We start from the raw sequence: 127,701 nt of genomic DNA on the forward strand, positions 1-127,701 counted from the left end.
ATCCTATTACACAACTTAATATAAATGTGAATTGAGTGTATGATAATGAAGCAAACGAAAGGGTTGCTAAAGTGTTAAATTTAAATTTCTTAATATCACATTGTTTACAAACAATTTTGTTCTGACATGGGGGTGGCAGAGAGGGGGATGGACAAAATTCTTATCTAGATATACAGGGTGAGGCACGAATTAGTCCCCACAATTTTTTAGCCCCTTTCGATGGTCTGACAATAAAATGTTTCAAATTTGAAATAGCAGTTGTTTGAATTTAAAAACAAATTAATTTTTGATCAAAAATTAAAGTCACTGTTACACTTTTAAATGGATCTAGGTTTTTTGAACTTCATAGTATTGTAGGCAACATTTGGACGAATTTAACGACCTGTTACACTATGATCTTTAGATGATATTTAGATGACACTTTAGATGACAGATGACGGAAAAATTGCCATGTATTGATTACTACAATATTTGAAATTATTCAGCGATACATAACACCCCAAAGCCTCGTATTTAGACGTAAACAAATGAACGTAAACATTACGAATGGTCATTTATTCAACTTCAGAACTCAACACATAAAATAAAAGGAAAATTTATACTTCCTGTTATGTACCGCCAAATAAATTCAAATATTGTGGCAATCGATTCGTAACAATTTTTCTTTCAATGTCATCTGAAGGTCATGGTGGCGCAGGTCGTTGAATTCGTCTCGACGTAGCCTACAATACTATGAAGTTAAAAATACAACAGTGACCTCAATCTTTGTCATGTAAAATCAATCACGTAATTTTCTCATGCAAAATCAATTTGTTTTTAAATTTAAGCAACTGCAATTTCTTGTCGGTTAAATGCTGCTAACTTCGATAGGAAACATTTTTTTGAAAAATCATGAGGATTAATTCGTGCCTCACCCTGTGTATTTCGAATAACGAATAAAAGAGTCGAATGAAAATTTGAATTTGAATTATCGAATGAAACGTTTTGCAATAAACAAATAAAAATATAATTGTACAATCGAATGAATGTCGTAAATAGTATTCGAATAAAATTTTGCCCATCTCTAGAAGGTGGTTATGTTCGTATCGAATGCATTTTACATTGAAATCAAATTTGAAATAGCAGTTGTTTGAATTTAAAAACAAATTGATTTTCGATAAAAAATTAAAGTCACTGTTACACTTTTAAATGGATCTAGGTATTTTTATCTTCATAGTATTGTAGGCAACGTTTGAACGAATTTAACGACCTGTTACACTACGATCTTTAAATTAAATTTAAATTATTGTACGTGCAGGTTGGGAATCCTTTGGAAGAAAATGGCGAAGGACATGAAGGAAAAATACTTCACCCTGGCTCGCGAAGTGGACGCAGAACACAAGCGGAAGTATCCCGGTATGCACTATGCCTATAGTCACTCTTCAAACCTATATGACTTCGTTTTCGTTATTGATGATGCATGTACGAGGTGTGTAAATTAATTAATGAGACAGGTTATTTTAAATTTTTATATTCGAATAGAATTACAATTCAATATTGTCTCCCTCAAAATAACTTCCTTGGGAAGCCACCCGATCTTGCTTCGAGTGTCAAAGTGACGCCGTCTTGAGAGGTTTTGAGAAAAACTGAGCTCCATGAGTGAGAAAACGCGGCCCTTATATACTGGAAATTGAGCCCTTACAGTGATGGGCATTACCGTATAAGGCAACGAAATTGGGCCAACGCCCAAGCCACCAAACGTTTCGGTCCCATACATGAGTGATATGTAACACTTCCAATCCTCATAGCAGTGCTGGAACTCAGATACTGGTATAACCTTTAGCTGGTTGGTTACAGCCGCTTCTATGTTTTGAAGTGTCCCAAAATGACGTCCCTTGAGGTGATTTTTCAATCTCGAAAAGAGGAAAAAATCACAAGGACTCAAGTCAGGAGAATAAAGAGGCTGAAGAGCCGCAGGAATGTTTTTACTGGCCAAAAACTCATTTATTGAAATTGCTGTGTTACAAGGCGCATTGTCGTGATACAACACCCAGTTGTTCTTGATGTTTGGCCTAACACGCATGACCCTTTTTCGAAGTTTTTCTAGAACCTCTCGGTAGAAGTGTTGATTGATCGTTTGGCCTTGAGGCACAAACTGTTTGTGGACGATTCTCTGGCTATCGAGAAAGCAAATCAGCATGACTTTTGACTCATTTTTAGAACGCACTAGAAAGAACTGTTTCACGACAACAATTGCTACGGACAACCAAATGACTCTAGCGGGTACAAACTTGTATCAAAGGTGTATCACACGTTCACATACCGTCTGTCCAAGTCCCGCGTCCCAAATGTTGGCAGATCAAACGCTACGTTGCCAGTCTCATTACTTAATTTACGCACCTCGTAACTGAAACTTTGACAGTTGTCTAGTGAGTCATGATGCTTGCTAAAAACAAACCATTTCGATGCTACGTGCACCAGGTCTTGGATTTTCTAGGGACTTAGTGAACGACCTCCGTATACATATAGAGGGAGTATACCAAGCAGTGTGAAAGGACAGAGTGTAACGTTTAAGGGAGTATTGCTGTCTAGGCTGTCACTTCCTCGGCCTTTTTTTGTGATTTTTTTTTTAACGACAGGTAGATTGTTTTGTAGTGACATTTTGCAGATATATTTATTCGTCTTATAGGTATGTACAGTATTTTTTTCATTACAAAATATTAAAAATTGCGAGAGTTATAGCTTCTTATTTAAAAAAACGCATTTAAACTGGCTTACATAATATTTCAAAATCTAGCAAACCGATTGACTTCAAATTTGGAGAGAATATTCAGCAGACACGCCTTTATAGCTGGAACTAGAGATTTAAAAAAATATTGAGTTTTACTATTTTTTTCGATACGCTAAAGACAAAAGAACGATTAACAAATAGAAATTCGAAACTTGAAGCGTTGACATTTCTTTATTTAGCAGTATTTTGACTTCTCCCTAATACCTGCTATAACTACAACCTTCCTTATGAAGATACTTTAACCCCCTCTGTTTCAAATTATCTGGAATCCTGGAAGCCATTGGAGCACCTTTTCCAAAAGAGCCATTAAATAAGAAGTTATAATTCCCACGATTTTTAATATTTTTCCATGAAAAAAATATTGTACATGCTTATAAGATGAATAAATATATCTACAAAGTCTCAGTACAAAACAGCGTATCTATCATTAAAAAAAAAAATCACATAAAGGGCCGTGAAATTGACAGTCTAGACAGCAATACCTCCTTAAGACTGCTTCATAACCTAGCTCAACGCACTAGTAAGAACTGTTTCACGCAACAATTGCTACGGACAACCAAATGACTCTAGCGGGTACAAGCTTGTATCAAAGGCGTATCACACGTTCACCTATCGTCTCTCCAAGTCTCGCGTCCCAAATGTTGAAAGATCGATCGCTACATTGCCAGTGATATTACTTAATTTACACACCTCGTAACTGAAACTTTGACAGTTGTCTAGTGAGTCATGATGCTTGCTAAAAACAAACCATTTTGATGCTACGAGCGCCAGGTTTTGGATTTTCTAAGGACTTATTGAACAACCCCCGTACATAGGGGGAGTATACCAAGCAGAGTGAAAGGACAGAGTGTCCTGCGTCTCAAATGTTGAAAGATCGAATTCTACGTTGCCAGTCTCATTACTTAATTTACACACCTCGTAACTGAAACTTTGACAGTTGTCTAGTGAGTCATGATGCTTACTAAAAACAAACCATTTCGATGCTATGAGCGCCAGGTTTTGGATTTTCTAAGGACTTATTGAATAACCCCCGTACATAGGGGGAGTATACCAAGCAGAGTGAAAGGACAGAGTGTCCCGCGTCTCAAATGTTGAAAGATCGAATTCTACGTTGCCAGTCTCATTACTTAATTTACACACCTCGTAACTGAAACTTTGACAGTTGTCTAGTGAGTCATGATGCTTACTAAAAACAAACCATTTCGATGCTATGAGCGCCAGGTTTTGGATTTTCTAAGGACTTATTGAATAACCCCCGTACATAGGGGGAGTATACCAAGCAGAGTGAAAGGACAGAGTGTCCCGCGTCTCAAATGTTGAAAGATCGAACGCTACGTTGCCAGTCTCATTACTTAATTTACACACCTCGTAACTGAAACTTTGATAGTTGTCTAGTGAGTCATGATGCTTACTAAAAACAAACCATTTCGATGCTATGAGCACCAGGTCTTGGATTTTCTAAAGACTTATTGAACGACCCCCGTACATGGAGGGAGTATACCAAGCAGAGTGAAAGGACAGTGTCCCGCATCTTAAATGTTGAAAGATTGAACGCTACGTTGCCAGTCTCATTACTTAATTGACACACCTCCTATCTTTATGGCATGCGTTCGGTAGGTGCACCATAGCTCATCGTATCCTTAAAAACACAGGAGAAAGAGCAGAGCCTCGGTGGACACAACTGCGGAATTGGACAATTTGAATCGCGTCTGCTGTCTTGAATCATTGTCCTCCTTACTTGCAATAACTTAACAAACCTTTCGGTGGCTCTGCTCGCGAGTCAAAATAATTTTACCAATTACGAGGGTAATAATAATTCCATAAAATTAGTAATTCAAGTGATCCTTTCTTTTTTTTTACGTGGCAATTGTCTTTGGAATAATTCTTTGTTTATTGTTACCGACGAGAGAAATAGTTCGGTCAAATAATCGATTACACGCACTTGACACACATAAAAACAGAATTAAACAATAAATATTAATGCAATATAGGTAATTTGCAATTTATGAACTTTCGATTTACGAACATTCGCTATAATGAATCGTTAATAGTTATTTACAAAACGTAATGCTCATTGCATAGACGAAAAAACTGTAAGACTGAACTAAATAAAAAGGTAAAAAGGGTATTTATTATAATAGTTGCTAGAAAATTAATATATGACAAAGCTAAAAAATTGTTCTTGGCAAATAATATAATATAATAAAATATACAGGGTGTTCGGCTACACATGGGAAAAATTTTAATGGGAGATTTTAGAGGCCAAAATAAGACGAAAATCAAGAATATCAATTTGTTGATTGAGGCTTCGTTAAAAAGTTATTAACAATTAAATTCAAAAATTTCAAATCGTTCTGGAAAAAATATTTTCAGTTGCAGGGGTCGATTACAAGTGTTTTCGATCAAAAGACGTACCACCGAAATCCTACGCAGTTTCGAGAAAAAAAATCCTTACCGAAAATATAATTTCTGGCCAGAAATGTCTGCCTGAATTTTCATGCGTATCTTTAAAATGTCGTAACTTCTGAACGGATTGGGCGATTTTAATGTTTCAAACGGCAAACAATGCGTATTTTGGTGAAGAATGGGGAGAAATTTTAACAATATTGAAAAAGTTGTTTCTTGACCCCGTGAAATGAAAAAAGTCCCATAAAAATAGTCCAATTTTCAAAAAGCGATAACTACTACAGTAGTGAATATATTTCAATGAAACTTTTTTCTGAAGTAGAACCCACGGGTACTTACAAAAAAGTGTTAGACAACTTTTCTATAGGATGTCAAATAAAATGACTAAAAATGAAAAACAAATTTTTAAGAAAAATCGACAGGGGTAGGTGCCTAAATTTTTCGGCGAAATTGAAAAGCTTCAAATCATTCTGGAAAAATTATATTTAGTTACAGGAGTTAATTACAAGCATTTCTGGTGAATAGATATATCCCCGAAATCCTACGCACTTTCGAGAAAAAAATTCGAGAAGTGTGACATTTTTCAACAAAATTAAAACATTTCAAATCGCTCTGAAAAAAATATTTTCAGTTGTAGGGGTCAGTTACAAGTATTTTTGATTATTAGACATACCCTCGAAATCCTACACAGTTTCTAGAAAAAAAATTCGAGAAAGTGAAATTTTTCGAAGAAAAAAAAAATTTCAAATCGTTTTGGAAAAATTATTTTCGGTTGCGGCTGTCAATTACAATAATTTTTGGTCGTTACACATAATCTCGAAATCTTGCACATTTTTGAGAAAAAAATTCAATACGGGCGGAACTTTAAACGTTAATAACTTTTTAACAAAGCCTCCATCAACAAATTGATATTCTTGATTTTCGTTTTATTTTGGCCTCTAGAATCTTCCTTTAAAATTTTTCCCAGGGTTGGCCGAACACCCTGTATAATATAATATATAATATAAAATATATAATATAATATATAAAAGTAATCTTGCTAGTGTAAAAATAAGAATTTGCTCGCAATGGCAAATAAAAAGTGTGGGCTACAAGAGCTTATGCCCTTTTCTCCCCTATCGACCAGAAGAATCTGGTTTTCTACGTATTTTATGAAGAATCGTTGACAATTTTTAATAACGTGCAAAAAATGCAAATAACTGCTCGAATGTTTCATTGTTATTATTTGTAGAGATATTATTTTCAAGTACTCGAATCTTTTTACGATTTTTTGTTAACCTTGGTCTTTTTTTAAATTCGCCACATTCAGGAATACAAGATAAGTATAAAGAATAATGTTATGAAGTAGAACTCGCTCGTCAATCGAAAGTTAAATAATTAAATAATTTGTTGGACAAAAAAGTAAATCGTAATAAATAATTTGTTGACACAAATCTATACAAGATTTATACCATTAAATTTTGTATATAATGTGCTATATCTTATTCACGACACGTGTCGATTTTTTTAAATTAGTTTTCGAGTTATCTATCGATAGAAATCGTGGATAAAAGGTTCATTTTTTTTTTTAAACAGCTATAACATCTATTTCGAAGTTTAAAAAAATCGCGTGCCAACCGATAGAGAATGTTGTTGAAAATATGCATACCAAATTTTATTAAATCCGGTTGAACGGTTTTTGAATTATCACGCTCACCAGCGTACCGTACATGACTCAGAAAAACGCCATTTTCCCCGTTATAAATAAACATAGGCATTTGATGAAAGCATAAAAATGCTTTATAAATATTAAACAGATCATTTCGACTAAATGCACACATTTTTTGTAAAACTTTCGTGAAAATACTGCTCGTTTAGGGTCTGCAAAGGTGGTGTAACCCCTTAAGTCCGTACAACATACGGTCAAAGCTAAAAGTACCAAACTGTTTAACGCGTACGACAAACGGTTCAGTGAAACTTTTAAGTTTTCATGACAGGCGAACAGGATAAAACGCTAAAGCTATAAAATCTTGGTTCTTTAAACGAATATACAATACAGGGTGTTCGGCCAACCCTGGGAAAAATTTTAATGGGGGATTCTAGAGGCCAAAATAAGACGAAAATCAAGCATTCCAATTTGTTGATGGAGGCTTCGTTAAAAAGTTAACAATTAAATTCAAGAATTTCAAATCGTTCTGGAAAAATTATTTTCGGTTGCAAGGGTCAATTACAATCATTTTTGGTCATTACACATTCCCTCGAAATCCTACGTACTTTCGAGAAAAAAATTCCTTACCGAAAATATAATTTGAGGCCAGAATTGGAGGATTGTAATGTTTCAACCGGCAAACAACGCGTATTTTGGTGAAAAATATATAGGAATTCTAACAATATTGAAAAAGTTGTTCCTTGACCCTGTAAAGTTATAAAAACCCCATAGAAATGGTCCAATTTTCAAAAAGTCATAATGACTACGATAGTGAATATATTTCAATGAAACTTGTTTCTGAAGTAGAGTTCATGGGCACTTACAAAAAAGTGTAAGACAACTTTTCTATAGGGCGTCAAATAAAATTACTAAAAATTAAAAAACGAATTTTTAAGAAAAATCGACAGGGGTAGGTGCTTAAATTTTTCGACGAAAAAAAAAATTTTCAAATCATTCTGGAAAAATTATTTTCGGTTGTGGGGGTCAATTAGAATCATTTTTGGTCATTACATATACCTTCGAAATCCTATTCACTTTCGAGAAAAAAATTCCTTACCAAAAATCTAATAGGTGGTAAATTTTTTTCTGGATCAGGGACCATGGTTACCTATAAAAAAGTATTAGACAACTTTTCTATAGAGCGCCAAACTAATTTATTAAAAATGTAAAACAAATTTTTAAGAAAAATCCACAAGGTGTGGATCCGCAAAATCCACAATGCTTCCCTTCCCAATGGAAATCTTTAAAACATCATAACTACTGAACGGATTGCACGATTTTAATGTTTAAAAAGGCAAACGACACGTATTTTGGTGAAGAATATGCAGAAATTACAAAAATATTCAAAAAATTGCTCCTTGACCCCACAAAATGAGAAAAACCCCATAAAAACGGTCCAATTTTCAAACGGCCATAACTCCTACAATAGTGAATATATTTCAATGAAACTTTTTTGCGAAGCGGAGTCCATAGGTACATACAAAAAAGTATTAGACGATTTTTCTGTAGGGTGTCAAACAAAATTATTCAAAATCGAAAACGAATTTTTAAGAAAGATCGACGGAGGATAGATGCCTAAACTTTTCAACAAAATTAAAAAATTTCAAATCGTCCTGGAAAAATTATTTTCGGTTCCGGGGGTCAATTGCAATAATTTTTTATGAATAGACCTATCCTCGAAATCCTACCCATTTTCTAGAAAAAAATTCGTTACCGAAAATATGTCTGATCATGAATGAATGATTCCCCTGAAATTTCATGTGTTTGAAATAGTTCTGGAAAAATTATTTTCGGTTATGGGGGTCAATTACAATAATTTTTGGTGAATAGACCTACCCCCGAAATCCTACCCATTTTCTAAAAAAAAATTCGAGAAGGTGTGAAATTTTTTGACGGGGAAAAAAATTCAAATTGTTTTGGAAAAATTATTTTCGGTTTCGGGGGTCAATTACAATCATTTTTGGTGAATAGACATACCCCCGAAATCTTGCGCATTTTCGAGAAAAAAATTCAGAATGGGTGGAACTTTAAACGTTAATAACTTTTTAACGAAGCCTCCATCAACAAATTGGTATTCTTGATTTCCGTCTTATTTTGGCCTCTAGAATCCCCCATTAAAATTTTTCCCAGAAGTGGCCGAACATCTTGTATTTGTGAAGACAGAAAATATGAAAAATATGTTTCATTGTTTCATAATTCCAATTATTAAGAATTTATTTACTCTATATTAACAAATTCGAAGGATCAAAAATTCATTTTTAATTTTGATACACACTACTGATTTACCAGGCACCAGTTAGAAAATGGTAGACCATTCGTAATTTCAGTATTATTACATTTGATAGAAAGATATTTTATTAGAAATTAATTCTTTGACAGTGACAAAATTAAATTCCGAGAAACTGTGTATTGTTTGTCCATTTAGATGCGATGACTGAGAGAAAAAAATAAGAAAAGATACAATATCTCTCTTCAAAAAGGATCAAGAAATATTTATATGATATTTATAAAATACAATCGTCTGATCGATCTGATTATAAAATGTAAAAAATGTTATACTTCAAGTGTTCCAAAACATCGATCAGGACCAACGAATAAACTATCGAAATTCATAAATCTATTAATAAAAATTAATAGTTCTTAAATATTAAGAACTTTTAATAATATAAATATTAATTCGAAAATTGTTTAACAAGCTTCAGAGAATGATTGTTTAATTGACATGAAAGGATGGGGTAAAGTGAAAAAAACTATATTCACAGTAAAATGCATTACAATGCGATTAGAATTTGCAAAAAATTACAGAAGATTATAATGAAGAATTTTGGGCAAATGTTATCTAGACTAATGAAACAAAAAACAAATAGGTTTGGATTAGATTATAAAAAATGAATTTGGAAAGGAACAAAAGAAAAATTATAAAAGTCGCGTCCGTTCTATTTACAAGCTTGGAGGAAGAAGTACTGTGATCTGGGGATGCAAGATGGCTGAAGATGTTGGAAGCATTTACAGAATAGACGGTCAAGAACTATGATGATACATATTTTGAAACATCATTAAAACAATAGTGCAGATGGATGGTGTAAAGGAATTGTTAATATTATTTTCCAAGAATATATTTAATCTTTTTATCCTAACTCCATTGAACACTTGTGAGGTAAAAAGGAGACATTAATAAGCAGTATGCCATGAGGTGGTTACACCAAATGTTAAATAGTAAATAATTTATCTCAAATAACTGTTCATATCCACGTACTATGTATAAACTATATGTTCTTTTTTTAAATAAAATGTAATGCTACTTAAAAAATAACGTTATTACTTGATTTATAACATTCATTGTTTACACCCATTCAAATTTTGTACTTTTAAGCAATGCAATGTGACTCTATATTAAAAAAAAAGGAATAGTTAATTTTAAACCATATTTTATAATTTTATTAAGTACCGAAAGGGTTAAATCAAGAATATGTGAAAGAATTTGTGACGTACTGTATATAAAATGAATAGTCATTTTTTAAACCATATCTTATATAATTTTATTAAGGAGGTATTGCTGTTTAAACTGTTAATTTCACGACCCTTTTTGTGATTTTTTTTCTAATGACAGGTAGACTGTTTTGTACTGAGACTTTGTAGATACATTTATTCATCTTCTAAGCATGTACAATATTTTTTTCATGGAAAAATATTAAGAATCGTGGGAATTGTAATTTCTTATTTAATGGCTCTTTTGGAAAAGGTGTTCCAATGGCTTCCAGGATTCCAGATAATTTGAAACAGAGGGGGTTAAAGTATCTTCATAAGGAAGGTTGTAGTTATATTAAAGAAATGGCGACGCTTCAGGTTTCGAATTTCTATTTGTTAATCGTTCGTTTGTCTTTAGCATATCGAAAAAAATAGTAAAACTCAATACTTTTTAAAATATCTGGTTCCAACTATAAAGGCGTGTCTGCTGAATATTCTCTCCAAAGAAGTCGATCGGTGAGCTAGATCTTGAAATATCATGTAAGCCAGTTTAAATGCGTTTTTTTAAACAAGAAGCTATAACTCCCGCAATTTTTAATATTTGTTTATAAAAAAAATACTGTACATACCTATAAGACGAATAAATATATCTGCAAAATGTCACTACAAAACAACCTACCTATCGTTAAAAAAAAAAATCACAAAAAAAGGCCGAAGATATGACAGCCTAAACAGCAATACTCCCTTAAGCAGCGAAAGAGTTAAATCAAGAACATGTGAACGAATTTGCGAGTTACTGTATACAACACATGAAATTCTAGTCATAAAAGAAATAGATCAATTTTGAATTTTACAATTTTATCAAGCAGCGAAAGGGTTGAATCGTTTGTGGTTAAAACTATTATTTCTATTACAAGGTATCCATTCAGTCTGGTAAAAGAAAATGTACACGCGATAAGAGAATGATTGTCTAATTGCGTAAAGGTGAGGTACAGCCGAAAGCAGCTTTGAAACCTAACCTCGGTTACGGGGAACGTAGCCCCCGGTGAAATACGGCTGACGTGGCAAGCGAAGGCGTTAAGTTTGGCACAATCTCTTTCGTACACCCCGTAGATAGAGTCGTTGGAATAATCGGGAGCGGCACTGCATAATTGGGCCGATTTGACGATCGACAATGTTCCGTGGGTATTAAGAGCGCGGTTCTATAGATTTTGTAGCGGGTTAGGCTGTTAGCTCGCGGAGGACATTTAGTCGCGTGAATGCTCGGTAACGCGCGGGATACATGAGGAATAATCGCGCTTGTCGGTGGGTGTAGGTAGTAGGTAGGTAGGTAGAGCGCGGTCGTGTATCGGGCAGGTTCCTAGAGTCGCGTCGCAATCAATACCTCCGGTCCCTACTGTTCCCTCCCGCGCGTTCCCCGTCACTCACCCGAGAATATTTCTCCGCTTGCCACCCTGTGCCCTGTACCTCGACCCGCAAAACTCGTATCGCTCCGCCGTCCCACCCGCAAATCGACGAGCTGTAATCGCATTTTAGCTCCCCCGTGATCGCCGTCTCTTCTATGTCGGCTAATAACGGAATTCAGCCCATGAACAAAAAAGTACAACTAGCAATGCATACCGAGTCCACCAATTGATAAAAGTTACAAAATTTAAGTCTACGTTTTAGAAATACTTATATCTTAACAGTGGAGCTACTAGAGTGGTCAAAATTACCATTTTTTAATTACTGATAAACATTTTTAAAAATTTACTCGACTAGCAATGCACACTGTGTTCACCAATTGAAAAAAGTTATAAAATTTAAGTTTGCGCTTTAAAAATTCTTATATTTCAACACTGGAGCTTCCAAAGCGGGTAAAATTACCATTTTGTAGTTTCTAATAATAATTTTTAAAAATTTACTCGACTAGCAATGCACACTGAGTTCACCAATTGACAAAAGTAACAAAATTCAAGTCTACGTTTTAAAAATTCTTATATCTTATCGCTGGAGCTACCAGAGTGGTCAAAATTACCATTTTTTAATTTCTAATAAACATTTTTAAAAATTTACTCGACTAGCAATACACACCGAGTCCAACAATTGACAAAAGTAACAAAATTAAAATCTACGTTTTAAAAATACTTATATCTCAGCACTGAAATTACCAAAGCGGTTAAAATTACCAATTTGTAATTTCAAATAAAAATTTTGAAAAATTTACTCGACTAGCAATAGAGGTCAAGATCACTAATTGACAAAAGTTACAAAATTCAAATCTACGATTTAAAAATACTTATATTTCAACACTGGAGCTTCCAAAGCGGGTAAAATTACCATTTTGTAGTTTCTAATAATAATTTTTAAAAATCTACTCGACTAGCACTACACACCGAGACCACCAATTGACAAAAGTAACAAAATACAAGTTTACGCTTTAAAAATTCTTATATCTTAACAATGGAACTACCAAAGCAGTCAAAATTACCATTTTGTGATTTCTAATAAACATTTTTAAAAATTTACTCGACTAGCAATACACATCGAGTCCAACAATTGTCAAAAGTTATAAAATTCAAGTTTGCGCTTTAAAAATTCTTATATCTCAACACTGGAGCTTCCAAAGCGGTTAAAATTACCATTTTGTAATTTTTTATAAAAATTTTGAAAAATTTAGTCGACTAGCACTACACACCGAGTCCACCAATTGACAAAAGTAACAAAATTCAAGTTTGCGCTTTAAAAATTCTTATATTTCAACACTGGAGCTACCAAAGCGGTCAAAATTACCATTTTGTGATTTCAAATAAACATTTTTAAAAATTTACTCGACTAGCAATGCACACTGGGTTTACCAATTGACAAAAGTAACAAAATTAAAATCTACATTTTTAAAATACTTATATCTCAGCACTGGAACTATCAAAGCGGTTAAAATTACCATTTTGTGATTTTGAATAAACATTTTTAAAAATTTACTCGACTAGCAATGCACACTGAGTCCACCAATTGACAAAAGTAACAAAATTCAAGTCTACGTTTTAAAAATTCTTATATTTCAACACTGGAGCTACCAAAGCGGTCAAAATTACCATTTTGTGATTTCAAATAAACATTTTTAAAAATTTACTCGACTAGCAATACACACCGAGTCCAACAATTGTCAAAAGTTATAAAATTCATGTTTGCGCTTTAAAAATTCTTATATCTCAACACTGGAGCTTCCAAAGCGGTTAAAATTACCATTTTGTAATTTTTGATAAAAATTTTGAAAAATTTAGTCGACTAGCAATGCACGTCGAATCCACCAATTGACAAAAGTAACAAAATTCAAGTTTACGCTTTAAAAATTCTTATATTTCAACACTGGAGCTACCAAAGCGGTCAAAATTACCATTTTGTGATTTTGAATAAACATTTTTAAAAATTTACTCGACTAGCAATGCACACTGGGTTTACCAATTGACAAAAGTAACAAAATTAAAATCTACATTTTTAAAATACTTATATCTCAGCACTGGAACTATCAAAGCGGTTAAAATTACCATTTTGTGATTTTGAATAAACATTTTTAAAAATTTACTCGACTAGCAATACATACCGAGTCCACAAATTGGCAAAAGTTATAAAATTCAAGTTTGCACTTTAAAAATTCTCATATCTTATCGCTGGACCTACCAAAGAGGTCAAAATTACCATTTTGTGATTTTGAATAAACATTTTTAAAAATTTACTCGACTAGTAATGTACACTGAGTCCACCAATTGACAAAAGTTACAAAATTCAAATCTACGTTTTAATAATTCTTATATCTTATCGCTGGAGCTACCAGAGTGGTCAAAATTACCATTTTTTAATTTCTAATAAACATTTTTAAAAATTTACTCGACTAGCAATACACACCGAGTCCAACAATTCACAAAAGTAACAAAATTCAAGTTTTCGCTTTAAAAATTCTGATATTTCAACACTGGAGCTACCAAAGCGGTCAAAATTACCATTTTTCAATTTATAATAGAAATTTTTAAAAATTTACTCGAATAGCAATGCACGTCGAGTCCACCAATTGACAAAAGTTACAAAATTCAAATCTACGTTTTAAACATACTTATATCTTAACATTGGAATTACCAAAGCGGTCAAAATTACCATTTTGTAATTTCTAATAGAAATTTTTAAAAATTTACTCGACTAGCAATGCACACTGTGTTCACCAATTGACAAAAGTAACAAAATTCAAGTTTGCGCTTTAAAAATTCTTATATTTCAACACTGGAGCTACCCAAGCGGTCAAAATTACCATTTTGTGATTTTTAATAAAAAGTTTGGAAAATTTACTCAACTGGGCTTTTGAAAATTTACCATAGTTTTCTGTAGTAGAATTAATAAACACTTATTTCCATTTTATTATACATTTTTCATTTATCTATCGTTTTAATCATTTTGGTACAAATAAATACACTATAATTGTCGGTAGTCCTGGTGTTAACAAGCAATTGTCAGACCAAAATCGTCTAATTTACTGTCAAATCGAAACTTAGATTATAGACAATCGAGCCTTTATATAAAACATTGCAAGTGCCAAGAATCTAATTTTTCAGTAGGAAGAGAAAACATAACAAAGATATAATAAAATTTAATTTATTTATATCGTTACGCGTCACTACGCCTAGAATAATCTAAACAGATTACAATTTTTTTTATTTCTTATATTGTTCTTGGTGTGGAGATTAATGTCGCAATTTAAAACGGTATTATATTTGAGAGAAGACAGATTTTTATCAAATACGAGAACAATAGGAATAGAAAAGAATTTTACATTTTTTACCGTTGGATGTTGCTTCCACTAGAGTTTTTTTTTGCGATGGTCGCTCCAAGCACACGGAAGTAGAATTGTTACAGGCCCAGTATTGGTGAAGTAAATCCTTGTAGCCATTTTTTGAAATGATCAGAAAATTTTCCTGATTTTGATGCTGTGAAGAAAATGTTATCAAGACATAATAAATTTTGATCTACGATTATAATCATTCGACAATTTGCTCTCGGCTATACAGGGAGTTCGGTCACCCCTGGAAAAAATTTTAATAGGGGATTCTAGAGGCCAAAATAAGACGAAAATCAAGAATGCCAATTTGTTGATGGAGGCTTCATTAAAAAGTTAACAATTAAATTAAAAAATTTCAAATCGTTCTAAAAAAATTATTTTCGGTTGCGGGGGTTAATTATAATCATTTTTGGTGAATACACATACCCCCGAAATCCTATTTACTTTCGAGAATAAAAATCGGGAAAGGTGCTGAAATTTTTCGACGAAAAAAAAAAATATCAAATCGTTCTGGAAAAATTATTTTCGGTTGCGGGGGTCAATTACAATCATTTTTGGTCATTAGACATACCTTTGAAATCCTACTCTCTTTCGAGAAAAAAAATCGGGTAGGTGCTGAAATTTTTCGACGAAAAAAAAAAAATATCAAATCGTTCTGGAAAAATTATTTTCGGTTGCGGGGGTCAATTACAATCATTTTTGGTCATTAGACATACCTTTGAAATCCTACCCTCTTTCGAGAAAAAAATTCCTTACCGAAAATCTAATTAGATGTCTAAATTTTTCGACAATAAAAAAAAAATTTGAAATCGTTCTGGAAAAATTATTTTCGTTTGTGAGGGTCAATTACAATCATTTTCGGTCATTACACATACCCCCGAAATTCTACCCACTTTCGAGAAAAAAATTCCTTACCGAAAATCTAATTCCATGCCTAAATTTTTCAACGAAATTAAAATATTTCAAATCGTTCTGAAAAAAATATTGTTAGCTGTGGGGGTCAATTACAATCATTTTTGGTGAATAGACATACCCTCGAAATCCTGCGCATTTTCGAGAAAAAAATTCAGTACGAACGGAACTTTAAATGTACACCGATTTCAAATGTTGGTTTTTCTTTGTTTTTTGCTTGTAGACTCCATCGATGCAGATCAACGTACAATTGCCCTTAACTATCGATCTTCCATGAATTTATCAAATGTCTTAAATTGTTTTAACTTACTGCTGTTCCAATATTCCACAGCTTTTCTTTTGTACTCGAAAGTAATAAATTCTTCATTGTGCCCACAAATAAATTCTATTTTGTAAATATTAACAGGATTCGATCTGTTCTCTTCATCTTCGTCCAGCCAGTTCAAATCAACATCCTGGATTTCCTCTTCAACAATAAAAGCAATATCTTCAACGTTTCTTATAATTAAATGAAAGAAACCTTCTTTCAAATTTTCTTTAGCACTAGTAATAGGTGTCGAATGTTGGTCCCATGAACTAAAGGTAGCTGAAATTAGAATTATGACGTTTATTGGATTATTTTTATAGTAATAGATGCTCTTAGCTTACGTAAACTTCTAATATTCTTAACAAATCCAAATCACTAATATTCCCATTAAAAAGTCACTACTTTATCCACTTGTTTCTTTTTCTTTTTCTTTCAAATAATAATTCGTCATCAAGGCTAATAATAGTAATATTTCTTTCCATTCTATGTGTACCAAACGAATGATCTCTCAAACAGAAATGTTGAAGAACGTCAACTTCCGTCACTAATTGGCACGCATTCCTTCCACGATGAGCAGTAACAGAATTATATTCCTCTCATTTCTTAAGGCGATAAAATGACAGGAAAAACTGTAGCGACAGTCAACAGGAAAATTTTCAAGTTAGTGAGTAACGACGTGATTGAAATCCCTTTGAGTTTCTCTAACGAAATCTTGACAAGGTGACACGTTTTCCTTGCGAAAAGAACGCTAGCGTATAGAGCGCCAATATCTCCTAAATGAGGCGTTTGCGAGCACACTTTCAATGGAAATATTTGCTTGTTTTGTGGCCCTACATTCATATTACAAATCTGGCCATTTAAATCTGAAACACGTTGTATATGAAGCAATAACGTACGGAATACTATGGTGTCCGAATAGTGACCCATTTGCATCATTGGCATATACATGCATGTAATTTTCCTACCCATTATCACCAGAGCGTATATACGTGCATTCATATTGTAAATTAATAGTGGTGGTCGAGAATAAATCACTGAAATAGTAAGTTTGCAATAGTTAAATTATTTTTATTTGGGTTCGATAAAAAGAAAATTCGATGATAAGGGTGCATTCTTTATTTTTCCGTGCAAGACAAATGGGTTAATAAGAATCAGTGTATGTCGGTTAATAATGGATTTTAACCATTGAAAATGTGCAAAAATGAGTAATGGGACTAATTCAAAGATGAATGATACCAATATTTTTTAATTCAGGAGTATTACTTTGAAGTACCAAACAGAAGTCGAAATAAGTTATTGTTTGTATCACTAGTTTGTACTTGATGACCAAACTGTAGATGTTTATGCAAATACACATTTTTATTAAAAAATAAATAAAAAAGTAGGACATATATTAAAATTTGTTTCGTTATGAGAACAATTTAAAAATGTATTTTCTGTTTTTTGCATATTTTACATACTGCATACATTTTGCATATTTCAGGTAAATTACATATATACGAATATATTATACAGAAAAATTTTAATGGGAGATTGTACAGGTCAAAATAAGCCGAAAATCAAGAATACCAATTTGTTAGTGGAGGCTTCGTTAAAAAGTTATTAACATTTAAACTTCCGCCCGTATTGAATTTTTTTCTCGAAAATGTGCAAAATCTCGGGGGTATGTGTAATGACCAAAAATGATTGTAATTAACCCCCGCAACCGAAAATAATTTTTCCAAAACGATTTGAAATTTTTTTTTTCCGTCGAAAAATTTCACACTTTCTCGAATTTTTTTCTCGAAAGTGGGTAGGATTTCGAAGGGTATGTCTAATGACCAAGAATGATTGTAATTGACCCCCGCAAAAGAAAATAATTTTTCCAGAACAATTTGAAATTTTTTTTCGTCAAAAAATTTAAGCACCTACCCCTGTCGATTTTTCTTAAAAATTCGTTTTTCATTTTTAGTAATTTTATTTGGCATACTATAAAAAAGTTATCTAACACTTTTTTGTAGGTGCCCATGAACTCTACTTCAGAAAAAAGTTTTATTGAAATATATTCACTATCGTAGGAATTATGGCTTTTTGAAAATTGGACTATTTCTATGGGGTTTTTATAACTTTACAGGGTCACGGAACAACTTTTTCAATATTGTTAGAATTCCTACATATTCTTCGCCAAAATACGCGTTGTTTGCCGGTTGAAACATTAAAATCCCCCAATTCGTTGAGAAGTTTCGACATAAACAGACGCATTTCAGGGTAGCATTTCTGGCCTCAGATTATTTTTGGTAAGGAATTTTTTTCTCGAAAGTGCGTAGGATTTCGAGGGAATGTGTATTCACCAAAAATGATTGTAATTGACCCCCGTAAACGAAAATAATTTTTCCAGAATGATTTGAAATTTTTGAATTTAATTATTAATAACTGCTTAACGAAGCCTCCATCGACAAATTGGAATTCTTGATTTTCGTCTTGTTTTGGCCTCTAGAATCCCCCATTAAAATTTTTCCCAGGGGTGAACGAACACCCTGTATATTTCGTCAATATGTGGTATATTTATCTCTAGCAAGTGTCAGTAATCACATGTAATTTAAACGATGAGTATATGGAAGGATAGAAATGTATTAAAACACGATCATTGAATGAGAGATTTAAAACGGTCGTGTTCAGCATGGCAATTAATATTTACCGAAAAAATGTCACGAGTTAAATTTTTCAAGTTTAAAAATATCGAGACACTAAATTCTTTACTGATGCTAAATTGTTAAACATAGAAATAATGTTAGTTATAATTTTTGAGTTCATGTTACGTTATTAAATAGGGTTAGGCGTATAAAATGTTTTTTTCAGTTTAATAAAATATGACAATATTTTATTTGTCGATCTAAAATTACTTCGATCGTTACTAAGGATTATCACGTTGTTCCTTTTAGAAAAAAGTGGGTCTAGTTTTTATAATTTTTGAGTTTCTTGTAAAATGATTAACACCATTTTGTTAGAACTTAGTTTTTCACAATTTAACAACCATGTCATTAGTTTCAGATAAATTTATCATGTAATATTTTTATCTATCTGTCATTATCCAGGGTGTTCGGCCACGAATATACATATTTAAGATTATTTATGTTACTAGGCTTGTGTAAATTCTTTTAGTTCCTTTCAAACCTTGATTAATTAATTAACTGTACTTACAATTTGTTTAATTTGCCACTTGCATTTTACAAAAAAAGTTATCTATCAATTTATTCATCAGAAGAAATATTTCTTAGTGACATTATTATAATAATATACAAAATAGTTTTATTTAACAATTACATACAGGGTGTTTGGCCACCCCTGGGAAAAATTTTAATGGGGGATTCAAGAGGCCAAAATAAGACGAAAATCAAGAATACCAATTTGTTGATGGAGGCTTCGTTAAAAAGTTATTAACAATTAAATTCAAAAATTTCAAATCGTTCTGGAAAAATTATTTTTGGTTGCAGGGGTCAATTATAATCATTTTTGGTCAATAGACATACCCCTGATATCCTACTCATTTTCGAGAAAAAAATTCCTTAACGAAAATGTAATTTCAGGCCAGAAAATGCTTCCCTGAAATTTCATGGAAATCTTTAAAACATCATAACTTCTGAACGGATTGCACGATTTTAATGTTTAAAAAGGCAAACGACGCGTATTTTGGTGAAGAATATGCAGAAAGTACAAAAATTTTCAAAAAGTTGTTCCTTGACCCCACGAAATGAGAAAAACCCCATAAAATCGGTCCAATTTTCAAACGGCCATAACTCCTACAATAGTGAATATATTTCAATGAAACTTTTTTCTGAAGCGGAGCTCATGGGTATATACAAAAAAGTATTGGACCATTTTTCTGTAGGGTGTCAAACAAAATTATTGGAAATCGAAAACGAATGTTTAAGGAAGATCGACGGAGGGGTAGGTGGCTAAACGTTTCGACAAAATTAAAAAATTTCAAATCGTTCTGAAAAAATTATTTTCGTTTGCGGGGATCAATTATAAACATTTTTGGTCAATAGACATACTCCCGAAATCCTACGCATTTTCGAGAAAAAAAATTCAGTACGGACGGAACTTTAAACGTTAATAACTTTTTAACGAAGCCTCCATCAAGAAATTGATATTCTTGATTTTCGTCTTATTTTGGCCTCTAGAATGGCCCATTAAAATTTTTGCCAGGGCTGGCCGAACACCCTGTATATGATACTCCTTGACCTATTAAGAATTATTGAAAAGTGCTCCAAATGTAGGACGAAACATTGTTTTCTTACACAACAAACCAAAAACAACTTGTTTATTTTCTAAAAAATGTTACAATAGTTTCGAGTATTTCCTACACGATAGAAGTATATCGTACGTATTACTTGCATATTGATCATATATTTTGTGTACATAAGCATATATTGCATGCACAAACATCCGTAGATTATTGACAACATTTCAGTAGATTCGATTTTGTACTATTTGATATTGACACGTGAATTTGCAATATTATAGTCATAATTGATCTTCCTTTTGATTACGCTTCTGCATTCCGATGAGCCGACATCATTTTGGTGATGTAAATCGACTAACAGCGGAATCTAACTGTTTCAATTAATAGGGAATAATCCATGAATGCTATAGATGGACCGCTACAACGGAACGCAAATAGTAATTGCACATTAGACGGATTGATTGTTTTGCTCTTAACCTGATCGTATTCCCTTCCTCGTTGTAATGCTTCCATAATAATTGATCAAATAGGCGAGAAAAAATACTTTTAATCAGGAAAGTGGACAATTTTTTCCATTGACATAAACATCGATTCGGATATAAAACTTTTAAGTTATTCAAAACTAATAAGAAAGTTTAAAGAAGAATTGAACAACAGTAGACGAACATTTTACCTTCATTTGATTTATTAAAAAGTAGGTAGTATGAAACTTTCGTTATGTCATATTTTCTTGAATTAAGCCATTAAATATTGGTATCAATTTTGTAGTTGGCATAAATTAGACCATAAATTTTAAAAATTTAAATTAGATTTTATCCGCTTTTATGTTTTCAAGTCATTCGCGTATAAAACGGATTTATTATTGATAAACACTTTATTGGTATTATTAACGAAGAGAACAAACAATATAAGGCGTAAATGAGTATTTTAAAGAATACCAGCAATAATGCACCATGTTGTTTGGACCTGTGCAAACTATTTTTTTCAGAGTCTCGAAATTTTGGTTTTTAATAAATAACAATAATAATATTAATATCTAGGTGAACTTTATGCAATTGACATTAATAAATAAAGTATTGTGACGGTTGGGCTATTGGTGGAAGACAGCGTAGGAGGAAAGAAAAGGGAAGGAGAGAGAAGCATTTTGTCCTGAGCCTGCTAGTGGACTCATCAGTAGACTGCGGATGTTTCTGCATTTGTAAGAAATTTTAGTTCTCAAAAAACTACAGAATGCACTTATTAAAATGCAAAAATATAAGAAACATTAACATCCCCCAATTCGTTGAGAAGTTTCGACATGTTAAGGATACGCATTTTAGGGTAGCATTTCTGGCCTCAGATTATATTTTCGGTAAGGAATTTTTTTCTCGAAGGTGCGTAGGATTTCGAGGGAATGTCTAATGACCAAAAATGATTGTAATTGTCCCCCGCAATCGAAAATAATTTTTTTAGAACGATTTGAAATTTTTTTTTTCGTCGAAAAATTTAAGCACCCCTGTCGATTTTTCTTAAAAATTCGTTTTCCATTTTTAGTAATTTTATTTGACATACTATAAAAAAGATATCTAACACTTTTTTGTAGGTGCCCATGAACTCTACTTTAGAAAACAGTTTCATTGAAATATATTCACTATCGTAGGAATTATGGCGTTTTGAAAATTAGACCATTTCTATGGGGTTTTTATAACTTTACAGGGTCACGGAACAACTTTTTCAATATTGTTAGAATTCCTACATATTCTTCACCAAAATACGCGTTGTTTGCCGGTTGAAGCATTAAAATCCTCCAATTCGTTCAGAAGTTACGACATTTTAAAGATACACATGAAAATTCGGGTAGACATTTCTGGCCAGAAATTATATTTTCGGTTAGAATTTTTTTTTTCGAAACTGCGTAGGATTTCGGGAGTATGTCTTTTGATCGAAAATGATTGTAATTGACCCCTGCAACTGAAAATATTTTTTTCAGAACGATTTAAAATTTTTTATTTTTCTTGAAAAATTTCACACTTCTCAAATTTTTTTCTCGAAAGTGCGTAAGATTTCGGGGATATGTCTATTGACCAAAAATAATTGAAAATGACCCCCGCAAGCGAAAAAAATTTTTCCAGAATGATTTGAAGCTTTTCAATATCGCTGAAAAATTTAGGCATCCTACCCCTGTCGATTTTTCTTAAAAATTCGTTTTCCATTTTTAGTAATTTTATTTGACATACTATAAAAAAGTTATCTAACACTTTTTTGTAGGTGCCCATGAACTCTACTTCAGAAAAAAGTTTCGTTGATATATATTCACTATCGTAGGAATTATGGCTTTTTGAATATTGGACCACTTCTATGGGGTTTTTATGACTTTACAGGGTCAAGGAATAACTTTTTCAATATTGTTAGAATTCCTACATATTCTTCGCCAAAATACGCGTTGTTTGCCGGTTGAAACATTAAAATCCCCCAATTCGTTGAGAAGTTTCGACATGTTAAAGATACGCATTTCAGGGTAGCATTTCTGGCCTCAGATTATATTTTCGGTAAGGAATTTTTTTCTCGAAAGTGCGTAGGATTTCGAGGGAATGTCTAATGATCAAAAATGATTGTAATTGACCCCTGCAACTGCAAATATTTTTTCCAGAACGATTTAAAATTTTTTTTGTCGCCGAAAAATTTCAGCACCTATCCGTTTTGTTTTCTCGAAAATGGATAGGAATTCGGGGGTATGTGTATTCACCAAAAATGATTGTAATTGACCCCCGCAACTGAACATAATTTTTCCAGAACGATTTGAAATTTTTGAATTTATTTGTTAATAACTTTTTAACGAAGCCTCCATCAACAAATTTTTATTCTTGATTTTCGTCTTATTTTGGCCTCTAGAATCCCCTATTAAAATTGTTCCCAGAGGTGGCCGAACACCCTGTATAATTTGCTTCAGTTCGTGTATCGCCTAGAAATATTCCGCGTACCACAGGTTGAGAAACACTGATTTGCATGAAAGGTGCAGTTATCGGTTCAGTTATGCTCGTTACCGTATACGGGTTACGAAAATGTCGAGTGTGGTTGAATTTAGGGAATCTTTCCCTGTTGTTAAGACGTGTCTAAGGTGCGAGATTGCGACGTCGAAGGCGATCGGGTGGTTGCCGGTAAACGTTCTCTCATCGTCAGCGATAACCACCTCCAGCTGAAAGTTCGATGTTGTAAAGGGGAGGAGGGTGCAAAGATCCAGGCTAAATTCCCCACTAAACGTTGGTCGTGCAATCGACGGGGAGACTCGGCTCGGGTGCGAGCAGCCCGAGTGGTCAATTAAGATCACCGGGAAGCGTCGATATGGTCTGCGCGAGCGTTCGAGAACACGGCTAGCTGGCTCGCGTGCATCTGCGCGACTGCATCGCACGCGTAACGAGGAAAAGAGGGGTAACTCGGCGCGGTCGCGTCGAGGGAAGCCGTCAAAATGTCGAGGCTCGTGCATCCAGGTGGCACATGGAGCCGAAGACACCGACGGGGGAGGAGCCACTCTCCCTCTATTCCGCGTCGTCTGTAACGATCGCCGGTCATCGATCCGCTATCGCATCAATGCGACGCTCGGTTGCTCAAGGAAACGAGCCAACGTCGACTCTGCCTCGTGCCTACGAGCGTCGCCGTGGATTCTCCCCTGAAGTATGTTTAGGATCGGCTAGACGTTTGCGCCCTGCGTTTACCGTGCATCAGAATTTCAGATGAAGCGAACGTCCGTCCGACGACTCTTGCGCTCGAGATTCCTACCCGGCGGTGATTTTCACGGCGAACTTTACGCGATAGGTATCTCGTCGACTGTTCGACAAAACGACAGAGATACTTCGAAGATTGCATGCAACGAGACGATTTCGAACGTTTATAGAATCGTTATAGTTCGACGACCGCGTCGAAACAGTAATAGGATTTAAACTGGCGAATCAATGCGTTGCGGAATCGCAGCAACGAAAGGTTCGATGACCGTGTCGAGCAGCAAAATTGTACGATTAAAAGTTGAACAGGGTAATTGGGAGTAGTAATCATCGATTGTTGGAGTGCATAGTAGTTAGAATTCAGGAAACAACCTCAATCCTGCGCCACCGTTGAGCCGAACGATCCGTTTAACCGGATCGTCCAAACTGCGTTCCGTTTAAACTTGGGGGTAATCGATGAGGGCCGCAGTGGAGGGAACGGGGGCAAAAATAACACGGTACATCGATCAGCTTCCGAAACGAGTCCAACGTTCGACCGTCGCGCCGACGGGAAACCTTCGTTCAATCCCGAGAAAGATTCAGAAGGATCAAGGAGGAAACGACGACGAATCGATAGACGGCGGAAGGGTTTCTTTATCCCGCGCAGAGGGCGAGACGGAGGCAAAACGGTTCTCGTCTCCTCGTGGCTCGACGTCCACCTCGTCGAGGGTGGGGAGAAGCCTCCCTCTGGCTCGACCCTCTTCCTCCTCCCTGGAGCACCGACGTCGGATTCGTCGATGACGAAACGCACGTAAATTCGTCGACGTGCACGGTGCTGCCGCCCGTGAAATCAGTGCGACCGGAGTGCACCGCGACGAAGGAACGCGGGTCTCCCGTGCGCGGCCTGCGGTTCCCGTGCGCGGCACGCGCGCCTCTTCTACGAAAGCCAGATACCGAGAGACGGCCGCGTAAATAGGTCGCTGGATGCGCGCACGAGACGCCGGACGGCGGATCGCGACGGTAAACAGCAGACTGGAAGGAACGACAGTCGAACAACGTCCGTGCGCCGGAACAGTGTTCCTAAGGGTGATCCCAGCTAACCATTTGAATATCACAGAACAAAATAGAAACAGTACACACGATATTGCATCATGAATCGTCGACGATGAGTTCGATCCGAACGGCTCTGTTCGGGTTCGCGTTTGTCAGGGTTAAACGGCCGTGTAAATACCGCGGTGAAAAGACACCTTAGCAAACAGGCCGCAGAATGCACGGGACGGATCGAGGGAGTAAATAATCGAGTTAAAAGGACGACCGTTCGATCCGATCCAAGTGTTGGAGCAGTGAGGATGTTTCGAACGGGGGATCATCCTGCGGAACGATTAGAAAAATAATGAACGGGGTCGACGAGGGTTGTACGAAACCGCGGGGAGAGGGAAAAGTACGAATGTGCGGCGTGAAAAACTGCATTACGAATTGAGGACGATCGGTTCGCTCGGCGCGACACGTTCCGATTTAAATACGTCCAAGTGAACGATTAACTAAACATTGCGGATTATAACGATTTGTGTATTAAACGTTATTTATTCGGCACGATCCAAGTGACGATTAACGTTATCTTCGTCGACGCGTAAAGGGGAATGGTTTCGATCGGTTCTAGACTCGAGCGAGTTGTTGACGAATTTCAGGTCCCGGGAGCCGAAGAAGTCGAAAGAGAGTAATTGTTCGTTTTATCGATATAGGAAAAAGTGATATGAGACGAGCGTACCAGAAAGTTATAGCTCGAGTCGATAACAAGCGAGGGATTCGGATTAACAAAGGAGAGTTTCATAGGTGCGTGGTCGCCGAGCCGATTAGAGGCGGAAAAAACGAGAGCGAGAACGCCGTTGGAGGAAGAGGAAAAGCTTCGAGCATCGATCTTGTCCCCCGGTGCAGTTACCATGACGCGGCTGGTCGGATACGTCGAATTGCATGCAACGCGGAATCGGCGGCTCGTGTGGCCCTGGAGACGCGATCGGCGTAGCTATAGTTAGTAGGCTGGCTACCGTGCCGCAGTCGACGGTTTGGACCGGTGGCCACGGCCGCCGAGGACAACGATGACGACCAAGAGGACAAGGACGACGTCGTTGGGGACGACGATGACGCCACGGGTGACGGAATTACAAACGCTGGGTCTTCCCGACGGAATGCGTCAGGCCGATCGAACGCCACTCGATGCACCCTTCCCTTACGTGCTCTTCCTGCGTTAATTTGATTCGATAGAACGGCGGGAGGAGCGAGGATAGAGAAGCGAATAGGGAGATACGACGGACGAGACGGAAGATAAATAAATAGAGAAAGAAAAGAAACGAAACGAAGAAGGGGCCAATTTCGCGATTCTTCCAAATCACAAGAGACTACTTAGAACTCGAGCGTGCACTTGGGTAAAGAGTTTTGTCCGTGTTTATATCCGCCAGAAGCCCGCGCGCGGTGGTATTTGCGCGCGAGCTGCGGGCTGATAAGCAGGTGAGACCGAGCGGAGAAGTCGTTCTTTGCGCCGCGATAAGGACCGCCTTTTGTCGCAGAGATGGACTGCTGCAACTACGTCGAGGCTTACGCGGGAGGGGGTCACTTTTATCAGCAGCAACACTACTTCTGCTACGATAATGCGAATGCTGTCTACGGCGGCTATGAGTCGCCGCCGATCTCCGCCGCGATCGAGGCTAACGCGCGGTATAACGGAGCGATGCCGCCTGCCTACCCCACAGGTAGATGTCTGACAGGTTTGACGATCACTCGAGATAGATTTTTAATCGTCGGCACCAAGCCTTTGGAACTTATTATCGTATTATTTTTTGGATAATCTTCCGATATTTTTTTATTTACTTCCGTAAGTAATGGGAATTTTGAAAAATACTTCAGATAAAAGTTGTAGACCTCATCAAAATACACGTTTTACGCCCTATTGATTTTTGTCATAAAGATAATACTTTCTGAAAAAAATGATAGGTAATTATTCACTTATACGGAGCCACCCTTGAATGCAATGACCTTTACATATGTTATCAGAACTAAAAATTATGTTTCACATAAATTGTTTATTTGCTAAATGTTATTGCAACTTTGGTGATGCGATTGGTTGGGTATATTTCTTCCAACCTTCAGTCGTCATATTGACATTATTGGTCAGAATTATAAGATCAATTTATTTTTTACTTGTTATTTCTCATCGTTTGAATATACTTCCGAAAAAGAATATATTTCCGATTTTTTTTATACTCTAGATTCTTACGTATTTTGATAGGTATATATTTTGATTACGAGTATGATAGTGAAAATTGGTGCAAATTTGATTTTCATAACGGAAACCATGAAAAATCATAAAAATTATAGTTTTTTATTTATTTCCGTAAATAATGGGAATTTTGAAAAATACTTCAGATAAAACTTGTAAACCTCATCAAAATACACGTTTTATGTCCTATTGATTTTTGTCATAAAGACAACAGTTTTTGAGAAAAACGATATTAAATGCTCAAAAGTTCCTATATCTCATCCAACACAAATCAAGTTTTATTGTTAATTTCATTAGTTAATGCTAGAAAGGGATACAGCAAAGCTCCTCCCTCGTCCACATGTTCTCTGTATCATTAGATTTTTAACTTTCCACGCGTAGCGAGATCCACCCTTTGCGGGAAGCTTCATCCCCAAAAGGAATAATCCAAACTTAACCCAGACCTAAACCTATACCTACACTTAAACAATATATTAAACGACTGTTCGTTATAGAAGAAGTGAAACAACCTCATATAAACTAATAAATAAACCTGTTTGTTCTAAAAAACGAAAACAAAGCGGATAGAACAATATCATGAAAACTAAAAAATAGTTCTGATAACTTATGTAAAGGACATTGCAATCGAGGGTGGCTCCATAGTGAATTACCTATCATTTTTCTCAGAAAGTATTATCTTTATGACAAAAATCAATAGGACATAAAATGTGTATTTTGATGAAGTCTACAACTTTTATCTGAAGTATTTTTCAAAATTCCCATTATTTACGGAAGTAAATAAAAAAACTATGATTTTTATGGTTTTTTCACAGTTTCATGAGCACTTCAACGCACAGCGGGTCAGAATTGAATTTTAATTGTTCTTTCGGACTTTCGACTCAAATTTAATCATTCTTGAACTAATTTATTATTTTAGAATTTTATTGACAGGTTGATTTCCATATCAGTTTTATGTGTGTAGGAATAGAAATATTCAATAGTTCGATGGAGTAGAGGAGGTTGTATGATGATGGTTGTAACACTGCAAATATCTCAAAATATACAGGGTGTTCAAAAAGGTTGGGACCAAGCTTGTACTACGTGTTATTGAGGTCAAATGGATAAAAAGAGTTCGTCTGAATTTATACCTGAAAATGCGTTACTGAAAAGATATAAGTATGTACAGATTTTTCGGGCAAAATTTACCTTACAATACGATAAAAACAGAAAATTAATTTTGGAAATGTATTCATAAATGTATTCACTTATTATTTCCAATACAAATGGAATATTTGATCGACAATCACTAATTCGACGAATGAAAGCCTGCATTCATACAGACGGATGAATTTTCGAACATTTCTTATAACCACCACAATAAATCATAAATATCTTTAAAAGCTTGGATCTTTTCAATAAAGTATTTTCAGACATAAATTTATATGAACTTTTTTTATCTATTTGACCTCAGTAACACACAGTTTAAATTTGGTCCCGACCTTTTTGGACACCCTGTATAACAAATATTAAAACAAATTTCAGGTATACAGGGTGTCTCAAAATCGGTGATACAACCGAAAAGGGGGTGATTCTACATGAAAAAACAAATCGAAAGTAAAGAATAATATTTTTTCATTTGAGGTTTCGTTGTTGAGCAAATCAACTGTGAATATTCTAACTATGCCTTAGATAAATTTCGATACAGACTTTTATAATGTTTTTTGCAATTCTGTATACTCATGACATGATTTACTGAACACAATTTTATTTGTTGTCTTAGTATGTTATTATTTTCGATTTTGACTAACCATGGTCCCCAGATTTAACACCCGTAGATTTTCATCTATGGGGTGACGTTGAAACAAACGAGCATAAGAAGAATATTTTATGCATTCTTCAATTAAAAGCGAGAATCATTTGGCATTTGAAGAATTAAAGATCCAGAATACATTAAAATGTGTTCATATAAATCTAATTCAGAGAGTACAGTTGTGTATACAGCACAATGGCTAATTTTTCAACAATTCTTATATCAATTAAGTTAGTTTAATAAATAAATTACATGCCCTATTTTTTGCCACAATTGATTTTCTCGACAATGAAACCTCAAATGAAAAAATTTCATTCTTTATTTTCGATTTATTTTTTCATGTAGAATCACCGCCTTTTCGGTTGTATCATCGATTTTGAGACACCCTGTATAATGTAAAATAACTTTTAATGGAAATTAACTTTTCTTACTACTTAAAAATTGTAATTTTATGCTCTTTTAGCAAATATAATTCTATTTTCTTGTTTCAAATCTTTAATTTGGTGTTGCATAAAAAAACATTGATACTGAGTGTGCCATTAATGAAAATTTATAATTAAAGTTCATAAGTACGGTCGAGGGCAATTGTAACACCGACAATTGAAAACTATTGTACATACTTAATCGTTAAATACACTTTAAGACGTATAAAAGAACATTAATCATCGTGGGGATTCGAAGAAGTACTGTTATTTATAAACTTTTAAGCTTCCACACTTATGTTATAGATAATTTAATGCAAGGATTGGGAATTCATTTCTAGACTTAATATTTTCTGATATCTTTTAAAGCTATTATTATACTGGGTGTTCGGTCATCCCCTGGGAAAAATTTTAATAGGGGATTCTAGAGGCCAAAATAGGACGAAAATCAAGAATATCAATTTGTTGATGGAGACTTCGATAAAAAGTTATTAACGTTTAAAGTTCCGCCCTTTCTGAATTTTTGTCTCAAAAATGCGCAGAATTTCGGGGATATGTCTATTCACCAAAAATGATTGTAATTGACCCTCGTGACCGAAAATAATTTTTCCAGAACGATTTGAAATTTTTCTTTTCCGTCGAAAAATTTCACACCTTCTAGAATTTTTTTTTAGAAAGTGGGTAGGATTTCGAAGGTATGTCTATTCACCAAAAATGATTGTAATTGACCCCTGTAACCGAAAATAATTTTTTCAGAACGATTTGAAATTTTTTTTTTCGCCGAAAAATTTAGGCATCGAATTAGGTTTTCGATAAGGAATTTTTTTTCTGGGAAATGTGTAGGATTTCGGGAGTATGTGTAATGACCAAAAATGATTGTAATTGACCCCCGCAACCGAAAATAATTTTTTTAGTATGATTTGACAGTTTTTAATTTCGTCTAAAAATTTCAGTACTTTCTCGATTTTTTTTCTCAAAAATGGATAGGATTTCAGAGGTATGTGTATTCACTAAAAATGATTGTAATTGACCCCTGCAAACGAAAATAATTTTTCCAAAACGATTTGAAATTTTTGAATTTAATTGTTAATAACTTTTTAACGAAGCCTTCATCAACAAATTGGTATTCTTGATTTTCGTCTTATTTTGGCCTCTAGAATCCCTCACTAAAATTTTTCCCAGGTGTGGCCGAACACCCTGTATAATATAATACGCTATTCAAAATTCACGAATTTGCAGGTTTAACCCCTTAACGCTCATATTTTTCCAAGAATGATCAGTTTTATGTATTGGACTTGTTTCTAAGCTACATAAAAATGCGGTTTTTGTTAATTACAATCTTGTATCTAACGTATAATTTGAAGGAAAACAAGTATCGTTACCCCTTAAACTGTTAAATTAAACAAATATTGTTTTTCAAAGCAGCCAGACTCGGGCATGAGTGTTATGGGGTTAATGTATTGTACGCTATTTGTCAAATATTCCTGTGCTTTGATGCATAGTCGTTTATAGACGACGACGGGAAATCTTCGACGTTTGGCAAGTAGCTGAGAAACCAAGATCCATATATTGGACAAAACCTACTTGCCAAGTATCGGTGTAGCATTTGCCCGAATGTGTGGATAGCCACTGTTTGTCCTATGCTTTTGTGCTTTGACGTGGAGTCGTTTATCGGCAACGAACGAGGTTATATTATAGATTATATTCCATTCATACATTCGATATTTGTTGATCAATGCTCGGGTATTTTTAGGACCTCTTTAATCACTTCTTGGCAAGGAATTATACGACCTTCTTTATCTAAATATCTCACACGTGATTATTGATATTTATGAAATATGTACAAGTTTGATCAAAGTGAAATATAATAACAATTGATAATTATGCATGTTCTAGAACGTAGTCAAGGTAAAAAGAACGTTGTCTTATGGTTTCCATAATTACAGCCACTCTACATATACATTTGAAATCAAAATTCAAAATAAGTTCTTAATTAGGAATGAGTCTGACTATTCTACTAAACTAAAAATAGATAGTCAATGATTAAAAAAATGGTAACATTTTGAAGTTTAATTATCAATTTTGTGATGCTTTCTCTTACTTTCGCGAACTAGAAAAATATTAAAGAAACAAAATAATCAATTAATTTTAGTATGAGCTGTAATGATATGTGTGCTGCAAATGCACACTAAATCTTGTATCAATCAGTCAAAAAGTGTAAAAATATCATGAAAATTAGTTAAAACAATATAGTTTTGAAAAAAATATGTTTAAAGTTTTTTACTATATTTGTGAATTAAATAAATATGAAAGAAACGAGGAATTTAGATATTGGATTTTGCACATATTATATTCTTCAAGAAGATATCACAACAGATCGATTTTTTAAAGGTTTGCGGCAGAACAAATAATACGGTAGAATACCATCTTAAGCAGAGGGGTCATTCTCCCCACCTAAGTTATAATATAAACGGATTTATCTTCTTAAATTCGGATAATATTGCACTATGTATTAGAAGGATACAAAAATATTCATAACAGATGCATTGAAAATGATGTGAAACTAAGGAAGTGGATTTGTGAACACTAAAATATGACAATAACTGTCATAAATCTATATGTTGAGCAGGGGATGCTGATGAAGCGCAAAGAATTAATCATTTCTACTCGCATTACGGCAGACTATTGAAATTCTACTGCATATGAACATCGATCAGTCTCCAATTGCATTTGTAGAGTCGGAAAGTTTTCACTTCTTTATGAAAATTAGCGTACCGGAATATAAATCAATATTGTTAAAAATATTATTTTACTTTTTTCATTTTTAATAAAATTATAAATATTTCGTAAAAGAAGTCTAATCTTAGTTTGAATAAACAGTATTAATAAAACCTTTATTAAAATTTTGATCCTTCAGTTTTGAATCATATTTAGAAATATAAAAATGAATCTACGGGAAGACAACAAGCGTTTAACCTAGTGTTTTCTAACTTTCTTTAGATCATGGCCCATCTCAACATCTCTCCTGTTTTGATAATTTAGGGCTGTAATGTAATGAATCTTCCATTTTTTTTTATTCTTTTTATGTTGTTTCTTCTGTATTCGCATATAACAGTACGCTAAAGCTATAACGTAATGCAAAATTATGCGTGAATATTTGCAATCTAATATGATTTTTATATAAATTATTTATTTATCTTAATTCACTGTCAGCTCTAATTTATGTGTACGATAACACTTATAGTAAAGTATGATTGCTCAAACTTCGTATTAATATGTAAATATTTAATCTTTCAATTTTCTATATTACCGCGGAGGTTATTTTACTTATAATCATTATTTAGGAAAATCTTGTTTAAAATTTAATGATTACTATCTGTTTGTAGATTTACTTTTGTACTTCTAAATATGATCCCAAACTATAGGATCGAAGGGGAGTATTCTACTTTATTATTTCTTCTACTTTAAACCTTCGAAAAAATCGATTTTCTGTATGATTTCCTTGAAGAATGTGGTGTGAAAAATATATGCAAAATTTAATGTTCCAACTTTTGTTTTTTTTACTCTTTTACAAATTTTGTACAAATTTTTAAACACGTTTTTTTTATCTGTATTTCTTAATTGATATCGATAACTATTTGACCGATAAGCACAAAATTTGTTGTGCATTTTTAGCACTCATATCTTTATAGCCCGTACTAATCAAATGAATATTTTGTTTTTTTCATATTTCTTTAATCGACGAAAATAAGAAGAAACATTACAAATTAATAATTGAACTTCAGTATCTTAGCACTTTTTTAATCATTGACTTTTTATTTTTGTTTTAGTACCTGCTATACGCAGACTCGTTCTAATGAAGAATCCAATTTCAGTTTTCACATAAGTGTATTGCTCAGTATGTATTCCTCATAAGTATTCGAACGACTTCATAAGTTCGGAAAAGTACTGGTTCTACGATGCTAACTGGTATTTATTGATTGCGTTTAACTTATATTACAATTTCACGGTAAAATTGAGTATGTAATAATAATAATGACAGCATTTTTAACAATAATTTGATCTTAATTTCTATCGAAACGATTTTCGTCAATATGTCCACCCTTTGCACGGATGACAACTTTGCAGATTCTGGACATTCGTTGAATTAATTTCATTAATGTTTCCGTCGATATTTTGTCCCAGATTTTCTGTAACTTCTGCTACACGTTTTCTTTGTTCTTTTTGAGAATACCAGCTAGTTGCTGTACGATGGACCTTATTTTTGATTATCAAAATTTTTATGTGCGACCCTCTGAATTTATTCAACTTGATAAAAAAATAATTCCTGCAAAAGGAGAAATCAATAAAAGAATGAGTAAGGGTATCACAATTGATTTAAAGTTTGGGAACTTCAATAATTTTACTCGAATCCTATCTGTAACTCTATTTTCAAATTTTGATAAAAGAAGTTGTTATTATTTAATAAAAGTGTCATTTAATTATAACAATTACCTTAAAGGCAACTATAAAGAGCTCATAGAACTAATGATCATTTTTCTGAACAGAACTCCACCTACGGTAATTTTTCGAAATGAATTTCTCTTAAGTAATGAGGTGAAACTAGGAATTCAAAGTATCTATATTTTTTTAATCTATATCTTAGCTTGGATTCGCACCACCGTACCAGCAGTAGCACCATTAGATTAGATTTAGAATTTTTAAATAATTTATATCAATACAAACACATAGATCAAGCAATAAGTAATACAACACTTCAAAAATTCTGCAATCAATTATGGTATTTGTCACCATAAAAATCATTTTTCTGGGAAGAATTCTACCTACGAGTATCAAATATTTGTATTCGTTATTCGCGAATAAAATTTGCCCAACTCTGTCTCTACCTAATTGTTGAATTTAAAATTTTAAATTAAATACTATTTTTGAGACGCGTTGAATTTCGTTTTTTTCGCATTTCAAAGGGCTAACACGTGTTTTTCTGTGTTCATTAGTTTGGATCTTATTTTTGATTATTGAAATTTTTATGAGCGATCCTCTAGATTTATTGAACATGATAAAAAAATAATTCCTGCAAATGTTTACTTCAATCCTATCTGTAACTCTATTTTCAAATATCGGTTAAAGAAGTAGTTATTATTTAAAAAAAAGTGTTATTTAATTATAACATAATGTATATAAAAGTGTATATAAAAATGTATATTTTTCGAAATGAATTTCTCTCAAGTAATGAGGTGAAACTGGGAATTCAAAGTATTTGTATTTTTTTAATCTACATTTTAGCTTGGATTCGCACCACCGTAACAGCAATAGCACCATTAGATTAGATTTAGATTTTTTAAATAATTTATATCAATACAAACACATAGATCAAGCAATAAGGAATGCAACACTTCAAAAATTCTGCAATCTATTATGGTATTTGTCACCAGAGAATACAGCATTATCTTTTTTTGACCCGGATATTTCTGCAGAAATGAAGAAAAAAATGTTTCGAACTCTTGAAAACGAATGTCAGCAAAATGTAAAGAAATTAATTATCCATACAAAAGACGTAAAACATTATACAAATGTTACTAGTTTCAGTTTTCACTTTATATGTGTACAGTATCACTCATAAGTATTCGAACGATTTCACAAGTTCGGAAAAGTACTAGTTCTACTAGAAAACACTTTGTGTCTTGGAAAATAAGAGTTATTTCTGTAATATTAAATGTATCATAGATGTATACTACAACATTTATGACCTAATATAGTTTGGAGTACTTGCGAATGCCCTACGGATGCGGATGTTTGCTATCATCCTGTGCTCGTCAACCATGAGTACTTGCACCGATGGTTTATTTTTACGATTTTACTGATATGTTTGTTCAAATTTGTTATACATTGTGTCCCGTAACTGGTGGTACAAGTATGGTGTGATTCTACGTGAAAAATTGAATCGAAAATGTAGAATAAAATTTTTTCATATGACTCTTTATTTTCGAAAAAAATAAATTTGAAAATTTGTCGAGTACACATGCACTTGGACCAGCTTCAGCTCGACGGATTTCATTGTAGACCACCTCCATTCTTGTTTGTAAACATTGTCAATCGATCGATGAACAGATTTCCAGAATTCGTTTAATTTATGAACTGTTGGAAGTGATGTCCACGTTGTTGCGAACATAACTGTGCTCTCATTAAATTGCATCGAACGTTTTCTAATGTGTTGTGCAATTTTAATTATTCAAACACTATAATTATTTTTTGTTTTAATTGTTCAACGCTCGTCATGTCATCACTGCATACAATCACTGAAGCTAAATCAAATACACGCGTACTCGACAAATTTTCAAACTTATTTTTTTTGGGAATAAAGAGTCATATAACAAAATTGTATTCTATATTTTCGATTCAGATTTTCTACATAGAAACACCCCCTACTCGCTTGTACCACCAGTTACGGGACACCCTGTATTTAGGGAAGTCCCTAAAATGGATCTTATAAATGCTGGTGTAGTGTTTTTCGAGTCATTTGTTGTTTAAATTTTGTTTTAATAACATTCGAGATATGTCAAAAGTTACAAAACTTTTTATCGGGTTTTATAACCAGTAGATTAAAAATTTTCAACAACGTGGAATATCGTTAAGAAGAATATCACCAGTAATATAAACAATGGTATTATCTGTAAAATCTAGTTAGGATGATCGAGATAATCAATATAAAGTAAGAGTAATAGAAGACGTGTACTGTACCCGAAATTACTCGGGAATTAAATTTGTAGAGAAATGAAACTCTGTTGCAACAGTGAAACGCTGTTTAAATAAAGTAGGTTCTTTCGGAACGTGAACTCCGAAAACACCGTATTTCCGGAAAGAAAATTAAAACAAAAACGACTTCATTGCACAAGAGAACATGAAAATTGGTTAGAAGAAGATTGGAAACAAGTTCTCTGGACCGAGAAATCAAAATTCGAAATCTTCGGTTAAAAACGACGAACGATTATAGTGTCTACAATTAAGCATGCGGAGTCAGTGTCATGATTTGGTACTGTTTTGCGGGAGAAAGAACAGAAGATTTAGTCCAAATTAATTGAAGAATAGTGAAAAAGACATACCGCGGGATACTAAAAAGTCATGAAATTTTCTTTCGTCGGAAATTTATTTTCTTAGAAGATAATAACTCCAAAAACACCTTAAAATTGTGTTGCAGATATTCGACATACAGTAGGGTGGAGTTACTTTTGGTCAAAAATTTTTATCAGAATTTTGATCGTGCGACACCTTCGATTTATTTATTTAAATGTAATAACATTTTGGGGGAAAATAATTTCTACAAAAAATAAAGTCGACTGAATAACAAAAGGACTTACCACAACGGCTTTGTTTCTGTAAAAAAAATTAAATTTCTTTAAAGATGGGAAAATACCAATTTTATCACGTTATTTGATTAGTACAGTCAATTTAGACTAAAATCTGAATAATTATAATGTATTGTCGCAGAAGAAAGTTACTTATTAAATATTACAAGAATTTGTTTAAACGATAAATGGAATATTTAGTGTCGTATGATTTCGCACGAAAATAATATAATCTCAGAGAACATAAAAATAAAATTTTTCAATAATTTTGTTTATGTTTACTTTAGTTGTTACCATGACTAATCTTCACTGACAATCGCTTATTTTATCTCAAATTTTGATTACCGAGTATAAAGTCAAATTTAGCTTGCATGTAAAAGAAAGAGGTACAAGACATTAAAAAAACTTTTCAAATATTTACCTTTGACTTAGTGTTTGTTTGTCTATAACGCTGTTTATATTCTGTTACAATTTGTAGGATATCCTGTTTTTCTTTTTCAATACAGTCCCTATATTCTTTCATTAGTTAAATAGCTCGTTCCTCCACATCGTTGATTAGTTGTAAATTATGAACAATTTGTATCTCATCATTATAATTATCCTGTTTCCCATGACGCTGTGACTTTACGTAAAAAATCTATATTTATTTGAAACCGAGAAACAAATTTTAACGTTTGGGTAGAAATGAAATTATCAATAGTAACATTTGTATAATATTTTACGTCTTTTGTATGGATAATTAATTTCTTTAAATTTTACTGACATTCGTTTTCAAGAGCTCGAAACATTTTTTTCTCCATTTCTGCAGAAATATCCTATATATATAAAAAAGATAATGCTGTATTCTCTGGTGACAAATACCATAATTGATTGCAGAATTTTTGAAGTGTTGCATTCCTTATTGCATGATCTATGTGTTTGTATTGATATAAATTATTTAAAAAATCTAAATCTAATCTAATGGTGCTATTGCTGGTACGGTGGTGCGAATCCAAGCTAAGATATAGATTAAAAAAATATAAATACTTTGAATTCCTAGTTTCACCTCATTACTTAAGAGAAATTCATTTCGAAAAATTATCGTAGGTGGAGTTCTGCTCAGAAAAATGATCATTAGTTCTATGAGCTCTTAATAGTTGCCTCTAAGGTAATTGTTATAATTAAATGACACTTTTATTAGACAATAACACTTCTTTTACCGAAATTTGAAAATAGAGTTACAGATAGGATTGGAGTAAAATTACTGAAATTCCCAAACTTTAAATCGATTGTGATACCCTTACTCATTCTCCTATTGACTTCTCTTTTTGCAGGAATTATTTTTTTATCAAGTTGAATAAATTCAGAGAGTCGCACATAAAAATTTCGATAATCAAAAGTAAAGTCCATCGTACAGCAACTAGCTGGTATCCTCAAAAAGAACAAAGAAGACGTGTAGCGGAAGTTATAGAAAACCTGGGATGAAATATTGACGGAAACATTAATGAAATTAATTCAACGAATGTCCAGAATCTGCAAACTTGTCATCCGTACATAGGGTGGACATATTGGCGAAAATCGTTTCGATAGAAATTAAGATCAAATTATTGTTAAAAATGCAGTCATTATTATTATTACATACTCAATTTTACCGTGCAATTGTAATATAAGTTAAATGCAATCAATAAATACCAGTTAGCATCATAGAACCAGTACTTTTCCGAACTTATGAAGTCGTTCGAATACTTATGAGCAATACATACTGAGCAATACACTTATGTGAAAACTGAAATTGGATTCTTAATTAGAACGAGTCTGAGTATAGCAGGTACTAAAATAAAAATAAAAAATCAATGATTAAAAAAGTGGTAACATATTGAAGTTCAATTACCAATGTTTAATGTTTCTTCTTATTTTCGTCGATTAAAGAAATATGAAAAAAACAAAATATTCATTTGATTAGTACGAGCTATAAAGATATGAGTGCTGAAAATGCACAATAAATTTTGTGCTTATCGGTCAAATAGATATCGAAATCAATTAAGAAATACAGTTAAGAAAAACGTGTTTAAAGATTCGTACTGTTTTCATCGATTAAAAAAATTTGAAAAAAACAAAAGTTGGAACATTAAATTTTGTATATATTTTTCACACCACATTCTTCAAGGAAATGTAACAGAAAATCGATTTTTTCGAAGGTTTAAAGTAGAAGAAATAATAAAGCAAAATACTCCCCTTCGATCCTATAGTTTGGGATCATATTTAGAAGTACAAAAGTAAATCTACAAACAGATAGTAATCATTAAATTTTAAACAAGATTTTCCTAAATAATGATTATAAGTAAAATAACCTCCGCGGTAATATAGAAAATTGAAAGATTAAATATTTACATATTAATACAAAGTTTGAGCAATCATACTTTACTATAAGTGTTATCGTACACATAAATTAGAACTGACAGTGAATTAAGATATATAAATAATTTATATAAAAATCATATTAGATTGTAAATATTCACGCATAATTTTGCATTACGTTATAGCTTTAGCGTACTGTTATATGCGAATGCAGAAGAAACAACATAAAAAGAATAAAAAAAAATGGAAGATTCTTTACATTACAGCCCTAAATTATCAAAACAGGTGAAATGTTGAGATGGGGCATGATCTAAAAAAAGTTAAAAAACACTAGGTTAAATGCTTGTTGTCTTTCCGTGGATTTATTTTTATATTTCTAAATATGATTCAAAACTGAAGAATCAAAATTTTAATAAAGGTTTTATTAAGACTGTTTATTCAAACTAAGATTAGACTTCTTTTACGAAATATTTATAATTTTATTAAAAATGAAAAAAGTAAAATAATATTTTTAACAATATTGATTTATATTCCGGTACGCTAATTTTCATAAAGAAGTGAAAACTTTCCGACTCTACAAATGCAATTGGAGACTGATCGATGTTCATATGCAGTAGAATTTCAATAGTCTGCCGTAATGCGAGTAGAAATGATTAATTCTTTGCGCTTCATCAGCATCCCCTACTCAACATATATATTTATGACAGTTATTGTCATATTTTAGTGTTCATAAATCCACTTCCTTACTTTCACATTATTTTCAATGCATCTGTTATGAATATTTTTGTTTCCTTCTAATACATAGTGCAATATTATCCGAATTTAAGAAGATAAATCCGTTTATATTATAACTTCGATGGGGAGAATGACCCCTCTGCTTAAGATGGTATTCCACCGTATTATTTGTTCTGCCGCAAACCTTTAAAAAATCGATTTGTTGTGATATCTTCTTGAAGAATATGATATGTGCAAAATCCAATATCTAAATTCCTTGTTTCTTTCATATTTATTTAATTCACAAATATAGTAAAAAACTTTAAACATATTTTTTTCAAAACTATATTGTTTTAACTAATTTTCATGATATTTTTTACACTTTTTGACTGATTGATACAAGATTTAGTGTGCATTTTCAGCACACATATTATTACAGCTCATACTAAAATTAATTGATTATTTTGTTTCTTTAATATTTTTCTAGTTCGCGAAATTAAGAGAAGACATTTCAAAATTGATAATGAAACTTCAAAATGTTACCATTTTTTAAATCATTGACTTTCTATTTTTAGTTTAGTACCTAGAATAGTCAAACTCATTCCTAATTAAGAACTTATTTTTAATTTTGATTTCATATGTATATGTAGAGTGGCAGTAATTATGGAAACCATAAGACAACGTTTTTTTCTTTGACTACGTCCTAGAACATGCAGAATGATCAATTACTATTATATTTCACTTTGATCAAACTTGTACATATTTCATAAATATCAATAAACACGTGTGGGATATTTAGATAAAGAAAGTCACATAGTTCCTGTCCAAAAATTGATCAAGAAAGACCTAAAGATACGAGTTTTACAGTAGAATACCCTCTTAAACGGAAATCAAGTGGAAGAAAGAGCAGAGAAAGTAGAAAGAAAGTAAAATATAGATAGAAGTATAGTAATTATTAACTAATTTTATATATTTCTTAATGCTTCGTGTCTATTGTACTAGCACATAATTATATTTGTAATTTTTAGTATAAAACCACAGTGCATCGTGTTTCAAATGTATAATCCGTTATTTAACGGAGTTTTGGTTTTGTGTAGATTCTATTTTACGGAAATTCGGATTTAACGAGCAAGCACTTCCCCCCTATTAATCTGCTATAATGAGATTTTACTGTAGCGACGTTTGAATAGCGATACTCAGATACTCAAATACTCGAAATTCATTCGTAGTATTTGAATACAAAATTTAAATGGACATACTGTTACTTCGAAGTATTATCTTTTCCAACAATTTCTAACAGTAATTATAGATCGATCATATTTTCCAATATATCAGAAATTCGAACGGGATAATGATCTCTACATATATAGGGTGTCCCATTTTATTCGCTTCACAATTTCGTCAAACATTACAGTTACGTAGAAAAATTGTTTTGGAGAAAGAAATTTCGCAGTAAAATTGCAATTTTAGTAAAAAAAAAAAACAATACGTACTGCGCATTTTGCCAATTAACGCGATATTCTGAAACGCATGCTCACGAATTTGTATTTTGATAGAATTGCGCGACCTATCTCTTGCGTAAATCATTTATTTCAATCAGTGTAGGTAGAATTCAGAGTCGTGCAAATTTTATTTACGAATAACGTACAAAAATGTTAGATTCATTTGTAACGCAACTGGTTTCGTTTGTAAAATTCATTATATTTACGTAACCAATATATGAAACGAGTGGCAGAACTTTTCATTAACCCCTTAACGCTCATATTTTCCAGGTTAACCAAGAATGATCAGTTTTCTTTATTGGATTTGTTTCTAAAAATGCGGTTTTTGTTAACGCTAAGTTTACGGACACTCGTTGCGCATATTTTTATTGTAATTCGCTGTGTTAACAGTTACATTAAAATGCAATTTTTCTTTTAATTAGAGTGTATATTCATATCATTACATCAATTAAATCCAACATAAATTGCTAACAAATAATATTTATAAATTCTGTAACGTTAAGTTTAGAATCTTAATGCGTCTAATTGACGTATTCTGTAAACCTAGTGTTAATTACAATGTTGTATCTAACTTATAATTTGAAGGAAAACAAATATTATCATCCCTTAAACCGTTAGATTAAACAAATATCGTTTGTCAAAGCAGTTAAACTCGGCCATGAACGTTAAGGGGTTAAAGCGTTGATTGCTACGTAAGTTTTCTCTGTTAAGAAATATCGTTGACATTTTGTGAAATTATAGCATAACAAATAGAAATATTCGACAGTTCAGTAGCATACTTAATATTTTGTAGTGCTCCTAATGTTAGTCATATTATTGAAAAGTTTACATTGATGATCATTTATTATGAGCGTTTAAAAAGCACATTATAAGTTTAATAAACATGGCAAGGTATGGCATCACTTAAACTTCAATAACTCCTGCAATTTCAGGATTTATAACATGAAATATATAAACAGTACTCATTGTATCTTTATGGAGCTATTCAATATTTATGGCTGAACTTTCCTGAAATCCTATATTACATTTAGTTTCTGATGGTTCTAGAACTATGTATTCAGAAATATTTTATTGGTTACAAGTATACAGGGTGTTCAGCCACCCCTGAGAAAAATTTTAATAAGAGATTCTAGAGGCCAAAATAAGACGAAAATCAAGAATACTAATTTGTTGATGGAGACTTCGTTGAAAAGTTATTAACGTTTAAAGTTCCGCCCGCACTGAATTTTTATCTCGAAAGTGGGTAGGATTTCGGAAGTAGGTCCATTCACCACAAATTATTGCAATTGACCTCCGTAAAACGAAAACAATTTTTCCAAAACGATTTGAAATTTTTTAATTTCATTTAAAAATTTCAGTACCTACTTGAATTTTTTTCTAGAAGGTAAGTAGGATTTCGGGAGTAGGTCTATTCATCAAAAATTATTGCAATTGACCCCCGCAAAAGAAAATAATTTTTCCATAACGATTTGAAATTTTATTAATTTCGTCTAAAAATTTCAGTACCTACTCGAATTTTTTTCTCGAAAGAGGGTAGGATTTCAAAGGTATGTCTGATGATAAAAAATGATTGCAACTAATCCCTGCCACGGAAAATAATTTTTCCAGAACGATTTGAAATTTTTTAATTTCACCGAAAAAAATTTTTTAATTTCCCCCTGTCGATTTTACTTAAAAATTTGTTTGACGCTCTACGGAAAACTTGTCTAATACTTTTTTGTAGGTACCCATGGGTTCTGCTTCAGAAATAAATTTCAATGAGATACCTTTACTATTGTATGAGTTATGGCCGTTTGAAAATTGGATCAGTTTTAGGGGGTTTTTCTCACTTTACGGTGTCAAGGAACAATTTTTTCAATATTGTTAGAATTTCTATATATTCTCCGCTAATATACGCGTTGTTTGCCTTTTTAAACATTAAAATCGTCCAATCTGTTCAGAAGTTATAACATTTTAATGATACGCATGAAATTTCAGGGAAGCATTTCTGGCCAAAAATTATATTTTCGGTAATGAATTTTTTTCTCGAATGTGCGTAGGATTTCGAGGGTATGTCTATTCACCAAAAATGATTGTAATTGATCCCTGCAATCAAAAATAATTTTTTTAGAATGATTTGAAATTTTTTTTTCCGTCGAAAAATTTCACACATTCTCGAATTTTTTTCTCAAATGTGGATAGGATTTCAGGAATATGTCTATTCATACAAAATGAGTGTAATTTACTCCCCTAGCTAAAAATAATTTTTTTAAGAAGATTTGAAATTTTTTTTTTTTGCCGAAAAATTTAGGCACTTATCCGAATTTTTTTCTCGAAAATGCGTAGAATTTTGGGGGTATGTGTATTCATGAAAAATGCTTATAATTGGCACCCGCAACCGAAAATAATTTTTCCAAAACAATTTGAAATTCTTTTTTTCCTTCGAAAAAATTTCACACCTTCTCGAATTTTTTTCTCGAAAGTGGGTAGGATTTCGAGGGTATATCTATTCACCAAAAATGCTTGTAATTGACCCCTGTAACTAAATATAATTTTGTTAGTATGATTTGAAATTTTTTAATTTCGTCTAAAAATTTCAATATTTACTCGAATTTTTTTCTCGAAAGTGGATAGGATTTCAGGGATGTGTAAGTTCACAAAAAATAATTCTAATTGAGCCTCGCAACCAAAAATAATTTTTTCAGAATGATTTGAAATTTTTTAATTTAATTTTTTAATAACTTTTTAATGATGCCTCAGTCAAGAAATTAATATTCTTGAGTTTCGTTTTATTTTGGCCTGTAGAATCTCCCATTAAAATTTTTCCTAGGGGTTGTCGAACACCCTGTATGTAATTGTTACATAAAACTATTTTGTATATTATTGTAATAATGTCACTAAAAAATATTTCTTCTGATGAATAAATTTATAGATAACTTCTTTTGTAAAATGCAAGTGACAAATTAAACAAACTATAAGTACAGTTGATTAATTAATCAAGGTTTGAAAGGAACTAAAAGAATTTACATTAGACTAGTAACATAAGTAATCTTAAATATGTATATTCTTGTATATCTTTCGATAATTAACTCTCATCTAATGTCTATTATGTTATCGATGATTCTAAGTTTCATAAAATTAGAACAAACACGTTTATTATACGTTTGAAAACGTCCCCAATCGGTTGGCAATGTGTTAACGAGTTAAAAAATATTAATTTTCCAAATCGAATCGTCAAGGAAAATAAACTTGGATAGGATCGATGAAAATTGACAAAGTTACAAAAATAAGTTATACGTAAAAAATTTGGGTTACGCGAGTTTCCAATTGTCTAAAAATAAAATTTTATAGAATAAAAATATCAGATTCGTTTCCAAATTAACTTTCGTTTGCGATACCGTTCGTAAAATTAGAATTTCTTAAAGGATTTTTTGGATCAAACTCTTAGTAAATAAATTTGCAGGAAAAGTTCACGAGCGAATCTTATGTTTTTATTCATTATTTATGAATAAAATTTGTCCAACTTTGTCAAATTGTTAAATTGACAATCAGATAAATAAGGGGTACAGACTAATTTACGAACGAATCTAAAATTTGTATTCGTTATTCGTGAATAAAATTCGCTGGTCTCTGGCAGAATTTTGTTCGAATAAATAACGACGAATAAAAACTCTGTGTAACGATTTAAGGTCTATTTATATCCATGTGACGAGCCAAGGATGAGTCGAGCTCAATGATTACCATCGAGGCACCTATTGATAGTATTTTATCATTATTTTTTATTACTCGTTAATACATACTTGCAAAGTTCAATGAATGAATGCACTCTGCTCGACAGCATAGTCATTTGAAAAAACCAATTTCGCTGCTACACCAAAAAGCTTCGTACAAATCTCACGATTGATTCGTTAACTTCAAGTTTTCAACGAATTCGGTCAGTTCTCGTTTCACATTTATATTATTGCAAAGTGAAAATTATACAAAGAGTTATGAATAACGAAAAATTAATAGAATTGGTGAGAGAACATAATATTTTTTTGACATATCATATGTAAAAAGCATGGACCGAAAATACAGGATGTTCGGTCACCGCTGGGAAAAATTTTAATGGGATGTTCTAGAGGCCAAAATAAAACGAAAATCAAGAATATCAATTTCTTGACTTATAATGCTGATATAAAAAGTCGTACAAATTATAAAACTATAGTTACATCATTATACATATATACATATATACAGAATTTGATTATGCATTGCAACGTAATTATGAACCATAATTGCTTCTCAAAGTAATAAAGTAGAAGATCAGAGAATTTCTAATATAATATTTATGAAAGTTTCGATTCTTCTTCGATGAACATTTGAATATACAGGGTGTTCGGCCACCCCTGGGAAAAATTTTAATGGGGGATTCTAGTGGCCAAAATAAGTCGAAAATCAAGAATGCCAATTTATTGATGGAGGCTCTGTTGCAAAGTTATTAACGTTTAAAGTTCCGCCCGTACTGAATTTTTTTCTCGAAAATGCGCAGGATTTCGGGGGTATATCTATTTACCAAAAATGATTGTAATTGACCCCCGCAATCGAAAGTAATTTTTCCAAAACGATTTGAAATTTTTTTTTTCCATCGAAAAATTTCACACCTCGAATTTTTTTCTAGAAAGTGGGTAGGATTTCGGGGGTATGTCTATTCACTAAAAATGATTGTAATTGACCCCCGCAATCGAAAATAATTTTTTCAGAATTAATTAAAAATTTTTTTTTTTGTTGAAAAATTTAGGCACCTACCCCCTGTCAATTTTTCTTAAAAATTCCTTTTTCATTTTTAGTAATTTTGTTTGACGCCCTACAGAAAAGTTGTCTAAAACTTTTTTGTAGGTACCCATGAGCTCTACTTAGGAAAAAAGTTTCATTGAAATATATTCACAATTGTAGGAGTTATGGCTGTTTGAAAATCGGACCATTTTTATGGGGTTTTTCTCATTTTGCGGGGTCAAGGACCAACTTTTCGAATATTTTTGCGATTTGTACATATTCTCCATCAAAATACGCGTAGTTTGCTTTTTTAAACATTAAAATCGTTCAATCCGTTCAGAAGTTATGACGTTTTTAAGATTCCCATGAAAATTCGGGCAGACATTTCTGGCCAGAAATTATATTTTCGGTAAGGAATTTTTTTCTCGAAACTGAGTAGGATTTCGGGGGTATGTCTGTTGACCAAAAATGCTTGCAATTGATCCCTGCAACTAAAAATAATTTTTCCAAGACGATTCGAAAGTCTTTTTTTTCACCCAAAACTTTCAACACTTACTCGAATTTTTTTCTCGAAAGTGGGTAGGATTTCGGAAGTATGTGTATTCACCAAAAATGATTGTAATTGACCCCCGCAACCGAAAATAATTTTTCCAGAACGATTTGAAATTTTTGATTTTAATTGTTAATAACTTTTTAACGGAGCCTCAATCAACAAATTGGTATTCTTGATTTTCGTCTTATTTTGACCTCTAGAATCCTCTATTAAAATTTTTCCCAGGGGTGGCCGAACACCCTGTATATGTTAGAGTGAGTTTAATTCGCGCGCCATATTTCGTGTTGGCAGTTCTGTACGTTGTTAGTTATTGTATGTTGGATGTCGTGTTGCCGCTTGAGACGACATCATCTCGTGGCTTTTGGCCTTGATCAACGCACACGTGCTTGTTACAACATTGTATTAAGAATTAATAAATATCTACTGCAAAATAAACCCTCTGGTGTAGCTTTAACAATATACAATATTTGATCACCTCTGGGAAAAGTTTTACGGAGTAATTCTAGAGGCCAAAATAAGTCAACAATCAAGAATATCAATTTCTTGACTGAGGCTTCATTAAAAAGTTATTAAAAAATTAAATTAAAAAATTTCAAATCATTCTGTAAAAATTATTTTTGGTTGCGAGGCTCAATTAGAATTATTTTTGGTGAACACACACACCCCTGAAATCCTATCCACTTTCGAGAAAAAAATTCGAGTAAATATTGAAATTTTTAGACGAAATTAAAAAATTTATAATCATACTAACAAAATTATATTTAGTAACAGGGGTTAATTACAAGCATTTTTGGTGAATAGACATACCCTGAAATTCTATCCACTTTCGAGAAAAAAATTCGAGTAAATATTGAAATTTTTAGACGAAATTAAAAAATTTAAAATCATACTAACAAAATTATATTTAATTACAGGGGTCAATTACAAGCATTTTTGGTGAATAGACATACCCCGAAATCCTACGCACTTTCGAGTAAAAAATCAGATCAGATCAAAACCGTATAATATTCTGCAAAAGTAAAATTTTGATTTTAGACCATTGTAAGACACATAACCTAAATTTTCTTTCACTACTTATTTTTGTAACATGTTAAAATCCACAAATTCTTTCCAAATTTATTTTCATCGACGTCTTAACTTAAGAATTAATTTTTCTAGTATCGAAAATATAATCTGAGACCTGAAATTTCATGCGAATCTTTGAAACATCATAACTCCTGAACGGATTGGACGATTTTAATGCTTCAAAATGCAAACAATGCGTATTTTAGTGGAAAATAAGTAGAAATTCCAACAATATTGAAAAATTTGTTCCTTGACACCGTAAAGTGTGAAAAACCCCCTAAAACTGGTCCAATTTTCAAACGGCCATAACTCATACAATAGCAAAGGTATCTGATTGAAATATTTTTCTGAAGCAGAACCCATGGGTACCTACAAAATAATATTAGACAACTTTTCTGTAGAGCGTCAAACAAATTTATTAAATATAGAAAACAAATTTTTTTTAAAATCGACAAGGGGGTATGTGCCTAAATTCAGCGAAAAAGAAAAAAATTTCAAATCGTTTTGGAAAAATTATTTTCGGTTGCAGGGGTCAACTACAATCATTTTTGGTGAATATACATACCCTCGAAATCCTACGCACATTCGAGAAAAAAATTCATTACCGAAAATATAATTTCTGCCCAGAAATGCTTCCCTGAAATTTCATGTGAATCTTTAAAATGTTATAACTTCTGAACGGATTGGACGATTTTAATGTTTAGAAAGGCAAACAACGTGTATATTAGTGAAGAATATATAGAAATTCTAACAATATTGAAAAAGTTGTTACTTGACACTATAAAGAGAGGAAACCCCCTAAAACTGGTCCAATTTTCAAACGGCCATAACTCCTACAATAGTAAAGGTATCTCATTGAAATTTATTTTTGAAGCAGAGCCCATGGGTACCTACAAAAAAGTATTAGACAAGTTTTCTGTAGAGCGTCAATCGAATTTATTAAAAATGAAAAACAAATTTTTTTTTAAATCGACAAGGGGGTTGGTACCTAAATTCAATGAAAAAGAAAAAAATTTCAAATCGTTTTGAAAAAATTATTTTCCATTGCGGGGGTCAATTATAATCATTTTTGATCATTAGACATACCTTTGAAATTCTACCCTCTTTCGACTAAAAAATTCGAGTAGGTACTGAAATTTTTAAATGGAATTAAAAAATTTCAAATCGTTTTGGAAAAATTGTTTTCCGTTGCAGGGGTCAATTACAATAATTTTTGGTGAACAGACCTACCCCCGAAATCCTACCCACTTTCTAGAAAAAAATTCATTTCTAGCGGAACTTTAAACGTTAATAAGTTTTTAACGAAGCCTCAATCAACAAATTAATATTCTTGATTTTCGTTTCATTTTGGCCTCTAAAATCTCCCATTAAAGTTTTTCCCAGGGGTGGTCGGACACCCTGTATATGAATTGGCCTGATGAATGGTATAGTGTATTTTTTTCGAATGAAAAAACGTTCAATTTGCATATATTGGACAAGTATGCAGACTATTATAATGATTTGCTAAAAGAAGAAAAAATGTTGTCTTGGCTTCACGGATGTACTGGTTCCATTTGATATGGGGTGCGGATTCTATTTTGAAGTCATTGATTTGGCAATAATAGGAGGCAAAGGCAACGCGAGAAAATAATACATAAATATTTTAGGGAATGTTTTAGTTAAAATTGTAATTGTATTGTAGAGTATAGAAGTTAGTTTTTTCAACATGGTAGCACCGCAAGATGCTCTAAACGTGTGCTGCAAGGGTGGTTTCGAGATCAAAATATTGAAGATCTTCCAATGCCTGTGTTACCACCCGATTTAAATATCATAGAAAATGTCTAGAAATATAGGAATTGTTCCGATCTTACTAGTGATGAACTTATTATTAAATTGGCAAGGAGTAAAGTGGAATATAGAAGTCATAAGTAATCATAAACGTACTAAATATTATATTAAGAAACTGAAAGATTCTAACAAGAGTAGGACATGGTCTGTCAACCTGGGATTTGAATGAAATTTGGCAGAGTTGTAGGGGCTGATGTCCAAACGCAATCTGTAACATACTAGACGTTTATGGCTAGCCATTTTTTCAAAAAATGTGTATATTTTCATCAATTTTTTAAAGCGAGGTCATTAATGTGATTTGTATTAAAAACCATATTTTTGGATTTTGTTCACAATTTCAAGTAATATAAATACTCTTTAATTTCCAGATATACAAAACAATGTATATAAATAAAAAAATAAGAAGTTACAAAAATCTTTACATTACATTTACATTACAAATAGTATATTTAAAAAATAGGCAATGTTATTCAACACTATATTTCGTGCGAAGAAAAATTTTTTCAATCCAGCAAAATTAAGTTCAATATAGAATTGCAAGAACCACCTAGAGCGACTCGTCGCAGAAAAAGGAACGTAAGTTCATTGAGAAAGGTATACGAAATCGATGGAAATTTTGCGTATAATACAAAACAAAATATACATTTTCTACAAATCTACCGAGTTCGAATATCACCCACATTTCCACTAATAGTTCGATCGTAGAAAAAAAGGAGCGGAGAGCCGTCCTCTTCACCTTTCGTCCGTTTGTGCGAAATTTTTATGCAGATAAGAATTTTTGCTCGTCTCTGATTTCAGGGACAACCTGTGCTTCTTATCTAATTGTTCATACAATGGAATCGTTCGTTGCTACCATAATAGACGAAGGTTAAACGCTTTTGTACGCGCTATATGAATGTATGCCTGGTTCGTAGATTACGTGTACAATCCGAAGGAGGCGAGGCTGCGGAAGGCGATGCGCGAACAGAGTCGCGAGCTCTCGAGACGCTCGATTCTTCAAAACGCGATCGCTCGAGCAGGTGTGGTCGCCGGCCCGGTCGCGTCTTCCGGTTTCCTGGACCACCAGCATCGTTTCGGCTGCGTGTCAACGCCGGGGTTACCCATCAACGCCACCGTGGAGTCGGATCGAGTGGCGGAGCCATGGTTTCAATCGGCGCAACGCCCAAAACCGATCCACTCGCCGCGAATGGCCGATTGGTACGGCAACGTTGGCGATCCGATCGAGAGACTGCAAGTCATGGGCGCGATGCATCAACGTGGAATGGACAAGTGCAAGGACGTGAACAGAAATCAGGTTGTAGCCAGCATGGCCACTGCGGGGGCCGGGGAATGTAACGCCGCGTTCTCCAACAGCGGATATCCGTCCGTTGATTTTAGCGACGTCAACCGTGAAAGGGAGTTACGCAGACAAGAAAATATCGCGGAGTACGCTGAATTCACCGATGGCCAGAAATGGCATCCTTATCAAGTGGGTATCCTTCTTTCTTTGTCCGAGTAGTAGGAGTGATTGATGACGGTTGTAATACTGTAAATATTTGAAAATATTATCAGGGTGTCTGGTAATCGGCGGTACAATAGGGTGAAACTTAGTTATTCTTGGTCAAAAATTTTGTTTAGAATTTTGATCGAGCGACCCCTCTAATGTGTTCCATTTTGAGAACAAAATAAAGTCGACTGAATAACAAAAGGACTTACCACAACGGCTTTGTTTCTGTAAAAAGATTAAATTTCATTAAAGATGGGAAAATACCAATTTTATCATGTTATTTGATTAGTACAGGTCAATTTAGACTAAAATCTGTATAATTATAATGTATTGTGGTAGAGAAAAGTTACTTATTAAATATAAAAAGGATTTGTTTAAACGATAAGTGGAATATTTAGTGTCGTATGGAACTTTCTTTCGTCAGGAAGAAAATTGGTGGATCAAGGATTTATTTTTGTAGAAAATAATGACTCCAAACACATCTCGAAATTGTGTCACGGATATTCGATGTACAGTAGGGTGAAACTTAGTTATTCTTGGTCAGAAATTCTTTTCAGAATTTTGATCGGGCGACCCCTCCAATTTATTCCATTTTGAGAACAAAATCAAGTCGATTGGATAATAGAAAGATGTGCCATAACGGCTTTGTTTATGTACAAGAATTAAATTTCATTAAAGATGGGAAAATACCAATTTTATCACGTTATTTGATTAGTTATTAAATATTAGAAGAATTTGTTTAAACGATAAGTGGAATATTTAGTGTCGTATGGAACTTTCTTTCGTTAGGAAGAAAATTGGTGGGTCAAGTATTTATTTTTGTAGAAAATAATGACTACAAACACATCTCAAAATTGTGTCACGGATATTCGATGTACAGTAGGGTGAACCTTAGTTATTCTTAGTCAGAAATTCTTTTCAGAATTTTGATCGAGCGACCCCTCCAATTTGTTCCATTTGAGAACAAAATCAAGTTGATTGGATAACAAAAAGACTTACCACAACGGCTTTGTTTCTGTAAAAAGATTAAATTTCATTAAAGATGGGAAAATACCAATTTTATCACGTTATTTGATTAGTTATTAAATATTAAAAGAATTTGTTTAAACGATAAGTGGAATATTTAGTGTCGTATGGAACTTTCTTTCGTCAGAAAGAAAATTGGTGGATCAAGGATTTATTTTTGTAGAAAATAATGACTCCAAACACATCTCGAAATTGTGTCATGGATATTCGATGTACAGTAGGGTGAACCTTAGTTATTCTTAGTCAGAAATTCTTTTCAGAATTTTGATCGGGCGACCCCTCCAATTTATTCCATTTTGAGAACAAAATCAAGTCGATTGAATAATAGAAAGACGTGCCATAACGGCTTTGTTTATGTACAAAAATTAAATTTCATTAAAGATGGGAAAATACCAATTTTATCACGTTATTTGATTAGTTATTAAATATTAAAAGAATTTGTTTAAACAATAAGTGGAATATTTAGTGTCGTATGGAACTTTCTTTCGTCAGGAAGAAAATTGGTGAGTCAAGGATTTATTTTTGTAGAAAATAATGACTCCAAACACATCTCGAAATTGTGTCACGGATATTCGATGTACAGTAGGGTGAACCTTAGTTATTCTTGGTCAGAAATTCTTTTCAGAATTTTGATCGGGCGACCCCTCCAATTTATTCCATTTTGAGAACAAAATCAAGTCGATTGGATAATAGAAAGATGTGCCATAACGGCTTTGTTTGTGTACAAAAATTAAATTTCATTAAAGATGGGAAAATACCAATTTTATCACGTTATTTGATTAGTTATTAAATATTAAAAGAATTTGTTTAAACGATAAGTGGAATATTTAGTGTCGTATGGAACTTTCTTTCGTTAGAAAGAAAATTGGTGGATCAAGGATTTATTTTTGTAGAAAATAATGACTCCAAACACATCTCGAAATTGTGTCACGGATATTCGATGTACAGTAGGGTGAAACTTAGTTATTCTTGGTCAGAAATTCTTTTTAGAATTTTGATCATGCAACCCCTTCGATTTATTCCATTTTGAGAACAAAATCAAGTCGATTGGATAATAGAAAGATGTGCCATAACGGCTTTGTTTATGTACAAGAATTAAATTTCATTAAAGATGGGAAAATACCAATTTTATCACGTTATTTGATTAGTTATTAAATATTAAAAGAATTTGTTTAAACGATAAGTGGAATATTTAGTGTCGTATGGAATTTTCTTTCGTCAGGAAGAAAATTGGTGGGCCAAGGATTTATTTTTGTAGAAAATAATGACTCCAAACACATCTCGAAATTGTGTCACGAATATTCGATGTACAGTAGGGTGAAACTTAGTTATTCTTGGTCAGAAATTCTTTTTAGAATTTTGATCATGCAACCCCTTCGATTTATTCCATTTTGAGAACAAAATCAAGTCGATTGGATAATAGAAAGATGTGCCATAACGGCTTTGTTTATGTACAAAAATTAAATTTCATTAAAGATGGGAAAATACCAATTTTATCACATTATTTGATTAGTACAGGACGATTTAGACTAAAACTTGTATAATTATAATGTATTGTGACAAAAAAAAGGTACATATTAACACTAGATTTACGGACTGAGCCAATTTGAATCATTTAGTATTTTGTTGCTATATATATAGAAAAGACTTGAATATTATTTTTTAATAACATATGTTGGTTTTTAATTCCGTAATGTATTATACCTAAATATGAATTCCTCCCTTCGACTTACTCCCTCATTTCGTATTGTTGAATGTGGTATACCTATTTTTACGGTTGTCAGCCAATTTGACTCATAAAATGATTCAACAGTTAATTGCTTTGCAAATGAAATTTCTGGCTTACATAAAGAATCAGAATTCTAACACCAATTACGCGTAAACATTCATGATCAATCTTGACAATTTATTAGTTAGCTGGGGTCAAAAAGTGTCTTATTTACCCACCTTTTTCATCATTCCGTTTTATACATCGCGTGTGAATAGAGCGTTTTTAGTGAAATAATATAATTTTATAAAATCAATTTTTTGCTACAAAAATTTTGTCCACCAAGGTAATTTCGATATTTATTTGTAAAAGGTATTTCAATTGATATTTGTCTTACATCTAATTACGTAGGGTTGCCATCGTTGGAAAAAATCAGAAAAAATTGCTTTTGCTAATTGAATTTTAAAAACACAGTGTATACTTAAAAAATGTTATGAATGAAATTTTTAATAATAAATCTTTCATTTAAATTGATTTGGAGCTATATTTTTTTTTTGCAAACAACTTGAATTTTGTTGCATGAGTCAAATTAGTTCATTTCAGTAAAAATAGGTATATAATCAACATCCGTAAATCTAGTGTTAAATATTAAAAGAATTTGTTTAAACGATACGTGGAATATTTAGTGTCGTATGGAACTTTCTTTCGTCAGGAAGAAAATTGGTGTGTCAAGGATTTATTTTCGTAGAAAATAATGACTCCAAACACATCTCAAAATTGTGTCACGGATATTCGATGTACAGTAGGGTGAAACTTAGTTATTCTTAGTCAGAAATTCTTTTCAGAATTTTGATCATGCGATCCCTTCGATTTATTCCATTTTGGGGGAAAGTAATTTCTACAAAAAATCAAGTCGTTTGGATAATAAAAAGACTTACCACAACGGCTTTGTTTCTGTAAAAAGATTAAATTTCATTAAAGATGGGAAAATACCAATTTTATCACGTTATTTAATTAGTACAGGTCAATTTAGACTAAAATCTGTACAATTATAATGTATTGTGGCAGAAGAAAGTTACTTATTAAATATTAAAAGAATTTGTTTAAACGATAAATGGAATATTTAGCGTCGTATGATTTCGTACGAAAATAATATATTCTCAGAGAACGTAAAAATGCAATTTTTCAATAATTTTGTTTATGTTTAATTTAGTTGTTACCATGACTAATCCTCACTGACAATCGCTTATTTTATCTCAAATTTTGATTACCGAGTATAAAGTCAAATTTAGCTTGCATGTAAAGGAAAGAGGTACAAGAAACTAAAAAAACTTTTCAAATATTTACCTTTGACTTAGTGTTTTTTCGTCTATAACGCTGTTTATATTCTGTTACAATTTGTAGGCCATGTTGTTTTTCTTTTTCGTTTTTCGTAATATAGTTCATATATGGACCGTTTATTTTGAAAGTGGTGCAAGTCCATTTACTTTTGTTTCGAGAAAATTGAATGATAGCAGATCCGACAATTAAAAAATATAGGATAATTATGTGAAGTCTGGGAATGTTTGTACTAATTTATCAATATGTAATTTGATTATATAAATTTCTTTTAGGCGAATTTAACTAAAATAATGTACGATTTCCAGGCTACAAATGGACTTACACCACTTTCATAATTAGTCAATTGTAAATATCATTTAATTTCAATTTTGAAATAACAAACATCACTTAAAATATATCTTATATTAATCCAATTTTGTTTATAAATAAAAACAAGAAATAAAATAGGATTAGCATTTTTTATTTTGAACGTCAATTATATTTATATATTGTTAAACAAACACAAGATATTGGTATTATTAGTTATTTATTCTTTCATTAGTTAAACAGCTTGTTCCTCCACATCATTGATTAGTTGTAAATTATGAACAATTTGTATCTCATCATTATAATTATCATCTGTTTCCCATAACGCTGTGTCTTTACGTAACAAATCTGTATTTATTTGAAACCGAGAAACAAATTTTAAACGTTTGGATAGAAATGAAATTATCAATAGTAACATTTGTATAATGTTTTACGTCTTTTGTGTGGACAATTAATTTCTTTAAATTTGGTGACATTCGTTTTCAACAGCTCGAAACATTTTTTTCTTCATTTCTACAGAAATATCCGGATCAAAAGATGATAATGCTCTATTCTCTGGTGACAAATACCATAATTGATTGCAGAATTTTTGAAGTGTTGCATTACTTATTGCTTGATCTATGTGTTTGTATTGATATAAATTATTTAAAAATTCTAAATCTAATCTAATGGTGCTATTGCTGGTACGGTAGTGTAAATCCAAGCTAAAATGTAGATTAAAAAAATACAAATACTTTGAATTCCTAGTTTCCCCTCATTTCTTAAGAGAAATTCATTTCGAAAAATATAATATTATAATTAAATAACACTTTTATTAAATAATAACTACTTCTTCAACCGAAATTTGAAAATAGAGTTACAGATAGAATTGAAGTAAACATTTGCAGGAAATATTTTTTTATCATGTTGAATAAATCTAGGGGATCGCATATAAAAATTTCAATAATCAAAAATAAGGTCCAACCTAATGAACACAGAACACGTATTAGTCCTTTGAAATACAAATAAAACGAAATTCAGCGCGTCCCAAAAATAGTATTTAATTTGAAATTTTAAGTTCAACCAAACGATTAGGTAGAGACAGAGTTGGGCAAATTTTATTCGCGAATAACGAATACAAATATTTGATACTCGTAGCTTGTATTCTTCCCAGAAAAATGACTATTAGGTCTGTGAACTCTTTATAATCGCCTCTATAGATAAATGTTATAATTGAATACACTTTTATTAAATAATAAAGACTTCTTCAACCGAAATTTAAAAATAGAGTTACAAATAGAATTGGAGTAAATTACTGAAATTCCCAAATTTAAAGTCTATTTTGATACTCTTTTCCATTCTCCTATTGACTTCCCCTTTTGCAGGAATTATTTTGTTATCAAGTTGAACAAATCCTGAGGGTTGCATATAAAAATTTCGATTATCAAAAATAAGATCCACCCTAGCGGTATAAATACCAACGTGGCGATTCTGTATGAAAAAATGAATCGAAAATGTGGAATAAAATTTTTTCATGCGAGGCTTTGGTTTGAAGAAAAACGACTTTGAAAATTTATTGGGCGCGTGCACCAGGATGCCCCGGTTTTCCAAATTTCATTGTATGTTACATGTATTTGTGGTTGCACCAAAAATTGAACGTTCACTTTCGAGACAGATTCTTTTATTAATTTGCTTAATTTCCTCAAAATGTTGCCCATTTTGGTGCACACACAATCGTAGTCTTTTTAATAAATTCTAACAAACCTTTTCAATGTAACAGTTTATATTTTCAATCCTTCCAATTTTATAATATTTTGCCTTAACTGTCCAATACAAACGATATTGCTTTACATCTTTTGTTTTTCAAAATGCAGAATGCTATGACAAAGTCCGTTGTATTGAGGCAACCGTCGCGTTCCCCACAAATTCTAAAAGTTAATTTCCTTGAAAACAAAGCTTCGAATAGAAAAATTTTATTCTATATTTTTGATTCATTTTTTTATGTAAAATAACCACACTTGTGCTTGTACATACCATTGCTTATTAAACACCCTGTATATGACGAATATTAACACAAATTTCTCTTAGCAAATATAACTCTTCTTTCTTTTTTGAAATATAATTCTTGTTTGAAATCTTTAATTTGATGATTTATAAAGAAATACTCATCGTTACATAAGACTCACAAGCGTACCATTAATGAATATTTATAATTAAAATTCATAAGTGCGATTGGGGACGATTGTAACGTTTTAGCCGATTCAAAATGAAAAAAGGACTAATACACCTATAAAGATAGGATATAGAGCTTAGAAATTTTATTGTAAAATATGCAATAAAAGCAACACTATTTCTAATCTTCATTTTTTATTTCTAAGTTTTTCAACTATCTACATACCGAAAGATTAATTTTCTTTTTTTTAAATCATCGGTCTCCTAGGGTAGCACTGGATCAAGAGTAATAGAGAATGAAAATAACAGATTTAATATCTTAACATGCAATTATAATACTTATTACACTGAAATAAATGTTTCAATGCAGTGTTCTGAACTTACTACCATGTCTCGAATAGAGCAAATAGAGCAAATAGAGCAAATATTGCAAATATTGCAAGCAATTTTTAGCTAAGTTACTTTTAAGGGTAATTAGAAAATTATATTAATTTTATTTTCGTTTGAAGTACCTATTTGTATTATACTTTTCCAAACCTTGATTTACTATTATATTGGAGGGTCGAAAGATTTGAGATGTTGAGATGGAGCATAAATCAAAAAAATGTTGGGGAACGTATCTTTCGCTTCCGTCTTGGGTCTAGTTTTTCTTACAAATTTACTCGAAGCATGACCTCTCATTGTCCTTAATTACCAATTACAGAACGGTGGAAGTTCTCATCAGCATCCCAGGACGTCTCATCCTGCGCAGATGGGTGGAATCCTTCACCCGAACGTTCAGAGTCAAAGTTCGCATGGACATGGACCATGGGGCCAATTTTGTCACGGCGTATTACCGCGTAAGTGTGCCCACAACTTAACAATTGAGATTCATGGGGTTTTTCAATTAAGTTGGCTCGAATGATGTAGAAAATAAAAATCTGAGCAACGCGCTTCCTCGGATACTTTACGAGTTGATTGTTACAAGCCATTACAAAGTAGAGCTTCAACGCGTTCCTCGTTTAATCAAAACTGGTCATTAAACTATTGATCAGAGAAAACACTGAGAAGTTATAATTTACGCATAAAATACTTAAATATTAATGTACTAAAATATTAAATTGGTACAAAATGGTAAGCTACCAGTCAATGGTATTAAATTAGAAAACGAATTCATCACACAGTTTTATTATTTATAAGTTTGGATATGAAATAGTGTTTGTAGCAAAGAGAAACAAAATATTATTAGAACTGAGAATGTAAGTAGTGTGGAATTAAATGATAGAAATTATGACTTTTTGTGAATACAGAATATTGCTTTAAATTTCTTCCACTTCTTTGATAAAGTATCGAATTATTGTAAACATTTAAATGTGAAAATTTATTTCTAGTTCAGTTTAACGCGTTGCCTGTCAAACCAAACCCTTTAAATTGTCCACAAAAATGGAACTTTGTTTTTAGACAATTGGAAATTTGCATACCCACAATTTGTCATAGAACTTATTTTTACAACCTCGTTAAAATACAAGAATCCTATCTAGATTTATTTTCTTTAACATCTAATCTTGAAAATTAATTTTTTTAGCTCCTTAGTGAAAAGTCATGTCACCACATATACAGGGTGTTCGACCACCCCTGGGAAAAATTTTAATGGGGGATTCTAGAGGCCAAAATAAGACGAAAATCAAGAAAATTTGTTAATGGAGACTTCGTTAAAAAGTTATTAACAATTAAATTCAAAAATTTCAAATCGTTCTGGAAAAATTATTTTCGGTTGCAGGGGTCAATTATAATTATTTTTGGTGAATACACATACCTTCGAAATCCTACGCATTTCTGAGATAAAAATTCCTTACCGAAAATATAATTTCAGGCCAGAAAATGCTTTCCTGAAATTTCATGGAAATCTTTAAAACATCATAACTTCTGAACGGATTGCACGATTTTAATGTTTAAAAAGTCAAACGACACGTATTTTGGTGAAGAATATGCAGAAATTACAAAAATATTCAAAAAGTTGTTCCTTGACACCACAAAATGAGAAAAACCCCATAAAAACGGTCCAATTTTCAAACGGCCATAACTCCTACAATAGTGAATATATTTCAATGAAACTTTTTTCTGGAGTAGAGCCCATGGGTATATATAAAAAAGTATTAGACGATTTTTCTGTAGGGTGTCAAACAAAATTACTAAAAATCGAAAATGAATTTTTAAGAAAGATCGACGGAGGGTAGATGCCTAAACTTTTCAACAAAATTAAAAAATTTTAAATCATTCTGAAAAAATTATCTGCGGTTGTAGGGTCCAATTACAATCATTTTTGGTCATTACACCTACCACCGAAATCCTACGCATTTTCGAGAAAAAAATTCCTTATCGAAAATCTAATCTGAGGCCAGAAATGCTACCCTGAAATTTGATGCGTATCTTTAAAATGTTATAACTTCTGAACGGATTGGACGATTTTAATATTTAAAAAAGCAAACAACGCGTATATTAATGAAGAATATATAGAAATTCTAACAATATTGAAAAAGTCGTTCCTTGACACCGTAAAGTGAGAAAAACCCCCCAAAATTGGTCCAATTTTTAAACGGCCATTACTCCTACGACAGTGAATATATTTCAATGAAACTTTTTTCTGAAGAAGAGCTCATGAGTACCTACGTAAAAGTGTAAGACAACTTTTCTGTAGGATGTCAAACAAATTTATTAAAAATAAAAAACAAATTTTTAACAAAAATCGACAGGGTGTAGGTGCTTAAATTTTTTGGCGAAAAAGAAAATGTCAAATCGTTCTGGAAAAATTATTTTGGTTTGCGGACTTCAATTATAATCATTTTTGGTGAATAGAGATATCCTCAAAATCCTACCCAGTTTCGAGAAAAAAATTCGTTACCGAAAATATAATGTCTGATCATGAATGAATGATTCCCCTGAAATTTCATGTGTTTGAAATCGTTCTGAAAAAATTATTTTCGGTTGCAGGGGTCAATTACAATCATTTTTGGCGAATAGACATACCCCCGAAATCTTGCGCATTTTCGAGAAAAAAATTCAGTACGAGTGGAATTTCAAACGTTAATAACTTTTTAACGAAGCCTCCATCAACAAATTGTTATTCTTGATTTTCGTCTTATTTTGGCCTCTAGAATCCCCCATTAAAATTTTTCCCAGGAGTGGCCGAACACCCTATATAGGTGACGTGGCAGTCAATATATTAAAATCATAATAACCATAAAACTTGTATTTTCGACTCCAAAAAATTGAAAAAATAATTATAATGGAAATTATTTGTGCTATCGTTATTGTTAAAGATTAAATGAATATAATTCTTATAATTTAATTTCGTATTTATTTTCATTACATTTTCCTCTGATTTTTTTATTAAAATTTTGAGCTTCAGCTTAAATACCGACGTGAGTGTAGATTTATTCCTTTTTGAGATAAACCACTAATCGAAAAACACCCTGTATTAATGCATTAATCTTTTTCGATGATCAAGTAAATTAAACTAAATTAATGTTTATTTCAGTGTCTTGTAATGGATTAAATGTGAAAGTTACTATCGTTATTAATTTAAAAAAATTCTTGATTTCGATTTTGCAGATGTTCCGACTATGCCACGAAGTATGGGAGTTCGCGGACCACGACACACTGTTCTGTTACGAGATCGTCTGCCTGGTAGACATTGCGGATTTCCCGAAGAAACATCACGGTTGCAGTACGTTCCAAACAAACTTGATGTGGAGAATGTGAGGGCATCATACTCGTCTCCTGAGCACCAGGTCTCCTTTTTTTTAAATATATATACAGGATGTCTCGTGGCATGTGAGATTCATTTTGTGCAAGAAAACGAGAAACAAAGTTCATTCAAACAAGTATTTTATTTAACACTAGAACTACCAATAATTATAGTGTATTTATTTGTACCAAAGGGATTGAAACGATGGATATGTGAAGAAATGTAGAATGCAATGGAAATAAGTGTTTATTCATTTTCTTATAGAAAATTATGGAAAATTTTCAAAAATTCAGTCGATTTAATTTTTTATAGGTTTTATTAGAAATTACGAATGAGTCATTTTGACTGCTTTGGTAGTTCCAGTGTTAATCTTGTTCTCGAGTTATAGTTTCTTTTTTAACACACTGTATTTGCTTAACTTCGCAAGAAGTGTTTGAAATAATTAATTGGCTGTCTTACTCTCTCTATTTGTTCAGGTATTCGTCACCCATGGCAAACTCATACATTAAGTTCATATGTATCATTTCTTGACTAAAAAAACTTCTCATTTTCATTCATCACGTATTACAATAATGTAACACCTACTGTTCTAATTATTGGTACACGCAAGATACTAGGTGTAAAGTGTTTGCAGAATTAAAATTCAAGATTCGACGTCAAGAACTGAATTGTATTTGTAAATATTTAGATGGAATTAATGTATCTCCATTTTTCGAAAAAATTATTCCAACATAGAATTATAACTCGAAAACAAAGTTAAATAAGATATACAGAGTGGTCCACGCAATATGTGCAATTTTATAACTTGCAAAATATGCGTTGCAAGAAAACATTTTGTGTACAAAAGTTACATGGTTTAAAGAGATACATTATACAGGGTATTCGGCCAACTCAGGGAAAAATTTTAATGGGAGATTCTAGAGGCCAAAATAAGACGAAAATCAACAATATCAATTTCTTGATTGAAGCTTCGTTAAAAAGTTATTAAAAAATTAAATTAAAAAATTTCAAATCATTTTGAAAAAATTATTTTTGGTTGCGGGGGTCAATTATAAGCATTTTTCATGAATAGACATAATTCCGAAATTCTACGCACTTTCGAGAAAAAAATTCGGATGTCTAAATTTTTCGGCGAAAAAAAAAAATTTCAAATCGTATTAAAAAAATTATTTTTAGCTAGGGGAGTCAATTACACTCATTTTTTATAAATAGACATACCTCTGAAATCCCAATCACATTTGAGAAAAAAATTCGAAAAGGTGAGAAATTTTTCGACAAAATTAAAAAATTTCAAATCATTCAAAAAAAATTATTTTTTGGTTGCAGGGGTCAATTACAATCATTTTTGGTGAATAGATATACCCTCGAATTCCTACGCACATTCAAGAAAAAAATTCGTTACCGAAAATATAATTTTTGACCCAGAAATGCTTCCCTGAAATTTCATGTGTATCTTTAAAATGTTATAACTTCAGAACGGAGTGGACGATTTTAATGTTTAAAAAGGCAAACAACGCGTATATTAGTGGAGAATATATAGAAATTCTAACAATATTGAAGAAGTTATTCCTTGACACCGTAAAGTGTGAAAAACCCTCTAAAACTGGTCCAATTTTCAAACAGCCATAACTCCTTCAATAGTAAAGGTATCTCATTGAAATTTATTTCTGAAGCAGAGCCCATAGGTACCTACAAAAAAGTATTAGACAACTTTTCTGTAGAACGTCAAACAAATTTATTAAACATGAAAATCAAAGTTTTAAGAAAAATCGACAAGAGGGTATGCTGAATTTTTTGGTGGTAAAAAAAATTTCGAATCGTTCTGGAAAAATTATTTTTCGTTACGAGGGTCAATTACAATAATTTTTGGTGAATAAAGATACCCCCGAATTTCTACGCACATTCGAGAAAAAAATTCATTACCGAAAATATAATGTTTTGCTAGAAATGCTTCCCTGAAATTTCATGCGTATCTTTAAAATGTTATAACTTCTGAACGGATTGGACGATTTTATTGTTTAAAAAGGCAAACAACGCGTATATTAGTGGAGAATATATGGAAATTCTAACAATGTTAGAAAAGTTATTCCTTGATTCCGCAAAATAAGAAAAACCCCCTAAAAATGGTCCAATTTTCAAACGGCCATAACTCCTACAATAGTGAATATATTTCAGTGAAACTTTTTTTTGAAGTAGATCCCATGGATACCTACAAAAAAATATTAGACAAATTTTCTGTAGGACGTCTAAAAAATTTATTAAAAATGAAAAACGAATTATTAAGAAAAATCGACAAGGGTGCCGAAATTTTTCGACGAAAAAAAAAAGTTTCAAATTGTTATAAAAAAATTATTTTTACCAAGGGGAATCAATTACACTCTTTTTTGGTGAATAGGCATATCCCCGAAATCCTACCCACTTTCAAGAAAAAAATTTGAATAGATACTGAATTTTTTAGACGAAATTAAAAAATTTCAAATCGTTCTGGAAAAATTGTTTACGGTTACGGGGATCAATTACAATAATTTTTAGTGAATAGACCTACCCCCGAAATTCTATCCACTTTCCAGAGAAAAATTCAGTACGGGCAGAACTTTAAACGTTAATAACTTTTTAACGAAGCCTCCATCAACAAGTTGCTATTCTTGATTTTCATCTTATTTTGGCCTCTAGAATCTCCTATTAAAATTTTTCCCAGGGGTGGCCGTGCACCCTGTGTATTTAACTTTCTTAACAGTCAACTTTTTTTATTTAAATAGAATACTTCATTTTTGGTATCAAAATATAGAAGAATATCGAATTCTGAGTCAGAAAGTATTGACCTTTATTAACCCTAAACCTAATAGCTAACGAGTGATTTTACTTCACTTCTTGACAATTTTCTGCACGTAATATCAAATTGGAGACTCAACCTTATGACAGATTTCTGTAGAACAGTGAAAATTATCAAGAAATAAAGTGAAATTACGCATTAGGCATTACTACTCATTATTATTATTACTCATTATTTAATATTACGTGAAGAAAATTGTCAAGAAGTGAAGTGAAATTACTCGTTAGCTACTAGGTTTAAAGCTAATAAAAGTCAATACTTTTTTACTTAGAATTCGATATTCTTCCATATTTTGATATAAAAAATATAGTATTCTATTTAAAAAAAAGGAAGTTGACCTCCAAATCTCCGGAACGCCTCCACCTATAAAAAAAAATAAATGCACTACATAATGTACCCCTTTAACCCCTTAACATTCATGCCCGAGTCTAACTGCTTTGAAAAACGATATTTGTTTAATCTAACGGTTTAAGGGATGATAATATTTGTTTTCCTTCAAATTATACGTTAGATACAACATTGTAATTAACAAAAACCGCATGTTTAGAAACAAATCCAATAAGAAAATTAATCATTCTTAGGTAACCCGAAAAATTTGAGCGTTAAGGGGTTAAACCGTACAACTTTTGTATACAAAATTTTTTCGTGCAACGCATATTTTGGAAGTTGTAGAGCTGCACAAGCTGCGTGAATCACCCTGTATATTTATATGAGCTTTTCTAATTTTTTTCATGTGCACTACGGGACACTCTGTATAAACAATAGCAACAGAACAAGTGCTTGAATGTTGGGATACTGAAAAACGAAATAATCTATTTCAGATGCCAAGACTACTCGAATCATCAGTCGATTCGGTTGTGGACTCTGCACCCTCGTTAAGGGCTCGTCGCGAGGATGAGGGACCTAGGTGGGAGCCAAGTTCCATCAACAATGGAATCTCCATGGATAACTTAGCACCGACAACGGTAATATTTCACTCATTGGGAGATGATTTAACCAGTTAACTGTGTTTGACGAGTATACTCGTCATGGAGAAGTGACAGGATTTTTTGTCATGACGAGTTTTATAAAATAAACCTATCTTTTTGATGCAATATTTTAACAGCGACACTTACTCTATGCTTGACGACTATACTCGTCATCGATCAATTTTCGTGACACACAGAAATTCGCACTTTCAACACGGAGCGACACAGTTAACTGGTTAAGGGAGTATTGCTGTCTAGGCTGTCATTTCTTCGGCCTTTTTCTGTGATTTTTTTTTTTTAACGACAGGTAGGTTGTTTTGCAGTGACATTTTGCAGATATATCTATTTGTCTTATAGGTATGTATAGTATTTTTTTCATAAAAAAATATTAAAAATTTCGAGAGTTATAGCTTCTTGTTTTAAAAAACGCATTTAAACTGGCTTATATGATATTTCAAGATCTAGCAAACCGATTGACTTCAAATTTGGAAAGAATATTCAGCAGACACGCCTTTATAGCTGGAACTAGAGATTTAAAAAAATATTGAGTTTTACTATTTTTTTTAATACACTAAAGACAAGAGAACGATTAAAAAATAGAAATTCGAAATTTGAAGTGTCGCCATTTCTTTATTTATCAGGATTTTGACTTCTCCCTAGTTCCTGCTATAACTACAACCTTCCTTATGAAGATACTTTAACCCCCTCTGTTTCAAATTATCTGGAATCCTGGAAGCCATTGGGGCACCTTTTCCAAAAGAGCCATTAAATAAGAAGTTATAATTCCCACGATTTTTAATATTTTTCCATGAAAAAAATATTGTACATGCTTATAAGATAAATAAATATATCTACAAAGTCTCAGTACAAAACAGCCTATCTATCATTAAAAAAAAAATCACAAAAAGGGCCGTGAAATTGACAGTCTAGACAGCAATATCTCCTTAATAGAGCGTTTCAGAAACTATAGTCCACAGAACTTTGAGATTTATGAATACAGTGTTTTCCAATAATACGATAAAACTTTGAATCGAAGTAAAATGAAAACTACAAAAGATAATCTAAAAAAGTACAACATCATTTCAATGACCACCACGATTGCGTTTGGTGGATCGAATACGATAAATTTTCGATGACTCTCAGACTGTGTTTTACCAATAACACGAATGATCTTTGCTTCGAAATCGTCAACAGTTCGTGGATTGTTCGAATAAACGAAACTTAACGTGGCCTCACGAGAAAAATTCTAATCGCGTCAAGTGGCAAGATTTTTAAACAATATTATCATTTAACTTCGATTTGAATAAAGCGATAGTTTCTGCAAAAACATGACATATAACACCACCTTGTTGAAGCTACATTTCAGACAAATTAAATCCATGCGTTTCAAAGAAGAGATGAAATCACAGAACGATAATGCTCGCCAGTAACAGTCACAGTTACTCTTTTTTTCTCATTGGAGGATTTTAATGTTTCAAACGGTAACCAACGCGTATTTTGGCGAAGAAAACCCCAATAAAAATGGTCCAATTTTCAAACAGCCATAACTCCTACAATAGTGAACGTATCTCATTGAAATTTAATAGGGAAGTAGAACTCATGGATACCTACAAAAAAGTATTAAACAACATTTCCGTGCAGCTTCAAACAAATTGATTAAAAATTAAAAACGAATTTTTAAGAAAAATCCACACGGCGTAGATGCTGAAATTTTTCAGTAAAATTAAAAAATTTCATATCGTTCTACAAAAATTATTTTTGGTTACGGGTGTCAATTGCAATCATTTTTGGCCAATATACATACCCTCGAAATCCTACGCACTTTCCACAAAAAAACTCCTTACCGAACATCTAATATGAGGCAAGAAATGTCTCCGTTTCATGCGTATCTTTAAAATGCCATAACTTCTGAACGGATTGGAGGATTTCAATGTTTCAAACGGTAAATAACGCGTATTTTGGTGAAGAATATGTGGAAATTACAAAAATATTCGAAAAGTTATTCCTTGACCTCGCAAATGAAAAAACCCCAATAAAAATGGTCCAATTTTCAAACAGCCATAACTCCTACAATAGTGAACATATTTCATTGAAATTTAATAGGGAAGTAGAACTCATGGATACCTACAAAAAATTCTAATCGCGTCAAGTGGCAAGATTTTTAAACAATATTATCTTCAATTTGAATAAAGCGATAGTTTCTGCAAAAGCATGACATACAGGGTGTTCAGTCACCCCTTGGAAAAATTTGAATAGAAGATTTTAGAGACAAAAATATGACGAAAATCAAGAATACCAATTTGTTGATGGGGGCTTCGTTAAAAAGTTATTAACAATTAAATTCAAACATTTCAAATCGTTCTGGAAAAATTATTTTCAGTTGTGGGGGTCAATTACAATCATTTTTGGTCATTAGACATACCCCCAAAATCCTACGCATTTTCGAGAAAAAAATTTAAGTAGCTGCTGAAATTTTTCGACGAAAAAAAATTTCAAATAATTCTAAAAAAATTATTTTTGGTTGCGTGTGTCAATTATAATCATTTTTGGTTATTACACATACCCTCGAAATCCTAGGCACCTTCGAGAAACAAAAATCGGGTAGGTTCTGAAATTTTTCGACGAAAAAAAAATTTTTCAAATTATTCTAAAAAAATTATTTTCGGTTACGGGTGTCAATTGCAATCATTTTTGGAAAATCTAATATGAGGCAAGAAATATCTCCGAAATTTCATGCGTATCTTTAAAACACCATAACTTCTGAACGGATTGGAGGATTTCAATGTTTCAAACGGTAAATAACGCGTATTTTGTTGAAGAATATGTGGAAATTCCAAAAATATTCGAAAAGTTATTCCTTGACCTCGCAAAATGAGAAAACCCCAATAAAAATGGTCCAATTTTCAAACTGCCATAACTCCTACAATAGTGAACGTATCTCATTGAAATTTAATAGAGAAGTAGAACTCGTGGATACCTACAAAAAAGTATTAAACAACATTTCCGTACAGCTTCAAACAAATTGATTAAAAATTAAAAACGAATTTTTAAGAAAAATCGACAGGGGGTAGGTGCTGAAATTTTTCAGTGAAATTAAAAAATTTCAAATCGTTCTGGAAAAATTATTTTCGGTTGCGGGGGTCAATTACATTTATTTTGGATGATTATTCACACCCCCGAAATCTTACGCATTTTCGAGAAAAAAATTCTTTACCGAAAATATACTGTGTGGCCAGAAATGTTTCATGCATATGTTTAAAAAATCATAACTTCTGGACGGATTGAAAATTCAAACAATGCGTATTAATGGAGCTCTAGAGCCCCAGAAAAATGGGCCGAAAAAATATATTGCATGTAAAGTCTATTCATATACCTCGCCTGCTGGGCCCATAATCATTGAAAAGGAAATTAGGCGTACGAGATGGAATGCACTTAGGTTTATCGCACAACAACACAATTATAATATAAACGTAATTGAATAACTAAAACTATAAGGTTGCATGTTCGTCAGAACACGCGGGTCGCGAACGCGCACACTTCGAGAGATACATCCAAGCAGTGAGTGGCGAGCTGCGCGCGCATCACGGGCATAAACTATACGCATACAATATACAGGGTGTCCCGTAAATGGTGTAAGAACCGGAAATGTGGGGTAGCTGAGACGATTCTGAACAACAATTTCCTTTGCAAAAATGTCGGATGGAGCTTCGTTTTTGAATTATTAACGAAAAACACTGACGAATCACGGCGCGCGCCTGCCGCGCGCTCAGGGCCGTCCGAACTAAGAGAGCCACCGTGTCGGGTAGTTAGCAAGATGTGCATCGGAGATACGTCGAGGAACGAATACAAATAATTAAAAATACTACCACTGCAACTGTTACCTCTGCGGATTGGATAAATCAGCCAGCTAAAACGAATTTATTAATTATTTTTATTCGCTGTTTCCAAGGAAGAAGGAATAAAATGTGGGAAGATGCTCTCGGAATTTTCAGAAAATTAATTCTTCGCACCTGAGTGACGCTTCTCGCCAGAGTGTGTTAAAATTAAAATAAGAATTATTTTCAGAAAATTAAAATAAATACGGTAAGAATCATTTGTAATCGTTTGTTATTAAAAACTGTACTGGAAAAGCAGACTGGATTTGTGCGTACCGAAACATTCTTCGCATGCAAGGGGTTAATAGAGAATTAATTGAAATTCGCCTTACCCATTTACTTACAAGTTGCAATAGGGCCGGTTAGTGCACCCCTGTCGATCACGGAAAGGTCGAAGACCCCAATAAAAATCAGATTCGTCAGTGTTTTTCATTAATAATTAAAAAATGAAGCTCCATTCGACATTTTTGCAAAGGAAATTGTTGTTCAGAATCGTCTCAGCTACCCCACATTTCCGGTTCTTACACCATTTACGGGACACCCTGTAGAGGGAAGAGCAAACACCTTCATCGCCTGTGGTGAGGGTTACTATCGCGCGCGCGCAGCTGTTTGCAGATTGCTGTTCTACAGGCGGAACTTTAAACGTTAATAATTTTTTCACGAAGCCTCAATCAACAAATTAGTATTCTTGATTTTCGTCTTATTTTGGCCTCAAGAATATCCCATTAAAATTTTCCCACGGGTGGTCGAACACTCTGTATGAACTCCATGACCAAGCGTTCGATCACTGGGACGTGCCTGATTACTGGACAGTTGTTCTAAACGTTTTCTATTTTAGCAGCAAGAGTCCAGTGTGCCGCGCGAGAAGGAGCGCGAGCCGCGACGATCCGTGGAGAGGTTCGAGCCAAAGAAGAAGACTGTCAGCAAGCCGTTGCCTGGGTTTCATCAGGCATTCGGCTCGACAGAAATTGGCAGGTTCTCCAGATCGGAGTTCTTCGTGAACATGGTGGGCGAGAACGGTGGAAACGTGGAAGTCGCCGACACGGAAGGCACCAACGTAAGTACAGATCGAATGTCCGAGGTGAACGGGGCCGCAGTTGCGGCTGCGGCGCACGACACGGCTGCGGTCACTGCGACCGCAATTACAACCGTGAGGACTTTCGACGCCGATGAAAACGAGGAGGCAGGATTCGACGACTCTAGCAACGAGCTCGTCACTCCGACGTCTATTGCCATGTACTGCGGACAGCCAACCACCCCTCGTTGGCACAGTCCTCACGTAGGCGCTATAGGTAGCGAAATTTAAGCGGATCTTTAACCCTTTCGTGGGCTCAAGTGTTTCCCGATCGAAGTATGATTTCTAGACGTTTTCAGGAATGTAAATATAAGGGAACCCGGTGTAACGCGGACATAGTTAACCCTCTATAACCTAAATAATATTTGACTTTTGAAACGCAATATACAATATGATCAGTGGCGGCTCGTCCGTGAGGGCTGGAAAACTGCAGCTCCTAAAATAATGAACGAAATAAAATTAAATGCCAATCTAAAATTGTTGTATTATTTTTTTTTTTATTTCGTAATTAGACTGTGTATGTTTATGCATTTATGGGGAATTTAAATTGTCAAAAAGCTACAGAATGCAGTTAATATGCAAAAATATTAGAAATACTTCAAATAAGATATTATTATATTTAGGGGTTGAGACAACCCTCTACACAGCTCACATTTCATTAATTCTATTAATAAAAATATGGATTTGCATTAGGATTTGCAGTCTATTGATAATTACAGTAAGGAGCAAAACTGAACACACATGCGACATTTTAACAAAAATAATTTTTTTTTCAATATTTGAATATTAGAATACAAAAAAGACAAAATACTTAGTATTATCTACAATCTTCTGGCTCTTCAAAACAAATTTAACATTTCTAATATCATTATTATTTCGTTTCGTACAATTTTTGTTCGTAATGAAGTCCCTGCATCTTTTGGAGGTCATCCAAAATTATTATCTTGTCAAAATAAGAGAAGATTTATAAGATACATTACTTCAGAAATTGCAACAACAGCAACAATGACTGCAAAGCTATTAGAAAGCGATATTGGAAAAGAAACTAGTAAGTGGACAGCTCAAAGAGCATTAAAAGAAGCCAATTTTACAGCAATTAAGAAGAAAAAATGCCTGCCCTATCAAAAAAGAATGTCAAGGCCTGACAGAATTTAAAAAAAAAAAAACATTTAAGCTGAAATATGGAATAATGGGAAAAAGTAATTATTTTCAACGAATCAAAAATCAATTTCATTGGATGGACGTTGTTGGTGTTGGAAAAAGCAAGACGAATCTCTTTCACTGCATCATGTGAAGCAAACAATGAAATTTGGTGGTGGTTCACTTACAGTGTAGGGGTGTATTACTGCGTACAGTGTAGGTTCAGCACATTGAATAGAAGGTACGGTGAACCAGTATACGTATAAGGATATTTTAGAAAAAAATTTAGTAGAAACAATTTAAAATATGCCGGTACCAGAGTGTGATAATATATTCCAACATGACAACGTTCCTAGGCAAACTCAACTATTTCAAACCATGGAATGGCTTGCTCAAGGCCCAGACATAAACCTGATTGAAAATATCTGGGCATACTTAAAAATGAAGTTGGAAAATAAATATAGTGCTCCCTCAACAAGAATAACTGGTTTGTGGCATAAAGTGCAAGAACAATTTTCTCTGTATTTTATGTACAATTCCCTGACTAACAGTAAATTTTCTAATAATTACTTGCGTTGATAAACTCAATTTTGATTGGAAAATGATATTATTCTTCATATCTTTAGATAACGGTTTCATGACGTTATATTGATGCGGTTCTATTGCACCAGAGTATTGTGTAAACGTATTGAAGCAATTATCAAGGTCAAAGGTTTATGGACGAAATATTAAGTGTATCAAAATCTGAAATGTTTACTAAAGTCGTGGTGCAAAATCGACTACACGAACAAAAATTGTACGAAGCGAAATAATAATGATATCACAAATATTAAATTTGTTTTGAAAAGCCAAAAGATTGTAGACAATATTAAGTATTTTGTTTCTTTTGTATTCTACATGCAAATATTAAACAAAAAATTATTTTTGTTAAAATGTCGTATGTGTGTTCAGTTTTGCTCCTTAGTTATGTCGCGTCTATTTGGTGATTGTGCCAGTAAAATCTAGAGTATCCAATTTTGTAAACATCATTTGGCTTCAGTTTTTTTATAACGAGCTCTTCGACAAACCGAAAATTCGTAACCAATTTCTTCGATTTCTAAGTAGTACAGTGAAAACTCGATAAGTGTCTTCAAGAGCTGTTCCGTAAATGATACATTTTTATCCCCGTCACTAGGGGGATCCCCCTGAAATCAGTGAGGCAAAGTGTAACCAGAAACGTAGCGGCTTTGTTTAAAAATCTTTATTGCCTTCGTCATCTTCGTTTAAATGCCCCTTTCAGTGTGACCACACTATTGTACGGAAAAAAGTTTTTTATCTTTTACTTTTTGTTAATAAAAATTTTACTATCATGTGAAGGAGATCGAGGTACTGGGTACATTTATCGAATAGGAGGTAAACAAAAACTCTCATCTTACGTACGTCTAAATAATAATGTCTCTATTTTGCAGCCACTGCTATAAACTTTCACGAGCCGCCACTGTATATGACCATTAATAAATACTGTTAGGAAAATATAAATTGAAAGGTAAACGAGGATGTTAAAAAATGGCCAAATTTGTATTGCTCCATAACCTGAAGCATTGATGAGACATAATTTCTCAAGTCGAAAAGATGTACGAATCACAGTTGGAACTAAATAACTTTAGGTCAATGCATATCGAAGGAGACTGCAAATGCTTATATTAATACAGTTTCCCCTTTTTTAGATATTAAGTTTCACAGATATTGCATCCTTATTGAAACAGACTGTAATTATCAATTTTGTCAGTTTTAATATAATTAAAACATTGTTGAATTTTTGCATTTCATGCGTTTAATTCAAAGTTAGGAATATTTAAAGTATTTAAACAATTTCCAACTTTTTACTCTATGGACTTCCTACTTTAATCACTTTTTTAATAACTTTCCCATTATATTTGCAGTAGATAATAGTGAATTCTAAAAAATGATGCATTATCAATACTTTACGTTTCTGAATGATGCAAAATTTGGTCATTTTTTAACATCTTCCTTTCAATAAACACAAATTTTCAACTGTACCTACCCTAGTGTGAGATACTGTAAAATAATTGTTGTATACTGATTGTTTATAGACCATACTATTACTTTAAAAACTACAAATGATACATATTGATAGTAGGATTAAATCAGACTTCAACAATGTAGAGAATAGGTATAAGACTCTAGAGGGACCTTGGGTTATAAAGGGTTAACAAAGGAAGTTTGGAAGCATGAAAATTAAAAAATCATGAAATTTTGTGGACAAGTAGAGTCATCTATAATATACATCTATTTTTCATTCTTACCATAATTTACTTTTACAGGATGTTATCATGTTTCACCCAAGTTAATGAGTCGTTTAACTTAAACATTATGAAAGATAGTGCCAAACATTTTATTGAATTGAAAATCAATATTAAACATTTAGGAAGCATACAAGGCCTCCCGAGAAACTGAGAAGAGCTATGTTTCTAAAATAGTTGAAGGTACACAAAAATATCATAAAACAAACTTGATCGACATCGAATGATATTCAGCGCAAACTGAATGTAATTTTGTTCATTAATATAATTTTGATTGGACTATTCGATGCGATTTTTTAATCTCTACAAAAACAAAGTATTAAAATACTTATGCTCTAAACCTAATAATTCAAGAGTTATAACACTCTCTAAAAGTGAATTATAGCACGAACGAAAAATAAATATGTTATGGATTACGCATTCTATTTGTAGACAAAGTTTTAGAATTTTTAGAATTTTTGGATTCTCAAACTTTTCTTCTAAGTTCATTTTCCAAAATAACAAAAAGTAATCAGATTATAACATTTTGCTTTAGATATTACAGTATTGGGCCATTGGAAGATTTCATTAAAATAAATGAATCTTTTTTTGTTCGTACGTGAACGTTTTACTAAAAATATTATTCTTATAACTGAGCTTTGGGCTTATAGCTTTCCTTTAAAACACTTAGAGCGAATAAACTTTCAAATAATATTAATGTCATTAAGAATGTCGTAAAAAGACAAGTACATGAACCATGAATGTTGTTCATATTATAATTTGAGCAAATGTCGAGGACATTTCCCAGACATGGCAGTCAACGTATTAAAATAAAGCCAGAAAACTGAATAAACTACGCTTAAACTCAGCAATTTCAAAATATGATTAATATTCATGTTGTGCAATGACTTCCAAAAATAGATCTATCAATTTTATCTTCTTTCTGATTCTTTTTAAGATCCGATTCGTTTTTGACTTATTTTTTAATGTGAACAAAATTTTAAACAATTAAATCAACTGAAAACTACTTCATCAAACCTTTTCGGCTACTAAATCCTAAACTTTGCGACTTGATCTCTTTAAATACAATTTGAGATATAAATTATATTTAATAATCTCTTTCTGCGAATGTCTTTAAAGGAGTGAAAGTTTGTTTATATGAAATGGTACATAACAACAAAAGGCTATTATCGCTTATCAGCAAAACAGTAACGAAATCAAAATAGTTAGATAATTGGTCTCTAGGAGATCCATTTTCAGCAAAATGATCAAACTTAATATATATGTACTTCGTGTTTTCTCGAGAAAGAGCAGTTTTCAAACTTATAGTATTCTTCTAAAAAGTATTAACAATATTCAATTTTTATATAGTAGCATTCCTAAATAATGTGCTTTTAGTATAAAGATTTATTTCTGTAAAAATCGAACTCCAGACTTTTAAGCAATAGTGTATAGGAAACAAAAATACTTTGTGAAATTCATCGACTTAGGAAAAGATTTTTATCAGGAAGCATTCGACAATAATTTCCAAAGATGTCAGCATCGTTGATTCTATATCGTAATTTTAATTTTTATAAAATCTATTGACAATTTAAGTTTTCGTAAATTTCATTGATCAATAATGGTTCTCCAATTTTCCTGATCTCTTAATGATTCTTTTACCTTCACAAAGCAAGGGCTTTCAAAACTGATCAGAATTCATTAAGCTTTACATAAACTTAATATATAGTAACAGGTAGTTTGTGAATCATAGTCCGCCATAGGATAAAACTCGCTAAATAGCTTCAGCTTTTGGTTGAAAAATATATTTCAATTTACATTCATGCTAAAAAGAAAGAACAAAAAAAAACTGTATTTCTATGTGCACTTCTCAAAACATATAATTTATAGAAGCCATTATGTTTGCTCGATCTTCGTAACATTTTATTTAATATTACAGATTATGTTTGCAGATTATCTGGTCTACAAGTAGCTGTTTCGATTCAGCCATTTTCTTTTCTACTGTATTATGCTTTTCTCGGATGTTCGTTCATTACCTTTATTGCTTTCATCACTTTCTCGTTTTATTGTTTTTATTATAAATAATAATGACAGTTGTATGCTGGCACATTCAGCCTAATTTAGAGAACTAGTCGTGTAATGTACGTCCTTTATACAGAACCCTAATATTATAAGTTACAATCTAATTAGAACTTATGAATTCACGATCTTCCATTCATGTAACTACGTGTGTTATTTAGTTCGCAGTCATAAGACAATCGCAGTGAGAATTTCTATTAATTTTTAATTGTTCTATTAATTCAATATTGCCAAAGACTATACCTGAGAACGATGGAAAAGAAACGTACCGTGGTTCCACGAGAAGGCACAGCGTCTTTACACTCCTGTTGCATTCCGCTAACTCACGGGTATTGGTTGAAAACGGTGACGAAGATCGGTAACAGCCAATCAGCGAACTGTAACAAGAGTGGGGGTGCAAGCACGCTGCGCCTTCTTCTCGTGGAAGGACGATAGATGGATTAACTTCCTTTCGGGAAACACGTAGTCTATAAAATAACTGTATCTAAATAAACTGTTGCGTCCAGAAGAGTAAAGTGTCTCGAAGCTGCTGCGGTACAAAAGTGGAGTAGCATAAGCGACGGAAAGACAGGACTGTACTCGAGTTCTCTGATATATATTTACACATCAAACGTTAGACGTTCAAACACTTTATTGCGAAACGAGATGACCCAAGCATATGTCAGGTGAATCATTTTATATTCTTACGGATAGGATTTTCTATGCGGTTTTCAATTTAAAATGAGTTCTAGGAAACAAGGGGCAAGATTGCCTCTGCTTTCGATTCCGTACGTATGATTGAATTACGTATGACTTTATAGATCACGTGGGATTTTTTTACGTGTTCGCAAACGATGCGTTCGTTTATAGCGGTACTAGAAAGCTGAACGGCCCGCGAAAGGGATTAGCGATTCGTCGAGGACGTAATGTTTGCGTCTACTTTTCCGTAGGGTTAAATTGTTTCCTTCGAACGAGTCGACGATGTGTTCTGTACAGGGAGGAAACGCCATCGCGATTCGCGTTTGCTACTTCAAAGACCAAATTTTTTTAGTAATTCTAGTATCGTGAGATATCGTTGCGACGAAATCGAGGTAAGGAAACACGATTTATCGTAAAAATTCATTTTCACGAGCGTTGGCGGGTTTCTATGAACTATGCAAGAACCACTCGACAGGCTTCGAACGATCTGGAGATTGCAAATGGCGTACGAAACGTTATCTCGTTCGTCGAGATTGTGCCTTCCAGACGACCGTGGAAATATCGAAGATCACCAAAGATTCTCGGTCGAATAAGACAAAAATCAAAGCAGCACGATATTCGCGCGTCTCGTACGCCATTCACCAGGCCGAGCAACCCACGTCAAGTAACAAGTTGTTTGGAGGTCAAGCACGTCGAATCATTCTAGAAAATTATGCGAGAAATTCAAGCGAATAGAATTTTTTCATACTTCATTTTAACGAAAGTCAGATATGAGACTAGAAATCTAGAACTCTGGAACTTAAGGATCGTAGAACTGTAAGATTGTAGAATTTTGAAACTTACGGATTCGAGAACTTTAGGTTTCTAGAATTCTGGGAATCCAAGATTCCGAAACTGTAGGACTCAAAGACCGTCAAATTTTAGGAATCTGAGAATTCAAGATTCTGGAATTGTAAAACTTTAAATCTCCAGGAGTCTTGATCATCGGGACTCTAGGACTCTAGCAGACTAGAATTCTAGAAATTACGGGCTCTAGAATTCCAAGACACTAGAATTATAGGACTGTAGAATTCGAGAATATCAAGACTGCAAGACTTTAAGAATTCAGAACTGTAAAGCTTAAAACCATTAGGATTTTGGGATTTCAGGAGTCTTGAATTCTAAAAATCTTGGACATTAGCATTTCAAGACTCTAGAATTATGGGGCTGTAGTATTTGAGAATACCAGAAGCCTACAACTCTAAGCATTCAGAACTGTATAGCTTACAACCATCAGGATTTTGAGATTCCTGGATTCACTTTTGAACTGTAGGTCTCTAGCAATCTAGAATTCTAAATATCTTGGACTCTAGAATTCCAAAACTCTAGAATTATGAGACTGCAGAATTGGAGAATACCAGGACTGTGAGACTGAGAATTCAAAATTGTAGAGCTTAAAACCATTAGGATTTTGTGGTTCCAGGAGCCTTGAATTCTAGAAATCTTGGACTCTAGAATTCCAAGACTCTAGAATTATGGGGCTGTCTTGAATTCTAAAAATCTTGGACATTAGAATTCCAAGACTTTAGAATTAAAGGACTATAGAATCGAGAATACCAGAACTGTATGACTTTGAGAATTCAGAACTATAGAGCTTAAAACCATTAGGAATTTGGGATTTCAGGAGTCTTGAATTCTAAAAATCTTGGAAATTAGAATTCCAAGACTCTAGAATTATGGGCCTGTAGAATTTGAGAATACCAGGAGCCTAAGACTCTGAGCATTCAGAACTGTATAGCTTGCAACCATCAGGATTTTGAGATTCCTGGATTCACTTTTGAAATGTATGTCTCTAGCAATCTAGAATTCTAGATATCTTGGACTCTAGAATTCCAAAACTCTGGAATTATGAGACTGCAGAATTCGAGAATACCAGGACTGTGAGACTGAGAATTCAAAATTGTAGAGCTTAAAACCATTAGGATTTTGTGGTTCCAAGAGCCTTGAATTTTAGAAATCTTGGACTCTAGAATTCCAAGACTCTAGAATTATGGGGCTGTAGAATTCAAGAATACCAGGACTGTAAGACTTGGAGAATTCAGAACTGTAGAGCTTAAAACCATTAGGATTTTGGGATTTCAGGAGTCTTGAATTCTAAAAATCTTGGACATTAGAATTCCAAAACTCTAGAATTAAAGAACTGTAGAATCGAGAATACCAGAACTGTATGACTTTGAGAATTCAGAACTATAGAGCTTAAAACCATTAGGAATTTGGGATTTCAGGAGTCTTGAATTCTAAAAATCTTGGACATTAGAATTCCAAGACTCTAGTATTATGGGCCTGTAGAATTTGAGAATACCAGGAGCCTAAGACTCTGAGCATTCAGAACTGTATAGCTTGCAACCATCAGGATTTTGAGATTCCTGGATTCACTTTTGAAATGTATGTCTCTAGCAATCTAGAATTCTAGATATCTTGGACTCTAGAATTCCAAAACTCTGGAATTATGAGACTGCAGAATTCGAGAATACCAGGACTGTGAGACTGAGAATTCAAAATTGTAGAGCTTAAAACCATTAGGATTTTGTGGTTCCAAGAGCCTTGAATTTTAGAAATCTTGGACTCTAGAATTCCAAGACTCTAGAATTATGGGGCTGTAGAATTCAAGAATACCAGGACTGTAAGACTTGGAGAATTCAGAACTGTAGAGCTTAAAACCATTAGGATTTTGGGATTTCAGGAGTCTTGAATTCTAAAAATCTTGGACATTAGAATTCCAAAACTCTAGAATTAAAGAACTGTAGAATCGAGAATACCAGAACTGTATGACTTTGAGAATTCAGAACTATAGAGCTTAAAACCATTAGGAATTTGGGATTTCAGGAGTCTTGAATTCTAAAAATCTTGGACATTAGAATTCCAAGACTCTAGTATTATGGGCCTGTAGAATTTGAGAATACCAGGAGCCTAAGACTCTGAGCATTCAGAACTGTATAGCTTGCAACCATCAGGATTTTGAGATTCCTGGATTCACTTTTGAAATGTATGTCTCTAGCAATCTAGAATTCTAGATATCTTGGACTCTAGAATTCCAAAACTCTGGAATTATGAGACTGCAGAATTCGAGAATACCAGGACTGTGAGACTGAGAATTCAAAATTGTAGAGCTTAAAACCATTAGGATTTTGTGGTTCCAAGAGCCTTGAATTTTAGAAATCTTGGACTCTAGAATTCCAAGACTCTAGAATTATGGGGCTGTAGAATTCAAGAATACCAGGACTGTAAGACTTGGAGAATTCAGAACTGTAGAGCTTAAAACCATTAGGATTTTGGGATTTCAGGAGTCTTGAATTCTAAAAATCTTGGACATTAGAATTCCAAAACTCTAGAATTAAAGAACTGTAGAATCGAGAATACCAGAACTGTATGACTTTGAGAATTCAGAACTATAGAGCTTAAAACCATTAGGAATTTGGGATTTCAGGAGTCTTGAATTCTAAAAATCTTGGACATTAGAATTCCAAGACTCTAGTATTATGGGCCTGTAGAATTTGAGAATACCAGGAGCCTAAGACTCTGAGCATTTAGAACTGTATAGCTTGCAACCATCAGGATTTTGAGATTCCTGGATTCACTTTTGAACTGTAGGTCTCTTGCAATCTAGAATTCTAAATATCTTGGACTCTAGAATTCCAAAACTCTAGAATTAAAGGACTGTAGAATTCGAGAATACCAAAACTGTATGACTTTGAGAATTCAGAATTGTAGAACTTAAAATCATCAGGATTTTGAAATTCCAGGAATCTTGGACTCTAGAATTCTGGGGCTGTAGAATTCGAGAATACCGGGAGTCTAAGACTCTGAGAATTCAGAACTGTCAGAGTTACAACCATCAGGATTTTGAGATTCCAGGACTCTTGAACTATTTGACTCTAGAATTCTAATAGTCTAGGATTCTAAAAATCTGGGACATTAGAATTCTAAGACGCTACAATTGTAGTACTGTAGAATTCGAGAATACAAGGAGTATAAGAGGCTCTGATGTTTCAGAACTATGGAGCTTGAAACCATCAGGACTTTGAAATTCTAGGACTTTGAAATTCCAGGACTTTTGAACTCTTGAACTCTGGAACTCCAGCAGTCTAGGATTCTAGACATCTGGGATTATAAAATTCCAAGTTCCTACAATTGTAGGACTGTAGAATTCGAGAATACCAGGGGTGTAAGACTTTGAGAATTCTGAACTGTAGAGCTTAAAACCATAGGATTTTGGAATCTCAGGAGTCTTGAATTCTAGAAATCTTGGACTCTAGAATTATGGGACTGTAGAATTCGAGAATATCAAGACTGTAAAACTTTGAGAATTCAGAACTGTAGAGCTTAAAACCATTAGGATTTTGGGATTTCAGGAGTCTTGAATTCTAGAAATCTTGGACTCTAGAATTATGGGACTGTAGAATTCGAGAATATGAAGATTGTAAGACTTTGAGAATTCAGAACTGTAGAGCTTAAAACCATTAGGATTTTGGGATTTCAGGAGTCTGGAATTCTAGAAATCTTGGACTCTAGAATTATGGGACTGTAGAATTCAAGAATACCAGGACTGTATGACTTTGAGAATTCAGAATTTTTTAAGAACTTAAAACCATCAGGATTTTGAAATTCCAGGAGTCTTGAACTATTGGACTCTAGAATTCTAGCAGTCTAGGATTCTAGAAAACTGGAACATTAGAATTTCAAGATAGAGCTTAAAATCATTAGGATTTTGTGGTTCCAGGAGTCTTTAAATCTAGAAATCTTGGACTCTAGAATACCAAGACTTTAGAACTATAGAAATGTAGAATTTGAGAATACCAGGACTATAAGACTTGGAGAATTCGGAATTGTAGAACTTAAAACCATCAGGATTTTGAAATTGCAGGAGTCTTGAATTCTAGAAATCTCGGATTCTAGAATTATGGGACTGTAGAATTTGAAAATTCCAAGACAGTAAGACTTTGAGAATTCAGAACTGTAGAGCTTAAAACCATCAGGATTTTGAAATTGCAGGAGTCTTGAATTCTAGAAATCTTGGACTCTAGAATTAAAGGACTGTAGAATTCGAGAATACCAACACAGTAAGACTTTGAGAATTCAGAACTGTAGAGCTTAAAACCATTAGGATTTTGGGATTTCAGGAGTCTGGAATTGTAGAAATCTTGGACTCTAGAATTCCAAGACTAGAATTATAGACCTGTAGAATTGGAGAATATCAGGACTATAAGACTTTCGGAATTCAGAATTGTAGAATTTGAAATCATCAGGATTTTGCAATTCCCGGGCTCATGATCTCTTGAACTGTAGGTCTTCAGCAGTCTAGAATTCTAGAAATCTCGGACTCTAAAACACTAGGATTCTAGTACTGTAGAACTATAAAACTATAGGCGTTCAGAACTCTAAAACTCTAGATCTGATTACTTTCTAACATAAAACGAGAAACAATTATTTCAATCTTTTTCGTGTTTCAATTTCGATGAGATTTTTTACGTTAAAAATGCTTGCGAGTTGCTCAGGTCTGGCGAGAAGTATAATCAAAATGTGTCGTTGAACGGACTCAATTGGCACCTTCCATCAAGTTGTTAGATATCGTCGATGATACACGAAATTTGTGTACCGGCGATGGATTATATGAATATATTAAATATATATTTAAAGAAGTATATATATTGTACTTAGATAACGGAGGAACGAAAACGCTCGACGAAGAAGTACATAAGTTATTTAGTAGAATTTTAGGCGACACGTATTGCCGCACGGAGAAACGTATAAATAAAAGTGAATATAAACGTTGAGAACGCTGGGAAGTCGAGAAACCGATGAGTACGAACCCTTCTGTTTTTGGAAAATGTGTTTATCGAAGGGAATGCACGCTACTTTGTATTCAGAACTCGTTTACCTTCCGTGAGCAGCAAAAGTTTCGTGATTTGTTAATAAAAATATCGCAACTTCAGCCTGCTAATGTACATTAATATATAAGTAACGAAAAACAGATCGTACGACAAATTCTCGAGTTAAGACTGTAGAATCTAAGACTAGCGATCAGAATTTTTTATATATCCATTTTAACGCGTACTTGCTATCGGATTTACAGTAACTTTGGGACCTTCTAAAATTATACATAGAAAGTTCAATGCTTTGGATCGCTACATTAATGCGCTGAGTGTGCGATATTCCATCGAATACTGTAGAGAATACCGATTTCGTACGAGCACGGATTTACAATCAAAGTTCGGAGCTGTTCTCGATTAAATTACTAAGAAGTATCGCGTGTAATTCAACAAGTTGAGGAAGCATATCATAATCCGTGATTATTTAAGAGTTTGATCAATTTCGCAACTCTACGATAAACACGCGTGCCGTGTATTTGAAAACTTCCATTCGATTATTGTAATTATTTTAAATTTTCATCAGTCGATATCAAGTACTTCAAACCCATTAAAAAATTCCAAAACTTCTTTGGGTTGGAACAATCAACGCGTTCAAACCTTGGAGTACCTTGAATTCGAGTGTGCAGTTTAACCCTCGGCTGATATGTTGACAAATTGATCGCGCGATTGGTATCGTTGGATCATTTCCGACCACTTGGTGTTTTCTAGGGAATTGTATGCGGTACATACAGGGTATTCGGCCAACCCTGGGAAAAATTTTAATGGGAGATTCTAGGAGCCAAAATAAGACGAAAATCAAGAATAGCAATTTGTTGATTGAGGCTTCGTTAAACAGTTATTAACGTTTGAAGTTCCGTTTGTAGAACGGTAATCTGGGAACAGCTGCGCACGCGTGACAGTGGTTCTCACTCAGAAAACTGCAAGGCTGGCGACGAGTCAGTGAGTAGTGTCTCTCATGCTGAGTGAGAACCATTATCGCGCGCACGCAGCTGTACGCAAGTTGCCTATTTACAGGCGCAACTTTAAACGTTAATAACTTTTTAACGAAGCCTCCATCAACAAATTGGTATTCTTGATTTTCATCTTATTTTGGCCTCTAGAATCTCGCATTAAAATTTTTCTCAGGGGTGACCAAATACCTTGTATAAAAAGAAAATAATAGATTTTTTCAAAACCATTAATAAAAATACAGCACATTTGGAATACAGAAGTATCTAAAAAATTATTAATGCTATCTAATTTATAACATCGTAAATGATAGGGTCAAATGAAATGTCAAGTAATAACAATAGAGGAGGAACCGTAATTTTGAAATTCCTGACTCAATTTTTAAAATAAAAAAATATCAATTTGTATGAATTTTTCAACAAATATTTAATCGTTGCAATCATGATTAATATTGATACTTCAAAGTAAATCGTTTAATCTAATTATTTGCATATTAATTTTATGGTTTCGTGCCAATTTTGCAACCGTTTCGAAAATAAAAAATTTGATGTGAAATTTTAGAAATTTTAAATTTGGTATACCGAATATGAGTATAATTAAGAATTTTTCATAGTATAGCGATACTTTCTTAGAATGTAAACTGCACTGAAGACAAAAGAAAAGAAAAATGTGCTGGTTATGAGTCCAAAAGTTACATCTGTAACTATTGCATGTAAATTTTAAGATTTAAAATTGATATTTACATAAGACGATGAGATCGTAAGAGAATATAATTTTACTATCTGCAATCGTTACTTTATCTCGTCCTTCGATTAGACCAAAGTTTCAGATACTTTTTTCTTTCTCATTATTACTGATAGTTTGCAGTATAGAAATTTATTAGTTTCAATATAATATTATGCAGTGTTATTTGTTTTTCATCCATCTTGAAAGTATATTCCAATTATGCTATACTTCCTTTATTATTAACACATTGACACCAAATGACGCATATACGCATCAGATTTTTCACTCCCGTGTCTTGAAATAAATCGATGAAACGCTAATAATGGTTCAATTTCTCTTTAGAGACTTCATAACAGATGACTTACGAGTTACAATATTTTATAATACATTTGCAACTGTTTTATCGACGCTGTAACTGTGTTAACATATTACCGACGGGAAACGAGAATTCTCATTTCATTGAAATATACGTTACCGACGGGAAACGAGAATTCACGTTTTATTGAAATATACGTTACCGACGGGAAACGAGAATTCACGTTTTATTGAAATATACGTTACCGACGGAAAACGATTATTCTCGTTTTACGACAAGTGTGTGTTTTCTTAGTAATTTCTCCGATAAGGGTATTATTTATAACAGTGATGCATTTTTACATTTGAGCCGTTTATTTTGAAAGTGGCGTAAGTCCATTTATGTTCGAATCGAGATATTGAAGGATTTGCGTTGGATTAAATTTAAAAATATGGGTAACAAATGTCATAGTAGAATAATGTTTTCGGGTTTCTAAGAGTATCAAATTTATTATCTCAATTAGCATAATTAACATTATTTAAGAAATAATATGTTTTTGATGGCTATGATTGGACTTAATATATTAGTAACAAGTTGTTTCAGAATGAAACGATCATGTAAAAATGTAACTATTAAGGTAGTTAATTTTTTTAGATTTTTTTAAAAAATGGACTTACGCCACTTTCAAAATAAACGTCTCATTTATTCTATGCATTGTTGATTTGTGCATTAGTGTTTTTCTGACAGTTGAATACATCACAGTAGTTAATTCAAAAGCTTATTTTTGGTCTAAATACATCAGTATAGGAAAGTTTTAATAAAAATGCTCCGTCGTTAATATGTTAACATTAGAGCGAGAAGAAACAAGTCCGACGTATTTAATTTGATGATCATAATTCCATCCTTAGAGAAACTTTGAAATGGCCTAAACGAGTATTTTTATATCTTCTTCACTGTACTCTAGTCAACTCATTCTGCAATTTTTGCAAACTTAATCCAGAGTCAAAAATGAAATTTGAAAGGGAATTTTCGAACATCAAATTCTGATCTATCAACTTCTAAACGAGTCTTCCACTTCGATCTGCTGTAAAATCTTACCAGAACTATGAAACAACATAAATTGGTAAAATTTTTTAGTCAGAATAGGAGTATCGGAAGAAAATGTTTGTAGTTTGTTAGAACAAAATACGTTGTGAAAATTCTTACATGTGTAAATCCTGTGAGGTTCCCTTATATCTTGGCAATTGTTTCGAAGCATATCACACGAAAAAAGATACTAACGTCGATAATACGATACAATGAGTAAAATGCTAAATGTTAAACTTTACAAATTAAAAAGTTGAGAACCACTAACAATCGCATGTTAGAAAGCGTAAATTATTATGCAGAAAAATGATACTTTCAAAATTAATAGTATATCCTAGTTGATGACTTACGATAACAAAAACTAGTGAATTTTATTAAGAAAACAACCTTAAGAAATAACTAATTTATATATTTTTAGAACCGTATGATTTATTTTATGATTGTAATTTTATAACTACTATTCCAATTAATTTTTATTCGTATTCTGCATTGCACGTTTGAATTAAAATATTCGTGATGAATTGATGAAATTTAAGATAATAAATACATTCTTTGTATGCCTTTCCTCTGTCAATTGCTTTGAAGTAGCAAATAATGGAGACAAGTGTATGTTACAAAATAATTTTAGTCTCCCACTTCTTGGTGAAAAAAATAAAGTATGAAACTTCTCTTCAGGATCCATTGAAATTGTATAAAACATTCTATACAGGGTGTTCAGTCACTCCTGAGAAAAATTTTAATAGGGGATTCTAGAGGTCAAAATAAGACGAAAAATCAAAAATGCCAATTTGTTGATGGAGGCTTCGTTAAAAAGTTATTAACAATTAAATTCGACAATTTCAAATCGTCCTGGAAAAATTATTTTCGGTTGCAGAGGTCAATTACAATTATTTTTTGTGAATACACATATCTTCGAAATCCCATTCACTTTCGAGAAAAAAAATCGGGAAGGTTTTGAAATTTTTCGGTGAAAAAAATTTTGTTCAAATCGTTCTAAAAAAAATATTTTCGGTTGCAGGGATCAATTACAATCATTTTTTGTCATTACATATACCCCCGAAATCCTACGCTCTTTCGAGAAAAAAATTCAAGAAGGTGTGAAATTTTTCGACGAAATTAAAATATTTCAAATCGTTCTGAAAAAAATATTGTTAGCTGTGGAGGTCAATTGCAATCATTTTTGGTGAATAGACGTACCCCCGAAATCCTACCCACTTTCTAGAAAAAAATTCGAGAAGGTGTGAAATTTTTTGACGAAATTAAAATATTTCAAATCGTTCTGAAAAAAATATTGTCAGCTGTGGGGGTCAATTACAATAATTTTTGGTGAATAGACATACCCCCGAAATCTTGCCCACTTTCGAGAAAAAAATTCAAGAAGGTGTGAAATTTTTCGACGAAATTAAAATTTTTCAAATCGTTCTAAAAAAAATATTTTCGGTTGCAGGGATCAATTACAATCATTTTTTGTCATTACATATACCCCCGAAATCCTACGCTCTTTCGAGAAAAAAATTCAAGAAGGTGTGAAATTTTTCGACGAAATTAAAATATTTCAAATCGTTCTAAAAAAATTATTTTTGGTTGCGTGGGTCAATTACAATCATTTTTGGTGAATTGACATATCCCCGAAATCCTGCGCATTTTCGAGCAAAAAATTAAGTACGGGCGGAACTTTAAACGTTAATAACTTTGTAACAAAGCCTCCATCAACAAATTGGTATTCTTGATTTTCAACTTATTTTGGCCTCTAGAATCTCCCATTAAAATTTTTCCCAGGGGTGGTCGAACACTCTGTATAGTGCTTTGTGAATCCACTCCATTTTTAACCAGTTAATTATTGTCCACTATTTATTGCTTTTTTAATATAATGTTATTTCTTCTGCTATCGCATGCAAGGGAAAAAGTGACTTACGCCACTGAAAATAAACATGAAGATGCAGCAGATAATAAAAATGGCAATTTCAGAAATTCTTCCATAGTAATGAAATATAGTTGATACGACACAATTTTAAATGAAAATATCTATTTAGTTTCATGACATAGGTCATTTTCATAATAACCGTTTCGTATGAAAACGACAAAATGGGTTAAAAACTAAGCTTTTATTAATAGAATAAACTATACTAGGCTCGAGTAAAAAATCTGTCATGGCGACGGCAATGATAAAGAAAGCAAACGTCAACATATCTTCGATAATTATCGTTCAAGATTTGAATCAAACTTAATATCTCCATGCAATTCTAGAAATTGTAGACTATGTTGAGATAATAGGGAAATGGAAGGAAAATGGAAACTATAAAACAGTTGTGGATCACCTGTGATCCAACGATACCAACCGAGGGTCGAGCTACTGAGAAAATAAGAACCGTTAGATGAGAAATTACAAGATAACGAACGGTCAATAAATTATTGATAATCGATCACTGTAATACAAAGTACGACCCTGTTCCTTAAATCTTTCTACTCTAACTTTTAATCGAGTTCTGAATCCCGGTGCTGGCGTCTGTGACTCGCGTTGATCGATCAATCGGTACATCGACTTAACGTAATTCATGCCAGCTACCCTGTACCTATGGTGGGACCAAATCAAAAGAAAAGCTTTTATTTCACGTTCACCATCGCGCTTACGTCCTACGTATTGTCGCGTATAAGAACCTTCCCTCGTTCTGTTCGCTCAATTGCTCGGAATTAGTGGCGGGGATTCCTGTTGAAACGTGAAATGTTCTGTAACACGATCATCGCGAATTATCACTGCTAAGGAACACGTCGCTATAGTACCACGAACTTTTGCTAACCAAAACGTTCGATGCTTAATACGATGAACTTACATTATGATTTTTAAAATATATTTATTACAATGAAAGTACGCAGCGACGGATACAAGAGTGTAGCTACGGGCGCCATTGAATTTAATATCTGAATTTTAATCGCTTCGTTGACAACTGTCGAACAATCATCAAAATTTTAATATTTCTATTTTATTTGTAACGTTTGGCGATACATTATACAGGTGGTTCGGCCACTTCTGGGAAAAATTTTAATGGAAAATTCTAGAGGCCAAAATAAGACGAAAATCAAGAATAGCAATTTTTTGATTGAGGCTTCGTTAAAAAGTTATTAAAGTTTAAAGTTCCGCCTGTGCAACGGCAACTTAAGAACAGCTGCGTACGCGCGATAGTGGATCTCTAAACGTTAATAACTTTTTAAAGAAGCCTCAATCAACAAATTGGTATTCTTGATTTTCATCTTATTTTGGTCTCTAGAATCTCTCATTAAAATTTTTCAGTGGACTCCATTAACAGTGGTCCATTAACAGTGGAGTTATATTCTGATTTTCAAAATACGTTTATTACAATAAAAGTACGCAGCAACGGATACGAGAGTGTAGCTACAGGCGCCATTGAATTTAATGTCTGAATTTTAATCGCTCGGTTGACAAGTGTCGAAAAATCGTCAAAACTTTAATATTTCTATTTTTATTTGTAATGTTTAGCGATACATTATATGTGCTTTGAGACTGTTTTACCGCAGTGTAGATTCTGATTTTCAAAATATGTTTATTATAGTGAAAATATGCAGCGATAAATACGAGAGAGTAGCTACGGGCGCCACTGAATTTAATGTCTGAATTTTAATCGCTTCGTTGACAACTGTCGAACAATCGTCAAAATTTTAATATTTCTATTTTATTTGTAACGTTTGGCGATACATTATACAGGTGGTTCGGCCACTTCTGGGAAAAATTTTAATGGAAAATTCTAGAGGCCAAAATAAGACGAAAATCAAGAATAGCAATTTTTTGATTGAGGCTTCGTTAAAAAGTTATTAAAGTTTAAAGTTCCGCCTGTGCAACGGCAACTTGAGAACAGCTGCGTACGCGCGATAGTGGATCTCTAAACGTTAATAACTTTTTAAAGAAGCCTCAATCAACAAATTGGTATTCTTGATTTTCGTCTTATTTTGGTGTTTAGAATCTCCCATTAAAATTTTTCCCAGGGGTGTATGTGTTTTGAGATTGTTTTACCGCAGTGAAGTTTCTGATTTAAAAAATACGTTTATTACAATGAAAATATGCAGCGACGAATACGAGAGAGTAGCTACAGTCGCCATTGAATTTAATGTCTGAATTTTAATCGCTCGGTTGACAAGTGTCGAAAAATCGTCAAAACTTTAATATTTCTATTTTTATTTGTAATGTTTAGCGATACATTATATGTGTTTTGATATTGTTTTACCGCAGTGAAGTTGCATTGTGATTTTCAAAATATTTTTATTACGAAGAATGGCAGAATGGAATGTTAAATAAGAAACATACAGGGTGAGTCTCTTAACATGACGACTCCAAATAATTCATAAATTATTGTTGTACAGAAAAATGTTTCAGATAAAAGTTGTATGGTTTTTATGGTTTTGTATGTTTATTGTAATTCGTCTTATGGTATTTTGTTTTCTTATCAAGATATCAAGGTCACTTTCAGTTTTTTGAATAGAATTGTTAATATTTCTTCTTAGATTTAGATGATGCATTAAATTCTACATAAGAAACTATTAAATAAGGTCTAAAATAAGCTAATTAAATATAATTTTTTATGTTAAATAATTAATTATAAATATTTAATTAGATATGAAAAGTTATTCGATTTTATTGATATCTAGTTTTTTTTTTAAATGGATTTAATTCATATAATAATTCATTTTATAATAAAATAAATTTTATTAAATATTAAAAAATTATTAATTACTGAGATGCTAGAGATACAGTTTCATCGTACGCATCATAAATAATTATCATATTAAATTCTTCAAGAAAATTCTAGCAATTTTTTTATAGTAAAAATATATTGAAAATCGTAAATAGAAGTATTTAAAAAATCATAATATTACAGTATTTTTAAAGTATAATTTAATTTCGTTGTAATAAATGCATTTTGAAAATAACAAATTCATTATTTCAAGCTTTAAACTATCCGTACGCATTCTAATATTTTCGTGATTTTATTTTCACTGTTGTAAATGTATTTAAAAAATAATAACGTCAGATCTTTAAACTAAGAGTATTTCGAAACTTTTAGCAATTTTGTTATAGTAAAAATATATTCAAAGTCATAAATACAAGTATTTTGAAAATGATAATAAGGCTTTATTGCAATACAAATATTTAATAAATTATACAGCTCCATTCTAATGTATTTTTAAAATATAATTTAATTTCGTTGTAATAAATGCATTTTGAAGATGATAAATTCATTATTTCAAGTTTTAAACTAACCGAGCGCTTTCAAATACTTTCGTAAATTTAATTTCACTGTAGTAAATGTATTTCAAAAATAATATAACATCAGTTCTTTGAACTAAGAGTATTTCGAAAATTCTAGCAATTTTGTTATAGTAAAAATATAGCGTCGTAAATACAAGTACTTTGAAAATTATAATATTATAGTATTTTTTAAATATAATTGAATTTCATTGTAATAAATGCATTTTGAAAATGATAAATTCATTATTTCAAGCATTAAATTGTTCAGACACATTCGAATACTTTCATGATTTTATTTTCACTGTTGTAAATGTATTTAAAAAATAATATGACGTCAGTTCTTTGAACTAAGAGTATTTCGAAACTTTTAGCAATTTTGTTATAGTAAAAATATATTGAAAGTCGTAAATACAAGTATTTCAAAAATTATAATAAAGCTTTATTATAATAAAAATATTTTATAAATCATACTAATGCATTTCTAATGCATTTTGAAAATGATAATTTCATTATTTCAAGCATTAAACTGTTCAAACACATTCGAATACTTTCGTGAACTACTGTAGGTTCCGTTCAATAAAAATTACTCCGAAAACAAAATGGAGTGTCCATAAGGTTTAACTGGATTCGATCATTTTGCCAAATGGTTACAGATATTGACAACGGTGAAGCGATTAAAAGCATACGAGCATCCGATAAGCGTCGAAAAGCAAATTTATTAAATAAAATACTACATGAAATCGAATTAATGGTACTCGTGAAGAACATTTCGCTGTTCAACATGAAGAAATGGACTTCCTCTCGAGCAGATGGTTTGAACACAGCTCGGTCGCGAGCATTGTTCACAATTCGAGATGGAACAAAAACGTTAAAAGTTTATAATTAATATCGACCGTAGGAACACTTTCGACGGCAACGTTCGTTCTCTCTTTTTTTGGACGAACGTCGTCCGGGATAAAATGATGTAAATGCTGTGATTTGTTTTAAACTTAAACGATGTAGTTATAGAGGAACACGGCGATTGAAGCGCCACTAATCATCGCGACGTCGGTGAAGACGAAGTTGTGATAGAAAACTTGCGCGAGAAATTTTAACGATACGTGTAATTGTTTGTTTGAAGCGATCTACCATTGGTTGTTTTAGCTTTTGGACCGAGAACATTAATAAAAATCGTTTTGTCGCAACTCGTAGTTCGGAAGTTGTTCGCTCTTAGGTTAGGGTCGCACGAGCGTCGAAACGACGTGCGTTTTTATGTTTTTCCTCGTCTTACGATTGAAAACAACCAAGGACAGACATAGTAACGCTGGTCTTGTCTGTCTTCGTTGCTCTAAATTGCAAAACAAGGAAGAATACAGAAACGCACGTCGTTTCGACGCTCGTGTGACCCTAACCTTAAAGTCACGCAACCAATTTCTCGTTTCACCAGCGAACAAACGAACGGATCGAACTTAATCAAGACCAAACGTTAACCTCGATTGCCCAAAAGTTAAAACGACCCTACCGAACAGGAACATTTCGTCGTTAAAATGCATGGCAGCGTTCTCCTGATTGTACCATACCGAATCTTATGGCGAAATTTTACCGATGCGTTGATTACTTGAAATTTTAATAATTTTGTTACTTTATCGAACTGTCTCGTCGGTAATGCAGACTGTAACATAGAACAGGACGTTTAACGATTAAAGGAAAATAACGTAAGTAACTCGCGTTCCGTTATTGGCGACGGTATTAACGAGCGCGGGCGACTGCGTGAAATATCGACCGACAAAAGTGAAAACAAAACGATCGTGAACGATTGCAACAGCGAAACTTTAACGTATATAACTCGTAACAACTTTCTGTCTAATTATTAGCAACTTATTAACTCTAATCGCTAGGTGACGTGCTAAGGAACTGAAGTGTATAAAAAAAAAAAGGATAACGATTATGAGACAAAAGAAAAAAAAATGAAATTGTACATCTCTTAGTCCTACAAGTGCCAAGTTGATGTAAAAGTCCTTATAAAGGCTCGTGTTATTGTATCAAATTCCAACGCAAAAAAAAAAAGAAAAAAAAAAAATAAAGAAGTATATTTCGCGCGAGTTCGACTGTATCAGTCTCGAATTGCGAATGAAAAAGCCGGGAACTGATAGAGTCGAATGAAACAGTGCAACCTAACGATCAAACATGTATTCATTCGTATGGGCGTGTACATTGACGTAATATCGGTATCATTGAGCTTAAATAAATTCACTTTCGAATTTAAACTCGTCGTTGATTTGAGGAGGCCCTTCGACGGAATTTAACGAAAAGTAATACATGTCCAAACGAGAATCGCGTTTGAGTCCAATCGAGTGAAACGAGCGTAAGCAGCATAAACGAGAAATAAACGGATATCTATGCGACAGTGAAAAGAAAATGAAAAAGGTCAAAGATACAGCAATTCCCGGTTTCGAGTGACAATATTTACAGTATAGATTCAAGTAAAGAAATTGTTGGGATTTAATAATTACTACACGATACATAGATGAACAATAAATGAACACGCGCACAGCGCGTTGCATCACTCGATGTCTCTCACGAACAATGAGAACTCACGCGCACACGTTACTGCGATTATTGAAATTTTCATACTGACAAAAAATGACGAGCATTTTATTCCAAATCCATTGGTATGTAACATTTTAAAATTGCCCCTTATAGTTTTGCAGATTTTGATGATTTACATTTTGCGCGTACATCCACTATGGTAGTAGCCGTTCTAACTTTGATTTTAATGAAGCACTGTAGGCCTGCACTAAATTGTACAGAAACAAGTAACAAGTAACAATAACAGTAACAAGTTTCTTAACAACAATGAAAAGATTAATTGTTTTTATTACCCACCTATGACATCGTGGCAAAGGTGGAGCGATTTATAAATTATAAATACATACAGTGTGTATAGCAATTACTCTATGTAGTTTCGATAATAGTGGTAGTCGTTGAAAATATGTTTGAAACATAAAGATTTCTTACACCATGCGCATTTAATTATTGTCACGTCACCACAAATATGGCATCTTGGTTCATTTTCAACAGAATAGCAGTACTCAACAGGATTCTGGAATGCATTTGGTTTTTCATTTATACAGGGTATTCGGCCACCCCTACGAAAAATTTTAATGGGAGATTCTGGAGGCCAAAATAAGACGGAAATCAAGAATACTAATTTGTTGATGGAGGCTTCGTTAAAAAGTTAACAAAATCAAATTAAGAAATTTCAAATCATACTAAAAAAATTATATGTAGTTACAGAGGTCAATTACAAGCATTTTTCGTGGATAGACATACCCCTGAAATCCTACCCACTTTCGTGAAAAAAATTTGAAAAGGTGTGAAATTTTTCAACAAAATTAAAAAATTTCATATTATTCTAAAAAAATTATTTTTGACTGCAGGAATCAATTATAATCATTTTTGGTGGATAGACATACCCCGAAATTCTACGCACTTTCAAGAAAAAAATTCTTTACCGAAAATCTAATGTGAGGCCAGAAATGCTTCCCTGAAATTTCATGCATCTCTTTAAAACATCATAACTTCTGAACGGATTGAAGGATTTTAATGTTTAAAAAAGCAATCAACGCGTATTTTAGTAGAGAATATGTAGAAATTCTAAAAATATTGGAAAAGTTGCTCCTTGATCCCGTAAAATGTGAAAACCCACATAAAAGTGGTCCAATTTTCAAACGGCCATAACTCCTATAGTAGTAAAAGTATCTCATTGAAATTTTTTTCTGAAGCAGTGCCCATGGGTACCTACAAAAAAGTATTAGACAATTTTTCTGTAGGGTGTCAAACAAAATTATTAAAAATTAAAAACGAATTTTTAAGAAATATCGACGAGGGGTAGGTGCCCAAATTTTTCAGCGAAAAAAAAAGATTTCAAATCGTTCTAAAAAAATTATTTTCGATTGCAAAGGTCGATTATAATCAGTTTTGATGAATAGATATACCCCCGAAGTCCTACCCAGTTACGAGAAAAAAATTCGAGAAGGTGTGAAATTTTCCGACAAAATTAAAAAATTTCAAATCGTTCTAAAAAAATTATTTTTGATTGCGGGGATCAATTATTATGATTTTTGGTCAATAGACATACCCTCGAAATCTTAACCATTTTCGAGAAAAAAATTCCTTACCGAAAGTATAATTTCAGGCCAGAAATGCTTCCCGTAAATTTCATACGAATCTTTAAAACACCATAACTTCTGAATAGATTGGTCGATTTTAATGTCAAAAAGCCAAACGCCGCGTATTTTCGAGTAGAATATGTAGCAATGATAAAAATATTCGAAAAGTTGTTCCTTAATCCCATAATGTTAGAAAAACCCCATAAAAATGGTCCAATTTTCAAACAGCCATAACTCCTACAATAGTGAATATATTTCAATGAAACTTTTTTCTGCAATAGAGCCCATGGGCACCTACAAAAAAGTATTAAACAATTTTTCTGTAGGGTGTCAAACAAAATTATTAAAAATTGAAAACGAATTTTTAAGAAAAATCGACAGGGGGTAGGTGCCCAAATTTTTCAGCAAAGAAAAAAGATTTCACATCGTTCTGGAAAAATTACTTTCGGTTGCGGGGGTCAATTACGATAATTTCTGGTGAATAGACCTACTCGCGAAATCCTTCCCACTTTCTAAACAAAAATGCAGTACGGGCGAAGCTTTAAACATTAATAACTTTGTGACGAAGCCTCCATCAACAAATTAGTATTCTTGATTTCCGTCTTATTTTGGCCTCTAGAATCTCCCATTAAAATTTTTCGCAGGGGTGGCCGAGTACCGTGTATAGATGAAAAAACAAATGCATTCCAGAATCCTGTTGAGTACTGCTATTCTGTTGAAAATGAACCAAGATGCCATATTTGTGATGACGTGGCAATAATTAAATGCGCATGCTATAAGAAATCTTTATGTTTCAAACATTTTTTCGACGAGTACCACTATTATCGAAACTACATAGAGTAATTGCTATACACACTGTATGTATTTATAATTTACAAATCGCTCCACCTTTGCCACGATGTCATTGATGGGTAATAAAAACAATTAATCTTTTCATTGCTGTTAAGAAACTTGTCACTGTTATTGTTACTTGTTACTTGTTACTGTATAATTTAGTGCAGGCCTACAGTGCTTCATTAAAATCAAAGTTAGAACGGCTACTACCATAGTGGATGTGCACGCAAGATGTAAATCATAAAAATCTGCAAAACTATAAGAGGCAATTTTAAAATGTTATATACCAATGGATTTGGAATAAAATGCTCGTCATTTTTCGTCATTATGAAAATTTCAATAAACCGAAAAATTAAGTTAATAAATTTTATTTTGTCATAAAGAAATTATATTTTGATAAATTTTTTAACACCATGTTATTGTACATAGGAAACCAGTAACCTCGCCCATTAACAATTTTTTCGCATGTCTTTCCGTTTTCGAGATAGTCGTTTCGAGCCAAAACTTCAAGGGGTGGTTTCACCCCTTAAACTCGAGTTACCGCAGCTAAAAAAAAATACGTGCCGATTATTTTTGGTTGCTTCGTAAGTGTAGGAAGTTTCATCAAAATCGAAGCCGGACCGTTCGCGAAGGTTCCTTGTGAGTCTTGTCCTATCGTACTCTGTCCCTATACGTTTTTTTCGCGTCCTTTATCACGCGATGGAATTGTAGTTGTGAGCAGCCCAGCCAATAACGATAATGCGTGTGAGAACGGGCGTCGCTATTACGCTACGGCCAATCAGCGTGCCTTGCCAATAAGTCATCACTGGACAGTACCTATCTTAAGATATCTATTGCTACCAATATTATTATTACTACTTGTTGAGAGTTAGGGCATAAAAGGGGTAGAATGCCACAAACCGGTTTGCACAAAAAACAGATCTTTATTGCATCAGCCAAAAAACAAAAAAAGAAGGAAACCACACCTTGGTGGTCGAAAAAAACAAAAACCTCTTCAGACGAGCGCGCTCTGCCGGCATGTCGACCCAACCAAACTTTTCTTTTTAATGCTTAAATACAGCACTACTATTACTATTATTATTATATATACTATTGCTAGCCAGTTTTAGGCGAATTGGTTGTTTCGATCGTGTCACTCGAAAGGGGGAATTATTGTAGCGTAAAAGACTGTGTTACTTTCTTCAGCTACACCCGAAGACCTACCTCTCCGCTCCTGTGATCATTCCTTTCCCGCCGAGATCCTGCGGAATTCTAGGAGCCTCGACTGCCATTCACAGGATCGCGGAGAACGGAGAGTTCCTGTCCCGAATCATACCCGACGAGTGCTGTTGGTTCACTGCTCAATCAAGATGCGGAGTATCGAGGATCACGGACAACCTTGTGGTGAGAGACACGTAGAAATTGAAATTTACAGAAATATCAACTCAAACAGAAGGCACGTGAATGGTTAACACTAGATTTACGGAACCTATAAATTTCACGGATTTCAGATTTCATTCTTGACACATTGACCGCTCGAATAGTTTTGGCAAGCAACGTGTAGTAACATCCTTAAATTTGAACATTCAAAAGGCATACAAATTACTTGGAATAATAAAGCAATGATGTACTCGGTACTTTTTAAAAATGTGGTAACGTTTAAAACAAACGAGCTTGTGCAACGATACACCAGAACATTCGCCAACGTATCTGATACATTAATACACTTTGTTAAACGTACTATGACTAGATTAATTTAGGGATATAATAATATCACTAACGTTATCTTCGAAGTCGCTATCAGGGTTAATTTAAACGAAATCTTTCGATGAGTATTGGCAATCGGCGTTTCGAGCTTACAATTTTTCTTATCGAATACTTGAAACGAATGTACCCTTATTGCCAATAAATTTTTTAATTATGCGTTCTTAGTGGACTGCGGATGTTTATGCATTTAGGGGAAATCTTAAATATCACAGAATGTACTCAATATGCAAAAATATAAGAAATACTTGAAGTAAGATATACAGGGTGTCCCGTAAATAGTGTAAGAGCCGGAAATGTGGGGTAGCTGAGACGATTCTGAACAACAATTTCCTTTGCAAAAATGTCGGATGGAGCTTCGTTTTTGAATTATTAACGAAAAACACTGACGAATCACGGCGCGCGCCTGCCGCGCGCTCAGGGCCGTCCGAACTAAGAGAGCCACCGTGTCGGGTAGGTAGCAAGATGTGCATCGGAGATACGTCGAGGAACGAATACAAATAATTAAAAATACTACCACTGCAACTGTTACCTCTGCGGATTGGATAAATCAGCCAGCTAAATCGAATTTATTAATTATTTGTATTCGCTGTTTCCAAGGAAGAAGGAATAAAATGTGGGAAGATACTCTCGGAATTTTTAGGAAATTAATTCTTCGCACCTGAGTAACGCTTCTCGCCAGTGTGTTAAAATTAAAATAAGAATTATTTTCAGAAAATTAAAATAAATACGGTAAGAACCATTTGTAATCGTTTGTTATTAAAAACTGTACTGGAAAAGCAGACTGGATTTGTGCATACCGAAACATTCCTCGAATGCAAAGGCTTTAATAGAGAAATAATTGAAATTCGACTTACCCATTTACTAGCAAGTTGCTCTGCTGCGCTGACAATAAGGCCCGGTTAGTGCACTCCTGTCGATCACGGAAAGGTCGAAGACCCCAATAAAAATCAGCTGATGGGACGGCCCGGTCACTGCACCCGCTTCTTACCCCGAAAATGTAAAAGTGAAAAGTGCTAGTGACCGTGCTGTGAAGTGTTTTCTGAGTAAGAAGCGAGTGCAGTGATCGGGCCGTCCCATCAGCTGATTTTTATTGGGGTCTTCGACCTTTCCATGATTGACAGGGGTGCACTAACCGGCCCTATTGCAACTTGCAAGTAAATGGGTAAGGCGAATTTCAATTAATTCTCTATTAATCCCTTGCATGCGAAGAATGTTTCGGTACGCACAAATCCAGCCTGCTTTTCCAGTACAGTTTTTAATAACAAACGATTACAAATGGTTCTTACCGTATTTATTTTAATTTTCTGAAAATAATTCTTATTTTAATTTTAACACACTCTGGCGAGAAGCGTCATTCAGGTGCGAAGAATTAATTTCCTAAAAATTCCGAGAGCATCTTCCCACATTTTATTCCTTCTTCCTTGGAAACAGCGAATACAAATAATTAATAAATTCGATTTAGCTGGCTGATTTATCCAATCCGCAGAGGTAACAGTTGCAGTGGTAGTATTTTTAATTATTTGTATTCGTTCCTCGACGTATCTCCGATGCACATCTTGCTACCTACCCGACACAGTGGCTCTCTTAGTTCGGACGGCCCTGAGCGCGCGGCAGGCGCGCGCCGTGATTCGTTAGTGTTTTTCGTTAATAATTCAAAAACGAAGCTCCATCCGACATTTTTGCAAAGGAAATTGTTGTTCAGAATCGTCTCAGCTACCCCACATTTCCGGCTCTTACACTATTTACGGGACACCCTGTATATTAATTTTATTAATAAAAATATAAATTTGCATAAAGATTCGTAGTCTAGTTATTAGAAATGCAATATAATGACAAGTACACCATCGAACTATCGAATATTTCTGTTTTTCATACTTTTGAACAAATGTTAAAGACATTTCTAGATATGATAAATAGGAAAAAAAAGAAACACGATTATTGATAATACTTGTAATTATTTTATTATTATATGATAACACAGTATCATTTTATAATGATTCAAAACTTCGGATCAAAACATTAAATACATGCTTGCATCAAAAATTGAACATTTTGAAAATAGAAAGTTATGAAAAGATGGAATTATGACTTTTCTAAACATGGTAAACAGGAAAAAACACAATTATTGATGATACTGGTAATTATTTAACTTACACGTATTTATTATTCACAGTATCATTTTATAATGATTCAAAACTTCGGATCAAAACGTTAAATATATGCGTGCATCAAACATTGACCATTTTGAAAATAGAAAGTTATGAAAAGATGAGATTATGACTTTTCCAAACATGGTAAACAGGAAAAAACACAATTATTGATGATGCTTGTAATTATTTAACTTACACATTTTATTTATTATTCACAGTATCATTTTATAATGATTCAAAATTTCGGATCAAAACGTTAAATATATGCGTGCATCAAACATTGACCATTTTGAAAATAGAAAGTTATGAAAAGATGGGATTATGACTTTTCTAAACATGGTAAACAGGAGAAAATGCAATTATTGATGATACTTGTAATTATTTTACTTACAATTTATTTATTATTCACATTATCATTTTATAATGATTCAAAACTTCGAATCAAAACGTTAAATACATGCTTCCATCAAAAATTGACCATTTTGAAAATAGAAAGTTATGAAAAGAGAGAATTATGACTTTTCTAAACATGGTAAACAGGAAAACACACAATTATTGATGATGCTGGTAATTATTTAGCTTACATATTTTATTTATTATTCACAGTATCAGTTTATAATGACCCAAAATCTCGAATCAAAACATTAAATACATGCTTGCATCAAAACTTGAACATTTTAAAAATAGAAAGTTATGGAAGGATTATGATTGTGAAAAGATTGTAAATCAAAATGATTAATACATTTTAATACCGTTTCTTACATTTGAAGGAAAGTACCATTTTTTACTGGTCATTACTTTTTGTCAAACCCAATAATATTAGACGTTAGTTTTAAAAATTTGGTAATGATTGATCTTCAAATTGATTCCCGCGTAGAATATTTTAAATAATGAATATACTAATGCCGTTTGCACGTAAAAATCTATAGAATTGCACTGCATTTTTGGACTGTTCTCATCATGCACGAGATAAAGAATGGTTCTGTCAGAACAACACGATGGTCCATCCGTCGGGGATGCAAGCTATACTGCGTCAAAAAGAGAATTGCAAATTTTCGAACGAGAGAAACGACGGAAGCTACATAGTAATTGGCACCACCAGCAACGGAAGCCTAAGTAATCTCGGCGATGCCACGGACGATGAATTTGATAACGAATGTAGAAATCAAATGACCCTGAAGATAGAAGAGAGCAACTCATCGAAACATTCTAATGTCCCTCTTGCAAGACCAGATGGAAATGTCCCATAAAACGATTTCGAATTATTAAAATAGTGTCAAAGTTGGACAAATGGATATGTCTTCTTTTTATTCGCATTAGTATTAGACATATCACATTTGAAAAGATATAAAGTTGTTATTTTTAATTTAAAAATCACGGATGCTATAAATAATATTCTAGTTTTCGATCACCAAGGTGTGTGAACCTTTTCAGAGTACAATAACAAAACGTTAAAATAACTGTGATATAAATGCTCATTAAAATTCATAATGAGAAAAGAAGAATCGTAAAACTAGCAAATCTCAACTTATAATTCAATTTACATCTGGCAATATCGAGTGACCTTGTAGCGAAATATGATGTAAACCAGGATAAAAACTAAACAGGTTCTTTGACAGTGAAACCATTCTATATTTAATTCCAATTTGACGTAACGAAAATCAACTTTCAGAATTAAAACATCGTAAAAACTTTAAAATCATGGTTTACCAAGCGATCACACACTTTAGTGACCGAAATTTAAAATAAATTATTAAACGTAGCATCTCTTTATATTCAAAGCAACTTTACATTTTGTATCTGTTTGTTATGAAATATTTCATTCTATAATTAAAATTTTATTTCAATTTAACGAGCAACGAATGAGTGATTTGCTCATTCGAAATTTGTATCCAAACAAGAATTTTGTCCACCTCTTGATAATGCGTTCCATGATACTTCTGGGATTGTATATAATTTTTAAACATAGACCAATTCTTCTTAACCGCAGTGCTGGTCAATTTTTTTTTTAGAGATTTAAAAATTTCTACCATATTTAGCCACTTATCAAAAATGTACCAGTTTATTTTTTTTAACAGTCTTCCAGCAAAGGTGGGTCAATTCTGACCCGTATCCTGTTTTTGTTGAAAAACAAAATTATTTTGATTAGAACATTCAGCATGGTACGTCGAGAAGGAATTAAGAAACTATTCCGTCGTTTTTTAAAAACTATTCCCGGTGTTATATGTGCACAAGTAATGGCGATAAACATAGTACAAAATATATTTGTAATTTATCAAAATCTGAGCGCAGAAATCTCGCAAATACAAAATACATATTGTAGTTGTGTATGTGCTGAATACGTTTTATAAGAAAATGTTATAGTTCTGTCGATAAATCACAAATGTCTAACAAACTAGTAAGCATGTGTTAGAAACAGAGACCAAAAATTATTAACATGAAGTTTTTCGTTATTTAAAGTTGGAGATAATAAACATAAAATCTAAAACAAATTTTTCAAAAAATTACACGACTAAAAAATATGGCTAAACTTTTTTTTCGGTTGCTTGTAATAATTATTGATAATAAAAATACTTTTTGGATTCCAATTCAACGAAACAAACTTTCAAAACAAATTTTTGAAAAAACATGGCTAAAAATTATTGATATCTAAACTTTTTGGTTACACAATAATTATTTATAACCAAAATGTTTTTTCGGATGCTTGTAATAATTATCGATAGAAGAAATATTTTTTCGATTCCGTTCGACCAAACACACTTTATTTCACGTCGTGGTTTGTATTTTATTATCACTAATAATACAATTTTTGGTTGAAATTACTGATAACGAATATCAATAACGTAAAAGAAATCATAGTAAGGAAAAATAGAATAGCATGGTTGGCATTCGTTCATAACTGAAAATATTTTAATTTAGAGAATTATTGTTATCCTATTTCTTCATTTTCGTTATAAAAATTAGAATTCTTGCTTAGAAATGAACTTGAAAAGATTAGGAATCCTCTTAAAGCAATGGTGGCTTTTGGTTGAAATTACTAATAACCAATATCAATGACAAATCATAATAAGAAAAAATAGAATAGCATGGTTGACATTAGTTCGTAACTGAAAATACTTTAATTTAGAAAATTATTGTTATCTTATTCCTTCATTTTTATTATAACGAATAAAATTCTTTATTAGTAACGAACTTGAAAAGATTAGGAATCCTCTTAAAGCAATGATGGCAAATCAAGAATTTGTTTGCGTGCAAAAATTCGAAAAATCGGACAACATACGTGTCACGAAGTGCCAATTTTCTTTATCAACTATTACATAAAATAAAAATTTTTTATACAATTGTTACACGTTCCATTCGTTTGCTATCATAGCTTTAAATAGTTCTGTGAGCTTAAAAACGTTAAGAACCTCTGGTATACGATATCGATCTACTTTGTACCGCAAACGATGAGCTCATGCTACGCTAATATTATATTTGCGAATGCGAAGTAAGAACTGCCGAAGTCTGTAATAAATAACAGATTTTTAGAGTATTATGGGCACACGTAGGTAGTAGGTGTATTATTAGAGAACTTGTATTCGCTTCTTGCATGTCTACTGTAATCCTTTCATTGGCGAAGTTATCATAGTTGTTCCATTACTAATAAACGTTTAATACATTGAGTAGTTCTAAGCAGAAAAAACAACAATGTTCCCTTGTACATGATTCTGTTTGAGTTTAATTTAAAATATATATGGTTTGTAAACAGAAGTTGGCGTATAATTTTCACTGCGAGCGGTAACTTCTTAAGGTGTGCACAGCAAATGCAGACGGGACAGTGGTAATGTATACGTATAGATTTGTGTCGGTTCTAACCACATTTAATTTTGTGGATTGTGGCGTATTTTTAGACATTTGTTTAAATTTGCTGTTGTAACGTTACATTGTCAGTCAGTCGCGAAATCCTAAATGAATTCGCTTGAAATAATTTTAATGATGTTTTGAGTTCATGACACTGATTACACAGGTGAAACATCGTTGAAATTATTTCAAAACATATATTTATTTGTTTCGTTCATTTTCGTAGAAATTGAACATTTGTTTAACCCCTTAACGTTCATGCCCGAGTCTAACTGCTTTGAAAAACGATATTTGTTTAATCTAATGGTTTAAGGGATGATAACATTTGTTTTCTTTCAAATTATACATTGGATACAACATTGTAAGTAATAAAAACCGCATTCTTAGAAACAAATCCAATAAAGAAAACTGATCAATCTTGGTTAACCCGAAAAATATGAGCGTTCAGGGGTTAATAAAACAAAATTAATTTCCATCGATTGAAGTCAATCAAAATGACCAAAATGTGCTTGAATATGTGGAATTTTAGTAACTGAACTATCGTTGGTGTTTTGACTGCATGATAGCATGATCAAAGATGTAAATTGTGAAATTACATTCTTATTAAACACAGCTTCGTCGTTAAAAAACATGGTAAATATTGACTTCAGGGAAGATAGCTTCGATGAGCTTTCTAAGTAAACTTTAAAAGGTTTTAATTGTTGCTTGTTAATTCTTAAGTTATCAGTCATTAAAGCCGAAACATTTACCAAGCGAATTTCTTATGCTTGTATAATTCAAGAACGAAAAGTAAAGTTTCGATTATATGTCGAATATTTTTGTTTTGATTTTAGTCACGACATAAATACAGGGTGTTCGGCCACCTCTGGAAAAAGCTTTAATGGGGGGTTCTAGAGGTAAAAATAAGACGAAAATCAAGAATAATAATTTATTGATGGAGGCTTCGTTAAAAAGTTATTAACGTTTAAAGTTCCGCCCGTACTGAATTTTTTTCTCGAAAATACGCAAGATTTCGGCGATATGTCTATTGACCAAAAATGATTATAATTAACCCCCGCAACCGAAAATAATTTTTCCAGAACGATTTGAAATTTTTTTTTTCCGTCGAAAAATTTCACACCTTCTCGAATTTTTTTCTAGAAAGTAAGTAGGATTTCTGGGGTATGTCTAATAACCAAAAATGATTATAATTGACCCCCACAACCGAAAATAATTTTTTTAGAACGATTTGAAATTTTCGAATTTAATTGTTAATAACTTTTTAACGAAGCCTCCATCAACAAATTGGTATTCTTGATTTTCGTCTTATTTTAGCCTCTAGAATCCCCCATTAAAATTTTTCCCAGGGTTGACCGAACACCTTGTATAAGCGACCAGCGTTTCTCGATATTCACTTCTAATTTGTAGTAGAAGTATCCAAATAGTTTGAAAATAGAATCTGAGCTAAAACTAGTTTAAGCCGTTCAAACCAAATCTAGTACTTAAATGTCCAAGTAAACTTGATTATCCAAACAAACTTTAGATTTATTCTTACTTAATTATAATACAACACCTTGGTTTGCTTGGATAAGTTGGGAAGTTTTCTTCGATAAGATTTAGATAAGCTTGGATAAAGTCAAGAATAATTAATAATAATTAAATAATTTATTTAAATAATTTACGGTAGTATAACGAAGAACAGTTTACTGGCTTGCAAGTTCTTAAAAGTTCAAGATTTATTTAAATTTTTAAAGGAAAGAAAAAACAAAAACAATATACGTAATATAAGTATAATTTTTTTAAGATTGATCAAATATTTAAGCTATTGGAATAATTTAATATTTGATTTTGTTTGGAAAAGAGAATTTTAAGTACTTGGACAGCACTAATTAGTATCCACCGATTGAAAATAATATCAAATTTTCTCTCAAACATTGAATATAATTTTAATATTTATTTATTTGCCTAAATAAGACAAAGTAATATTTGCCAAAATGGTATTACAATTTCTGTATTTCCCACTGGACCTTTACTCCGATAAGCCTAAACTATTCATGGATTAAACTTAAAATAGAATAACTGAGCTTAGTTGACAGAGGGAAGGTTAGTAAATAAATGAAATAATAACCGAGTGTCACAAGGTACATATTTTAATGAGAGATACTAGAGGCCAAAATAAGACGAAAAACGGGAATATCAATTTCTTGATTGAGGCTTCTTAAAAAATTATTAAAAAATTAAATTAAAAAATTTCAAATCGATCTAAAAAAATTATTTTCAGTCGCGGGAGTCAATTACAAGCATTTTTGGTGAATAGACATATCCCCGAAATCCTACTCAGTTTCGAGAAAAAAAATCCTTACCGAAAATGTACTTTGTGGCCAGAAATGGTTACCTGAAATTTTATATGAATCTTTAAAATGTCATAACTTCTGAACGGATTAGAGGATTTTAATTTTTCAAAATACAAACAACGCGCATTTTGGTGAAGAATATGTAGAAATTCTAACAATATTGAAAAAGTTGTTCCTTGACCCCGTATAATGAAAAAAACCCCATAAAAATGGTCCAATTTTCAAAAAGCCATAACTCCTACGATAGTGAATATATTTCAATGAAACTTTTTTCTGAAATAGAGCTCATGGGTACCTACAAAAAAGTGTTAGACAACTTTTCTATAGGGCGTCAAATAAAATTACTAAAAATGAAAAACTAATTTTTAAGATAAATCGACCAGGGGGAGGTGCCTAAATTTTTCGGCGAAATTGAAAAGCTTCAAATCATTCTGGAAAAATTATTTTCGCTTGCGGTGGTCATTTACAATTATTTTTGGTCAATAGACATACCACTGAAATCCTATTCAGTTTCGAGAAAAAAATTCGAGTAGGTGATGAAATTTTTCGGAGAAATTAAAAAATTTCAAATCGTTTTGAAAAAAATATTTTCAGATGCAGAGATCAATTACAAGCATTTTTTATCAAAAAAGAGATACCACCAAAATCCTACGCACTTTCAAGAAAAAAAATTCCTTACCGAAAATATAATTTCTGGCCAGAAATGTCTGCCTGAATTTTCATGCGAATCTTTAAAACGTCATAACTTCTGAACGGATTGGATGATTTTAATGTTTCAAACGGCAAACAACGCGTATTTTGGTGAAGAATATGTAGAAAGTCTAAAAATATTGAAAAAGTTGTTCCTTGACCCCGCAAAATGAGAAAACCTCAATAAAAATGGTCCAATTTTCAAACAGCCATAACTCCTACAATAGTAAACGTATCTCATTGAAATTTAGTAGGGAAGTAGAGCTCATGGATACCTACAAAAAAGTATTAAACAACATTTCCGTACAGCGTCAAACAAATTGATTAAAAATTAAAAACGAATTTTTAAGAAAAATCGACAGGGGGTAGGTGCCTCAATTTTTCAGCGAAAAATAAATTTCAAATTGTTCTGAAGAAATTATTTTTGTTTGCAGGGGTCAATTACAATCATTTTTGGTCAACAGACATACTCCCGAAATCCTGCGCATTTTCGAGAAAAAAATTCAGTACGGACGGAACTTTAAACATTAATAACTTTTTAACGAAGCCTCCATCAATTAATTGGTATTCTTGATTTTCGTTCTATTTTGGCCTCTAGAATCTCCCATTACAATTTTCCCCAGGGGTGGTCGAACACCCTGTATATTTTTAATAAAAATAACTTTTTGAGGAGTAACGAACGATGGCTAAAACCTGTTAGGGGTTACTCAGGAAATGTCCTTGACAACATACATGATCTATTGCAAAACTAATTCAACTTCTTAAGAATATAACAAAATTATTGATACTAAAAAAAAAATTGTTTGTGTTTTTTATAATCTCAGATTCGTTATTTAATTTAGAAAATGAATGTATGTCAATTATACAAAGGCTTCAATATAATATATACAATATATTTCATTCTATTAATATCTCTCCTTAGCTATATCGTCTTATTCCGGCCACTTCCTGCTGTAGTTCCTTCAAAATGTTGCTTCAAAGGAAGAAAATGACTAAATTTTTTACCAAAGTTGCTCCAACTTACGGCTTCGTTTATCAAACAGAAGGAAATATTCGGAAATACGATAAGGCAAATTGTTGCCAAGGGCTGTTGTAGTAGTTTTGTGGACCTTTGCCAATAAAGCAAATTAATCGCTTCCGTGTTTCGTAGAAGAATTCACCGGTAGAAAGCAACTTGTAAATAAAGGAAGAAAAGCCTCTCGGGGCGGTGATGGTTTATCAAAGGCGATTGTAATCGTGGACGTTTATTATGGACGAGCCAACAGAAGGCGGCATTCTTCAAACGCGATAAACGAATATCGTGGACCTCCCAATCCGTCAGGTAAGCTACCTAACCGACAGGTAGTCATGGGATATCTATATCGTAAACGACTTACGCGGCGATGAACATTGCATAGGATTTTCGAGGTAAAGGTTCATTTTTATTGCCCCTGCCACCGTTGATGCATCCGAGACGCGGAATCGCAACCGTTAGAAGCAGCGAATCGACGACTGGAACCGCCTCTTAATTAGACGGGGCCAATAAAGCCATAAAAATATTCTGAATAAGAATTTGTAACGTACGTTGAAAATATTGCATACTCTGTGCGTCCAGAAACGCTCGCACTCGTTGTTGTTGGAATAAAAATCACCGCATTCGCTACCCTAGTTGCATGTTCAGTAGTTGGTACCCTTGTTTGGACGATACGTGTATAAATACGGGGGGTCTCTTTTCCTCTGTAATATTCTATCGCGGACCATCGTGTACAATGGACAAAGGAAAAGTTCTTGGTTAAAGAATTAAAATTACGTTGGACTATGTTCTTGTGCGCGTATAACTAGACACGTATTTACATGTACATTTAAAATTATAAGTTTAGTGTTCAGTATTAATATAGGGTTTATTTAATATACCATGACCACGTGTCACGCAAATCTTGCCAGTTAACAATTATCAATATATTTACAAGGAAAAATTGATGTATAAATATAATTAAATATAAGACCACTATTTCCTGTATCTGGATAAGGTAGGTAATTATTTAGTTGCCTTTTCCAAGAAATTTCGGGATTTACGAAGTATTAGGTGTTGGCACAAATGACCCGTGCTGGAATAATTTTGTGCAGTTGGTAGAAGTGCGTGGTTGGGGATACATGCTCTCTGTGTTAAAAAGGGCAAAGGACTTTCGATATCCGTAAGACTGCAGTATGTTATCTTATTTAATATGCATAAAATAAAAGCTGTGCGTTTAGTGACAAAATAACATAACAATCTACCTTTTACCACACTCATATAATCTGCACGTGTGCGTACAACGCTTAAAAATCCAACATTAGGAATTGCCTGTTGGTTGTAACAAATCCATGGCAATTACAAGGGAAGTACTTTTTCAGAATTATAGTAGAGTGACCCCTTTTGCTGTATGGAAAATATTAGGTGTAGATATTCAACATTTTTTAAGATATAAATAATTGAAGTGGGACGATTATAAATTAGTATAACCTCATCTGTTGAACAGTTTTGATTTGAACTTGTACAAAAGCGACCTCTGTTGTTTCAGTCACACTCCCTAATAGTTTGTATATACAATGTTTTCCTTTTTGGGTGGCTGTGTAAGAAGCATCTATCTGATCGACGCCTTACGTTTATCTGTAATTAATATCCAATAGATTTTCTAAAATCTCAACCAGCTTAGTCGTTAATTAACAACCCACAACATCATTCATAGGATGTCTCGTGAATATTAATTCAGTTCATAAGTTTTGGTGTATTTTTCTATTGAAAGAAAATATGTATGTGATGATCGACAAAAGCGCCTCTATGAGTCAATGTCTACAACTTAGTTGTATTATAGGTTAGTTTTGTTCTGTACGACGATGCCAGAAGGCACACGCGTCGCGTTGTTTATATCATACGTATTTCTTTGTATATATTTATATGCCAAATAAACTAATTCTTCCAATAGTCAAATACTGCATACTGCTGCCAGGATCAAATAGGATTTTATTAATGTTGTAATACTGTAGCAACTAAAAGAACTGTCTTCACCAGAGTTGAATTACGTTTGTATACTACAGTAGATCTGTAAGTGGCGTGGTTTGGACTGCACGACACTTACAAACAATTCAATCTATTCCATAATATACACAAAAATTTACGAACTGTATTAATATTAAATTTCACGTGATATTCTATGAATAGATGGGGTTATATAGAACTTATAATTGTATCACTTTAATTATTTATATTTTAAAAAGTATCGAATATCTACATTTGATATTTTGCATACATCAAAAGGGATCACTATCGTTCTGCAAAAACATGTAAAAATCGTAATTGAACTGTTTGTGTCCTTTCTTTATAAGTGCCATGCATTTTCTACAAGCAACAGGTACTGAAGTCCGCTCTTAAGTTTCTTGGATAAGACAGCTAAATAATTATCTATCTTATCCATATGACAGGAATAGAGGTTTTGTATTTAATTATATTTATATATCATTTTTTATTAATCAACTGACAGCATTGGGATACGATTATTCAAAGCTATTTGACGAGTTTATTGAATTTAAAAACGATACCAATCTAAAAGTTGTTTTTGAAGAAATGACACAGAGAAAGGAGTACGTAGAATTTTGAAAATTAGTGTTTGACAAATACAAAATTACAAAAATATCCCCACCTGAGAACATGTAGCAATTACACACCTAATTTATTTTGTCTCAATTTTTAAATAAATGCTTAAATATACTTAAATGTTGAGTTTTATTTTTGATATTGTTATACATATACAGGGTGTTCAGCCACCCCTGGGAAAAATTTTAATGAGGAACTCTAGAGGCCAAAATAAGAAGATAATCAAGAATATCAATTTCTTGACTGAGGTTTGGTTAAAAAGTTATTAACAATTAAATTCAAAAATTTCAAATCGTTCTGGAAAAATTATTTCCGGTTACAGGGGTCAATTACAATCATGTTTGGTGAATACACATACCTACGAAATCCTATTCACTTTCGAGAAAAAAAATGGGTAGGTGCTGAAATTTTTTGGCGAAAAAGAAATTTTTCAAATCATTCTAAAAAAATTATTTTCGGTCGCGGAGGTCAATTACAATCATGTTTGATCATTACACATACCCCCGAAATCCTACGCACTTTCGAGAAAAAAATTCCTTACCGAAAATCTAATTAGATGACTAAATTCGATGAAAGAGAAAAATTTCAAATCGTTCTGGAAAAATTATTTTTGTTTGCTGGGGTCAATTACAATCATTTTTGGTGAATAGACATATCCCCGAAATCTTGCGCATTTTCGAGAAAAAAATTCAGTACGGCCAGAACTTTAAACGTTAATAACTTTTTAACGAAGCCTCCATCAACAAATTGGTATTCTTGATTTTCGTCTTATTTTGACCTCTAGAATCCCCTCATTAAAATTTTTATTTTAATACATTTATTTTAAGAACATCCTGTATATTGTATATGTATTGTAATGTACACGAATATACTTCTTATAGACACCATAAAAATCTGTACAATTCAAGAATTCTAACCCAATTTTTGTTCACTTCGATACAAATTAATGTGGAATTAATGTGGTGCTAAAAATCATAAATATAAGCGTTCGAATACTTTCGTCGAACACTATACGTATGTATTTGTTTTCCTGATTCGGTTTCAGATCCGTAAGATGGTTTTGGTAAACTAAAAGTTTGCTAATAACCGAGATGCATGGGCAACTGTTGAACAAATGGTGGATCGCCGTGGAGACGGTACGCCTTCGTCCAACAGATATAACTCCGTTACGTCTTCGCGACTTTGCGGCACAGATATCGCGACTTTTCCCTTCACGAAATTACTAGCACAAATACCAGTCAGGGTTGAATGGTTACTTTACCAGTCAAAACCGCGCACCGATAGCAAACAAGAAACGGTCCTGCTCAAATATCTACTCGCGATACATCGGCCAGCCGAACGTAACTTGTTGATTTTTGTCATTTGACTCGAAACGGTCAGTCAGTGTGACCATCGAACAGTTAACTGTTTCGCCTGCAGCTGTGACTCTTTGGAGTTTGGAACCGTTTCACCTTAAACCAATGTCTTCCAAAGCGAGAAGCGCGACCACTAGTCTAGGGTCCCTAGGCTAGGCGCCTGGCGAACCAACCGGGAGTGGGGGAACGGGAAAGAACATTTAACACTAGATTTACGGACTGAGCCAATTTAACTCATTAAAAATTTGATTACTTTTTGTTATTATTTTTTATAAAACATATATTGGTTTTTAGTTACGTAGTGAAATATACAGGGTGTTTGGCTACCCCTGGGAAAAATTTTAATGGGAGATTCTAGAGGCCAAAATAAGACGCAAATCAAGAACACTAATTTATTGATGGATGCTTTGTTAAAAAGTTATTGACGTTTAAAGTTCCGCTTGTACTGAATTTTTTTCTCGAAAATGCGCAGGATTTCGGGAGTATGTCTATTGACCAAAAATGATTGTAATTGACCCCCCCCAACCAAAAATAATTTTTTCAAAACGATTTGAAATTTTTTAATTTCACCGAATTTCAACGCCTATCCCCTGTCGATTTTTCTTAAAAATTCGTTTTTAATTTTTAATCCATTTGTTTGATGCTGTACGGAAATGTTGTTTAATACTTTTTTGTAGGTACCTATGAACTCTGGTTCCTCCCAAAATTTCAATGAAATATATTCACTATTGTAAAAGTTATGGCCGTTTGAAAATTGGACCATTTTTATTGAGTTTTTCTTATTTTGCGGGGTCAAGGAATAACTTTTCGAATATTTTTGGAATTTCCACATATTCTTCACCAAAATACGCGTTGTTTACCGTTAGAAACATTAAAATCCTCCAATCCGTTCAGAAGTTATGGCGTTTTAAAGATACGCATGAAACGGAGATATTTCTTGCCTCAGATTATATTTTCGGTAAAGAATTTTTTTCTTGAAAGTGCGTAGGATTTCGGGGTATGTCTGTTCACCAAAAATGCTTGTAATTGACACCTGTAACTACATATAATTTTTTTAGTATGATTTGAAATTTTTTAATTTCATCTAAAAATTTTAGCACCTTTTCGAATTTTTTTCTCGAAAATGGGTAGGATTTCAGGGGTATGCCTATTGACCAAAAATGATTATAATTGACCCCTGCAACCAAAAATAATTTTTCCAGAACGATTTAAAATTTTTGAATTTAATTTTTTAATAACTTTTTAACGAAGCGTCAATCAAGAAATTGATATTCTTGATTGTCGACTTATTTTGGCCTCTAGAATTCCTCAGTAAAACTTTTCCCAGAGGTGACCAAATATTCTGTATTTTTAAATCTTCATCGAAGAAGAATCGAAACTTTCATAAACATTATATTAGAAATTCTCCGATCTTCTATTTTATTACTTTGAGAAGCAATTGTGGTTCATAATTACGTTGCAATGCATAATTTAATTCTGTATATATTTATATATAACGTTGTAACTATAGTTTTATAATTTGTACGACTTTTTATAATTATAAGATATTATTTTTAAATAGTTGTAAATTCAGCAAAGAAAACTCAATTTTAGGCACTATATCAAATATCTTACTTAAGTTACAGATTTCTGATTTACAAGATTCGAGTACTACTTATAAAAGGTTTGAATATCCATAATATCGAATACTTGCAAATACCATTTCGAAGCTTGCAAGTACTCATTCTAGGGTTCGATATCTATTTGTATAAAATAAATACACTTCAAGTATAATTATTGAAACATTATTACTTTCGAGTAGTATTCGAAACCTGCGAAACGAAGCATAGTTATTGAAATTTATTCAGATTCGTAAGTGTAATATTGAACTTGGGCTCATCACTAACTGTTATTAGTGTAATCTCGAATGTTTCAGAAGAACAATAGCTTTTGGATCCACCGTAAAGACCAGACTTTTCTTTTCTAAATCAAACAGAAAAAAGAATCACACAGTATTAACCCGACGATAATGACAATAACAGCCACAATGACGTTAATCTCACTAATTTGCGTTCCTCGTGTTGTCAAAAACAAATGACGCCTTACTCCTACCTTCCACTATACTCAATTCCTATACAGATCATAGCTTGTTATGGTAAAATTTTAATGGGAGATTCTAGAGGCCAAAATAAGACGAAAATCAAGAATAACAATTTGTTGGTGGTGGCTTCGTTAAGAAGTTATTAACGTTTAAAGTTCCGTTAGTACTGAATTTTTTTCTCGAAAGTGGGTAGGATTTCGGGGGTATGTCTATTCACCGAAAATGATTATAATTGACCACCGCAACCGAAAATAATTTTTCCAGAACGATTTGAAACTTTTCAATTTCGCCGAAAAATTTAGGCACCTACCCTGTCGATTTTTCTTAAAAATTTGTGTTTGATTTTTAATAATTTCGTTTGACGTCCTACAGAAAAGTTGTTTAATACTTTTTTGTAGGTACTTATGGGCTCTACTTCAGAAAAAAGTTTCATTCAAATATATTCACTATTATAGGAGTTATGGCTGTTTGAAAATTGGACCATTTTTTTAGGGTTTTTCTAACATTATGGGGTCAAGGAACAACTTTTCGAATATTTTTATAATTGCTACATATTCTACACTAAAATACGCGGCGTTTGGCTCTTTGTACATTGAAATCGTCCAATCCGTTCATAAGTTATGGTGTTTTAAAGATTCGCATGAATTTTAGGGGAGCATTTCTGGCCTCTGAAATTATATTTTCGGTAAGGAATTTTTTTCTCGAAAATGGTTAGGATTTCGAGGGTATGTCTATTGACCAAAAATGATTATAATTGATCCCTGCAATCAAAAATAATTTTTTTAGAACGATTTGAAATTTTTTAATTTTGACGAAAAATTTCACACCTTCTCGAATTTTTTTCTAGAAAGTGGATAGGATTTTGTGGGTATGTCTATTCACCAAAAGTGATTGTAATTGTCCCCCGCAACTGAAAATAATTTTTTTAGAACAATTTGAAAAATTTTTTTTTCGTCGAAAGATTTCAGCACCTATTCGATTTTTTTTCTCGAAAGTGGATAGGATTTCGAAGGTATGTGTATTCACCAAAAATGATTGTAATCGACCCACGCATCCAAATGTAATTTTTCCAGAATGATTTGAAATTTTTGAATTTGGTTGTTAATAACTTTTTAACGAAGCCTCCATCAACAAATTGGTATTCTTGATTTTCGTCTTATTTTGGCCTCTAGAATCCCCCATTAAAATTTCTCCCAGAGATGGCCAAACACCCTGTATACAGTGAAAACTCGATAAATGTCACTGCTCCAGGTCCGGTCAGAAACACTTATGGAATAGAAGAATCATTTTTCGGATTTGAATGTAGTTTACCAACGCCTCGAACATAGAAAGAGTCAGTAGCTAAAGAAGAAAGAGGGACTGAAAACCGGATTTATTGCCCCAACTTAAATATCCGTTACACATTACATCTCTTGAAAATATTTCAGTTCGCACAAAATCTGAAATTGTGTGCCAAAACGTGTTTAATTTCGAGTGACATGTCTCAGTGGAATTAGGGAAAGGTATTTAAGGGAGTATTGCTGTCTAGGCTGTCATTTCTTCGGCCTTTTTTTGTGATTTTTTTTTTAACGACAGGTAGATTGTTTTGTAGTGATATTTTGCAGATATATTTATTCGTCTTATAGGTATGTACAGTATTTTTTTCATCAAAAAATATTAAAAATTGCGAGAGTTATAGCTTCTTGTTTTAAAAAACGCATTTGAACTGGCTTATATGATATTTCAAGATCTAGCAAACCGATTGACTTCAGATTTGGAAAGAATATTCAACAGACACGCCTTTATAGCTGGAACTAGAGATTTAAAAAAATATTGAGTTTTACTATTTTTTTTAATACACTAAAGACAAGAGAACGATTAAAAAATAGAAATTCGAAACTCGAAGTGTCGCCATATCTTTATTTATCAGGATTTTGACTTCTCCCTAGTTTCTACTATAACTACAACCTTCCTTATGAAGATACTTTAACCCCCTCTATTTCAAATTATCTGGAATCCTGGAAGCCATTGAAGCACCTTTTCCGAAAGACCCATTAAATAAGAAGTTATAATTCCCACGATTTTTAATATTTTTCCATGAAAAAAATATTGTACATGCTTATAAGATGAATAAATATATCTACAAAGTCTCAGTACAAAACAGCCTATTTATCATTAAAAAAAAAATCACAAAAAGGGCATGAAATTGACAGTCTAGACAGCAATACTTTCTTAAAACTTTATTCAAACGTTGTCAGTATCAGTAAATAAAATGCATATTTGCATATTTTCAATTCATAAGTACTTCAATATGAAGTTCAACGATTTACTAATAGCTATTACAGGCGAAAATTACTTTCAAAGTCTGAGGTGACTATAGCTTACACACAGTTTACATAAACACATAAATATTGCTGATCTGCTCAAGCTACTGCTCGCAGTAACAGCAAGTCTGTTACTATTCCACTTGTATTCCGTATTTGTGTTATAACTTTTTAATAAAGCTATAAATGACCTATGTTTATAAACATTCTTTTTTTATTTAGTGCCATATAATATACTGAAAATGTTTGTACATTAAAATCCGGGACACCTTGTAAGTGAGAGTCCAATCTATTGTTTATGTTGTGAAGTGAGTCCGAAGAAGTTACAGTCAGTCGAGCAGTTACAGTCAGTCGAAAAGACAGTGAAGAAGAAGAAGAAGAAGAGACTTTTGTATTATCGTTTATACTTTATTTTTATTAATTTACTTGTTCGTTTAAACATATTGTGTCTGTATACCAAACAAAAATCATATTTCGTCCTATTTTACCCACATAAGTATCACTGCCGACGGCACGCTCTTCGTTCAAAGTAAAATAAAATGGCGAAGAAAGTCTTATACATCTTATAAATGATCAACCCATTTGCATCTTCGCTCTAAATGTAAAGCTTGCTTTAAGAATCATAGATGCTCAACTGAAAGTCTTTCTAGAATTATACATATTTCAAAATGGAATCGTTTTATACAGGGTGTTCGGCCAACCCTGGGAAAAATTTTAATGGGGGATTCTAGAGGCCAAAATAAGACGAAAATCAAGAATACCAATTTGTTGATGGAGGCTTCCTTAAAAAGTTATCAACAATTAAATTCAAAAATTTCAAATCGTTCTGCAAAAATTATTTTCGGTTGCAGGGGTCAATTACAATCATTTTTGGTGAATACACATATCCCTAAAATCCTACCCACTTTCGAGAAAAAAATTCGAGTAGATACTGAAACTTTTAGACAAAATTAAAAAATTTCAAATCATACTAAAAAAATTATATTTAGTTACAGGGGTTAATTACAATCATTTTTGGTCATTACACATACCCCCGAAATTCTACGCACTTTCGAAAAAAAAATTCATTACTGAAAATCTAATTAGGGGCCTAAATTTTTCGACGAAAAAAAAAAGGTTTAAATCGATCTGGAAAAATTATTTTCGGCTGCGGAGGTGAATGACAATCATTTTTGGTCAATAGATATACCCGCAAAATCTTAACCATTTTTAAGAAAAAAATTCCTTACGGAAAATATAATTTCAGGCTAGAAATGCACTCCAAAATTTAACGCGTATTTTTTAAACGTCATAACTTCTAAACGGATTGAAGGATTTTAATGTTTCAAACGGCAAACATCGCGTATTTGAGCCAAGAATATGTAGGAATTCTATCAATATTGAAAAAGTTATTCCTTGACGCCTTAAAGTTAGAAAACCCCCATAAAAATGGTCAAATATTCCATCAGCCATAACTCCTATAATAGTGAATAGAGTTCAATGAAACTTTTCCCTCAAGAAGAGCACATAGGTACCTACAAAAAAGTATTAGACAATTTTTCTGTAGGGTGTCAAACAAAATTATTAAAAATTAAAAACGAATTTTTACGAAATATCGACGAGGGGTAGGTGCCCCAATTTTTCAGCGAAAAAAAAAGATTTCAAATCGTTCTAAAAAAATTATTTTCGATTGCAAAGGTCGATTATAATCAGTTTTGATGAATAGATATACCCCCGAAATCCTACCCAGTTACGAGAAAAAAATTCGAGAAGGTGAAATTTTCCGACAAAATTAAAAAATTTCAAATCGTCCTAAAAAAATTATTTTTGATTGCGGGGATCAATTATAATCATTTTTGGTCAATTTACATACCCTCGAAATCTTAACCATTTTCGAGAAAAAAATTCCTTATCGAAAGTATAATTTCAGGCCAGAAATGCTTCCCGTAAATTTCATGTGAATCTTTAAAACACCATAACTTCTGAATAGATTGGTCGATTTTAATGTCAAAAAGCCAAACGCCGCGTATTTTAGAGTAGAATATGTAGCAATGATAAAAATATTCGAAAAGTTGTTCCTTAATCCCGTAATGTTAGAAAAACCCCATAAAAATGGTTCAATTTTCAAACAGCTATAACTCCTACAATAGTGAATATATTTCAATGAAACTTTTTTCTGCAATAGAGCCCATGGGCACCTACAAAAAAGTATTAAACAATTTTTCTGTAGGGTGTCAAACAAAATTATTAAAAATTGAAAACGAATTTTTAAGAAAAATCGACAGGGGGTAGGTGCCTAAATTTTCTCCTACCCCCTTTGGAGAAAAAAATTCGAGAAAGTATGAAATGGTTTGACAAAATTAAAAAATTTCAAATCGTTCTGGAAAAATTATTTTTGGTTGCGGGTGTCAATTACGATAATTTCTGGTGAATAGACCTACACGCGAAATCCTACCCACTTTCTAAAAAAAAAATTCAGTACGGGCGAAGCTTTAAACATTAATAACTTTGTAACGAAGTCTTCATCAACAAATTAGTATTCTTAATTTCCGTCTTATTTTGGTCTCTAGAATCTCCCATTAAAATTTTTTCCTTGGGTGGCCGAATACCCTGTATAAATGAAAAACCAAATGCATTCCAAAATCCTGTTGAGTACTGCTATTCTGTTAAAAATGAACGAAGATGCCATATTTGCGGTGACGTGGCAATAATTAAATGTACATGGTATAAGAAATCTTTATGTTTCAAACATTTTTTCGACGAGTACCACTATTGTCGGAACCACATAGAATAATTGCTATACAAACTGTATGTATTTATACTTTGCCACTATGTCATAGATGGGCAATAAGCACAATTAATCTTTTCATTGCTGTTAAGAAACTTGTTACTTGTTACTGTATAATTTAGTGCAAGCCTACATTGCTTCATTAAAATCAAAGTTAGAACGGCTGCTACCATAGTGGATGTGCGCGCAAGATGTAAATCATCAAAATCTGCAAAACTATACGAGGTAATTTTAAAATGTTACATACCAATGTATTTGGAATAAAATGCTCGTCATCTTTTGTCATTATAAAAATTTCAATAAAATGAAAAATTAAGTTAATAAATTTTTTTTTGTTATAAACAAATTGTATTTTGTTAAATTTTTTAACACCATGTTATCGTACATAAGAAACCATTAACCTCGCCCATTAACAATTTTTTCGTATATCTTTCCGTTTTCGAGATAGCCGTTTCGAGCCAAAACTTCAAGGGGTGGTTTCACCCTTTAAACTCGAGTTACCGCAGCTAAAAAAAAATACGCGTCGATTATTTTTGGCTGCTTTATAAGTGTACGAAGTTTCATCAAAATCGACGCCAGACCGTTCACGAACGTTCCTTGTGAGCTATTGATAGACAAAGTTTCAATATTCCTCGATCGTTTTTACAATATCGTCCACTAATTTCCTTCGCCAATTTTTGTTTGTAAACATGGAAAGCTCTTTTGTGATAAATTACTACAGTTATTGCATGCGGATTATGTCGCTTAACGATGCAAACGGGTTAACCAGCACAACCCCTTGGGATCCCAGGGACCATAGGTCAAGAACCACTCATTGTCAGTTATAGTTACCATTCACAGCTTACGTTTTCGAGTTCCTCGGTCGATTTCCAAACTTTTCATGGCACACGTCGTTCAGCGACACTGTCGTACGAACTCGAAGGACAAGAGTCGTTCGATCGACCCGATACATCTCACCACTGCCCCCCCCCCCCTCTCTGTACTGCTATTCCCATTTCTTCTTTCGAACGACCTGTAATCTTTCTTCTCGTTGCACTTGTACCATAAAAAAAAAAAAATAGAAAAAGAACAAAGAGCACGCGACTACGAGCACGGACCAGTGAACAGACAAACAAACCCCAGAGCTCCACGATAGAGAGAGAGGCCAAAGGACGATTGACGATCGGTAAAGCTTGGTCCAAGCTCGCGTACGCGACTGCCGCGTGGGCGGACTGGCGGGTCTCGTGCTTTCGAAAGGATCGACCAACCGACGCGGAATCGTAAAATGGCCCCGGGTATGGATTGGCCGAGGAAACCGCGGAAAGGCGGCGACCAAATGTTCCCTGTCTTCGAAAAGAATCCAACCGCCAGTGGAAATCGGTCGGTCGGAACCGCGTAACGTTCGCGAACCAATCGGGGAGTCCCTGCAGCGTTCCGGCGCGCCGCCATCGCTGGCCCCCGGTAGTTTTCTAATTTACAGTTCAATTAGCGCCCCCGGGGAACAGGAGAACCGCGCCGTGGCATCGATTGGACGGTTCTCCGGAGGGCACCGTCGCGGAACAGAGGAAAGAAAGAAACGTCGAACAGAGACGACGATATGTCGGCGGTCAGTCTTCGTGCTCGTCCTCGCCGACTAGTGTGAAATATCGCGCCCAAGTGTTACGAGCACGACCACGCGGTCCCGGGGCCCGAATAGTCTCGTCGGAGGAATACGCCCGCCACCTTTCGTCCTTCTTCGCCACCTGATCCGCGACTCCTCGTCGCTCACCTTTCCCACGTTCTTTATTTTTTTCTCTTCCCCGTCCACGGGCGATAATTCGATCGACGAATCGATCACGGGCAACAACCACCGGGGGAACAATCGAGGAAAGCCCTTCGCGGTTTTCAACCCTATCCACCTTCCCGCGGGGGACCAGTCCTCTTCTCCTTTCTTCCCTTGATTCACCCAAGTGTTCAGATCGAGGAAACGGAGGACAGAGAGATACGAAAAGTGCGTGGCAACCTCTACCGAGTCGCGACTCGGTCTTAAGGTAGGTATCCAATTATCCTCGTATTTGCAGTCGATGCGCGAAAAAGAATTCGTTTTGAGAAAGTATCGCGGTTAGACAGTGCGTATCATAAATATACCAACTCCTTGAAATGTAAGGAATTTGATCTTTTGGAGATAAATTGAGCAAAGTAGGCATTCACGTTTGCGATGACCTCCTCGTTTGATGGAGATCTCTGTCCTCCAGAGATATTTCTAGCTTAGGAAAGGGGAAGAAGTCGCTGGGGGTCAGGTCTGGGGAACACAGGGGGGTGGTCGACCAATTCGAAACGCAATTCGTGAATTTTGGTCATGGCCGCGTTCATCTTTACAAAAATACTGACATCAACAGACACGAATGACTCCCAAACAACAACCGAGTGTCCAAAATTGCTGACATTTTTAAAGACATTTGTCGAAGCATGTACCATTGTATTAACAGGATGGTTTTTACGAGAAACGCCACCTTCATGTCGAGAATCGAAACTTTTCAAACGACCCTTGTATAATTAAGTTTTTTATATTTTTTAGTATGCTATCCAGGTTTTATATTTATCATTGTTCACGCGATAGCTGTGTTCGTACTAATCAAAATGCTAATTTGCTTTTTTCTTTATATTAATAGAACGGTTTTGAGTATTGCACACTGACACATCATTCATTTTTGTATAGTTACATTCAACCACACTTATTATATTCAGTTTGGAAACATAATGTATAGGGAAGAGTAGGGTAAAACCGCGTACCTAACATGTTTTTGTTACCAAAAAAAGAACAGAGAGCAACGAAGATTTTACAAAGCATTTGAGTAGACCTTGCACAATCAGAAAATGAGATCCTTTGTTTCAAAAATATATTTAGTTATTCGGAAAAATAAGATATTTCGACGACATTACATTATGGAAAAACAGAGAAAAAATGTTTTGTTCTATTTTCCTCCATTATCGAAATGTTCCATTATCCGGATGTTCTATTATCCGAATATTGATTAGAGATTGCGGTTCTGAACGCGAAATCTAATAATACATACGTGTATCCGTGAATTATTATACGGAGTTTACATACATGTGTATTTGACTGCACGTGAATTAATACATTTTTATCTTAATTTATGTAATCTTCTGAATGTCGATATCAATTTATGGATTCAGGATATGAATCCACAAGTATCGAAATTTAAGTACGAAAATAAAATAAAGCATTATTTATACGAACAAAATTTATTGAATTAGTTCTTTACTTTCATATAAAACAAACTAGTGTGTTAATATTTTTTATATAAAAATAAAGAACGAATTCAATAAACTTTGTTCATAAAAATGATGTTTCATTTCATCTTCGAAACTTGTGGAGCCACACTCTAGATTTGTTTTAATTAATATCAATATTCTGAAAATTTCATGAATTAATACACGTGAAATACTACTGTAGAAAAATGAAATAAAGCATTATATATATGAAAAGGATTTATTGAATTAGTTCTTTACTTTCATATAAAACAAACTACATGTGTTAATATTTTTTATACAGGGTGTTCGGCCACCCCTGGGAAAAATTTTAATGGGAGATTCTAGAGGCTAAAATAAGACGAAAATCAAGAATACCAATTTGTTAATGGAGGCTTCAATAAGAAATTATTAACGTTTAAAGTTCCATGCGTGCTGAATTTTTTTCTCGAAAATGCGCAGAATTTCAGGGGTATGTCTATTCACCAAAAATGATTGTAATTGACCCCCGCAACCGAAAATAATTTTTCCAGAATGATTTGAAATCTTTTATTTCCGTTGAAAAATTTAGGCACGTACCCCCTTGTCAATTTTTCTTAAAAATTCGTTTTTAATTTTTAATAATTTTGTTTGACACCCTACAGAAAAATTGTCTAATACTTTTTTGTAGGTACTTATGGGCTCTACTTCAGAAAAAAGTTTCATTCAAATATATTCACTATTATAGGAGTTAAAGGAGATAAAGTTCCGCCCGTACTGAATTTTTTTCTAGAAAATGGGTAGGATTTCGGGGGTAGGTCTATTCACCAAAAATGATTATAATCGACCCCCGCAACCGAAAATAATTTTTCCAGAACGATTTGAAATCTTTTAATTTTGTCGAAAAATTTCACACTTTCTCGAATGTTTTTCTCCAAAGTGGGTAGGATTTCGGGGGTATGTCTATTCACCAAAAATGATTGTAATTGACCCCTGAAACCGAAAATAATTTATCCAGAACGATTTGAAATCTTTTTTTTTCGCTGAAAGGCACCCCCTGTCGATTTTTCTTAAAAATTAGTTCTTCATTTTTAATAATTTTATTTGACGCTCTACAGAAAAGTTGTCTGATACTTTTTTATAGGTACCTATGGGTTCTACTACAGAAAAAAGTTTCATGGAAATATATTCACTATTGTAGGAGTTATGACTGTTTGAAAATTGGACCATTTTTATGGGGTTTTTCTAATATTATGGGGTCAAGGAACAACTTTTCGAATATTGTTAGAATTCCTATATATTCTTGGCTCAAATACGTGTTATTTGCCGTTTGAAACATTAAAATCCTTCAATCTGTTCAGAAGTTATGGTGTTTTACAGATTCGCATCAAAGGGAAGCATTTCTGGCCTGAAATTATACTTTCGGTAAGGAATTTTTTTCTCGAAAATGGTTAGGATTTCGAGGGTATGTCTATTGACTAAAAATGATTATAATCGACCCTTGCAATCGAAAATAATTTTTTTAGAACGATTTGAAATTTTTTTCTTCGCCGAAAAATTTAAACACCTATCCCTCTGTCCATTTTTCTAAAAAATTCGTTTTTAATTTTTAATAATTTTGTTTGACACCCTACAGAAAAATTGTCTAATACTTTTTTGTAGATGCCCATGGGCTCTGCTTCAGAAAAAAGTTTCAATGAAATACCTCTACTATCGTAGGAGTTATGGCCGTTTAAAAATTGAACTACTTTTATGGGGGTTTTCACATTTTACGGGATCAAGGTGCAACTTTTCCAATATTTTTAGAATTTCTACATATCCTCTACTAATATACGTGTTGATTGCTTTTTTAAACATTAAAATCCTTCAATCCGTACAGAAGTTATGACGTTTTAAAGATATGCTTGAAATTTCAGGGAATTATTTCTGGCCTCACATTAGATTTTCGGTAAAGAATTTTTTTCTCGAAAGTGCGTAGGATTTCGGGGTATGTCTATTCACCAAAAATGCTTGTAATTGACCTCTGTAACTACATATAATTTGTTTAGTATGATTTGAAATTTTGTAATTTCATCTAAAAATTTCAGGACCTACTCGAATTTTTTTCTCGAAATTCGGTAAGATTTCAGGGGTATATGTAACCACCAAAAATGATTATAATTGAGCCCCGCAACCAAAAAGAATTTTTTCAGAATGATTTAACATTTTTTAATTTAATTTTGTTAACTTTTTAACGAAGCCTCCATCAACAAATTAGTATTCTTGATTTCCGTCTTATTTTGTCCTCCAGAATCTCCCATTAAAATTTTTCGTAGGGGTGGTCAAATACCCTGTATAGATGAAAAACCAAATGCATTCCAGAATCCTGTTGAGTACTGCTATTCTGTTGAAAATGAACCAAGATGCCATATTTGTGGTGACGTGGCAATAATTAAATGCACATGGTGTAAGGAATCTTTATGTTTCAAACATTTTTTCGACGAGTATCACTATTATCGAAACTACATAGAGTAATTGCTATACACACTGTATGTATTTATAATTTATAAATCGCTCCACCTTTGCCACGATGTCATAGGTGGGTAATAAAAATAATTAATCTTTTCATTGCTGTTAAGAAACTTGTTACTGTTATTGTTACTTGTTACTTGTTACTGTATAATTTAGTGCAAGCCTACAGTGCTTCATTAAAATCAAAGTTAGAACGGCTACTACCATAGTGGATGTACGCCCAAGATGTAAATCATAAAAATCTGCAAAACTGTACGAGGCAATTTTAAAATGTTACATACCAATAGATTTGGAATAAAATGCTCGTCATTTTTTGTCATTATGAAAATTTCAATAAAATGAAAAATTAAGTTAATAAATTTTTTTTTGTCATAAACAAATTATATTTTGTTAAATTTTTTAACACCATGTTATTGTACATAAGAAACCATTAAACTCGCCCATTTACAATTTTTTCGTATGTCTCTCCGTTTTCGAGATAGCCGTCTCGAGCCAAAACTTCAAGGGGTAGTTTCACCCTTTAAACTCGAGTTACTGTAGCTAAAAAAAATACGTGTCGATTATTTTTGGCTGCTTCATAAGTGTACGAAGTTTCATCAAAATCGAAGCCGGACCGTTCGCGAAGGTTCTTGTGAGAATACCGTCGCCGTCGCAACCAACTGACTGGAGTATAAATAGCGTGTACCAAAAGTAATATTAGTTAATTACATTATTATTGAATTTGAATCTTCCGTTATAAAGTTTCAATGAATTCCATTTTAAGAATTTAACATTTATGTTTACTTTTTTTTGAGGTTAGTTTATTCTAACTTATCGAAATTTTATTGCAATAACTGGAGTATAAAGAGGGCGTACCAAAAGTAATATTAGTAAAATTTTAGCTAGTTAAAATGGCGGCTATTTGCTTACGTGCAAATCATATATTAATTTCTAAAATGTGTATTATTGTCTTGGAAAACTTGCAAAAATATCTAAACTACATTATTATTGAATTTGAATCTTCCGTTATAAAGTTTCAATATTCCATTTCAAGAATTTATCATTTATTTTTACTTCTTTTTGAGGTTAGTTTATTTAAGCTTATCCAATTTTTATCGAAGTGAACTTTATTATTATCATCATATAATCAAGATTACTTAAACAATGAAATACTTGATTTGATATAAACGATCCAAGCTAAGTGATTTGACTTATATTGACAAATACTTGGAAGTTTCTTACGCAGTTATAAACTAACAAATTTAAACTACATCTACTCTACGATAGAAACGGCTTGGATATTCCTGTAGATAAAAGCAAAATATTAATAAATGCAATGCCAAAAAAATATGCCCAGGTAATACAAAGTAATGTACTTTAGACGAAATGTTAAAATAGAATTAATATTGTATATATTTTTCATTAAAAACCCACCTCTTGTGCATCGTTTTAAGCTTTTATCAACAAGAATGTAACACAGACTTACTTCCTTTTTGTATATTTCAAGTAATATGCTCAAGAATATAGATTTTAAAAAATACTATTTTTTAAATTTTAAAGTTTTTTATATTTTTGTATATTATAAAAACGTGTAGTCTTAACTGATGAAACGAAGTTGAAAATAATTAAAGATCATGAAAGTGGACCAAGTGCAACGAAGTTAGCAAGAATATATGGTGAAAAATATGGTTAAAAAACAAAAACATGGCATTGAAAATTATATGCAAAATGTAGATTTCTTGGATGTTAGTATTGGTAGCGAAATGAATCCAAAAAATAAAAGTGTAGACAAGGTTGTATTTGATTGGTTTTGTCAACAAAGAAACAAAGGTTACTTTGTCTAGTGTCTTGTATAATTGTTCCCAATTATTTACATAAGAGAACTTATGTGATTTAGCATCCAACAAAATTCAGAATTCTTAAACATAAATAAATTGTCAATTTAGTAATTTCTAATTAAATAAACGAAAGGTTCAAGGGCACATTTGACCCCCTTATTCGGCTATACCCTTTAATACAAAAGTGATTGTTCTATTATTTGAAAATTCTATTGTTCAGCCATTTTTGTATTCCTATTAGCTCGAACATGGGAGTCTCTATTGTACACAAAATGGTAATGAAGAAGCAACACTGCTCCCATCAGATGGAACCCCAAGACAAATCCCATATCAAGACCTTGCTATTGCAATAAATCACGCTACAAAACAAGAATGGAACACATAATGGATCTCGTCCAAAAAAACAAAAACGCACGAAATAACGCAAGATTTTTATCAACCATTACCCATCAATACTGTGAAGAGAAAAAACCAAATAATCATGACAAGGCTACGAGCAGGACATTGTAAACTCACACACGAGTACCTAATGAAAAAAAACAAACCACCAACCTGTAATCTATGCTACAAAATCATAACAACCAACCATCTACTATATGAATGTAGAAGATACAACGTCCAAAGAAAAAAATACAAGATAACATCACGTATAGGTTGATGTCACAGAAACATATAGAAAATACCCTGAAATATGTTGAAAAATATCAGCTCCCCTTGCATAGAAACTGATTAAATAAATATACATAATATTTATTTATTAAACACAACTACTTTAATTATTCTTTCGATATTACGTAGTTTACTCTAAAATAAATTACAGTATGCGATGCTGACCATGTGGCTTGAACAAAAGCCACGGGAATCCCCGCACGATCTTCAACTTTATTATAGATGGCGCCATTTGGCCGCGTGCTTATTGCGGCGAGATTATGACCGGCTCAATAAAATTGAATTTTTATTTTTATGTTAAAAAAATGCTTCTCGACTAAACAGAGAATCAATCACTGACCATCGCGTCCTTTAACACATTGACTGCCAGACCAAAACTGTACAATTCTTTACGGGACCAAAAGTTTGATTTTAGACAATTGTAAACTACATAATTTAAAATTTGTCTTACCATTTATTTTCGTAACCTTACTAAAATTCATGAATCTTATTCAAATTTTAATTTTAACATTTCATTCTGAGAATTAATCGTTCTAGTTCCATAGTAAAAAATCCTGTCACCCATATATGGATGTCGTGGCAGTCAAAGTGTTAAACAGACATTAATTTTAGGAGTTGAGGCACGAGGTTTTGCAGATATATTTCTATTATATTCTTTAAGAAAATGCAAAAAGAATGAAATCGATTTTTTCAGAGGTTCACAATTGACATATCGACAATTGCTATAGAAAATATCATAATAAGCGAGATGATACTTTGCGAAAGAGCTGTTTTCACTTAATGATTTACTGGATTAAATATACTTAATTATAATATACTAGCTTTTGCCCGCGGCTTCGCTCGCACAGGAAACCGTTTAGTTCCCTCGGAAATTGATATTGTTTCTCCATAAAATCTTTTAAGCCCCCATT

At 32.9% G+C, this 127,701-nt stretch overlaps 2 protein-coding genes across 4 annotated transcripts; both read left to right on the top strand.

The window, feature by feature from the left end:
• Nucleotides 1-25,969: 25,969 nt before the first annotated feature.
• LOC143350303 (uncharacterized) lies at nt 25,970-77,544 on the top strand. Of its 3 annotated transcripts, none has more exons than XM_076782321.1 (7): nt 25,970-27,006; nt 50,734-51,287; nt 58,541-58,676; nt 61,429-61,607; nt 65,219-65,362; nt 70,079-70,297; nt 76,746-77,544. In XM_076782321.1, exons 1-7 carry the CDS (start codon nt 26,826-26,828, stop codon nt 76,749-76,751), a joined length of 1,419 nt encoding a protein of 472 aa, XP_076638436.1. In that variant the 5' UTR covers nt 25,970-26,825; the 3' UTR covers nt 76,752-77,544. The 3 variants fall into 3 exon arrangements, with proteins under 3 accessions (XP_076638436.1, XP_076638434.1, XP_076638435.1); XM_076782319.1 differs by lacking the exon at nt 76,746-77,544 and having other exon boundaries at nt 25,970-26,764; nt 26,824-27,006; nt 70,079-70,861; XM_076782320.1 differs by lacking the exon at nt 76,746-77,544 and having other exon boundaries at nt 70,082-70,861.
• Nucleotides 77,545-96,592: 19,048 nt separating this feature from the next.
• Nucleotides 96,593-101,190, top strand: LOC143349656 (uncharacterized). The gene is made up of 4 exons (XM_076781065.1): nt 96,593-96,718; nt 96,862-97,097; nt 100,370-100,442; nt 100,529-101,190. The coding sequence occupies exons 1-4, from the start codon at nt 96,593-96,595 to the stop codon at nt 100,847-100,849; spliced, it is 756 nt and encodes a 251-aa protein (XP_076637180.1). The 3' UTR covers nt 100,850-101,190.
• The last annotated feature ends 26,511 nt before the right edge of the window (nt 101,191-127,701 follow it).

Source organism: Colletes latitarsis, chromosome 14, assembly GCF_051014445.1.
Source record: "Colletes latitarsis isolate SP2378_abdomen chromosome 14, iyColLati1, whole genome shotgun sequence".
NCBI lineage: Eukaryota > Metazoa > Arthropoda > Insecta > Hymenoptera > Colletidae > Colletes > Colletes latitarsis.

What these genes read in the sequence shown, in the direction of transcription:
- LOC143349656 (XM_076781065.1), top strand. Translation starts at nt 96,593, where the DNA reads ATGCCACAAACCGGTTTGCACAAAAAACAGATCTTTATTGCATCAGCC. An exon ending in AACCTTGTGGTGAGAGACAC is followed by an intron (nt 97,098 to 100,369) that starts GTAGAAATTGAA and finishes TTACATTTGAAG; the next exon opens with GAAAGTACCATTTTTTACTG. An exon ending in ACGTTAGTTTTAAAAATTTG is followed by an intron (nt 100,443 to 100,528) that starts GTAATGATTGAT and finishes AAAAATCTATAG; the next exon opens with AATTGCACTGCATTTTTGGA.
- LOC143350303 (XM_076782319.1), top strand. Translation starts at nt 26,826, where the DNA reads ATGGACTGCTGCAACTACGTCGAGGCTTACGCGGGAGGGGGTCACTTT. An exon ending in GCCGCCTGCCTACCCCACAG is followed by an intron (nt 27,007 to 50,733) that starts GTAGATGTCTGA and finishes CCTGGTTCGTAG; the next exon opens with ATTACGTGTACAATCCGAAG. An exon ending in ACTCGTCTCCTGAGCACCAG is followed by an intron (nt 61,608 to 65,218) that starts GTCTCCTTTTTT and finishes AATCTATTTCAG; the next exon opens with ATGCCAAGACTACTCGAATC.